The sequence below is a fragment of the Pempheris klunzingeri genome, chromosome 24, assembly GCF_042242105.1.
Source record: "Pempheris klunzingeri isolate RE-2024b chromosome 24, fPemKlu1.hap1, whole genome shotgun sequence".
Classification (NCBI taxonomy): domain Eukaryota; kingdom Metazoa; phylum Chordata; class Actinopteri; order Acropomatiformes; family Pempheridae; genus Pempheris; species Pempheris klunzingeri.
In genome coordinates this window covers 6,119,615-6,232,242 of record NC_092035.1, presented here as the reverse complement: position 1 = coordinate 6,232,242, position 112,628 = coordinate 6,119,615, and the positions used below count along the sequence as shown (strand labels likewise).

General features: G+C 42.4%; 5 protein-coding genes and 2 long non-coding RNA genes across 13 annotated transcripts; 1 reads left to right on the top strand and 6 right to left on the bottom strand.

Annotated features, from left to right (window-relative positions):
• Nucleotides 1-475: 475 nt before the first annotated feature.
• On the bottom strand, nt 476-36,782 carry LOC139223501 (plakophilin-4-like). Its single transcript, XM_070855425.1, has 21 exons — nt 36,630-36,782; nt 26,200-26,312; nt 24,842-24,876; nt 24,107-24,223; nt 21,737-21,891; nt 19,657-20,125; nt 13,158-13,328; nt 12,254-12,455; nt 11,559-11,691; nt 9,458-9,671; nt 7,818-8,001; nt 5,560-5,677; nt 4,665-4,859; nt 3,894-4,067; nt 3,641-3,791; nt 2,835-3,027; nt 2,614-2,698; nt 1,815-1,932; nt 1,563-1,694; nt 1,379-1,452; nt 476-887 (listed from the first exon to the last, which is right to left on the bottom strand). The coding sequence occupies exons 1-21, from the start codon at nt 36,780-36,782 to the stop codon at nt 630-632; spliced, it is 3,444 nt and encodes a 1,147-aa protein (XP_070711526.1). The 3' UTR covers nt 476-629.
• A 3,295-nt stretch (nt 36,783-40,077) lies between these two features.
• On the bottom strand, nt 40,078-47,572 carry c24h7orf57 (chromosome 24 C7orf57 homolog). Of its 2 annotated transcripts, XR_011586039.1 has the most exons (9): nt 47,490-47,572; nt 46,582-46,647; nt 46,159-46,332; nt 44,931-45,018; nt 44,516-44,645; nt 43,698-43,762; nt 43,174-43,274; nt 41,520-42,990; nt 40,078-41,356 (listed from the first exon to the last, which is right to left on the bottom strand). XR_011586039.1 is itself a non-coding variant. In XM_070855864.1 (8 exons), the coding sequence occupies exons 2-8, from the start codon at nt 46,637-46,639 to the stop codon at nt 42,932-42,934; spliced, it is 675 nt and encodes a 224-aa protein (XP_070711965.1). In that variant the 5' UTR covers nt 46,640-46,647; nt 47,490-47,572; the 3' UTR covers nt 40,078-42,931. The 2 variants fall into 2 exon arrangements, 1 of the variants encoding a protein (XP_070711965.1); XM_070855864.1 differs by having other exon boundaries at nt 40,078-42,990.
• Nucleotides 47,573-49,258: 1,686 nt separating this feature from the next.
• Nucleotides 49,259-55,823, bottom strand: LOC139223534 (four and a half LIM domains protein 2-like). Its single transcript, XM_070855467.1, has 6 exons — nt 55,811-55,823; nt 52,578-52,745; nt 52,119-52,293; nt 51,432-51,601; nt 50,055-50,241; nt 49,259-49,516 (listed from the first exon to the last, which is right to left on the bottom strand). Exons 2-6 carry the CDS (start codon nt 52,731-52,733, stop codon nt 49,365-49,367), a joined length of 840 nt encoding a protein of 279 aa, XP_070711568.1. The 5' UTR covers nt 52,734-52,745; nt 55,811-55,823; the 3' UTR covers nt 49,259-49,364.
• A 5,190-nt stretch (nt 55,824-61,013) lies between these two features.
• LOC139223459 (PI-PLC X domain-containing protein 1) lies at nt 61,014-83,106 on the top strand. Of its 5 annotated transcripts, none has more exons than XM_070855364.1 (11): nt 61,014-61,164; nt 61,320-61,456; nt 64,553-64,678; nt 67,845-68,000; nt 68,183-68,295; nt 68,469-68,539; nt 70,503-71,127; nt 71,383-71,504; nt 72,427-72,500; nt 72,646-72,732; nt 82,964-83,106. In XM_070855364.1, the coding sequence occupies exons 1-7, from the start codon at nt 61,062-61,064 to the stop codon at nt 70,838-70,840; spliced, it is 1,044 nt and encodes a 347-aa protein (XP_070711465.1). In that variant the 5' UTR covers nt 61,014-61,061; the 3' UTR covers nt 70,841-71,127; nt 71,383-71,504; nt 72,427-72,500; nt 72,646-72,732; nt 82,964-83,106. The 5 variants fall into 5 exon arrangements, with proteins under 5 accessions (XP_070711465.1, XP_070711468.1, XP_070711467.1 ...); XM_070855367.1 differs by having other exon boundaries at nt 70,503-71,131; XM_070855366.1 differs by lacking the exon at nt 82,964-83,106 and adding an exon at nt 73,504-73,646.
• On the bottom strand, nt 73,317-74,745 carry LOC139223465 (uncharacterized). The gene is made up of 4 exons (XR_011586005.1): nt 74,619-74,745; nt 73,945-73,995; nt 73,481-73,550; nt 73,317-73,390 (listed from the first exon to the last, which is right to left on the bottom strand). It is a non-coding gene; the product is annotated as an uncharacterized lncRNA (long non-coding RNA).
• Nucleotides 82,788-84,074, bottom strand: LOC139223462 (uncharacterized). The gene is made up of 4 exons (XR_011586002.1): nt 83,938-84,074; nt 83,407-83,457; nt 82,941-83,010; nt 82,788-82,861 (listed from the first exon to the last, which is right to left on the bottom strand). It is a non-coding gene; the product is annotated as an uncharacterized lncRNA (long non-coding RNA).
• Nucleotides 84,075-84,591: 517 nt separating this feature from the next.
• Nucleotides 84,592-112,255, bottom strand: LOC139223539 (collagen alpha-1(XVIII) chain-like). Of its 2 annotated transcripts, XM_070855473.1 has the most exons (41): nt 111,826-112,255; nt 101,464-102,005; nt 99,496-99,576; nt 99,340-99,399; nt 98,603-98,678; nt 96,701-96,837; nt 96,598-96,615; nt 95,982-96,188; nt 95,872-95,898; nt 95,709-95,771; nt 95,532-95,615; nt 95,394-95,444; nt 95,182-95,313; nt 94,964-95,017; nt 94,733-94,777; nt 94,545-94,607; nt 93,982-94,113; nt 93,426-93,491; nt 93,316-93,342; nt 93,018-93,116; nt 92,850-92,885; nt 92,601-92,687; nt 92,252-92,284; nt 92,105-92,164; nt 91,539-91,616; nt 91,395-91,430; nt 91,247-91,300; nt 91,068-91,139; nt 90,882-90,947; nt 90,359-90,389; nt 90,043-90,096; nt 89,917-89,951; nt 89,714-89,824; nt 89,482-89,629; nt 89,335-89,399; nt 89,058-89,186; nt 88,480-88,512; nt 87,986-88,396; nt 87,697-87,894; nt 86,722-86,831; nt 84,592-86,604 (listed from the first exon to the last, which is right to left on the bottom strand). In XM_070855473.1, exons 1-41 carry the CDS (start codon nt 112,055-112,057, stop codon nt 86,391-86,393), a joined length of 4,257 nt encoding a protein of 1,418 aa, XP_070711574.1. In that variant the 5' UTR covers nt 112,058-112,255; the 3' UTR covers nt 84,592-86,390. The 2 variants fall into 2 exon arrangements, with proteins under 2 accessions (XP_070711574.1, XP_070711575.1); XM_070855474.1 differs by lacking the exon at nt 94,545-94,607.
• Between the last annotated feature and the right edge of the window lie 373 nt (nt 112,256-112,628).

Sequence of the window (112,628 nt, the reverse complement as noted above, 5' to 3'; positions counted from 1 at the left end):
GATTCTTTAAGACACTTCTAATCTCGCAGGCCTACACCTAAAGAGCCGCTAAGGTCATGAGTCCAGGTACGACATGATTAAAAGATTGATCATCATAGCTTAAGTGGAAGCTTCCAAAGTCTTTTCTTGCAGAAAACAAATGCAAAGAAATGTGAGGGGCTGGTAAAGACAGTGAAACATCTCTACTTAATAATATTAATATTCATAGTTGGCCAAACAGCTCAGGACTTCATTTTGACAAGTAGAGAGTAAGAGGACGCCAGTGATACGCCCATGATGCAGATCTTCTGTGGGCAGCTGCTTTTTCCCCCTCAGTTGATCTATTTATAGTTTGGTCTGTAAAATGTCAGCAAAATTATGGATCATTTCAGCTTTAAACTTCACGATCGGATGATTGATTGCAAACATTATCTACATTATTGTGCACATAGTCCCACTTAGCCAAAAGCTGCATGGAGCAAACCAAGCCCTGCTCTTTCAGTAGAGTTTCAACACAGATGCACACACATTCACATGCATCCTCGACCTTTCACACAGCGCTCACCCACGTGCACTTCCCACACACAAACACCCACGGAAACAGACGGCCAAAACGGCGAATCTCGGCATACACGGTGTCCACTGCGCCTCTACACCCAGGAGTCGGGGGAGCCCGTGAACTTGTTCGCCCTGTTTGAAGGCCTGCGTGTGGTGGAGTAGAAGTCCACGTAGTTGGTGTTGGCTTTGAACCGGAGCGACTGGCTGGCGTAGCCGTCAGGGGAGGACGGGGTCAGGTGGACGGGGTCGTCCTCGTACTGCTCCTCTCTGTAGTCTTGGGGGGACGACAGGTACATTCTGTAGCTGTTGTAGTTCTTCCTGTCAGGTTCGTCGTAAAATGGCTCTGTGTGCTGGCAGAGGAACAACGATGTGGTTTATTATACAGTGAAGCCATGCATTGATGTTACTTGTCACTTGTAATTCCACTTCTAACTCTTATTAACTCAGCAGTTACAGAGTTTTCATGATATCTCCTGCTTGTCCAAAAACACCCCAATATTTAGTTTGCTATCATGGACGATGAAGGAAACCAGCAAATATTGACATTTAAAAAGCTGGAAGTTTGGGCATTTTTGTGAAATTATTAAATACACTTATTATATTTTCTATAATAGTCTGTATTGTAAATATCTCTATTTTATATGTTAACATTTTAAATTTATATTTGATTGTGCATAAATATATTAAACCATTAAATGCTTATTCAAAGTGTTGATTACTTTTCAGTCAATCGATTAATGAATCTCAGCCTGCTGTCTTCTCTGATGATGATATTGCCACTTCTAGCAGAAGAAGAAGACTTTATTGCCATAACTGTGGCTACATTTTAAATATTTCTTACCTGGGACCTTCTCAAATCATCTCCTGACTGGGAAGAATATGTCCCAATGAAATATGGGGTTTTCTTCTCAGACCCTGAAGAGGAAAATTCACCAACAAAGACAGAAGAAAACAGACACACAGTCATAATTTGGCGTTAATCTGGTGGTTTCCCATCATTTAAGAAACACGAGTTCACTCCCCACCTGTGAACTGCGGTTTGTGTAAACTGTTGTCTCCATAATACGTGTCAAGTTGCATAGATGACTGCGCTCTCTGATAGTTTGAACTATGTCTTCTTATCCCGAGCATCGCTGGCGAGGATGTTGCACTACCACCTGAGGAAAGAAACACATGAAAACATCAAACTTCACATGTGCACTTTCCTTCTTTATAGGATTTCCCTTCTTGTTTAATAAGGGGAAACATAATACAGCCGTCAGATTGACCTCACTCACCTGATTGGATGACGGGGGACATCTGCAGTGGGCTGGTGGGCAGGGTCGGCTGTGAAAGGTAGCGGTCTCGCTCCAGAGTGGAGACTGGAGTGACAAAGTGAGTGTAGTTCCAGCCGTCCTGCATACATAAAGTTCACATCGTGATTATAAGATCATTTACAAGTGTTTAAGCATCTCTACAATAAAAATACAACAGGTCGTTATGGGCTGGTTTGTCACTGATTGAACAAGTTATATTATAAGTATCTGAGGAATTACTCTAGTAGAAATCAGGGGGCAGTTTCACAATGAAATAATTTGATTCTGGCTCAGATTTAACTGATATTCAGACTTCACATAGATGTCTCAAACCTTCAAAGCTGTCTAGGTCTTAAGAGGGACTCAGCTCTATTCACCCCAGGAGAAAATGTTTGTCCTCTGGAAGAATTTATAAGGACATTTTACAGATAAAATCCATCTAAGAGTGTAAAAATAGCATAAAATGTCAGTGTAATGCAGCAGGGCTCAGGCACACGCATCAGTCAGGCTCAGGATCGTTTCCCCGGACAGATGAAAATGACTGACAGTGTCCTCACTGCTGTATATATCACCAACACATTACTGCAGCCTTCTTTTACATGGTGCCACTGGTCAGTCTCTACTGTTACCATGGAAACATGATGAGTCTATTGATTAACAGATAACTAAATGCTGCTCTACGGCCTGGAAATGTTTTTTTTACCTACTAAACTACATAATAAATGCAGTTTGAAGTTAATGGCTTCTTTGTTGCTTTCTGAGTCTGTCTGCTGGCGCCCACCTGTTTGTAGAGGCTCCTCAGCTCTCTGTACTGCCACAGTGTGTTCAGCACCTGAGCTGCTGCCTTCACAACCTTCATCGAGTACCTGCGACACATGAACACGGGAAACAATGTCTCACATCTTATAACAGGGTTTCTGTCACTGAAAAATGAATCCTACATTAGTATTAAAGAAAAATAAATTCTAAATTATCTCTAAAACAGTAACAGCTGTTTCGTACCCTTTCCCTCGTCCTTTGCTGATGTCCACCAGCTTCTCGATGCCTCCGCTGTCAGCTAAAGCTTTGGCGTTCTCCATGTTGCGGCTGGTGACCTCGTGCAGCGTGCAGCAGACCGATGCCACCGTGTCGTCTGACAGCACCGACGGGCTGCCGCCGGGCAGCCGGTTCACCAGGTCCCGCATGGCGTACTTTCCTACAGGAAGAGGCATCAGTTATGAGTTATGAGACCGACAGGAATATCTGAACTCTGCACAGACACTTTAATCCATTTTCATGTCAAAGTGCTTCCTCCAGATCACTGCACGCTCTTTAATAAGATTTTAATGTTCGTGCTTTATTGTGCCTGAGGGGTTTTGTTTTTTCTATGATAAAGTGGGTCTGACATATGATGTAGCCTCTCTTCTTCCTCTGTTTTAGGGTTCAGTATATGATCTTAATAAATGACCACTTATGGCTGTCAGGACTGCAACTAAGAAGGAAACCAAAAAATTATTTCATCATCATTTAAGAAACTGAAATCACAGAATTTTGTTGACCCAACTGTCTCTTAATCCAGGTGGGGATTCTGGGTGCCTGCATTGTCTGGATTTCCTCGGCTCCATAATGAGTCTGCAGACAGGAAATAACGTCCTTCAACACAAATGCTGCCCACGAGGGGGCGATGTTTTATCACTCTTTCAAAGTGAGCCTGACTGGACTGAAAGTCTTGAGTCACACTGAAGTGACAGAAAAACTTAATGCGAACAAGCTGTTGATGTTTCTGACTGAAGTGTGAAGATGATCTTTTCACAGTTGTGTGTTTGGACCTATCAGCTCCTTGTTGCGGCTGTCCAGTGCCATGTTGCGGAGGGCGGTGGCGACAGAGCAGACAACCCGGTCGTTGTCCATCCTCAGCAGCTCCACCAGGATGGGCAGACCTTTCTCCTTCCGCACCGCAGCTCGGATGTAGGCTGAGAACTGGACACACACACACACACACACACACACACACAGACAGGATTGACATTTTGCCCTGTTGCTAATATTTCTTCTCTACTTTAAAAAACAGAGGAGTCCAACCTTCCAGTTTCCAGCAGAGAGGTTTTGCAGCGAGCCGGCGGCGCCCTCCAGCGTGGCCGGGTTGGAGCTCTCGGCCAGCAGGTTAAGGTATGGCTTCACCACCGTCGGGTGCCACAGCAGCTCCGCCCCCCTCAGAGGCTGGGAGAAACCTGGGATGGGCCCAATGCCATCCCACTGCGCCAAAGACACACATCAACATGCACAATATAAATACATTCAGGTATCATCCTTTTAATCTTTGCATCCAAATCCACTTAAAACATCAATATGAAAGAGGAGCAAAAAAGTATATTCTGTATCTGTACCAAGCAACTTCTGGCACCAATAATAAGCCAATTTAAAAGTTTAAAGCTTTAAAATGCTTTTATTTGGACTTTCATCAATGAAATTAACTGTACTGCTTGCCTACCTGCTTCCATTAAAAAAACAAACATGTTATAAGATACTGAAATGTGGCTCAACTAACCCGAAAAAAAAAAAAAATCGTCTTAGATCTGGGAACAAATCTGAGGAGTCAGACGGTATAATTAAAGAGACTGAAACCATGTTCTCCATGTTTGGCTGGGAAACGGAAGCAGGCGGTGCTGTTTTCAAAGCAGTCTGAGAATCTGAGCTGGTTTAATGAGGAAACACATTTATCCAGCTTTCAAATCAGACAAAAACATTTCTGGTGGTGTAATTAGGAATTCAAATCAAGCTGTTCCTAAAGAAAACTCAATTATCGTCACTTTTCAGGAAATGCATTAAACTGCATTTACTCTGTGTTCGTACCTTGTCGTCGGGCCAGCCGCCCCTCTTCCTGCCGCGCCTCCTCTTGCCCCAGCAGAGGTAGTCCAGCTCCTTGGCCGGGGAGGAGAAGCCCAGCAGGGTGTCCAGCTCCTGGTTGCCCAGGAGACGAGAGGAGGGCATCTCTACCTCCAGCCGGTACGAGAGGTTCCTCAGGGTGCAGACGCTGTTCTCCACGATCTGAGGATGGGAGAGAGAATAATACCAGTTAGCTAGTTGGCATCAGAAACACTGTTTCTGTGGTGTCAGACTGGGACAGGACTTCTTACCAGGACGGCAACTAACTACTAATTTCACTTTTGATTAATCTGTTGATTATGTCCTCTATTCATCTAGATATATATGTTATTGTTGGATCTATAAAATGTCAGGAGATGGTAAAAAATAGTGTTTCCCAAAGAGGTAACGCCTCCAAATGTCTTAATTTGTCCACAACCCAAAAATATTCAGCTTATTGTCACAGAGGAGAAAATAAACTAGAAAACATTCATAATTGAGGAGCTGAAATCAGAGGAACTTCTTAAAAAACATCTCAAATTAATTAATCGATTATCAAAATAGTTGACAACTAATTGACCTTACAGACCATGTAATGGAGACACAAAGGTAAACCACATGGTCTGTGCCATAGAGATCTCTTTATGTCTGTATTAGTAATAATAAAATAAAGCAGAAGTAAATGTGTATCACTCTGGAAACACTGAGGGATAATCATCCGTTCACATCGTTAGGACTCACCTCCCTTTTGTTGGTCCCCACATGTTTCATTATTACATTTTAGGGTTAGGAATTTGTTTTGGCCGTGTCAGGGATAAGGTCAAGTCTTCAGGGAATACACTGGGACAAAAACAGGTTTGTATGTGTGTGTTTTTTGCAGCACCTTGCTGTCGTAGTCGGAGGTGTTGACGCAGGCTTTAAGGACGTGCAGCAGCGAGTCGACCAGACCTTCACAGCAACGCAGCTGACTCCTCGCCTCCTCCCCTGCTGAGCTCAGGTTCCTCACACACACACACACACACACACACACACACACACACACACACACACACACACAGATAAAGCCACACATTAATTCAGGCTGAGGTGCAGTGCGCGGATTCCCCCACAGGGTGGCTTAAAACCTGCCCAGATACAGTAAAGGAGGCAGCTGATCCTCCAATAGGAACCTTCAGCTGCTGCTAATGGAGAGCTGACATGAGAAGACTGCACAACAGCACATAACTCCCACAATGCATTTCTATAGCATCAATCTACAGCCTCGGTGTGAATGCAGAGAAACGCTGGAGGCTTCTGAGTTCAGATTCCCTGCAGCACAGCGACACTTAAAGCTGCGATGAATCACCATCGGTTTGCGTGCAGTCTGGATCAAAGATAGTTAATGAAGCCGTTAAAAATGACTTGGTCTGAGCAGTTAAAGTATTACCATTGTAAGTTATTACCATTTTTGTTGCAAGTTAGTTTCTCAGGAAACACACCTGTACTTGGTCCTGATTGGCTCCTGACAATAAAGAATGACTGGCACCCGGCCAATCAGACCGGTTTGTAGCATTTGGACTGGGAAGTCTCCACTCAGCAGGCTGAATTCATTCGATTTGGAGGAGATGGAGTCCAAAAACTGACCTTCAACAGAGAGAAATATTCCATCCACACTACCCGAGTCTGCCTGTGTGCTCAGTAAAGTTTAATCAGGTCTCAGGTGGGGTTACGCCTCTGCCAGCACATACAGACTGACGGACGGCAGAGATGGGAAAGATTCCTGAGCGTTAAAAACACTGTAAATGGACAACATACCTCTGGATCACAAACCTTTTCTGATGCACATTTGTGTTACTTCTGTATTCACTACATGCCATCACGTCAGATGCATCAGCGCTTTCAGGAAATCCCGTCACTTCGTCGACACGATTGCTATTTTCAAGTCCGAAACTAGTAATTACAGGAACTCTGATATGATATGGACACGCCATGAAGCGCCCACTCGATGACAGCGTGTCCAATTTGGCCCTCATGTCTCATGTGAGTTTCACCAACTCCAAGTTTCACGCTGTCATTTTGAAGCCTCATCGCCTCCTGCCTGCCTATTTAATTGCCCTTCCTGTCTCTGAGCTCATGTGGGACGACCCAAATGTTCATCAGACATGCTTAAGATTTTCTGGGGCTGTAGGATATTCCCCACCTGGGATTACTCAGAGAGGGAGCGCTTCTTCAGGAGAAAGCTGGACTTACTAATGTTAGATATGTTTGGTTCACATGTTTACCACATGCAGCTCGGGGAACATTAAGATGCTCTTTAAGATGGAAAACTGTGATCACAGAAAAAAGAAAGTGCTCCTCAGGCACTCTTAAGTAGAACAAGGAGAGAAATTATGTTAAAGCCTATATTTAGTTGGACATATTATTCAAATGCAGACCTGTTTCAATCTCACAAGGCCATTATCATCAGACTAGAAATGTTAAAACAGAGTATTTACACTAGTGAAAAGCAAACGCTCTGCACACTATTCTACTGCAGATAATAAATCTAAACCTTCATCATGGGCTTTTGACTTTGAAGACACACAGATATCACTCTGCTGTCATAGGCTAATGTGGTCAAACACATGCTTAAGGCTTTCATGCCTGCATAAAATCTCCATTACAGAGCCCTGCTTTGACGATTATGTGACTGTGATTATGAGCTGTGGTTTTACAGAATCATTAAAATGAAAAGCAGACAGAAAAAAAAAGCAGCGCACACGACCAATAAATCCAACAGTCCTCCTCGCATTTCAAACCCGGAATCGATTTAATGAAGTAACGGCACGCCTGGTGACTGAACAGGCTTAGGAGGCGAGGCACTTTGTTAAATCTATTTTCATTAAGAAATGAGAATGGATCCGTGTGGTTTTGGGGCAGTTTTAACAGTCCCGGGGACGGACTGTGTGCTGATGAATACACAGAAACATCAGCAGCAAACATTCTGATTAACATTCATAAGTATCTAGAATAATGGTTGCATCAATACTTATTTTCCAAAATGTTATTTTTCCATTTTTCATTTAAAAGGAGGATTGTTTTATCATCGCAGGACTTAAGTAAAAGAAATCGACAAAACTATGACTTTACTCCAACCCACTGAGCGTGTGCTCAGTTCCTCACCTCAGACAGCCGGTGGTGTTCCGCAGCAGCATGGAGGACTGAAACTTGACTTTGTGCTCGTCGCGGTGCGAGACGCTGCTCCAGCCCGAGTGGGGGATGACGACCGTGTTGGTCAGCGTGCTCAGAGCGTCGCGGATGATGGTCATCTTCACTGCGTCGCATGAGGAGAGGTTCCACAGGACTCCTGTGGGTGCAGAGTAAAGAAAAGTCCAAATGTAAAACAGTAAAGCAGAAGGTAATTATGCTTTTAGTGATCAGAAAATAAGAAAACAGTCTCATAGTGGCCAAAATATTTTGAGATATATATAAAATAGTTTATGGTATAATGATGATAATAATAAACCCCAAAGGTTTGACAATGAGGACAAAACATACCTCAAAAGACAAAAAACTGATAACACAAAATTTCACAGGAGCTTCAAAGGCACCCGACACTGGCAAATATTTTTAGTGTGGGTGTGATTTAATCCAGAGCCGCGCTCCACCCTGCAAGGTGCAAGATACATGTCGTCCCTTTAAATCCCAAAGTGGAAAGGAGAGGTACATCAGCAGAGAGGTGGCGTTTAAAGAAAGAAAATGGACATACTGCAGCCACATGAGTCCACCAAAGTGTGAAGTAAAGTGTTAATACACAAAATCCTGGCCTGAGCTGGAAAAATGGAAACTTTCCCAAAGCTTTACAACAAAGTGAAGACTCTCCTCTGTGTTTTTCCTAAGAAACTGAGGCGTCTAGCAGCTTCATATCTCCTGGTATTAAACAGTATGTGCGGTGTGGCTGCAGAGCTGTCGGTGGCATCCTGTTTCCAAAGCACATTATCTTAGCATCTGTCCCGAGGACTGTGCCGAGATCTGTTCTGTCAACACTGCGCGCTGAGTGTTTAAGCCGCTGCCGCTCTCACCTCCCACAGAACAGCCGATACACAGATTAATACACTGCCAGCCAGTCAGGCGGCGACACGGGCCGATGCTCAGCCAGCAAGCCGGCCAGCCGGGTGGCCAATGAACCTCGCAAGCAGGCAGACGCCCACACACATCACAGCCGGATATCAGCGTGTCTTGTTTTGCATTTGGAAACAGTGTGGATGCTGCTTTCAGCCTGAATTTACCCCTTTAGGATTAAAGAGACGGACCAGAGCTGACAACTTTTCCCAGTTTTCATGTGACCTGCTGGATTTTTTGTTTTGGGTTATTACTTTTGACGAGGAGTCACGTTTCAGTTTGACAGCATCCAGGTACAGTTTAGGATATTTGTAGTTAACACAAGAGAAAATGATCCAAAGCTGTGTGTATTTGTCCAGATGCCATCTATAAATGTTAAAGTGCTTTCAAGTTTTTTTTAATTTTTGTTTTCTTTATTTTAAAAACATTTTCTTTGTTAATCTTTTCGGCTTTTTGTGTGTTTTGTCATCAACTGTCCTCTAATAAACTGTATTTTCTGTATTTACTGGCCCTCCGAGGACAATTAAAGCTATTCTGTGCCAGTAAAGTAGCAACATTGCCCGCCAGCAAACAAGCATGTAAACAATTTAAAAATCACCTTTCCAAATGTTTGATGAGGACGGGAATCCATTCAACACACATTTGTTATTTGCAAAGAAACCCAAAGTGCATTTTGGAGAGAGTACTGAGCGTGAACAAACCAGTGACGAGCTCGCGGACTTCGTTGTCGGTTGTTTTCCTGAGGAGGCGCAGCAGGGCGGGCACACCACCACAGTTCCTCAGTGCCACCTTGTTGTTGTCGGTGGCCTTGCCGTACACCAGGTTCCTCAGGGCCCCGCAGGCACCCTTCTGAACCTCGGCCACCTTGTGATCCAGCTGGTCCACCAGGTGCTGGATCCCCCCCAGGTGACACACCTGCAGACCAGGAACCAATCACAGAGATGGATGAACTCCACACACACAGTGATGCAGAGGTGCAGGATGTGCTAGTACACTGGTATTGAGTTACTCTTTAAAGCCTCCTGTCTTCTGTCATCATCATTAGTCCAGACCTTATATATTCATCAATTTTGCATACGAGCTATTCCTGTATAAAACCTTGAAAATCAAATTATGTAAGCACTTCCTCTTAAGATGAGAAGATCGGTTTTCCCTTTCAGAGGAGCTCCTGGAGCAGTTGCATAACGGCGAGCAGGTTGACGTGCAAAGTGAAGAGCTTTTCCTTCTCACATCAGAGAAAAGAAATGTCATCATAGGAAACAAAAATGCATTGAAATGCACTGGATTTCTTTCTTTCAGATTCAAAGAGAAAAGTGTCACTGTTGCAAATCAGATTTTCACTCCAATGCTTTAAATTCACCTTCAGTCAAGTGTGTTCACAGTTAACAGCGTATTACATCTGGTTAAAATGGAAAAATGAAACTCAGTGTCTAAAGTACAACCAGAGAGTAAATGCATCACTGATTTTGAAAGCTTACAACTGAATTCAAGGTACATCCGCGTGGTTCATGTGGCGTTTGTGTGTTTTTTGCAAATCTTTGAAGTACTTTGTCATTTGAATGTGTTTATTAGTTAGATATGCATCTCCATAATGTTCCTCCCATGTTAATCAGCAATATTCTCCCTTTTTTGTTTGTTCAATTGCTTCTTGTTTATTTACAATTTTCTAATTTATGTAGGTATTTTGATTATCTGTTATCTGTTTTTATTTACGTGTGTGTTATTCTTTTTTCAGTCTTTCTCCGCAGTTTTGTTTGTATTTTTTGTAAAATGTAAAGAAAAATATGTTATTGGTCATTTTTATGGAGTATTTTTTAATATTGGCGCTATTGACTTTTAGAAATGTTGGATGTCATGAGAAGTTAAACTGTTGTAGCATATTCATAAAGTTTTTAACCACTTTTCTTTACAAAAAAGTAAAAATGTAATCTGTACAAATAACTTGAAGAAAAAACCTGCACCAACATCATGTGGCAAAGATTCTCTGAAACATTTTGGAATAAAACCTGGACTGAAAAAAAATGCAAAAAAGCGTCACTGTGGCATCCTCAAAACTTTTTTGTGTCATCTCGAAATAAACCCGTCTCAGGAGAGCAGCAGACGCACCCTGTTTCTCTCTGATTCTGTGTTCAAACCGTCACTGAAAACATTTGTTTCTGGCTACACGAGCAGGCGTCAGTCCAGGCCGCTCAAAGGCTAATTAAAAGCTCATCACCAAACAAACCAAACGGCACTGAAATGGCTCTCGCGTGGAGCTCCACCATTGTGTTGGAGTTATTTATTGCACGGGAAGCAGAGCAAAGAGAGAGCGTGCGGCGTTTCAGCGTGTCGGAGCACCGGCACATTTGGCACCAACACTACTTTAAGTTTTGTCTTAGCAGATGGCGCTTTGGCTCAGAGTTTGGCAGCAAAATTCTCAAATAAAAAAAGCGAGGTAAAACTTCAAACCCAGTAAGCTGAGAACACACTCTTAGAGGGGATGCAATGGGAGATATCCGAGGCAACATAAATGAGCAACAGTTGCAGCAACGGGCAATTAAATCAAATGTTGCTTTGAAAATAGAATATTCTCTCTTTTTTTGCAATACTGTTATCAAAAAGACATTAAAATAGCGTTTCTTTGGCTTTTCATTGTCCAACCACCAGAGCAGCATACATTTGAAAAGGTACTGCTGTCTTTTGTGGGTAGTGAAGCCTTTAAACGTGGCAGCACCTCCCTCCACCTGTGACGTGAGTCACGACCGTGACGTCCGCCTTGTTATTTTTATTCAGACAGCTGCCCAGCATGCCGTGTCACCTCACCTCCACCTTGACCCTATTGTCTCCGTAACACAGGTGCTGCAGGTAGGCGGCGGCGTTGGCCTGAACAGAGGGGAAGTGATGCTGCAGCATGTGTATAACCTCCGGCAGCTCGGGGTCACGCCAAGCAAACTCCCTGAGGGGAGAGCAGGAGGAAACTTACAGGAGAGATCATTCACTTTCTTCTTTAACTCTCTGCTTTCCAAAACTATAAAGAGGACATATTATGCTAAATGTATGTCTTTTAACATAAATATGTGCACTCTGTCTAGAGACCCTCAAACTACGAGAAATGACCATCCTCTCTCTGTTTCTGCTGCTCCATCTCTCATTAAATGTGTGTGAAAACCTTCAGTTTCAATTTGCCCCATGTGTGATGTCACATACGACAGCAAAATACGGCTGTGTGAGTGTTTGTGTAACAGTACAGCAGAGTTTTATGTTAATTTGATGTTTATTTTGCAGGTTAGCCTTTTAAATTTAGCATTAGCATGTTGCTCAGCTAACATGCCCCCCCTTCAGAGTGGGGGAGACATGTAGGTCATGTGCATGGAGATGTGTTTTTGAACATAACAGCATGAAAACATATTCTAGTAGGACCCCAAATACAAGAATGAACCTGGAAATGATCAGAATGACTTCTCTGTAGTGATAAGGTATCTAATAACATCTACATATGTCTGCATGTGTGTGAGTACCTGGGGTCCTTGTGGATGCTCTCAATGGACGGGGTGCGCGTGGCCACCCGCTCCACTAGTCCAGAGTGCCGGTGGGAGAAGACAGGCTCACCGGGGACCCTGTAAGAGTCGACGTACAGAGCCGCAGTGCTCAGTCCGTAGCTGCTTCTTTGGTACGGCAGTGTGCCGCAGTGGCTTGTGGTCCGAGGGAGGGTCCCCATACCTGATAAAGACATTTAAAATGAAGTTCAAGAGAGCAGTATCAAGATTGGAGTCAGTTGGTAGCTATCTACAAGAGTAAAATCCATACAAGGTCACATAAAAGGAGGAAGTAGTATCAGAATATCAGTGCTTTAACAGTCAGTCGACCATCTAAACGCAGCGGGCCGTCTCACAGGCCGAACCTGGTGAAATTCTGACTAAACGAAACTAAAATGGCTCCTTAGATCCTCTGCTATCAAACTCCGCAGAGCTTTCAGCTTTAAATCATTCTGCAAAGGCTTCAATTAAGAAGCTGCAGAGTACATGAAAGGTTTCAGCCTAATTAAGTTCTGACCTCAGGGAGCGATAATAACAACAGTTCCTGTGCCTGTAAACTGTGATTTCCGCCACCAATTTTGGTGAAATAATCTTCTGAGCAGCTGTGAAACTGAGCCCAGGATGCTGATGTGAAAAATGAGGTTGTTTGAGAAATTTTCTCTGATAATAATAAAGCAGCTATCAGTCATGTGAGGGAGTTACTTGAAAAGATTTTGTTTCACTACTATTAATACTGCTATTACCGTTAATAATCAAAATTCTGGTCAAAAACCTGTCGGGGTTGAGGACCTTTTAAGAGAACCATTTCAAAATGAAACTCAGTAGCTTTAAAGGGCAAGTACGCGCACAAGATCACACAGTTGCCATATGTAGAGACTTGCTGTACCTGTGTTAGTCCTGTAGAGGGAGCCCTGGGGGTCATGGGTGGGGCTGTGGTACAGTGGGCTGTGGAAAGAGCGCTCGTCGAAAACAGGCGTCATGTGGCAGTCGGGAGACAACGCCGCCCTCAGCTCGGGGTCTATCTGTCCAGCGTGACCGGCGTATGAGCTGTGAAGCCCTGCAGGCGCACAAGTGGTTTATTTACACAAACAAAATAATTATTCAGACACTAGTTATGATTGTAAAAGCATTTCAGTACACTTAAACATCTGACTGTTTTCAGGAAGGTGACTAATCTTAGGAAATGATTAAAATACCAATTTTTAAAAATGGTGGCATTTATCAGTGGTTTGCCCAAAAAGGTTTTGTTTTAGAGGGAACACACTAAAAATGAGGGGAACGTCTTTCTCAAATACCAACCAGGGGGCATTTGTATCAACGAAAACGCACAAAAACACCATTTCCTATAGCTGCAGGTGAAATGATGAGAAGTAAAATGTTATAGTAAAGTGTGTTATTATTGATAAAAGCTGCACAGGAATCTACAGCACTTCAATAAAAGGCACATTTATATGCTTAATTTAATTTAATAAGCGTTAATTAATCTTTTATTTCTATCCACAATTGTGCAGCCGTTTGTTTAATGTCATCTATTTAACATCTATCACCCTTCTGAGGTTTACTAATGATGATTCACTGCCAATGACGGCTTCTACATACATGTGACAGATAAATGGTATGGGTCCGATAAATAGCCGTTATAGCAGGCACAAGTATCAACATGCAAACAAGTGATTCAGGGACTTTTCGGGGGTCCAGTTCCTCAATTATTCCCATTTATAAACACAACGAGGTGCATGCACAGCTTTCTACATCTATGAGCATATATAAAGTTTCAGTCTGGCCCCCTTTTGGAAAAACTCTTCTGCTTTACATGTGAAATTCTTTCTGGCAGAACAATAACAGACACAGGAGGTCTGTCTGATGCCAAAAGCCTGTGAACTAGACAAAAAAATGTGCTGAAATTTATACTGCAGACATTTATCATGTTGGACGCTGGAGACAGCAACGTTTTGGGGTCAGAAGAAGCAGTGCGATAGTGGAAGTCTGCCTCAAATCCTTAATGCACTGACTGCAGAATGAAGAAGAAGCTGTGTGATACCAGTAGCAACTGTATAAAGCCTCTTTCTGCCCGTCATGGTCATGCATAAATCATACCTACATCTCATTCGGCTCACAGACCAGTCATCTGTGGGTGCGGCCATGCAAATCGAGTCTACAGCCAACACTGTATTTCATAACGCCAACTCATCCCAACTGTTGTTGTGCTTATGAATCGCATGAAGACTCCGGTCATTCAGAATCTGCTGCAGGCGCCGTCATCAGCAAGTCAAACAAGCAGAGCAGAGGGTTTTTCCATCCTCCAATCTCGGAGCAGATCAGTTCAAAGAGCGCTCCAATTATAAAGAGGCTTTAGGGCATGAGGGGGGGGCGGCCTCGGTGGATCAGTCCAACAGCTGAAGCACACACTTTGCACTTAGAGCCGGTGATGAAGCAGCTATTTGCTTGTGCAGTTGGCTTTTCTTGATTTACATAAATTTCTTAGCAAATAAGACGGAAAAACTCTGGTCTCTAATATTAGAAAACACTCCTTTGAAAGAAAGTTAAAAAGTGTGCACTTGTTGTGACACGGTCTTGTTTAATCTGGACCTCAGAGTCTTTCTTAAGGGCTCTTCAGCAGCCAAGGACACAAACTATAACTGAGACCTTCGGGTTGGAGGATGCTTGTGCCTGAATGAAAGAGAATCATGTCTTAGGTAGAGGTAGAGGTCTGAATGCAATTCATTCACTATCACAGCGAGCTCCAACCTTTTCTGATTGATTTTAAACTGGATGTTATTCAACACTGTTATTTATATCCAAAGAGGATATTATTACAGGTTCATACAACTGAACTGAACTCAGTGTGGAGGTTGGTGTGGTTTAGTTTATGTTTCAAATGTTTATTTTAGCATTTCAGCATTACGTTTGGTTTCAACCCTCATCTGTTACTTAACCTATTGGAGTAAAATTCATAATTTAGCAGCTATCTATGTCTTATCCATTACCTTTAGCTGACTAATTAGATTCCTTCTTGCTTGCTTTTAGTTTTCATGCACTTTCTGTTACTCTTACATGTAATTCTTCTTTTTCAAACCAGTAGAGACACTCCCTGGAGTACAAGTCCCCCTGTTTGGGAGTCACTTGCACTATTGCACAAATACAACTGAATCTCTCCTTCTTCTCTATTTCGGCTCAAACTTGGATCCTTGGCGCTCACAGCTCCAAACCCGAGCCAACCGCTGGTGACGGTTTTGAGCTGTGAGACCATCTCTCAGCTTACGTTTGTGTTTTGACTGCTCACCAGGTTTCACTACCTAAGCTGCGAGTGCTGCCGACCAGTAACGACCTAATCTCATATATCCATCTATTGCTTATCTCCGTCATGTAATCTGGGATTATATTGGATCTGCAGGATAACTGGGAATAAGGACTTAGGCAACGTATTAGGCCACTTAGCAGCACAGTGGGATGAAAATCACTCAGCTAGAGAATAGGAGGCATTTTATTTAGTTCACTGACTCTGCCTCCCACTCACACACACACACACACACAAATATAAACCTATCCACTAACCATCCACTTTTCACACATGCACAAAAGCCCAACACAAAAGCTTATACACACATCACCAACATCCACACAAACCCCAATACTGACGCTGAAACACACACGGACGCACGTCATATGAAAATTAAAAGCAGCCCACACTGATGGCAGCATGATAAAGCCTTCCAGGGCCGTCAGCTGATAATCACATGCTGATGCTCCACAGGGCTTTGTGATAGAAACACGCCTATATGGGTCAGTGGGAGCGGCTTAGTAAAGTGGCAGAGGGCAGGATGGAGGAATAAATCTGTCGCTGCAGCATCAGCAGCACTTCAACAGTACGACAGTAAATCCTCCACCAGCTACACAGCAGAGTGCGGGGACAAAGTTGTCAATGGCCAGTTAAGAAAACAGGAAAAGCTGCTATAGATTGTTATTTTGCAGAAGAAGGTCATGTTTTATAACATCACCCAGACCCTGGTGACAATGTGTAATACATCAGGTTTAAAAATACAGTATTTTAGTCCGTTTTTGTTTTGAAATTTGCCCCACAGAGTTCTCGAAGGCATCTGTAAACCAGACTCAACGAACAGCCTGGAAGCAGCACAGACATAATCCCACATCTAAAGTTTCTCAGCCAGCCTCGGCTGTCTTCACCACTCAGGGAAGCATCAAGTCAAAGGTTGGATTTCCATTAGCTTCTCCTCATTATCATCCTCCTTATAAAATTACACTTATACACCACAATTTTAGCTGTTTTACAACCTTGCAAGTGTTATCCGCTCAGAGACCGCACAGTTAAAGTGGTGCGGAAGTGTTTAACTGAGCTGTTTGTTCCTCAATCATAAAAAGGAAATTTAAGCGCTTAAAGAGTCAGAAAAGAACGAGTAAATGTCAAAAACAGATTATTTTCATTGCAATAAAAAGTCTGCCAAACTATATTCTGGAATTTAGTAAATTAATTAATTAATCAAAGCAAAATCCAAGTAAGTAAATCTGTATTATTTAATTTTTTGCAGTGTTCAAAGTCATTTATTTGAGTCATTTACTGTTAGTTGTTCCACACATTAGCCAAGTCCTGCTTCTTATAGGTGAATATATATCATTGTAAATTAAATATCTTGATATTTATCGAATATAATTAAAGCCATCCGAACATTAACTGTCTGAGACTGAAGGACAGACTTCCAAACGCTCCATACAGCACCTGCATTGGCTGGAAGTGAAATGAATTCACCTGGAGTCCCGGGGGGGGGGGGGGGGGGGGGGGGTTCCTCATTAGGTGGTAAAAGTAATTCAGGACAGGGGCTCTGTCTTACTTCCATACTGTATATCATTACTCTACCCAAGTTATGGGTATGGAGCACATTCAAGAAACTAAATGGAACAACAGTGATAAATTGTATCCTGAAGTTGCATCTGATTAATCATTTGGTCCATAAAATGCCAAAGAAATGATGCAAAATTCTGCTTAAACACTTCGCACGATCTCATTTTTTATCCCATAATGGCACAAGGGATAGTTTTTACCCCCCAACTATAACATAGAGAGTCATAGTTACAAGATAAGGTCTCTAATTATCTCTGATATAGGCAGTGTGCTTATGTAATTTGGGAGTACATCTCTTTTCATTTGTATTACATAACTCTCATGAATATTAACCACTTAAATAAGCCCCTATCTATCATATTAACATATGACGTACACTTTACAGTATTAGTACATAATATAGGTGTGATATACATGTTTACATCAACATTTCAGCAAAGATAAGTTACTGTTGGGATGAGACAGATGATAATCAGAGGAAAAGGCACAATAAAAGACTATCAAGACATCTACAGTAAAAGTATTGCTGCATGTGTACTGTACATGTGTACTGCAATCAACTGCTAGTTTCCTAAAAGTAGAGCATGTCAGATTGAATAGGGAGTTTTGCTTCAGCTACATGAGGAAACACACGGACTAAAATCACCCGCTGCTTCCTCTTGCTCCCCATCGACTGGCTCATAGTCAGACCGATAGATACTAACATGGTTTGTTCTGCCAGCCATCAATTTGCTAAACAGCACATGGGACTCCTAGAGGAAGCACTTTACCACAGGAAACTGTCATTGTACTCATTTATACTATAGATCTGCGCTTTTTACACTGAATAATCTTTTTCTGGCTTGTTTTCTGTCATATTGCTGCAGATCAACCTGCAAACAGGATTATAATTAAGTCTGAGTTCAAAACATCTACCTGGTAAAAGTGAAATCCTCCATATTCAAAGATTACATTCCTTATTTTTCATACTGGCGTGCATCAAATAAACTTTTATCAAACCCAGCAGCATGATCTGCCAGTGCTGTAAGATAATTTGACTAAAAAACTCCCATGAAATGAGCTCCCTAAGCCTGCATATGAGATAAAATCACCTGCCGAGCTTGCAGTTTGGCTGAAAGTTATTTTGTTCAACATGCAGCATTATTTAATAATTCTCACTGCTTCACAGAGATACAGCGAACTCTGCTTGGTAAAAGTGTTGCGAGCTACAATATTAAATCAGCGCTGCTCAGTCAACTTTCCCCGGACAAAGAAAGGTTATTAAATCAACAGAGGAAATGGTGTCGAAGCTGCAGAGCGTGCCTTTGTTTATTTATAAGGAGGAAATCTGCTCAAAACAATTCGCACACACACACATTCAAACCATCCTCTGTTGCGGCTGTGATGCCCGTAACTGTGCAGTGAAGTGTTTTGCTCAAAGCAAACCTGACGTGAGTTTTTCCGGCCCAGATTTTGACCTGGTTGGATTTGACCAGGCGGCCCTCCGGGGCACAAACTGACCTCTCTCACCGCGCCGAATCAAAAGATGGGGCACTGAGCAGAGAGCAATAAGAAAGACTGCACCTTTCACTCAATATGCACTCATCAGCCTGTGTGCAATATAATATCAGCCCACCATTACCAAGCACCAGACTGTCAAGGGCGATCCCAGAGCTTCACTTAAGACGTAGATATTTATGCACATATATTCTCTCATCAAACTTTAATGTGGCTGTAAGAGTTTTATTGTGTCTTTGAATTTAATGTCTCAAAGGACTTCCCACAAGCCTTTCAGGGAAAATAACTGAGCTGAAATACAGACGGCTGAATGATTTCAGGCTTTAAAAAGACTTCTTATTGAGTCCTATAAGGATTCTGTTTTATCCAAGCCTCATCATGGCCCACTGCAGTATTGAACACTTTTAAAAACTGACTTTGTGCCGATAAAAAAAGTCTAATATTCCCTGACTTTTCAGTAAACTGTGCAGCTGTGATTCCCAGCCTGAAGGTCGGCAACTAAGCACTCATTTAAGGGTCATTCACAGTTTCAACAACGACGGATGTCCACGATATATTGGACACATTTCAGACATAAAAAAATGAAAAACAATGCCCACGTTTGTGACTCCTCTGATCGAAGCCAGTGGTGTTAAAACACTTTTAGAACCACTGATCCAAGCATCACTTCTTACAGTGAGAAACACCTGTGAGCTTGAAAATACAGACTTTCACAGCAGCTTTAAGGTGCAGTCACACCAGCACCTCTGTGACTATTTAATCTGCATCTAATCTACTTCAAATGAAGCCTGCAATGCTGGAAAATTGAAGAATGTTTCGCCTCTTTCAGTGCGATCTATGACTGGCACCACGGGGTCCTATTTTCATCACACAAGTGGAACGACAAAAACATCTTTGTGCAGGGTTTTATCAACACTTAATTAGTGCAATGATGGCAGAAACAAATAATAAAATAAAAGAAGTGGTGTTTCAGTCATTATTCTACTGTATTTCATGTTGTAAGAAGCAGCAGTGTGGATGTCAGACTGACCTATGAGGCTGTCGGGGCGGGGCAGAGCGCTCCTCTGGTACAGGCCATAAGGATCAGCTCCATAGGCCAGGGGTTGGCTCTGCCTGGGCAGCGTGGAGCCGTAGTGCTGCGGCACCGCCGTCATCCCCGAACGCAGCGGTGACCCTGTCAAACCCCTCCCCTCCACCAGAGAGAGGGTGGAGCCCAGACGACCGCCGGCCCCTCCTGCTATCACGCCTCCTCCCCCACCCACCAGGGCCTGCGAGCCGTCGGGCGGGGAGGTCGGCGAGGGGCAGGAGGGTGGCATGGAGGTGCCGGGGAATATGGCAGCCAGAGGTTTTGGCTCAGAGAGGATGGGAGAATCGTAGGTGCTGCCTTGGGATGTTCGCAGGGAGATGCGGGAGGGAGAGACCGTACCAGCAGTCCCACAACCAGGAGACTGGCTCCTGGAGGGGAGGGAGGCCATCCTCCGTAACATGCGACCTGACACCTGAGAGGAAGACGGGAGAAAAATTAAATGAATGCAAATGTGACATTTCACATTGTGTGATAACGAGGAATCTGTTTTAATCAGGTTTTATAAAATATCCTTTTATTTCATGGGTTCATTATACATGTACACAACTGTTTATTATGTTTGCATGCCTGCTTTTATGACTACGACTATAACTCACTACTAAAAAAGGAATCTAGACTATCAAAACACAACCACAAAAACCTTTACAGAAAAGATACACCCTCACCTTTCTTATAGGTCTGAAAATATAAATATTCTTTTCTCGTTTTGCTTCTGGAAAATATATCTACAGCCCATCAGGAGTGGATTCACTGAGGATCCTCCAACACCACAAAAGATTTAATGATATGTTACACATTTTTTAATTAAGATTCATTTGATTGTTGACACCCAGACCCAAAACAATAAAAATGTCAAGTATCATATCCATGAAATTGCTGACAATTAATCAGTTCAGCATTTCTGCTTCATGAATAAATACCTAAAAAAAGAAAATTAGACTCTGCCCTGCTCCCATTTGCAAATAAACGTACCAATTACTAGTAATGTGACACTTTAGAGGCCCAAAGCTTTATCATGTCTGATGAAGGGCATCATTATCTTTTCCATTTGTCCACCTAACTGAACGTGCGTGCCTTTGAATAAATGTCTAAATAATTATACCGTAGACTGAGCTCTGCATGTAGTAAATAAATTACGTTTCAGGGAAGATTTGACTGAATATTTCATATCTATGGTGACAAATATTTACTTTTCCCTCCTTATTACCAAATGTAAAATGTCCCTCAATTACAGACTCAGCCAACTGGATGCCGATCTGTGCCGCCTTAATCCATCAAAGCCTCCAACGCCTCGAAGGAAAATTAGGATCCAAGGCATGTAAGCCCATCCAGTGAGGCTGCTTGGTTTGGAATAAATCAGGAGAAAATTCAAATAGGCTCACTATTATCTGTCATTCCTGCTTCTACTGTCATGCAAAGAGCATATAATTAACAGGCACAATGAAAGCAGCTGATAGAGTCTGGACAATTTTAAGGTAATATTCAGTGTGATTTGAAGGGTCTAGCTCATGTTCTGCCTCATTCGTGACAGTAATTAACGAGCGCCAACTAGCTGTCTTTACTCTGAGGACACGCAGCGAATTCACAGCGAATAAAGGTGACACCAGTCAAAAATAGCGGCACAAGTGAAGAATAATATGGCTTTTAATTTGAGAAAACAATCTCAGCTCGGATTGGTCCTACTCAGTGGATGTACTGGAGCTTTGGAGCATGGCACCACGTTTGCATGTCAAGAAATCCAAAGTTTTGCAGAGGGTCAAGACAACTCCAGCTGCTGATGAAGACCATGTGATACGATCAGAAACTCCAGAGGAGCTACTTTTAAATTACTTTGCGGTAAGATTATTTCTCAGCTGCTATTTCCAAAGTCAAGAATGAACTTTGAACCTCATGATTTCTCATACTTTCCAATTTTCAAACCATTATTCGTATAACTATTCTCAGACTTGTGCAAACACGTCTCTGCTCCTCCTAACAACAAACCCATCATACTAAATGGACGGCGTAACCCAGTGCAGATTACCTGCCCGGAGGCTTGACCCTCAGCTCTTGGGCTTCTCGATAACGAGGCTCGGGGCTCTGAACGCACCACGTTCTGGTTGCTGTAATAACTAACGCTGCTGTCCTGGTAGCCGCTGTCCGAGTACGAGGTCATCTGGGCCGAGTGACCTCCTGAGCCTGAGAGGAACAAGAGATAAGAGGGTGAGGAAACACTGCATCCTCATCTGCTTCTTGGAAATGTTACAGTCTGAGGTGTGATCAAACTGATGCACAGCCACCATTATATATATCTGTCACTGCGGTTTAATTATTTGCATATTATCTAACTTGGCTTTCAACTTGTTAAAAGGCATTATGCAAATACGTACGCATGGATATCTGCATTAAGCCTTTATGCTGCTCCTGAAACAATCTGCATATACTGTACAGCTTCGATAATGCTGGCCTACTTTCTGCTGTAGGATGAAGAGGAGGGAGCATGTGGGGGATATTTTTATACTATCAGACCCCTCCAACTGTATGGAATATAAATAAGACCAAAGGCAAATTTGTTTTTAAAATTTCAAACAGCTACTTGGAAGTTATGTTTACTTATGATATTGTAATTTATTGTAATAGGAGGGAGGTTGAATAGTCTTTGTAAAAAAAACTCTCAGGGTTTGGTTCAGGCGTTTTGGATGCAAAGTTTTGACAAACTGATGAAAGCATTTAAAAGTCAGTCGCTTCCTTCTCTGTAATCCGTTCAGAGATAAAACAGCAACTCTCCTGCACACATAAGAATTCACAGCTGCACTGACTGCATCAGCGCTCCGCTCTATCAGCCTCCCATGTTTCATGGTTTAACACAAGCTTTGAGGAAGCTTGATGGACCGAAATGTCAACCGCTCCAGTGAAGATGCCTAATGTCCAACAGAGGCAGGCTGTGGTTCTACTGCGGAGCTCCCAGGTGTGAATACATGGGAAACTTTCCCGACAAGATGCTTAGAAATAAAGAATAAAATTCAGCCAGCAGAGTGGAGACAAGCTTTATATTTTGGGTGATTTGAACTGATCTGTATAGATGGTTTTATACATTTCATACATATATATATATATAAATCTGAGTAACCGCTTGGAAAAACATGCACATCAGCCTCCTACAGTGGTGTTAATCACAAGTGGGATCGGTGGGATTTGTTATCAAGGTTCAGATTTCTCCCACTTGGTATCAAAAACTGAGGAAATGTGTTGACGTGGGTGGAAACCATGGCAGCAGATTGACCAGCGATGGTAAAATACCTGACGTGAACTTAAAGGACAAGACTGGTGATGTTCTATAATTTTATTATTGTCAGCAAATCCCATCAAAAGAACTATCAAGTGTGGTGTGTGTGTGTGTGTGTGTGTGTGTGTGTGTGTGTGTGTGTGTACCCAAAGTCTGATATATCTTATTCCTTCATTACTGTCAAGTGACATGCTCCTACATTATTTATTTTGACTCACACGCCGTCCTGCAGCATCAGATACTCACAAGAGCATCAAACGTGGATTCATCCGCAATTAAATTAGTCCCCAACAAATGCACCATTTCCTCCTGTTTGAGGAAAGTTTGCTCTAAACTACAGTGTGCAGCTGCTTTAGGAGGAGAGGACTGTTTTTTTAGAATGATAAACTATAGATTTGTGACCTGTTTTTAAGGATTTACATCTCCAGTAGAACCCACTGCGCTCGGGACTGAGAGCCACAGGGAACGTGATGAGACTAAAATATTATTGCTTTTGTTCTTTTTGTGGGTTTTGTTGTCCAAGTCACAAGTCTTGGGTGTTAATGACACTGAAAACATTAATGATGGGGTTCCTCTCTAACACATCATCTTTTGCCAAAGTTAAAACAGTTTTGGTTAAAGATATCTGTTTGGGTTTTTTTTAGACTCTCCTCACTGGCTCAGCAGGAAAAGGGTGTTGCTAGGCAATTTAGGTCCTGATGAGGCAGATTAGATGAGTTTCCAAGCATTAACCAACTAAACTTGTTATTTTTGTCAAACTTTGTAGTCATGAATATTAAATGTAACAGAGTTAAGATCAGAGACCAGGTTTTCAAAGATGGGTTTTTTTTTTTTTTTTTAAATCAAAATGAATGGCTCAGTTCTGTTGTTGTGACTCAAGTCAACACCTCCGTTTTGTCCCTGACCTGTATTAGATATAAAGAATAAAGCCAGAAAAGCAGCATCTATCTGGTTACAGCCTAAAATGCTGCATCTAATATTGATAAAACAGCTTCTTCAATTCAAACATCTAGAAAAGTTAGTTGTCTTCACAACAACAATTCAAAAGTATTTCGAAAACATCCAAAAATGTTGCCTTTTCCTTTCAGTACCCGCTAAGAGGCCATGTGGTGTGAACATTTAACAGACCCTCACTGTCATGCAGGGAGGCGCGGTCCGGTTCAGGCAGGTAGAGTCCCTCCTCTGCTTCCAGGTGACGACCAGGACATCCCGACGCCTCGATGACTCCGCCCTGCGACTCCCCGCCTGCCCAAGCAGGTTAAGAAAGTTCAAAAACAAACAGCAAGTCCGTGGCAGACTGGTAGTTTGGCATTTATGCGTGAATTCAGACTCCCATGGGGCTGAAGAAGTGACTACATTTCCCTACAGACGAAATATAAAATCAAAGAGCAGCAAAGTCTGTATGAAAACAATTTAGTGCCTCACTTTTGCAGACAGAATCTTTTTAATCTAGAAACCAAATGTATCGATTCCTTGACAGAAAACAATGCGCCATTTTATAACAGTACTTTGGTTTTATTGGAAAGCCGACAGTGAAGAATGGGCCAGGAAGCGCAGTGGAGGGATCTGTGACAGAATAGTAAATGGGTCCATTTCATAGCCCATATATACCGGCGGAATCATTGTTTTGTTTTGCTTCACTGGCTGGTGCTGCATTCTGGCAATTTTCAGCCCTTTGGAGGCTAAATTGACTTTCTACATCTAGAAAAATGCCGTCTTTAGTGCCAAATCATATGGATCGTATTTAAAGCTGTAGGCCCTTTTGTTTAGAGTACAAGATGGCAGCAGTTTATCCCATCTTTCTGTCACCTTCTCGCCTTCAAATCATCTTTTTATTATTAAGTCAAGAAGAAGAAATCCTACCTGCAGATCTCCATGCAAACGACTTCTCAGATGAGCTTCAGCAGAGGAGGAGAAGGGGAAGTGGAGGAGAGGAGAAAGCAGAGGGAGACGCAAATCAAATCAGAGTCACGGCCGAATACTTTACATCCAGGAAGAGGAAGTGGAAGGAATCTTTTGCCCGAGAAACATTTCCTCACACTCAATCTATGAGGAACTTAAAGAGAATGAAGCCTCTATTATTAGTGTGTGAATTTCAATTTACTTTCCAAATTGATAAAAATGAAAGTGAGTTGACCCCAGCTGGAAGATGTTATATAACCTGCCGCACAGCCGTGCCTCGTCTTATCTGGGCTAAGAAAACACCTGCAGCTGGAAACAAATCACTTCTTTGGATAACAAGATAACAACAAATCAAAGCCCTGCTTAGGTTATTAGATGCTGTGATAGCAAGTATTAAACCTGTCTGATTATTTCAGGAGCAATCGTCACTAGTTTCAGGTAGATTTGAGGGTCAAAATTGCGCAAAACATAAGAATATATTTAAATGATAATTCCCTCTATAATGTTCAGCACAACATTAAATCCAGTGGTTGGATGTGAAGGTTTGTGTTTGTAATCAGGGTGATGTATGAGGGTTGTGACAGCCCGATGTAACTGTCATCTATGTGAACATCATCCCTCATGAAGATAGGAATCACTAGACAGTGGTCTGACAGAGCGGGCTGCAACCATGCAGGCACCCATCATTATGCTTTGGGTGCGCTTTAAGACTAAAATCTAACTTTGGTTCTAAACAGGAAATTTCAAGAAAGTAAACAATTCCAATTAGTCTCACAAAGACAGCCTTAAAAAACAAAATCAGATCATTTTATCAACCTCGTTTGAAGAAATCAATTTTTTCCAGAAGATGGTATTGTGACTTTCAGTCTCAGATCAGATTTCTATGAATAGTAAAAACATTTAAATGGCAGAAAATTATCTAAAGTGAAGGTTTGGCTCACCATCGCCCCCCTTTTCATTTCCAGCTGACTTGTTTTAAAACAAGAGCCATGTGAAAGTCTCTTGAATATGCTCTTGATGGGGCGTCCCGGTTGCCAACTGGCCCCTTTTCCTCTTCACTTGCAGAAGAGTGAGGCTAAATCTGAATGTCCCACGATTTGCAAGATCAGATTTAAGCTTTATTATTTGTATTTTCAAACAAATGCTATAAAATACTACTAAAATCTGCCTGAACTCTAACATCCATAATCAAAAATAAACTTATCTCCTGAGATACTTTGAGATTTTCGAGGAAATAACTGCTAAATACTTAAATACATACGATGCATCATGTGTGATTCAGGGCAAGAAACATGTAAATGTCATGCAGTTGAACCTACCTGCTACTGTCTCCTGCTGGTGACTCAGCTCCCAGCATGCACCTCTCCAGCTGGCTCGCCACGATCTGCCGCTCCTCCTCCAGCTCCCGAGTCAGCCGCTCAAACTGAAGCTCCTACGGCAAGACATTTACGGCAGTGATTACAGCCCGACATCCACCATGACACGTCAATTTAAGCCTCCTTTTTAAGACCTATTTGATGCCAGTTAGAATTAAATGTATTAAATGTAAAAACCCATTTTGTATTTGGTCTGCATGGCTTGACTGATTTCTCACCGGCTTTGAGCTCACTGAGAGACTGTTAAACCTGTTAAAGTGGATCTGAGATTTAAAACACTAAGACCATGTCCAGGTCCTATTACAGGCCTTCAGTTCAGATAATGTTATTACACACATTTTAAGAATGTCAATACAAAGCAGGAGGATCGAGCAGAGAATGATAGAATATAGATTTCAGGGCCACAATCTACTACAGAGGGTAGAAACAGATGTGACCTGCTTCTCACATTTTGATTATTCTGGAAACACCTACTGCATACAGTTCATGTACTGCTGCACCACAGCTGTCACATGAGCAAGACACAGGTCTGACATTCACATCTTTGTGTTTCTATCAAGGACCAAGACCAAGTTTTTTTAATGGTCGGGGTTAAAACTCCAGATGTAAAAGCAAAAATGCTCAACTTGAGCTTCTAGCATTGCTACAGCTAACCGTTACTTTCATTCATCGCTCTTCCACTTACTTCCTCGATTAATGAAATGACACTCTACAATATCAGGAAAAAGTAAAACACGTCAGTCTGAGGTCTCGTTTTCGAGAAGAAAACCAGCAAATATTCACAGTTTAGAAGCTGGAACCAGAAAATGACAAATAATTCAACCATGACTGCTTTTTTTGCAGATTAATTTTGTGTCGGCTGATTAATCAATTTATCATTTCAGCTATAATCAAGTCTCACAACAGTCCGGCCCAACTAAAGTCTGAGGCCCTTATTTTTGTCTAAATTCTCAAAATTCTCTCTCGCATTTTCATTCCAACTCTCATTTTCGTGAATTTGTGCCTGTAGTTTTATAGATTTGTACAAGCAGGTAAACACATGCTACAGTTCTGTATATTACACAACAGCATCTGGAATGTGAGACATTTAATATGATCTTTTATCTGATAAAAATATGGCACATAGCCATTTGATCTGATGACAAACGGCATTAAAAAGTCAAAGCTTTCTGTATTTTTAAATGACCCACATTAACTCTGAATTCTGCTCTGAAGCTACATCCTAGATCTTGTACATGTCTGTGTTTCTGATGAGCACACAGTTTCTCATTTTGCCCAGCAGGAAGAGTACATGTAGAGGAAGACTCCCTTATAAAGATAAGCTCCAGTAAAGATAAACAGAAGCTCTCTGGAGTTTGGTGTCCATGTGTGGATGACAGTAAACGCTGCAGATCTCAATATCACACTTAAACCTTTGTAGGACGTTTTAAAGGCAGGTAAAATGAAATAGAGGAGAAATGTCCCCCTCCAGCTGTAGTCATTAAACAGGTTTATCTCTGGAATTTAAGACTATGCATAACTATATGTTTCTGGTCTCACTCTTCAGGCTACACAAGGGATGACTGAGTATGTGTCCTGTAGGTTAATGGGAATCAGACGCTGCTTGACACTCTTTATGATTTAAGTGAATCACTGGTACGTGGGCTAAATGTTGCATTAAAAAGCTTCTTTTAACTGGTATTAGTGACTTGTACATTTCCAAAATGTGGTTAGGCTCAGGTATGATATGATATCCATCTCAAAACATCCATGACGTTTGGCCATCACAGCGTATTTTTGGCAACACTCAAATCTGGCCTATTAATTACAAGTCCTGTGAGCTGGTAGGGATCCAGTGCCTTGCTCAAGGGTGTGAAAGCGGAGCAGATGTTTGCCGACTATGGCCCAATGGCTGGTAGTTTTGGAAGTCCCTCATCTGTATTCTGTTACATAATACAGAGGCTTCACAGCTGCTTCATAAATCTTCCAGGAACTACAGCTGGTGTCATCATGGAGGTCCACTAGAGAATTATCTGTCTGCAAAATGTCTAAATATAAAGCTGCCAGGCTGGAAATCACTCAGCTACCCAGGAAAATGTGTTTGTGAAGTAATTCAGGAAATCTTCTCAGTCCAAGTGAAACTTCTGACTGTTTGTTTGGAGTGACACCAGAACTGTTTAAACGGGGGAACGTTGCACCGTTATTCTGCTTCACAATCAGTGTAAAAGTTACTTTTATGTCTAAAAATCACAATGTGGGGTGGAAATTTACTCTAATGGCGAGTCCTCTACAGCAATATTGCATGACCTCTGTGTAAAGAGACTGCCTCAGTTCACTGGGTTGTCTGTACTGTAATAAAAGTAGAGTAAAAGTACAAATGCCACAATGTAGAAATACTCCATGACTTTCTTTTGTCTCTAAAAGCCACATAATACCTAAAAAATGCATATGTTGCCCTGTGTTTACGGTAATCTTTCACATCTGAAAACTACGTGTGTTTTTGTCAATTAAATATGATATTCATATATATTTTGCGACATCTCTATGTGTGTTGTCTGTCTACAAATGTATAGTTTGCATAAACAGAAGAAAGATAGGTAATATTAATCAGTCAGCTGATTCATTAATTAGCAACGAAATACATTTAAACATTAAAAAAGGTGTCAAAAATGACAGATTGAGGTCTTAAATTAATTTGGTAGCATTAGTACAATGGGAACAGTGTGATTAACATTAAATAATACTCATACTACTACTACTCCATCTATGTATCCGTCCATTTCACTTTTTTACGAGCACAGCAGGGTGAAAGTCCTCTAAATCATAATCCTTTAAAAACTACAAAAGACACTTAAATCCACACTTTTCATCTGTTTACGTCTCTTGATAAAAGCTCTTTTGTATTTGGGTCAACTCTGACCATGTGACGCAGGGAGCCTTGACAGTCTCTTTAGTCAGATGGTGTTCAGTTATTTAGTTAATGGTCTCATCATATCGGCTATTTGTTTGTGTCTCATCCACTCTGGACTGACGAAGCCTGCGTGACACCAAAGAACAAAGTCGACCTGCCTCATTTCAGAGGCAACAAGAAATACACGGCTTACTTCATCCCTAATCTGACCCTGAAAGAAGTACGTCGCACACACACACACACACACACACACAGACGGGGACGCTCTATAAATTATGACTTTAGCTCACTTTGCATGAAACTTTAATGATCCCCACGAGGAAGTTGGGTACACACAGCTAATTTTGCAGTGCTAATAAGTGTTGATTTTTCTGCAGCAATTATTCCGAGTTAATTGGAGAGATGTTTGTCCGCTTATTGGGCTGATGTGGCTCAGAGGCAGCGGCTCAAAACTATCGCAATGAAAAAAAGAAAAAAGCTTTTAGTTTGAGTTCAGACTTACAGAAGACATTGAGGGTTTTCTCCTAAATTTTAAACATTTTTATAATAATGTAACATGGATAATAATGTAGAGAAACTGGGCTGTAGATCTGGAAAAAGACAATCAGGTACACAATCCTTTGGGTTTGCATTGTGATGGATGTGGCACACCTTTAAACTATGTTGACACTTGGGAGTTAACACTGTTGAGTGGTTCAATTCATCAGTTACCGTGTTTCAAGGTGATAAAACGGAGGAGAAAAACAAAATACAATCACACAAAAAAGATGCAAATTAGTCATTTGTAAAAGTGAGATAAAAGCCTTGAGTGGTTTATAAAGAAAAAAATAAGGGCTGTGATGATCTGAATGCCAGAAGAGCTGTATTAAATGGAAAAGAAGAGGTCCGCGATGGGAAAAGGACAAGACGTCACCTAAAGAGACAGTGCCAGATGTATTATTGAGGCACTCACTACTTTAAGGGACACTACAGTGTGCCAATTCAAACAGCATGGTGCTGCATACTGTCCCAGCATCACTGCCGCCTCCCTCTGCATCCCCACATCTCCTTACATCACTTCAGAGCAGCATGGAGACGGGACACGAACACACAGCCCTCCTTGTTTCAGCCCCGCCACGTTACGGCATGCCTCCAGGGACAAACAGAGCAACGTCATGCCCTGCGTCCGTCACCTCGTGATGTCTGGAAAACTCACTTTGCGCTGCCAGGCCGGTTGCAAAGCTGTGCCAGGCGGTGTTTCGTACCAGCTGGGGGCTACTGGACGATCTGGCTAATTGTGTGCTATCATAAAGTGTTTTTCACTCTCTCTCTCTCTCTCTTATCGAGTGACACCAACCACAGACCTCTGCGTCTTATTCCTTCTTGCCGTGTCTAATCATAGCCCAGCAGTTTGGTTTATCCAGGCTGCATCTGTGATACCCGTGAAATGTTCGGCCTAGTTCTGCCGCTGCGACACATTGCTGCGCTTATATTGCTGCAATAACTCTTAAAGGGAGAATTCACCCTGAAAGACTTTGTTAAAAAGGCAGCTTAACATTTTCAAGCCCATTTTCCTGCTCATAGACCCATTTCTCTCTTTCTCATGGATATCTGTAAGTGCATACTACAGATGACGTAATGGCGCCATGCCTGGCAAAGCAGGAAACTTTTCAGACACAACATTAATTGTGTACGTCTTCGGTTTCTTTCCAGAGGCACCATTTTACACCGACGTTCAACAATCATACAAGGAGAAATCATCAGTGGAAAATAGAGATAGGCTACTTGTTAGTACACCCACAATCGCCTCAATAGACGAGAATGCCGCACATCCCGCTTTTGTTTTGCCATCTCTCTTGCTCTCTCCGCCTACGCATGTAACCCATAGATGGATTAAAACATTCTCAGTCTTCTCATACGCCCAGACGCCCACCTTTGATGGAAAGCAACAAGTTGTGCCTGTTCTCTGAGTGCTGTCAAAAGGCATTGTGGGAAACAGTGGAAGTCACTAAGTAGAGGAGACAGGTGGAGGCAAACAGGGATGACTGGGAGAGTAAATAACCCCTGGAAATGCAACGAACATCACAGATTGATGAGATCTGAAACAGTGTGCAAGGGTAGATTTCCTCTTTGATTTCCACAGTGTGGATCATGAGAAATCAGCTTCTTTTTACACCACAGTGACTTTGCTGCACACCGCTAACGTAACACACAACCTCGGGCATCTGTGATCTCAAGTCAACAAGGCAGGCCACAACAGGCCATCATAAGCGCTCTTTTTCTAAAAATGACAGCGAGCATGCATTCAAAATCCAGGCCGATGTCAAAGAGCAACTGTTTTGTGCTTCAGATACCATCGGGGCAGAGCAGCGTCAGGCAGTGACATAACTGGATTGACATTGCTGGTTTAACCCTCAGATTCAGATTCTAACCACTCAGCTCATACGAGGGACTCTCATGCAGAAAAAGTGGCCACACGGCTCCGTCAATCATCCATATCGAGTTCAGCTGTTTGGTAAATTTGCTCTGACAACGCACGTGGTGTTTCTGGCCGTAATCGTCGAAATCAATCCAAGCATGGAGATCGCTGACGTGGCCCAGTTGTTGTTGTTTTATTGAGCTCTTTTCCCCTCACTCTATCCTGGGAGGGCTTCTGCTGAGCATGCATGTTCTTTTTCAGCAGCACCTTGTGTCACATTCATACAGTGGAACCCTGCGCTTACACCTGGGAGCTGCCCTGCAAAACAACAGTCTGCTACTGTCGGGCAACAGGGATCCAAACAAGCCCTCTGGTGAATATCTGATAACATTTTGGCAGGCCACATCCTCTGTATTTTAGAATTAATGAAAGATGAACTTGCTTTTTTCTCCCTAACAAGATCAAAAACTGGCCTATAAGAGAATTACTATGATGTTACTGTTGTTTATTGATCCGCTCGCCCACGCCAAACCCATTGTTGGGGCCACCATTACAAGCTCATGCTGTGCAGCCAAGCATTATTCACGCCCCCCTCCCTGAGCTTTATTACAAATTGTACTCAAGCAGCCAATGATAGTAAATATGTCTGAAATAAATGGCTGAAGAATAAGACATCTAGAATATTTACAAGTAGCCATGGGTTTGAATATTCTCTCATGCTTCGCCATCAGGTGAAGAGTTGAATAAGAAGTCAAATGTCTGAACAGCAGATTCTCATTTTACTGCTTATTCTGAGTGGCAGTGGAATATTTTTGCACTTAAAAGCGTTACTGCCTATCAGGTATGCTGATGTTCAGTTGGAGGTAAATTTCATTGTCAACCGAAGCCAGCACAAACTCTTGTAACACTGTACTTTGGCATGGTAAAAAAATCATATTGTGACAGCTCTGTAAACGGTTTAGATCTGATATCAGGGGCACATTTCAGTCTTGATTTCACAGAACGATGCACATAGCAGCTACAGACGTGTCAGTCTCTCATTTCGAAGCATCTTTGCCGCAAGCTGTCGCCTCAACATCTAATCAATCTCTCAATGTTTGCTGCAGAAGTGACAAAATTAAACTGCACTGACACTGCATGGGTTTTAGGTTTCCCAGTCGCCACACATCCTGCTCTGGTATTTTCCGCGCTCACGTCTATCACTCTCCTACTTTTAATGGGCTAAATGAGAGCAAAGTGGAAAAGCATCAGGCCCTGAACACAATAGAAGGCAATAACTGTTGTGCTCCATTTAGCACGTCTAATTTGACATTTCTGTGGAGGAACTGCAGGCGGTAGATTTGACGCTTCAGCAGCGCTGCCGCCTGCATTTCAACAGAGAGAAAGGTAAAGCAACTTGATTATATTTCTGGTTGTAGCCTGTTCAACAGTCTGACACGAGCGACATGGTAACATGTTAGCGTCCAAGTTTAGGATTGCTTTCATCTTGTACGTTCTTAAGTGTTTTTTCTACTAAATCATCCATTTCTTGTTAACATGCATCCTATTATTATAGAAATCAAGAATTTCTCTGGAGACATTATGGCTGCTTGGCTCACCTAATCCAGCAAGCCTCCATAACTGAAGGACGCAGCAGGTCACTTGTTATTTTCTACAAAAACAATCCATATGAGGATTTTAGAAACAGGTCAGTTAAGTCTTTTCTTATCTGCCACTGCTACGATTAAGGTTTCTTTAAATGGCAACATGCAAAATCCAAATTGGAGGACCTACAATTTGTTAATAAAGGAGAACGTGTCACAACATATCATTAAAAATGAAGAATTGCTGAGCCTCCATACATAAGGGAACATGCACAATCACATCATCATTTGCATCTTTTCTGCAAAAATCACCAGACCAGCTAAAAATCACAATCACAATCACAATATCTGTCAAAATAATCTCAATAGGATTTTTTTGTTGCATCATTCAGTCCTTTGTCAAAGTCTCACACTCCAGTTGCCCAAATTCAGTAATGCTTTCACTTTAACTATGCAAATCTATCCTTTAGATACTGAACCACCCATGTGTGTTTATAATATGGGGTAAAAATCATCACCGCCATCCAACCCTTGCACAAGTGTAAGATCCTCACAAGATCAGACACCCATTCACACATTGACTGGTGTGAGTCTAACGGCTCTCATGACAGCCAGGTGGATTAACGACCCACGTGTGACCTTAAAGAGTCTCAGCACACAGGTTAAACGCCCGGGACTCCCCACCGCTCAATTAGAGCTGAGGAAGCCTTTTGGATGAGACACAGGAACGTCCACTTGCCCTTGACTCAACCCCTCTGGACTCGGATCTATTACTCAAACCGGCCTCACTGGATCATGTTTAAACGTCTCACAGGTAACTTAAGTCAACTGTTCACAACGATGCAGCACAGGGTAACGTGCTGCAGCGCAATGACAACGCAGCTTATTGCCTTTGACTCTGAGGTCAAGAAGTTCCCTGTCAGGGAAACGTACGGAGAAGTTATTATAAGGAAGCGGCAGAGCAAAGGTGTCGTCATCCTCCTGGTGAAGACGGGTTTTCTGGGGCATTTTTGGCCATTAAAAGAAAGTGTGAATAAAAATGTATTTTTTCAGCTGCTTTCTCTGGAAAAATGTACAAATCAAACAGATTTTTTGTGTTAATACCACAATCAAACATCTTCTGTAGTCTTTTTGTTACTGCAAACTAAATACAGCGAGTTCTAATCAGTAACGATTGTTCAAACATATTAATCTGATTCATCATCCACTACTATTATTCTTCTGCCTCTTTATGGATGCCAGCTAAGGATTAAAACACAAACACTTTTGTTGCAACAACAAATACACCTAACACATGCATCTGCTTCACTGCAATACCTGGCATGTGCAGGAGGAATGATGCAGCAGTCTGGGATTCTTATGAGTGAAATGAACGAGTTTCCAGCAGCAAGCAGAGCGTCTGAAGCGTTAAGTATGATCGAAGGGTGACAAAGCAGCTCCTGCTGTGTTCCACGAGAAAAAACCAAAGCCACATGAAGCAGCCAAACGGCCTTTAACATTACTTCACATCACGAGCAATCTGAGGCCCACATTTTTGTCTGTTAGCTCCAAGGAAAATTGCAGATTAAAAGTAAAAGCAGATTCTCTTTTCTTGGACATCATAAGCCTTTAAATAGCAGTGTGCCTAATTCAGAGTCACAAACCCAGGGACTAAGTTGAGAACATGGCCACTGTCCAGGCATAATTAAGAGCAGGGGAACAGAGAGACTCCCATGTTGACGGGATAGAAAGAAGCATAAAAATAACAGCGGGGAAAGGAGACAGGCGGAGAGACGGAGGCTGTGTTCACACTGCAGCTGCAAGTGCCTGTCTGTTGTGATTTCCCTCATTAATATGCAACACAGATGTGACTTTTTTCAGAGTGTCAAAGGAAAAAAAAGTTAGAGACTAAAATCGGTTGCCGGCGTCTCTGATGTCGGTCGATATCAACATCCAGTGCTCATTGACACACTCATTACAGTTTACATCATTTAACCAGAGACAACTGTCAAAACTTTTGTCACACTGGCACTGAGCAGAGATAGCAAGGACAAGACAAGACAAAAAAATGAAAGACTGTAGACTATTTCAGGAAGCTTCAGTTCAGCCAGGAACAAAACATGAAACTATAACTGAAATGTGTGAAAAACAAGCAAAAGACAGGAACAAAAACACTTTCACAACATCGCTGTCAGTTTGTATCAAGGGCTGCTCTCACAAGATGAACATCACCTGGTGACCTCACATGATTTGTAATATCTGAAGAAGCCGTCTTTGTTCTTAATCTTGTGCAAATCTGCAATGGCCATAATCTTTCATCTAATAAATCTACTCCTGTGTGAATGAGCCTGTCGAAAATATAGGTTCCTCAGTGTTTTTATCGCCCATCCTTTTCGGTTCACAGAATTGTGGGAGTCCAAGGAAATTATTAATAAGAGTTTTAATAGAATTTTGGGGACAAATTCAGAGGCTGAGCATGGAGACCCATTTCATTTCAGCCTCATCTGGAGATAATCCTGAGGATTTGCTCAGTAAATTTGGGTGACTCACAGACTTCGTTTATCCGGTGAGGGGCAGAGGGGCGGGGCCAAAGGATGGCACCCGCGGCGCTCCCCCTACCAACGCCAGAAGGTGACAGGAAGTTGTGGCTTGTAGATGTCATGTATGGGGGTTACTGAACGGTCTTACCAAGTACAGGGCCACAGGACCAGAGCGTCTGTATGAAGTGACTGTCAACATTTGTCGTTGGAGAGAAAATCAAATGACCACAAAGAACTAAAAATTCCAACATAAAGACGCAAATTGACAAAAAAAGATATGAAAAGCAACAAAAAAAGACAACAAAAGAATAGTTGGCTTGTTGGTATCGTATACACAGGCCTGCCAAGTGCAGGCCCAGGGCCCATGGACCACAGCCTCTGCATGAAGGGACTGTTGAGTCAATCAAATGTAGTCATTTGATTGACTCAACAGACACAAAGAGACACAAAACTACCACAGAGAGACAAAAATATGACCACAAAGACAAAGAACGGCCACATTAGCACAGAAAATGACCACAAAGAGAAGCAAAATGACCACATGTAGACACAAAGAGCTTTTACATGTCATTGTCCAGGGGCCCACTGCCTGATAATGTGTCCTTGGCTGTAGACTGTTTGGAGATGCAAATAGCAGCTACTTTCATAATAGACATTTCATAATAGAATATTTGAAGTTGTTAATTTGGCATTCATTTATTATAAATATTCATGGTGGTAATTAAATGTTAAATGTGTTTGTGTGCAAAGAGTTCCCCTGACAACGTTAGTGCAGTGCTAACAGGTCACATGGGTCACATCGTGGGGGAGATAAGAGCATTCATCCAAAGACACGAGCTCCAGACGAAAAGGTCTGTGTGCGATAACAGCAACAAAACTAGTGGCTCAGAAGTGAATGAAAAGTTGATTAAATGACCAAAGAGGTGAGAAAATGAAGCACAAACATCAACAAGGGTGTGACTGCAGCATCTTCTGCCTCCTACCTGCTCTTTGACTGAAGCCAGGAGGTTGGTGGTGGTGGTGGTGGTCGTGCTGCTGCTGCTGCTGCTGCTGCAGGCGTTCAACGGGAGGCCGTGACCGCTCGGCCCCTCTCTGACCGCCATGGTCCCTTCCCCCTCTGCGTCCCCCTCCTCCATCTCCTCCCACTATAGTCCAGAGCCGGCTGGCTGCTGAGGCGCCCTCTCTGACCCTGCAGAAGGACTACAAGCCGGTCAGGATGTGGACACAGGGGGGACATGGTAAACAGAAAAATCACTGTCATATCCCTGGGGGCCTCCAAGTGTGAGTTTACAGGGACCTTATTATATTTTACCTACTAACTGTCCTATTCTGTCTTTAAAGCTGTCTAACATCCCTGCAGGGAGCCATAGTGAATTTATAGTGACCTCAAGATATCACTTTAATACCCCTACGACACCCCAATCGGGTCGTAAATTAGGATTGTGGCTTTTCATGCACCTATAGTATCAGTTTCTGTCGGGATTCATGACGAGGCTCAACAATCAGATCAGGATGCTTTGCCTTATATGTATATTTTTAATCTCCTTTTGTATTAGGAGGCTGTCCAGTGGGGATTTAACCCTTCACTGGTGCATGCTATTGCATATTTCTCCATAAACAAACAGTTTTACCTTAAAGGTTAAGCATTGCATTCGCAGGTGTGCATGCATGCTGCACAGCAGGCATTTAACAGCATGTCACGTTCATTATTTTCTCCCCCATAATAGAGCTGGAGCTATCCGTGAAGAGCCTTCATCATATGCTGCACGGCAGCCTGTCTGTCAAACGTGCACATCAATCACTCAACCACCATCTGGCAGCCAAGGACGAGGTCACACCGACTCACCGGACCGGAGACCAGGGGGGGAGCGCGGCTGCACACAACCCGAGGCTCCCTCTCTGTGTGCCCGCCTGCTTCACACAAGCTGCCCGCCCGCCCGCCCGCCTGGCAAGCGGCTGCGGCTGCGGCTGTCAGAGCGACTCACCGGCCAGATGTTGCTGTTAGAAGCAGGCCACAGCTGGCTCGATCCGTCCTGTTACGCATCCATCCTCCTCCTGCAGGCGGCCGTGACAGCCACTACATTCCCCACGCGCCGACGCGACAAATAAACAAAACAAACAGCAAACAGTCTCGTGCGCGTCCACACACTCCTCGTGCAGGATTGTGTGCTTTTTTTTTTTTTTCCTGCCTTTTACCCGGCGTGGGGTTTCAATGCACCCATCTACCCCTTGGCGTCCTCGCGGCACCCAGCCACCCACCCACCAACCCGCCCAGCCACTATTACCGATCAGCGGCGTGACGTCACCATGCGGCTATGGATTATTTTCCGATAGGGGGATCGATCAGAGGATGATGCACGCGTTGCTGTTGCGGCTGCAGGAGATGTGATGCAGCGCGGCAGCTCCGTGCAAAGAGATGGAGAGGAAGGATGCAGCCTGCAGCGGCCAGTGTGTGTGTGTGTGTGTGTGTGTGTGTGTGTGTGTGTGTGTGTTTTCTCCTCCCTCGCTGTAGGCCTGACTGGTCCTTAAGGGATCCTAAAGGATCATTTAATAGGAAAAGTTCATAAAGTATATCAGTATAAATTATAGAGGCCGATTATTACATTATTATTTTTTCAAGTAAAAAAAAAGATTCAAAACTTATTTCAAAAAATTTGAAATAATAACATTGACATATGTTAAGTGAAAAATAAATTATTTCTAAAAAAGTTTTTTTTAAACTTAATATTTTACATCTTATCAGTTTTGATTGATCTTGTCTGTTTTTAACTAAAAAGACTTCTCACCTTACAACCTTGACGAAAAGTGGACATTTTAGAGGTTTGTGGCTCTCACTGGACCGCAACGCTACAAACATACCATGATTAAACAGTACACGAAGTAGGTCAAATTAGCATTAAACAGTTAAGTGCAACACCCACATTAATCCAGCAGTAATAATAACCCAAAAATATAATTTACAGGGAGCATCTGTGTAGCAAATACTTTCTACTTACTTTTGAATGCAGGACTTCTATTTGTAGTGGAGTATTTTCACAGTACTTTTACCCGAGTAAAGGATTTGAATACTTCCTCCACTGAAAAACAGTTGTATGGACCTTTGGATGTCCATGGATTAAAGGAGGTTTACCCAAATTAAAACAATGTCTGGATTATTCAGGTTGATGCGGTGGACTCTTATCAAAGGGACTATTTCTTTGGTTGAGAGCAGTTCAAATGAAAACTGTTCACCACTGTGATCTGTGGATTATCCCATGTAAATCAGCCAGTTTTTGTTATTTCTGACCAACTGTGAGTTCCATAAACTAAATTTGGACAGAGACCTCTAAATCTGGGCAAAAAACACACCCCACACCATTTTGCAATTTGAGCAATCTGGCACAACAGGAAATACTACAACTGCTGTGATCGACATACACTGAACAAAATATAAACACAACACTTTTGTTTTTGCTCCCATTTTTCACGACCACGACCATTTCTCTCAAATATTGTTCACAAATGTGTCTAAATCTGTGTTAGTAAGCACTTCTCCTTTGCAGAGATAATCCATCCCACCTCACAGGTGTGGCATATCAAGGTGCTGATTAGACAGCGTGAATATTGCACAGGTGGGCCTTAGGCTGGCCACAACAAAAGGCCACTCTGAAATGTGCAGTTTTGCTTTATTGGGGGGGTCAGAAAACCAGTCAGTATCTGGTGTGACCACCATTTGCCTCACGCAGTGCAACACATCTCCTTTGCACAGAGCTGATCAGGCTGTTGATTGTGGCCTGTTGGTCCACTCCTCTTCAATGGCTGTGCCAAGTTGCTGGATATTGGCAGAAACTGGAACACGCTGTCGTATACGCCGATCCAGAGCATCCCAAACATGCTCAATGGGTGACGTGTCCGGTGAGTATGCTGGCCATGCAAGAACTGGGATGTTTTATTGTGGCCAGCCTCAGGCCCACCTGAGCAGTAATCATCCTGTCTAATCAGCATCTTGATATGCCTCACCTGTGAGGGGGGATGGATTATCTCTGCAAAGGAGAAGTGCCCACTAACACAGAGTTAGACACATTTGTGAACAATATTTGAGAGAAATGGGGTTATTTTGTATATAGAAAATGTTTTAGATCTTTGAGTTCAGCTCATGAAAAATGGGAGCAAAAACAAGTGTTTTATATTTTTGTTCAGTGTATATAGTCAACACATATTTCAGATTAGTTTTAAATGTCTTGGAAGCCCTTCGCATGTTTGTTTTCAACATTAGATTGTTGAAGCCTCCAAATGTAGAGCGGAAAAGGAGAGGAAGTGTTTAAACAATGGATTTTTAAACATTTTAAACCTATTCAGAACATGATATGCAAGTAATTGCAAACTACAAACTATAATTTCCTTCCCAGGATTGTTATGTTTGGTTCAAAAAGAATAGAAACAGTACACACGTACATGCACATGCCCATTTAATTAAATGATAATTGAGTGTGTGTGCAGTCATCAAGATAAGCGGCGTTTTACATTGAGTTGTGTCAGGTGGACTCCTCACTACAAACACTTGTTTAAAAGCTGCCTTCTTCAGTCTCCTCTGGCACATTTGCAAAGAACTAATACCATTTGCAGACAGATAAGCAAAAAGGGAGAGGACGTACAACTAACAAGACTTCAGGGAGGACGTTGCAAAGTTAAGCCACTAAAGGTTCCCACTATTGGTTTGTAAACTGATATGCCACCAACTCACTGGGAGAGGAGGAAGAAACTTGACGAAGCACTGTTTTCAACCATAATACTGTACCTGAATATGAAACAGCTCATAAAAATAAACCCGTTCTTCAAAGCAAACAATATCAAAAGATGATACATTCGCCATTCCTTGTACTGCGAAACAAAATCCGGTGTCACTAAACACATTAAAGCGTCTCGTTTTGGAACAACACTTGACACTTTCTAATACCACACACACATAAATAATGCATCATCGCTTAAGCAGGAAAAACGTGACAACCCTAAACCGGACAGTTCTGTAGAACACGACCCGTCTCTTGTAAGAGTTTTTAAAAAGGAAATTCTTTTCAAATGGGAGTCTGGTGCTGCGGCATCATTTTGAGACGCAGGTGATGAATGTGCTGGATTTACTGCGACAAACTCCGCTCTTTAATCTTGCTGTTATTCCCAAATAAATCACCCCGATCCTTTTCATCTTAAGAGCATTTTCTTCGCCCGACAAATGTCCCTGCAGGATTAGGATTTTACTGTCATCGTCAGGTTCACAGTCATGGCTAAACAATTATAACCGTTAAATGACTCGAGGCTGGACTGTCCATCAAATGTCACGGAAATCCATTACTTTTTTTTGAGATGTGCCGACAGTTGAACTAATTCTGCAAACACACACACACGCAGAGGAGGAGGAGATGGGAGATTTAACTGACCAGTTGTTTCCTTCTTACTACAGATGTTCCACTTGAAAGACTCATGCACCTAATCTAAGGATTTGATAAATTTAATTTAAGACTTTTTAAGACCTCACTAATACATTATCTGGAATGTAAACCTGTTTCACAATCATACTGGATCAAGTGTGAAAGGATGATGGGGGAAACCAGTAGAGACCGTATGGCACATTTTCAGCTAGAATAATAATACTTTATGATATGATAAATTATATTGAAAGCGACCCAGCCCCTTAATATTAGTCCATAGAAGGCAAACAAATAAAAATCATTTTCTCAATTCAATTTAAGACTTAAATGGCCATTGGGGGCTTTTCTTCTTTTAGGAAACTGAATTCAAGGTTTTTAAGGACCTGCACATGTCCTGTGTGGAGCTTTTCAAGTGGCAACAACAAAGATGAATTGACCGCACGATATATCAATTGGTCACGATACTACGACATGCACCTTTGTTATCTTCATTAAAATTCTGCTTGGGATTTATTTTGGTCGTCAGTTTTTTATCTCTAAATGCAGCAAATGCTTTTTCAGTGTTTCCAAGACTGAAGTTGCAACGTTTTCATCCGTCAAATGTTGCAGCAGTAACCATTTCTCTCATCTGTAGAGAACAAACTCCTGTCAGATGGGTCAACACGTCATGAGATGGAGGGTTTGGTGTGATCAGGCTGTGCACTAACACTAACTTCTCCTACTTGTGTCTACTAAGTCAAACACTGCATGAGCAGGGAAAAACTGCTTGGTTGGCATGTTCAGAACTCACTTTTTAAAACTCGTCTGCCTTAATCTTCACAGGGAATTACACCGGACTTGACTTTCAGCTTGTTGGTCTGCTGAAGGTGGCCATTTTCCCTGAACTCTGCAGCTTAATCTGTTGTTGCACGAATTTGGGGTTATTAGGCTGAAAGAGAACATAAACAGTGAGGGGCTTAATTGAGTTCTTCTGACATATTTGGACAGGCATCAAACACTTGGCATTGTTACTGCTTTACTGATGAGCTTCCTAATTAATAACCAGTGATGAGAAAACTGAATTTGAAGCACCGGTTTCTTTTAATATGAGGGATTATTCTGGTTATTGAACTAAAAGCCTTCATAAAAATGCAGCATTCACATTAAAATGCTGCATGTTTCTCGATTTTAGTGACTCAAACAACAGAATTGTTTGGGGGATAAGTAGAGAAGAGCAACCCTTTGCAGAGCAACAACCTCAAAATCATTTTGGCCCCTTTTAACCAGACAAACCACGGCTGTGGCCGTCGGTACGCACTTTGGCATGCGGTCATAGCTGCAGGGTTGCTGTCTGAACGGATGATCGTATGCACCCCCGCAGCCGAAAACACACAAACCTCTAACATCCCTTCAGAGAGCAGGAGCTCTTGATCAAAACAAATAATATTTCACGTCACTGAAATCACGTTTCATTAGCACAAACACTTTTAAGACTCACTAACTCGATCTTCATACAACCAGGGAGGGAAACTAACACCAGCCGCCAGCCAAATTTGGGTGAACTTAATGTCTCCAGCACCCAAATGTTAGTTTCCTTCCCTGTGCACAACTCGTCTTTCAAATCGAGAAATAACGAAATAAAAAAATACAGCGAGCACCGACACGTCTACTCCGAAACAAAAAATAAAAAAATTCAGTGTGAATTCTTTTTACAAATTAAAGCAAATAAATAAGGAGGACAGTACCTTTGCATAAACATGAGTACAAAACCTAACAGTCAGTGGATGTACAATAAATGCGAGTGAATCTGAGAGGGGTGGAGTGGCGCGTTCGTGGATTTGTGAAACCATGAACCAGTGTGAGGACGACCCACTTTCCCTTGAGAGGAGAAGCTGCGCGCACTACTCCAGGTCGTCCACGTCCTCCGTCCCGATGGTGCTCGTCTGTTCCGAGGTCACACCTGAAAAAACAAAGCAAACATCAACACCTAAAGCAAAACACCCCAAAATGTCCACTGAAACTAGCTTAATATTAAAACTCCTACTGGCTAAAACATCCTACAAAACAAGTCATATTTAACATTAAGACACCAGAAATCATTTCTTATTTATCTATTTCCCCACATCTTAACTGCATATCGTACTTGAGGCATCGTCGTCATTGGGAGACTTCTTCTTGTCCTCCATGTAGCCATGACTCAGCAGCTTGGACATGCTGACTGGGGGAGCCTTCTTATCATAAGACCTGAAGGGGCGACATGAGACAGCAGCATCATCTCGACTCTCTTCATGCCGACACGCAGCCTTCATCGAACTGACACCTACTTATGGTGCAACATTTGCCTGATCAACTAATGGTTCATGTCAAATTTCAAGCCAAAATGCCAAATACTTTATAGTTCCAGCTTCTCTAACGTTAAGTTTTCTTGTCTTACATTATTGTTAAATGTCTCCTGTGCGTTGGATTGTTTGTCAGGCAAAACAAGAAATCTGCTTCTGTGAAAAAAATCCATCATAATTTCCTTGTTTTCTAATATTTGACACACCAGACTATTAATGGAGAAACTAAGTGAGACTATAAATATAGGAATCTTGGCACCAAAAGTAAAATTAGGATAGGTACATTTACTATGCTAGTTAGAAGACGCATTAGATGGGATTTACTCACGTTCTCTTGTATTTGTTGCTTACTGACAGACCCTCAATCTGTCCGGCAATGCCGTCAGGAGACATCTGTGGGATGGAAACATGCCACATCACTGGACAAGTTAAAACAAAACAGTGGAAACCTCCGACTCTTTATGGACTGAATGGTTCATTTCATTGACAAATATACAAGCAAATAACAGGGCAAAGGATGAAATGATGGAGGAAAACTTCACATGAAATTAGTCATGCAATGGAAAATGAAGAAAACTGACCAAAATGAACAAAACTGCTTGAACCCAACAGCATTAAATATGAATATTATCACAAGTAGTTTATCATTTTTCATTTAATATGCAAATTCCCCCTTAAATGTGAGGAAAAATAAACATGTAACATCTTTAAAACAGCAAAAAAAAAAAGAGCCTTTTCACATATTTATTTGCATGAAAACACTCTTAAACTGATAGCTTTGCAATTATGGTATGGAACGTCCACTTTTGCTATAAAACCGCTTTTTAGCCAAGATCCCTCCACAAGATACCAGATATCTTGATAAGACAGCCAAGAAATATGGAGTTTTGATGCATTACTTTGTTGAAAACACAATAAGACGACCTGATAAAACAGAAATGTATTCAAAGCATCATTCTCTACTTACCTGAAGCTTTAACCAACATTTTCTCAAAGCTATTGCAACCAAAGCCAAATGAATTTTAACCAAACTGCGAATGCGACGATGGAGCAAAATCAGGTGATAAAAAGGAAATGTGATGGTAAAAATGTAAATAAAAACTAACAGGATGGAAGACATCGATGTTGGGGGTTCAGTCCGTTCACCTTATTTTTATCAGGGGAAAATCTATCAGTCTCTGTTTCCCAGGACGAACTGTTATCAGTGCCAAACGGAGCAGCCAGAAGCTGCCTGCCCGCCTTCGTCTGGCTGTTGGGAGACGTTGCTTTGCTTCCGCTGAAAGCACAAAACCACGGTGACATACCACGTGACATTACTACCAGGTACGTTACACATTCTGGGTAACTTTGGATGTGGCCCGTATGGTTTTATACCGCTTCTTCAGGCTCTTAGGAGGATCAACAAGCATTCATAAACGTGTTGACAATCAGATCCCTCAGTATATTAGAAAATAGGCTCCAGATTAAAACGTGCGCTGAGGTTTTGTCATCGCACATAAAGCGGATAAAAACACACAAAAATGTTAGCTTTCTTATTTACGTGTCTAACCGGCGTTCTTACCCGTTTGCTTCGTCACTGACAAACCAGTTGGCTGCAGTGTAGGTCTTCTTGGGCTGGTCATCAGCGTCAACATCATGACTCAACAGCCCTGCAGGGGGAAAACGAAAAGTCATTGCCAGTAATTACAGTAATTGTAATACGTTAATTTTAATAAATCTATTAAGTTGATTTTGATTTTCTTTTAAAAAAGGAGAACTGAGCAGTTTAGGAAATTTATGTCATGGCACTGAACTCAAAATCAGCATAAAATAAAGCTACCCTCACTACTCCTAGAGCATGCTGGGAAGCATGCACAATAAAGGCTGCTTAAGATGATGAGCTTAATTTAGCACTAAGCATAATGGGACATTTAACTTCTATTCAGCATATGTGAGCAGGCTTTTTTTTTAATGCTGTGCAATAGTCTCCACTGTTGCCTCCACAGTAACAAGAAATGTGCACAACCATTTCAGAATATATACAAAATGCAAGCAAGGTAGGTGTTCCAAAAAAACACCGTTTCCAGTTTCAGGAATTAGCTTGCCCATCTACTTTCTCCCAAAACCAGCGGTACAAATTGACAATCTTTGGGAGATAATTTGCTGGTTAGAGGACAGCATGTGTGCTGAACTTAACAAAAGATCAAAAGCCTTAGTAAAATATATCACATAACGTTAAGCAAACAGTATACTGCTAATTAAAAGCAATACCCTCTTAAATTAGAACATTTCTAATGGAATTTGGTGTAAACAGGAGATAAGAGCGGCCCCTGTCTGCACTGCAAAATGCATAAAACACATTTTTGGAACAGGATCCCCTCTATCATGTTGGGCACCTGTAGGCCGCTTGTTCAAGATTTGCATTTCAAAGAGTTGAGCCAATAGTTTTAACTTCAAACAAATCAGCTGGGGTGTGTTTTATTCTCAAAATGTGATGACCAAACAGTATTATTTAACTGTACAGTGAAGATAAACTCTTCACTCAGAGCAGGAAACGACACATTTTAGTTGTAGCAAAGCAAGAAACCATTAGAAATAATACAGATGGCGGAAATGTTAAACATTTTAAGACACTTCAATCAACAGGACAATATATCAAGTAATGACTGTGGTTGTATGGAAATATCTGATACTATAACCCAGTGAGAGCAATGCCTTCACACAAGAAATCCTTTCATGGATGTGTCGTTAGCCATAGGTCTCGGTACGAATGGGAATCCAACAATTACTACATTAAAAGAAACCTTTACCTTTGTGCCCTCCCCCCTTTGCAAGCTTGACGTAGTCTGAGTCTGACTCAAATATTCCAACTCGCCGTCCGCTGATCCTCTCGGCTGGAGCGTTTTCATCTGCACTCTGGGACAGACCGGGGATCTGGGAGGTCGGTCCTGTCACGCCGGTGTTCACAACCCCGGGCTTTATGCCTGCAATTACCCAAGACTTACATCTGCGGCTGCTAGTGACCAAAGTTGGAAACTCACTGATCTAAAGACATTCTTTCTTGTTTTCACTTGCAGCTACACAGCTGAAAATGTCTCCATTAAATTTTAAAAAGGTTATTATTTCAGCTAAAGGTATTTGAATGTATTATAGGTGATGGGGGGGCAGAAAATTCCTTGAAGTTGGTTCCGAATTGCATGCAAATAGATCTTGAAATTTAACTTAAGTCTTACCACCGGGTTTGGTCCTTCGATGGTTGGGCACTGCAGCACTCATTTCAGCTGAAGACATTATACAATCTGTCGAGCAAAAGGGAGCAATTCAAGTATTAAATACACAATACTGCTAATTCTTTAAACCCTGAACACATCCAAAACTCAAAGCACCACTTGTTGCGCATAAAAGCTCCACTTTCTGATATGTCATGCACTTTTTTCTCTCCCATCTTTCAGCATAATGGACAGAGATGGCAAGTAGCCTAAAGCCATTAAAAGAGACGTTTGGAAAAACAATGAATTGCTTTGTAAATAATATGCGTGCCGAATTTCCCAAAAGACTAAAAACATTCTGAGAAAACAGGAGATCGTGTTAAATAAGCTGTGTTTTGTTATCTAACAGCAAAATTATACATTTTTTAAACGGGATTCGTCCATGTGCTTGAGACGCAGCGGCCTGTTAGCCCTCTCTCACATAATTGTACCAATTAGGATGTTAAAATAATGACTTAATCAACACGAAGGTAGTGCGTGTGTCCAGAACAAAGTATATTCAATTGCATATATCACCGATAGCACAAGGCATGATAATTAAGAAAGATATCTGCAGACATTCGATAAAAATTGAGACCACTTTTCAGAGGATGCATAACGTTACATGCCAACTGACGCAAAATTGCTGTATGCACAATGTATTATCTACTTATAAAGCACACAATATTAAGAGACATTATACCACATAATTGTGTGTAGCGGCACAGGTGCTCTTAATCATGATAGCTAACAAAGCCTTGCTAATCCAGTTAGCCGCCTAGCTAGCTGCCGCATTAGCTTTCCAGCGCTAACCTTTCCTTGCGCTGCAACAACGCCAATTTTTAAAAAGCAGCTAACAATACTACTCGCAGGAAACTAGACACAAATCTTACATTATATTCTGTGTTGGAATTATTGAGATTCTTGTTGAAATTAAACACCGATAGCTTCTTCTTCTTCTTCTTCGGCAGACAAGCCTGGCAAGACGGCGCTCACTTCCGGTGGCACCTGCTGCCAACTTCCGGTACGCGTAACACAGATCGTATATACATGACACAGCGTGACGTAATGGAGAGCGGATATTGACAATGGAAGCTGAGCGGAGTGGGAGCTCTTTCTGATATTAATGCTACAACTATAGTAAGAGAGGATCTTTGGCTTTTCCAGTTTCTCAAATATGAAGATTTGCTGCTTTACCTTTACATAATGTTTTTTATTCTAGTGTATTTTTATTTCATTTTGTGGTTTGGACTGACAAGCATTGTGAAGGTTTCACTTGGGGTTCTGGTTGATTGTATTTTGTCATCATTATCATTGTTTTAATGTGGGAAATAATCAGCAGATTGACAGAATGAAAATCATTGTTTGTTGCAGTCTTATACAAAATAGTTCAAAATGAGCTTCACTTCAACACACATTCACTTTTAGTACATTTTCCTGATTATACTTACGTACTTTTACGTAATATGTTAAACGCAGGCCATTCACTTGTACCAGAGTATTTTCACAGTGAGGTATTAGTACTTTTACTTAAATAAAAGATATGAATACTTCTTCCACCTCTAGCAAAAATTGTAATGCTGCTTCTAGCCACAGTATCGCTAATGAAATCAGTTGTTAATCTTTATTTTTTCACACTGAATCTTTATTTGTGCATCATTCTTAGCAGTGAAAATGTGTGTACTTGCTACCACTTGCAAATAAGGCACATCTCAAAGAGGTCATGCGTTGTAACCAATAAATATAACAAGAGTTGATTAACAATTTATTGATGCTTTACAGATCAATCATGATATGGCCAGATGGCGAAAACACACTTTGACTGGTTGGACTTATTTCTAGAAAAGGGCTGCAGACAATTCTGACCAAAATCCATTTATTAACATCTTGATAACTGAAAACATAATCAAAATCATTTATTTAAGAAGTTAACACTTCAAACTTGATGTCTTATTAGTAAGTTAGACACCTGTGAGTATTTATTAATTGATTACTAACATTTACTAGCTGAATTATTACCAAATAGAAAGGATACACACCAGCTAATGTTTTTGTTTCACAGCCTAACTGCCAAGAACTGATTTAGTATGTATTAGTTAATGATTTATTAACCATTAATAAAGACATTAGCTACAATTTAAATGTTTCTGTCATACAGTATGATGACTTAAATGCATATTTATACATTTGGGATATACAGTATCACTGAACTGAACTGACTTAGCTCCTTGACAAGCTGCATCATTTAATCTCCAATAAACATTAGTCAAATCCAAAAACTCTTTATTAGGCTTAAGAGATGTAGATTAAACAGAATATGTGTTATTAGAGTAAACAGCATTAGTAGTATTATATTATATTAACTCTATTAATTGCATCTTAGTGACGTCCATTAAAACAACGCTCTCAATATGCTGTGAAATATCTATCAAAAGGTATTTTGGTGCCACACACAGTTTCATTTCAAATGAGAAAAAAGTGACTACTTTTAGGATTCTTCACATGAAAACATGAGAAAAGCTTTTCTTTCCAGACGTGAATGATTCTGAGAAAGTTTCTGCAAAACAGATAAAACAGCATAGTGGAATGAAGGCTTCAACTTGTTTATATTAAGCACAGTATCATCAGCATATGTGGACAACGCCTTAGCTGTGAGAACAGGTTAATGTGTAAGAAGCTGATAAATCAAGCAGCTAATTCAACAAAGGTCAGGTTAGGAGAATACTGATGGTCCTCTTTGGTTGAACTCTTTCCCGGCTTCAGGTCACTCAGAATTCTTTGCCACAGTCGGGGCACAGGATGTCATCTTTGCACGTCAGGAAACCTCGGCCGACCAGAGACACACAGCACCTTTTGCAGTTGAAGCAGTCGTTGTGCCACTGGCGCTCCTCAAACGAGATGTATTTGCTCCCCCCGAGACCTGAGACAAAGAGGAGCAACTTACAAAAGGAGCAAAATAAGCTTGTCCCCAACAGTCCCATGATCTCTCCAATGTAATCATCCTGTAATTGATGGTGCACTGATGGTGCTCTGGGAAAGCTTTAGTTCTTGTTAAGTGTGTCATTTACACTAGGGTTTGTTTTTACCTTGTTTTATTCAGCATTTTAGGACAAATTAAGAATTTTGACAAATCAAATAATTGCAATAATTTGTTTGTTATGACCAAAGGAAATATTTCCCTTGTATAGGACCTAAAACTCGCTCATTTAAAGACTTATGATCGTCTAAAAGATTCCATCAAAAGTGAGATTGGCTGTGTATTTTTGTACATTTTGGTTTCTATGTTGTTGTATTTCACTTAACACAGACTAACCCATAAGAGCAATCAATGATGCTGGTAAATCATCTTGCAGAAGGGCGTGGCCAAACCACATAAAGTCCCACCTGCAATTCACAGAATCTGTTTTAGCAATCTCTCAAAGCCAGTACACCTAATACGAGTGCAGGTCAAGCTTTACCGCTGATGGGGGTGGTGCAGTAAGCACATTTCTTGGCAAACAGGTTGCAGAAGCAGTTGAGGCAATAGACAAAGTCGTCCCTGGAAGTGAACCGCTGGCCGGCCAGCTGCTGCTTGCACCCGATGCAAACGAAGCACTCCTTATGCCAGGGCTGGTCACGGTAGTTCACTCCACCGGTGGTGATGGGCTGGAAGAGACGGTGTCACATGTCATGGATATTGTGTGAATATTGACCTTTGATCACTGTCAGAGTGTCAGCGCTTCATCATTTAAGTTCACTTTAAAAAAATCCAATATTTAGTAGCAAAGATGTTTATGAGCCTTTTATCCAGTTTGTGTTCACTTGCTTGCTTTTTTCAGAGCTTTCAAGCACATTTCACCATCTTCATCAGCAGATGGAGTTTGCTAAGTTAGTTACCAGTTGATGGTATATGGAGTGCAGATACATTTCTATTCAAGAAAAATCTTTGGCGCCAGCAAACTCCATCCACTGAAGAAAACCATGAGATGTTGTTGAAAGCTGTGGATAAAGCTAGTAAGTGGATCTTGAGTCTTTTTTGACCATCTTATACAAATAAATCATCACAGCACTGAAAACATAGAAAATGTCATTTGTTTGTTTTAATTTCTTTGCGTTTGTGTTAAAAACGCCACACATAGAATCTGTAAAGAAGCAGAGCTCCCATGCATGTATGCACAGCTTCATACTGCTTCATTTCTCTGTGATTTCTGCTGTTTGTTGCTGACTTAGTCACAGGCGAGTCAGTCTCACCTTCCATTTTTCAGCACAAAAAGACGCCTCTGATGCCTGCCTGCTCAACCATCTGTTTCCTGCCCATAGCCGTTAAAAATCATGCATTCACTGAGTCTTTTCATAGCCACACAAATATTCCTGATTTGGACCTCCAGGCTCAAACCTTCAGTGCCAGTAAGCCAATGAATGTTTTTCAGTGTTGAAAATCCCAAACAAATGACAGCAAGCTGGGCTTCATTACAGAGAATTGCCTTGTAAATTATCCCCAAAATATCTAGAATATTTTGATTTGATGTAATTGTGCAGTCATAAAAAAACACTGCACACATGCAGTGTTTGACTCAATATGTGCAACAGATTACTGCCTTTAACTTTAAAGCAACCCAGGGGACATCTACAGGAAAAATCATGCTTCAAACTTTATGTAAATACCTCTTAAACAGACTATTGATCTTTTTATTATGTGGGGATGTTCATTATGACTTCTATACAATCCCCACAAACCTTAATCTACACAAAAGATCAACTGCATTTGCAGAGAAGTATTGATTTCTAATCTACTAACCTCTACCTCTAATGAGGGTTGAGACAAGTGAATGAGAAGTCACAGTGTGTCGCTTTACCTTCTTGCAGGTGATGCACTGCAGGGCAAACTGCTTCTCATAGCAGGACAGGCAGTAGTTGCTGGTGTCCTTCTGCACAAAGCTCTTGGTGCCGATGGGCTGCTGGCAACGGTTGCATGTGAAACAGTTCTCATGCCAACTGTTGCCCTTATGCTCCATCTTTTTAGAGCCTAGTGGGTGGAGGAGGCAAAGGGAGGCAGAGAGAGAAAAGGAGTGAGTGAGGGAAAGAAGTTCTCAGGCTAACAAATGTCATTTTTTAAAAATTAGCCTCCATGTCAGCACGTCATGGCACCCAATGACATGTGCGTTAAGTCATGAGTTTTCGTGACTATGTCAACAATTACATGTACAGCAGGTCCCACTATACCTCTGGCATTTAGGTCAACACAAACCAATTACAGCTAATGGCAATTTCCTGATGTTACGTGAGCTCTGTAAACGATTCATGTGACGACCAGGAACGAGGAAAAACACTTCATGGCGCCTCATGGCATTTGTAAAGTAGACGATATATGTGACATATATTTCATTTATGAAAATAATGAAATAGGAGAAAATAATAAAAAGATAATAAATAAACATAGAAGCGTTCCACTATTCCAGATATACTGCCCCAAAGACTTACTCTTAGCTCTAATAATCTAGCATTGCCTCTAAATGTCTCCGAGTGTGACCAGACCTCCTCACCTGGCATGATGGTCTTCAGGCATGCATAGCACTTGGCAGAGTACTCGTTGCTGTAGCACTCTATGCATATCAGTAAGTCATCCTTGGTGGCAAAAGGCCGATCCACCAGAGACCGGCTGCACTTGGCGCAGAGGAAGCATTCGCTGTGCCAGTGGCGGTCCTTGTATGACAGATCCTGTGAAGTCAATGTCAGGGCAGAATGCTTGGTTAGAAACCAGAGGAAGACTCTTGCTGCATATTCTGGTCAAACTGAAACATTTCAACAACAGCTAAATTAAAATATCAGTAAAGATTTCCAGCAAAACGTCCCCTTTGAAGGTCAAGAAGTGAGACCAAAACAGGGGCAGTGCAAACTGAAAAGTACCACCAGCTGAACCCTCTGCTGTACTGTAGCAGCAAAGGGAAGATATGGGTGTGGGACGTGACTTTCATCGATTGAATGTAGGTTAAAGTTTGTACCTTGCTGGTGCAGCCGATGAGCACACTGCACACTTCACAGTTGTAAGAGAAAAGTGCCTCGTAGCACTTAATGCAGTACGGGGTGTCGTCCTTCAGGATGTACTTTTGCCCATACAAGGACTCCTTACATTCTTTACAGTCGTAGGGCTCAGTCATTGTGACCAGAATCTCCTCTCTGAGCCTGCGAGATAGAATACAAACACATTTAAAAACTACAAGGATGATTTAATTGTGACTGAAATATGAATGGCATGCGCGGAGATCTGTCCCCATATAAACCTGGAATGGATTTCTGTAACTGGAGAGGTGAGTTAGTAGCATCTTAGGATCACAAGGTCTAATGAATCATATCATGCCTTCAAGACCATATACCAAGTACAGAATGCAGCCCTTCAAAGCTCCCTGGAAACTTAATTGGGTACTACATACTACAAATTATGGCCCAAATGGACAAACACTGTAGAGTAAATACCTTCTACTTCATAAATGGGCATAATGTGACTTTTAAATCAGATTTCCTTGCTCCAAAAGAGTCTAATTCAAAGTTTAAAGAGGTCTAAATTTGCTCGGCTTGCTCTAAATTCCCCCAAGACAATTAGCAGCACTATTCATCTGCAGAATGTGCTGAAACGTCAAGTAAGGCCAAAAACAGGGAGGGTTATATGGAAGAGGGGAAAGTCAGTGTGTAGAAGAGTAAAGATAAAGTGAAGGGAAATATAACATGAAGGAGCTGCAGACAAAGAAGAGACAACATACAAAAACACAAAGAGGATTTCGACTGCTGTTGGTTAGAGATTTAAATACCAGTTCAAGTTGTAGCAGATTATTAAAGAATTGCTGCATAAAACCTCATGCAACCTCGAAAATAATTCAACTGGAATGTCTTCAAAGGGGAAAATCGTGCTCTTCTCCACCGGTGGTGATGGGCTGGAAGAGACGGTGTCACATGTCATGGATATTGTGTGAATATTGACCTTTGATCACTGTCAGAGTGTCAGCGCTTCATCATTTAAGTTTACTTTAAAAAATTCCAATATTTAGTAGCAAAGATGTTTATGAGCCTTTTATCCAGTTTGTGTTCACTTGCTTGCTTTTTTCAGAGCTTTCAAGCACATTTCACCATCTTCATCAGCAGATGGAGTTTGCTAAGTTAGTTACTAGTTGATGGTATATGGAGTGCAGATACATTTCTATTCAAGAAAAATCTTTGGCGCCAGCAAACTCCATCCACTGATGAAAACCATGAGATGTTGTTGAAAGCTGTGGATAAAGCTAGTAAGTGGATCTTGAGTCTTTTTTGACCATCTTATACAAATAAATAATCACAGCACTGAAAACATAGAAAATGTCATTTGTTTGTTTTAATTTCTTTGCGTTTGTGTTAAAAACGCCACACATAGAATCTGTAAAGAAGCAGAGCTCCCATGCATGTATGCACAGCTTCATACTGCTTCATTTCTCTGTGATTTCTGCTGTTTGTTGCTGACTTAGTCACAGGCGAGTCAGTCTCACCTTCCATTTTTCAGCACAAAAAGACGCCTCTGATGCCTGCCTGCTCGACCATCTGTTTCCTGCCCATAGCCGTTAAAAATCATGCATTTCACTGAGTCTTTTCATAGCCACACAAATATTACTGATTTGGACCTCCAGGCTCAAACCTTCAGTGCCAGTAAGCCAATGAATGTTTTTCAGTGTTGAAAATCCCAAACAAATGACAGCAAGCTGGGCTTCATTACAGAGAATTGAAAATAATAATCAAACTCGAAAATAATTCAACTGGAATGTCTTCAAAGGGGAAAATCGTGCTCTTCTGGGTCATTTCAGTGAGCATTCATTACATTTAAAGAGTCTAAATTTTTCTATAATTATTTGTGTCTCCCTAGTGCCAGTCAAAAACATTTGGAGAGTAATTGAATAAGATGAACCACAAAACAAAAACACAAAGGCTGCTATTCAATGGACATTTGATTGAATGGACATTAGGTTAGATGCAGAGCAGTCAGAGCTTTCACATTTGTAAATTATGAGACATTGTTAAGTCATTTGATGTTCTGTAGCTGATAGCCACTGATTTCATTCACAAGCAGATAGTTTGCGAATGACTTTCATCTTATTTCATCAATTTGGAGCATTAAAGTTTGGACAAAACTCTAAACCTTATTTACCCTTTATACTCCCCTATAAACACTCTGCACCCCTTTCTTAACCCTATGTACACTCTATACTCTTATAAGCCCTTTCTGAACCGTCTACATTCTCTTTATTCTCCTATAAACCCTCTGTGCGGTGCTCTAAACCCTCTATATATTACTCCCTACTATTTCTGTGACCCTCTCATAAACTCTCTGTAGCCCAACCTAAGTCCTCTTTACTTTCTATACTCCTATAAAAGCTTTACATGTCCCCCTATACTCCCCTTTAAACCCCCCCGTACTCTATACTAAAAGCTTTCTCTGTCCCTCCATAACCCTTCTATACACATCTGTGAGGCTTTAAACCCCCTGTATAAACCATCTATACGACTACCCTCTCCTACAATCTTTGTCCCCCTTTAAAAGCTGTCCTTTAAACCCAGTGTACCATTTCTAAAACCATCTAGACCCCCTACACACCTCTGTGACACCCCAGTAATCTTTTAGACACCTGTTAATACCCCTAAACTCCTCTATACACCTCTATAAACCCCTCATACCCCACATACCCCTGTGTAAACCCCATAAATCTTGTATACTATCTAACCCCTGTAGCCTTTAATACCTCTACATTTTGCCATCTTCACACCTCTATTCATCTCACCCTGCTGCTCCTATCGTCTCTCTATTCAGTGAACCTTATACATCTAGCTTTACTTCACTGTAATTGTCTGTCAGTCTGGTATCAGCACGATATTAAGCCCACATAGCTAACTAAAATACTGCTCAAACAAAAAAGACCTGACCACAATTCACTTTCTCCTTTTGCAAAAACTTGCTTAAGCAACTTAAGTCATCCTCCAAGCTTCCCCAGAGACCTGGATCATACTAATCATGAGGAATTTAGCAATACAATGACTATGATATGAGGCTAAAACATCTCCCACATCACAGATGTACAAGGTTTGAAGCATGAATGAAGCCACCAAACATCTGTGACACTGCTGTGAATGACTGAATGAGAGACAACCAGACACACAGAGAGCAGAAGTACAGAACATTGAGTCAAAGACAGGAGAGTAAAGGAGGTAGAAGTCTTACCTGTCAGTGCAGCCTGGGGACCAGAGGTGTCTACTGAGCGTTGTAGTAAATCTGCCTTTTAAAATTAGAGCAAATGTGACCCAGACTGGGACAGGAAGGTGGAGACAGTGGTGTGACCACAGTGGGCAGGTCAGATTATATTTAGACCGCTATAAATTCAAGACAAAAATCCAAACAATCCCACTATGATATGTGGAACTCCTAAACTTTTGGACTCGACTTGTCAAGTTTGTAGTGAAAAACACACACACACACACACACACACAATCAAAGAAAACGGTAATGAGATGGTTCTTGTGGAGCTCCTATTATTTCACTCATGTTATTTTGAGAAGTCAACATGACTTTAATTACACTGTTATAAAAAATGTGGATTTCTCAACACAGATCTGAATTGTACTAATCCTGCAATAAAAACTTGTCATATTATTCTGAGGTTTTTACATCAGCACACTCAGATCTGTGCAAGAGTCTTTTAAATGTGCAAGCTTTCGCTCAGTGAGCTTCTTCGAGGCATGAACAGGTAACAAGTGGCTGCAGCAGTATAAAGGGCTGCGAGAACATCACTTGATTAGCCTTAATGCACAACACCAGTGTCGGTCGGTGGAGCTAATGCTATGATGTGTGTGGTTTCAGTGCATGCATTGTATTCAAGCTGTTGGGGCTGATTTCATGTGATCGTAGAGTAATTTCGTTAAAGTGGCAGGAAAACAAAACTTATTACGTCAAGATCAGAAAAAAACATTCTCGTGATCACACAACACAGTCACTTGTGTCCTCTCAGGCCTCCATATGTCTCCATACTTCCTCCCTAGATTACAGTGCATTACATTTAGTGTGTGTCTGAGTTCTGAGTGTATAACTGATGGCATGTACATCATGTCAGTTTCAACTGATATTCACAGTTAGATAAACTATTTGGTGTCTTTGATAGGGGGAGTGCTGAATAGCTTTTGATGCTCATGAAAAATAAGAAATTATGGCATGTTTTCTCTCCAGGTTTCCATGGAAACGCTTTGACTAGATGGGGAAATATTTTGCACAAACAGCCACAAAAGACTGGAAACTGTAAAACTGAAGAAACATCAAGTCAAAAGTCAAAAGAGGCATTGGAACAAATGTACAATCTCAACTGATCCATGTGCTTGTTGTTCTGGAGCTTTCAACCGCAAAACACCGTCTTCATCAACAGAGTGAGTCTGCTCCGTTAACATTAAACTGATCATTCGGAGCACTTTTAGGGTTTCTTGTCTATGTTTGCTTAAAAGTTAAGCTTCATTCTTGACCTTGGAAACTCTACTCAAGGTCCACTTGTTCCCTGGCTTTCAAGCATTTCAAATGGTTCTCATCAGCAGATGGACGAGAAGCCCTTGAAGCGCTCACACAGATGAGAAGTTTAAACATCTTCAACTTCATGGTATGGTTGAAAGCCACGGAAGAACTGAGTAAGTGGGCTTTGAGTGGAGAGTCTTTTGACTGAATGACTGCTTTTAGGTCAAGAATGAACCATCAGGCTCAGATCTATGAAAAATAAAGAAACACAGTCTGCTTGGCACATGGTGTTAACCATGCTGATCAAATTTGTGCTGGAGATGGAATTATCAGTTTTATTTGAAGCCGACTTTATCTCAAAATACAAGAATACCAATTTAATGCCAATTCTCTGGGCAAAATTAAATGTTACATGTGACAAATGTATTCTGTGTGACATTGGGTTAGTGCCACTAAACCAACCAATTTTCTCCACTAACTTAGTAGAGCCAAACATGAGGACGAAAGAGCTATTAAATAACTTTGACTTGTCTTTGTTAAGTCACCAAGTGCTGTCAGACCGCCATGAGCATATCTGATACAACATGTGATCCATGTACACAGCTGCAGTGTCAGTCTAATTATCCAGAGCTACAATAAAGAAACAGGAATCTGACTTTGCAACGTCCACAGCAACAACAATGGTGCATCAAGGTGGGAAAATGTGATTAATAATAACAGTATAAAGCCCACATCATCCGCTAATATTGAAAGTTGTTATTTTGGTTTTAAAAAATGATCACAGATGGCTGTCATGAGTAAAAATAGCAGCATTACAATGTAAAAAATGATAAATATACAAGTAAAAGTACCCAAAGTGATAATAATGTGGAAAATGGCATTAATGTTGTTCTTTAGGTTGATGCTCTTCGGCCTGTTTGTTGTAGATAATCGTTGATGTACACGATTATTTTAGCATGTTTTTATTGTTTTGTACGTTCTGTAATCAGGGTTATTGCAAAAGAGAGCTTTCTCTCAATGGTCTTCCCTGTTTAAATAAAGTTATACACCTACTTCTACTTCTACTGATGATAATAATAATAAAAATATGTATTTTATTACATTAGTTTTATGTAAGAACTTAATCTGGAAGGTAAAGGATAAATGAGGGATAATGTACAATCATTATTGCAAAATGAAGCCCGACAGGTGAATCGCTGTATTTGGCCTGTTTATTACACGTCTTCATACTAAAGAAATCAACATTTTTACATAAAATATTGATTTCAAATGAAGTTATTGATTTTAAGTCCACAGCAATGCTCTGTCACTCTGAAGAATGCCGTAATGGACCAATCAGAATCAAATATTCTCCAAATATTTCTTCTTTTCAGTTACACACTATGTATAATACACCTGTTTAGTCCTGTGGTGGTGACATTAATGGATTAGATTTTTTACACCTGAATTGGACCAAAACGGTCTCCATTTTAGTGTGTGTGGTGAAAACTCAGCTGGGGGTAGTGTAAAGTTGCCTATAAGCCACTATTAACCCTTCGTTTTAACCAAATAAAGTAGGCAGAAGCCCCTGAGCCCCAGACTGCAAAGGGCCTTAAGAGTACTGGGGTTAAAATCACTCCTGATCTGATTAATTTAATTCGATGATCCTTCATAGGGAGGTCATTTGACCCAGTTCATGGACAGCAATGCAGTATTCATCGTGAATTACAGTGCTCTGAATGCTTTGCTTGTACATTTTCTTGCAACTTTTGTTGGTTTCATCTGTGGAGGTCACCATCTTGTTAAATAAAAAGAGGCTCTTCATGCTAACAGGATCATCTGGACAGTTAAATAGGTTATGAAATAAGAAATAAGCGCTCTATCATGAGAGGGATTTCTGAAGTGTGGTCTGGATTTCAGAGGAGGGCTGGAGTTCACCCACATTTGTGACAAGAGCTGTGTCTTGTTATGGTTCAGAGAAATGGCTTGCCATGGAAGAGCTAAACAGCTGCCACTTGTTTGTCCTTAGTTTAATTTTTCATCTGAAAAGTTCCAGTCAAATAATCTCTTCATGTGTGACTCCAATGAGTGTCACTGCGAATGGCTGAAGGCTGTAGATAACACTAAAAACTAGGATTTTTTTTTGTAGAATTAGATTTTATGCTGCATGATGTTGCCTAAATTTAACACTTGTGGGGGACAAAAACCATGTGATCTTCTGTTGTTGTCAGTGTTTTGTACGTGTTCTTACGCACCAACACACAGTGTATAAATATATTAGAATAATCTGATAGAAAAACAGCAGTAATGGGAGGATATCATGCAGTGGTACACTAGAAAAGATGAATCTGAGCGGATGTAAGTGTAGCATAGTCAAATCTTGGATGTTAGCTATAAAAGGTTTTTATTTTCCCTGGATAGTTTGGAAGTTAATCTGCATTGCAAAGTGCAAAAAGCATTGTGCACTTGTTTTATTTACTCTGTTCAAATAAAATCCTGACGTAGGAGGAGCAGCTGGGTCCAGAATATTTCCTCATTGTTTTTCCCTTACTTAAAATTTATTTTTACTAATCAGGCCGAGTTATTAAAATAAAACGGGTTAAAGGAAGTCTCAATATGTGTAAGTATTTCTGATGTTTCCAGTGGCTGCATGCAAGAAATACACTCATTTGTTTTCTTTATGAGAGTTAGAGGAGAAGAACGATATCACTCATGTCTGTACGGTAAATATAAGGCTACCACCAGCAGCTGGTTAGCTTAGCTTAGCATAAAGACTGGAAACAGAGGGAAAGAGCTAGCCTGGCTCTAGATCACACTTTATATCTCACAATATGTGATGTTCCCAAAACTAAATACATGTGATGTAATACAATTATTGTAAAAAGACATTCAACAGGACAACTAAATGTAGGCAGTGGAAGGAGGCCAGGGAGATAAAAAAAAAAGAGAACATTCAAACTACATTAAGAGTCTACAGCCGTGCCAGCTCCTCTTAAGTCTTATGTAAAACCATTAGAAATCATCAGGCCACTGAGACACCGAACACAACACAAAGCTCTAATTCAACACCATATCACTCATATGTGGGTCAGTGCAGCCTCAAGTCTCCTACAAACTGAATGAACTTGTAAACAACTCTTCATTAAGCTGTTTGCATTTTCTGGAACTCATTTACAAGGAAAAAGTTTCATCTAAGGAATTCAGTGAACTAAACACACAGCACTTCGAAAGGCAAACGCCAGGATATAAACAAGATTAGATAAGGAGATAAATGATTTATCGGGGAATGCAGCGTCTCTGTGCCTGTAGTTTGTATGACTACTTGTTAATTTTGCAATTATATTCCTTGATTTTCATAGAAGTCTGATTGAAACAGACATAAATAAGTTATCCAAATAAAATGGTAGCATATTAAGGCTGTAACTGCATAAAATGAAGCTTAAATCTCTGATTTACTTTACAGACTGGTGGTGTAAGTGGAGGAGGGATCCTGCTTTGGTTATAACTGTAACTATTTGTATTTGTTCCCTAATGTGTGGTGCTAAATGTTAATTATTCACCTTTGAAACACCTGAATCAAGGTTTAACGTGCTGTTTATGTTTGAATGCATGACTTTTACTTGCAATAGAGTATTTTTATCGGGTGGCATCAGTATAAAGTGATGGATACTACAGTATAAAATCCTAACTACTGTAAAAGTAACACTCCTACTACAACCTAGCCCTAAAATAGATAGTACTTTTTTATTTTAATACAGTGGCTTGTTATAACTCTGTGATAATCTATTTTATTTCGAAAAACTCCCATCGTTTTATTCATCCGGTTTTATTTTTGAAGAGCTTACCGGAAGTGCTATCTTGCTACGGTTACTAACAAACGTTTTACACCCGGAAGAGTTTGTAAACAAACGGCGATTGAGTCCAAAACAAGGAAAAGGAGCATGTTAAACTTCCGCACTGAAAACAGTAAACCTGTAGCGAAATATTTCACGTGAAGAACATGGAGGACGACGGGCAGCGACAGCTCGGAGGAAACCCGGACTGGATGTCCCGTCTGCCGGAGGAGCTGCTGGACGTCCCGCTGTGGAACCTGGCCATACCCGGTAACACAGACACACCGGGCAGAAGCAAGGATGAAGCGGGTTATTCAGGGGAAACAGTCAAATATAGAGTTATACATACATTTAATTGATTTATATTTCATTTCCGCATACTTTTGGGTGAATAATTTATGCCTGACTGTCATCTGTCACTGCAGGGAGCCATGACAGCATGTCCTTCTGTCTGGATGTCTCCTCTCCGGTCCTGAGATCAGAGCCCTGCGTCCTCAAAGTGTTTGACAGGCTGTTTCCCTGCTGGACTAGACCCTGTGTCTACCGCTGGGCCACCACACAGGTAGAGGGACACACACACACACCCACACACACACCCACACACACACCCACACACACACACACACACATACACTACTCACAAAAAGTTAGGGATATTCGATTTTCAGGTGAAATATATGGAAAATGTAAAAAGTGAATGCTACAGTGATATTATATCATGAAGATAAGATATTTATTTATTGATCCCTCAGTGGGGAAACTTTGCTGTTACAGCAGCTCAAAGGGACAAACAAAAAGAATAAAAGCACACAGTTAAGAATTAGAAAAATTAAATAGCAGAATATAATAGAATTAGAAAAATTAAATAGCAGAATATAATATAATATATACAGTGGTAAAAACCTATGTACACAAAAAAAAAGTAATTACAGAGACAAACAACAACAGGGTGAAGTGAAGTGGGGTGAGAATTATTGTACAGTTTATGTTATAGTAAAGTGCACAGGTGGTGGTGGTGGTTGGTGCAGCAGACTATAATGCAGCATTGTACAGTCTGACTGCAGTCGGGATGAAGGACCTGCGGAAGCGCTCCTTCTTACACCTGGGGTGTATCAGTCTGTGACTGAAGGAGCTGCTTAAGGCCCCCACAGTCTGATGCAGAGGGTGGGAGGTGTTGTCCAAGATGGAGGACAGTTTGGACAAGGTCCTCCTCTCTCCCACCACCTCTATGGGGTCCAGGGGGCAGCCACACACCGAGCCGGCTCTCTTAATTAGTCTGTTGAGCCTGTTTTTGTCCCGCTCAGAGCACCCCCCTCCCCAACACACCACTGCATATGAGACCACAGATGCCACCACAGTCTCGAAGAAGGTCCTCAGGAGTGGTCTGCTCACTCCAAAGGATCCTAGCCTCCTCAGCAGGTATAGTCGACTCTGACCCCTCTTGTAGAGAGAGTCAGTGTTGTCTGTCCAGTCCAGTTTATTATTAAGGTGAACACCCAGGTACTTGTATGTCCTCACTCTCTCGATGCCAAGTCCCTGGATGCTCACTGGTGCAGTGATGGAGGGTTTCTTGTGGAAGTCGACCACCATCTCTTTCGTCTTGCTGGCGTTGACTAGGAGGTTGTTTCGTCCACACCAGTCGACAAAGTCCGTGATGACCGTCCTGTATTCACAGTCGTTCCCCTCTGACACACACCCCACGGTGGCAGTGTTATCAGAGAACTTCTGGAGGTGACAACTGTCTGTAGCGTACCTGAAGTCTGATGTGTACAGGGTGAAGAGGAAAGGTGACAGTACCGTTCCCTGGGGGGCCCCTGTGCTGCAAACCACCACATCAGACACACTGTCCTGCAGTCTCACATACTGGGGTCTGTCCGTGAGGTAGTCAGTGACCCATGCAGCCAGCTGGTCACTGACTCCCGCTCTCTCCATCTTCACCCTGAGCAGTGGAGGTAGGATTGTGTTGAAGGCACTGGAGAAATCAAAGAAAGTGATCCTCACAGTGCTTCCACTGCCCTCCAGGTGAGACAGGGATCTCTGCAGCAGGTAGATGACAGCGTCATCCACCCCAATTCCAGGCTGATATGCAAACTGCAGGGGATCCATGTGTGGGCTCACCAGGGGGCGGAGATGGGTTAGGACGATCCTCTCAAGTGCCTTCATCAGGTGAGAGGTTAAGGCCACGGGTCTGAAGTGGTTGGGCTCCTTGGGGCGCGAGGTCTTAGGAACTGGAACCACACAAGAAGTCTTCCACATGGCAGGAACTTTTTCCATTATCAAATCTGTTGAAAAACAGATTTAGCTTGTTGGCCCAGTCTCTGTCTCCAGGTTCAGGGTCTCTCCTACTGCTTATCTCCTGCCCTGACATGGATTTGAGACCTCTCCAGACCTCCCTCGTGTTGCTCCGCTGAAGATGATCTTCCATTTTCCTCCTGTAGTTGGCATTTAAGTAGAAGCATGCAATGGTAATTTCTTCATCTTAAACAATTTATTTGAAGAAAATCTAACAGTGGTGGGTATACCACAACAAAAAATGTTCAGTGTCTCAATAAATTGGGATGTGGCCAAAGGACGTCCACTCCTCTCCTTTGTGTGACTCTTCCAGTCTCTGTATCACTGTTCCAACCTCCTGATGACACTCTGTGACCCTCTAAGCTCAGTGAACACCTCCGTCTGAGGACTTCCTGTTTGAAGCCTCCAGTGTTGAGGTGCTGCTGATCAACTGTTAGGTGTCGTCTTGGTCTCATGATGTCAGAATGTGAACAGCATGATGAGGAGGACTGTTTAAATACCAATTCTAACTGAAGCAGGAAATGTATTGGTGGATTCATGGATCAAACCTGTTGTGAATGTTGCTGTTAAGCTTCTTGTTAGAGAACAGCAACTGGTGCAGAAAGCATTGAGACACTGAACAGTTGGACATGTGCATTCAAAGGTTTAGAGAAGGTCACATTAAGTTCACCTGGAAAGTTTAAAATGCATTTTAGGTTCATCCTGAAATTTCACCTGAAAGCTGAATATCCCTAACTTTTTGTGAGTAGTGTATCTATGGGCCCCCTGAGGCCTGACCTTCAGATGATGTGAAGTGGCCTCTGGTGGTGCGTTCAGGTGGTGTCCCTCAACTTGTAAAGTCATAAATATCCACATTTATACCACTGTGTTACACAGAAGCACCTTTACAGACTCTAGAAGCAGCAAAAGTAACAATGCAACAACGTTAAAAGTATTCAATATCTATAAAAGTACAGCAAAATGTACTAGTGTCAGAGAGTATTCAATATTGTAGCAGGAGGAAGTTTATAAGAAAACACTGAAGTGTGAAGCAGACACACTGAACCGCCTGGTTAAATGCTAAACTGCATTTTATTGCATGATAAAGTTGAATTTAATATAATATAAAGTAGCCCTGAATTAAAGTGCATAAGAAAAGTACAATTACCTCAAAGCTGCACTCAGAACAGTTTACATGCAGTCAGGTCTCAGTCCTGCTGCTCCTTTTAGATTCAGGTTTTTTAGTATTTGCTGATTTATTTAACAATCAATTGATTATCAGTGAATCGTCTAGTCCATTCAGCTCAATTTCTGTCTCAGAACAGAACAGGACTTACTGCCACATGCATTTAATTACTCTCTCTCCTCTCTTCCCGTGTTTGTAAAGCAATCCGTCCTCAGTGATCAGTGTGATCTCGGCATTCGTTTCCTGGACCTGCGGATCGCCATGAAGCCACGAGGAGGCAGCAAATTGTTCTTCGCCCACGGAATCTACACTGTGATGACTGTGAAGGTACACACACACACACACACACACACACACACACGTACATACAACAGACCTGTCTCAGGGGTGAACAGGGGTTATTGAACCAACCTCGAAGCAAGACGAGCCTTTAGATCACATATGTCAAACACATCCGGCCCGCGAGATAATTTCATGTGACTATTAAGAATGACCCGTCGGTAAACAGCACTCCCACCTCTAATACTACAAATCCCACAATGCACTGAACAGCTGCCGCGCTAGTCAGGACCCGTGCAGCAGCCCCTCCTCCAGCAGGTATAATGACACACCGATCAGCTGATCAATGCATCGATCAGCGCTGTTATAGCGACACTTATGGCGCGTTTCCACTAGAACCTACTCAGCTGTACTCGGAGTAGGTACTAGAGGAAACGCGCCATTAAGCTACCCCCCCCAAAATAAATGGCTAAACGAAAAGTGGACTTTGAAAACAGAGACTTTCAAAGCAGGTGGGGGGCAGAGTTTTACCTGTGTGTCGATATCGGAGGTGAACCTGTGTGTCTTGTTTGTGGAGCTGATGTGGCCATAATTAAAGAATATAAATATAAGAAGACACTATGAGACAAAACATGAGGATAGTACAAAAAATAAAAAAATATTTAAAATTCTATTTATTTTCTTGAGGAAAAGTTGGCTGTTTAAGTCTGGCTGTTTAAACTCATATTTCTGGATAAAATATATATATATTATTATTATATTATATTATATACTATGATAAAAGAGTCACTATTAGAGTCTTCACTAAATGTTGAGCCCGTTTGGCCCACGACTTAGACCGTGTTTTAAATTTTGGCCCTTTCTTTGATTGAGTTTGACACCCCTGCTTTAGATAGATAGATAGACAGATAGATAGAAATGCTTTATTGATCCCAGAGGGGAAATTGTGGTGCTACAGCAGCAAAAGAGCAAAAGCGAGTAAAAGTGACCACCACCATGAATACAACAATAAATAAGCAGATAAATTGATAAAAAGATTAAAACCAAAGTGCGAGTTAAATAAAATAAAAACTATAGTGCACGTTAAAGAACAGAAATACATATTTGTTAAATAGCAGAGGGTGCTGGGAGCTCTCTGCCAGCCAGAGTTGACTTGTTAAAAAGTGTTATGGCAGTTGGCAGAAAAGATTTCCTGTATCTGTCCTTGTGACAGCGGAGCTGAACCAGCCTGTCTGAGAAGCTGCTCCGCTGTCTACCCAGCAGTGGGTGAAGTGGGTGGTCAGGATCGTCCAGAATGGACAAGAGTTTGTTCATGGTCCTCCTTTCCACCACCACTTCAAAAGTGTCCGGTTTGCAGCCAATCACAGAGCCGGCCTTCTTAACCCTGGAGAACCCACGGGGTCAAATTTGGCCGCTGTTAATTGCTGCTACCCAAAATGAACAAACATAAAAAAAATTGTCAAATTTAACTTCAAAAACCCAGAGTGCCACTTCTGACCCCTGCATAGAGACACTTAGTGGATGAATATTGAACTGACATGAGCCAGAGTGGTAGTGACAAGATGACTGACCACATGCTGTTTCGTTGAGCTGTAAACCTACCCAAACAAAATCGTCTTCTCAGCAAACCAGTGGTTGGTAAAATAGTGTATTTTTTGTTAATCTATTTAGTATTAGCTTGCAGAATGCCTAGAAGTACGTTTTATATTCTTTTTGGATAAATTAGCAACTCTGCGCAAGTTCAAAAAACGATGGGCCAAAAATGACCCTCTGGGTGTATGGGTTAAAAAATGTCGGGTCAAAAATGACCCTTTGGTTCTTTGAGTGACTTTGTAGATGGAGAATGGTGACAGTCCTGTATTTGGCTAAAGCCTTGAAATAAATTCATTTGTATAATATATTTTACTAAGTTACCTCGGTAGTACAAGGCCAGAGACTAATACTTATAATAACTATAATGATATAATAACTTATTACTTATTTTATATATAAATATATATAATAAGTAAATTGCCGTCGATGTGCTGTGTGCAAGGACCTCAAAACTGAAATGCACTGTGAAAAATGTGCAGTTCCTCTCTGCATCAACAAAAAAAGAAATTGTTTCAAAGACTACCACAATGTCTAGTGTGAGTTCCTCTCTCTAGCAGAACAGATTTTTTGATAAGAAAAGACCCATGGTGTTAGTTTTTTGGCTTTGTGTTCTTGTTTCCATTGGCCAAAGTGTGTTTGTACATTTGAAATCCAGTTCTAACATGCAACAAATAAAGCAAAAAAAACATTGTTAAATGTAGCTGTGTGGTTAACTGATTATTTTCCTAAGTTTAAAATAGTTTGCATTGACAGTGTTTGTTATTGTGATTCTTTGAAATGATACGCCTAAAGCCCAATGGGTCAAATTTGGCCCTAATCCTAAATTAGGGAATAAAGGGTTAAAATTGAAAAAGTGGATATGTTGGTGTTCAGTGAACTTATAGCAGTCATTTAATGCATAGTTCATAATTTTCCAAAGAAGAAAAGGGTTCTTGGGTTCTCCAGGGTTAATCAGTCTGTTGATGTGGTCGGCTCTGATGCTGCTCCCCCAGCAGACCACTGCCCTTTACAGGGCGCTGGCTACAACAGACTGCTAGAAGATCTCCAGCATCATGCTGCACGGGTTGAAGGATCTGAGCTTCCTCGGGAAGTAGAGGCGGCTCATCCCCTTCTTGTAAACGGGGTCAGTGTTGGACATCCAGTTCAGTCCATTGTCAATGTGGATGCCCAGGTACTTGTACTCCTCCACAGTGGCAATGTCCTCTCCCAGGATGTTCAGGGGCTGTGCTGCTGTCCTCTTCTTGCTGAAGTCGATCACCATCTCTCTGGTCTTGGCCACATTGACATGCAGGTGATTCCGACCAGACCACTCCACAAAATCACCCACCAGAGCCCTGTACTCCTCCTCCCGTCCACCTCTTATACACCCTACAACTGCAGAGTCACCAGAAAACTTCTGTAAGTGACATGACTCTGAGTTGTATTTAAAAGTGTACAAGGTGAACAGAACAGGAGACAGCACAGTTCCCTGTGGAGCTCCTGTACCACTGACCACCACATCAGACAGAGCGCTGCCCAGTCAGACAAACTGCGGCCTGTCTGTCAGGTAGTCCGTGATCCAGGAGATGGTGAGAGCGTCCACACTCATCATCATTTAAAGTGTGTGTGTGTGTGTGTGCAGGAGGCTCTGGACGAACTGGCTACCTGGCTGGATGCTCATCCAAAAGAAATCGTGATCATTTCCTGCTCACACTTCGAATCGCTGAATGATGAAGATCACGTCCACCTGGTGGAGTTCATCATCACACTGTTTGGAAAGAAACTCTGCTCCTCACAGGTAACTGAGCTGCTGGAGAGAGGAATCGTTCCATCAATTAGCCAAACAACAGAATAAATCCACTATAAATTAATTGATTTGTGAAATCATTTGAAATTCAGATGGGCATTTTTCAATATTTCTGAGATAAAAAACAGTGACTGTTGAGGATATGAAATATTTGTACATGTGTTTATATGCAGGACACGCCCACTCTGCGGTCCTGTTGGTCCGGTGGTCAGCAGGTTGTTGTTTCCTATGGCAACCAGCAGATGGTACTGCAGCATCCTGAGCTGTGGCCTGGAATACCTTACTGGTAAATACACACACCTGGGATGGTTTAAACTTGTTGGAATAACACTAAACTAAAGATATTTAAAGGTATTTCAGAATCTCTAAATCCATGTGACCTTCATCAGCAACATCTTTGCTGTAGACTTCTCCTCTCGACAATTTCAGCTGTAAATCAAATAGAAACTCTGTGTCCAGGTACGCCGACAGCCCAAACCCTAAGAAGGTGATCGCCTACCTGGAGGAGCAGAGGCACAGAGGAAGACCAGGTAGGCTGTGGTGGAAGAGGAACTCGAATCATTTACCAAAGTAAAAGTAGCAACATTACACTATAAAAACACCTCATCACAAGTAAAAGTGCTGCAAGCAAAAGTATAGAGATTCAAAGCGTTTATTGTCATGTGTACAGTGCAGAAACGGGTTTCCCTGTACAATGAAAATCTTACTTTGCCATCCGCACCGAATGCCAAAGAGTGAAAAAGAAGAGGATAGAATAGAATATAAAACATATAAATATAAACTACTATTGCTAGATATAAATATATTTACAAAATGTGCAACTTAAAATAAAGTACAGTCATTGGAGGTAGTTGTGACTCCTATCGGCTGTTAAGGAGCCTGATGGCGGAGGGAAAGAAGGAGTTCCTGAGTCTGGACGTCCTGCACTTCAGACTCCTGTACCTCCGGCCTGAGGGGAGGAGAGTGAACAGTTTGTGTTGGGGGTGGGTGGGGTCCTTGATGATGGAGGCAGCCCTCCGGTGGACTCTGTGTCTGTAGATGCTCTGCAGAGAGGGCAGGGGAGTCCTGGTGATCTTGGACGCAGTCTTCACCACTCTCTGCAGGCGTTTGCGGTCCATGATGGTGGTGCTGCCGTACCACACGGTGATGCAGCCGGTTAAGATGGACTCAACAACGCAGCTGTAGAAGTTGGTGATTTTTGACGACATGCCAAACCTCCTCAGCCTCCTCAGGAAGTCCAGCCGCTGCTGGGCCTTCTTCACCAGCTGTGTGGTGTTCAGTGTCCAGGTGAGGTCCTCGTTGATGTGGACCCCCAGGTATTTGAAGCTGCTCACCCTCTCCACTTCCTGACCTCGGACGAGCAGTGGCTGATGAGGGCTCCTCTCCTTCCTCATGTCCACTATCATCTCCTTAGTCTTGTCCGTGTTGAGGGTGAGGTTGTTGTCCTCACGCCATGTCACCAGAGTGTCCACCTCCCTCCTGTAGGCTGCTTCGTCCCCACCGGTGATGCGTCCTATCACAGCGGTGTCATCTGCAAACTTCAGCATGGTGTTGTCCTTGTGGGAGGCAACACAGTCGTGGGTGAACAGGGTGTAGAGGATGGGGCTGAGGACACACCCCTGAGGTGTGCCGATGTTGGTGATGATGCTGGCTGAAGTCCTGTTTCCTATCCTGACAGACTGAGGCCTGCCAGTCAGAAAGTCCAGGAGCCAGTCACAGAGGGGGGGGTGCAGTCCGAGTGAGAACAGTTTGTGGGTGAGCTTGTGGGGGATGACCGTGTTGAACGCCGAGCTGTAGTCGATAAAGAGCATCCTGATGTAGGAGTCTTTATTCTCCAGGTGTGAGAGGGAGGTGTGCAGGACTGCAGCAATGGCGTCTGAAGTGGACCTGTTGGGCCGGTAGGCGTACTGTAGGGGGTCCAGTGTGTCCGGTATGCAGCTCCGAATGTGGGTCAGCACCACTCTCTCAAAGCACTTCATAATGATTGGAGTGAGTGCTACTGGCCTGTAGTCATTCAGGCAGGTGGGCGGGCTCCTTTTGGGGAGGTGGATGATGGTGGTGGTCTTGAAGCAGCGGAGCGAGCAAACACGTCTGCCACGGTGGGCGCCATCTTGCATCTAGATGCATTGTATAGAAGTATTAGCAACAAAATATGCTTAGAATATCAAAAGTACTGATATATTAATATTTAAGTGGTGCTTTAATGATACGGTTGGTTATGGAGGAGCTAATTCTAACTACTGTACTAAATATATTGTTGGGTAGTTCATCTATAACAATGCATCACATTTGTATGTATTGTATTTAACCTGAAAAGTAACAAGTTTCTATAGCTGGTAAACACGTGTCCGACTGAAAATTAGGAATAGAGGTACAAAGACTGGAGTACCTCAGAGCTGTACAACAGTAGAACTCCAGGTCGAATGTGACTCACCGGTTTCCAGACTTCTTATGTAACAGTTGCTGTTGTTTTTCTGACCATTTGTTTTCCAGCCGGTTTTTACGTCAGCGGTCTGAACCTGACAGAGGACACCCCTTACGTCCTCCTCCACCCCCTGCAGAGCCTGAGGAGGATGACGATGAGGGCTCTCTCGCTGCTGCTCCGCTGGGCGAGCGAGCAGAGGCCGGGGTGGCGCGAGGCCGACGGGGTCAACATCCTCTGCTGCGACTTTGTGGGCGCCAGTCAGTTCTGCTCGCTTGTGATTGGCCTAAACTACGACCTGCTGGGTGAAGCGAGCGCTCTCGCTGGAGCATCGTGCTCAGAGGTCACCGGCTGTTGCCATAGCAACTGGACTGCAGATCCCACCTCGAAGAAATCCAAATACTCATAGTGTCACACATTTTCAATATCCCTGTTGAATTTTAATTTTGTACACTTTTTGTTTTGTTTACCTGCGTGTTATGGAAGATGTTACTAACTTGAAATATATTCTTTTATATATTATATAAATAAATACATGTACTCATATATTTAGACTCTTTTTAAACCTCAGGTCATTTCTTCTCAAAGTGTCAGATTTCTCCACAGAGCCGTGGTTCAGGGCAGACGGGCTCTGGCTCATGTGCTTGCTGCAGAAATGGCCAGATGTGGCTCCCTGGACAGAAAAGAGCACAACAGGCAGGTACACACACTTCACACTGTTTTTATTTATCCCACATGAACAGTGCTAACACATATCACTGAATGACTCATTAAGAGTAAAGATATATAAAGAATAAAGAAAAAACAGCAAAAAAGAGAAAACAAGAAAACTTCTACCTGCTCTGTGGGATGCTCAGGCTATAGATCTGGCATCTCCTCCCTCCAACTCAACAAGCCCCAGAAATGTTGAGTGTGTTTGGTGTCACTAAAGTACCTCTTCACAACCTGCAGGTATTTAGAAACACTTCCATTTGTGGACTCATGGAGGAGGAGGAGGAGGCTGAAACGCTGCTCACCCACATCTGGACCAACGCTTTTAGAAAGTCTGGTGCTAGAACACCACTAATCCTATGGTGATAATTAATTTCTTATGGGTCCACGTGACAGCATGGAACAGTGTTCAGGAACAGATATTTTAGTTTGACAGCGAACAAACATTCACTTTACATCAGCGGCGGTTCTGCGCGTGCGCGATTCATGAGCAGCGTGCACGCGGAGTGGAGTGGCTCTCCTCGGTCCTCTCTGCGGCTGCGCGAGGCTGCTGCGTGAACGTTGGGAGGGGGAGGGGCTAACGGTCACACCTGCTGCTAGTTAAGGAAATTAGGAAAGTCGCCTGATTGGCAGCACAGGAAATGATGTCAGCACACTTCCGCAGCAGCAGATGACTTAAGAGCCTGAGCGGATCGTTGGCACGTTTTTTGCTGCTCGTGTTTCTGCAGCTCGTTTTTCTGCTTCAAAAACATGTTTGGAGGAGGAGAAGAAAACTACCAGAGGAAAACATCACGAAGACGCTGAGTTGGGTTTGGTTAATGCGGTTAGTCTGAGGCTGAATGACCGAATACAAACACAAAGAGAACAAACACATGGTGGTAACAAGCTAGCTAATTAGCCACTTAGCTAACGCTAGCTAACCATGCTAACAGCCGCTACATTCGGACCTGAGAACGTATTTTCATACCTCCTCGTGTGTAAACGTGTGTTGGTATGACAACGTTCCTTGAATCCTTGAAAGCTAATTGTATTGAAATGTCAGTAATCACCATTAATGTCAAAATATTTTATTTGTCGTCTCAAATAGTTACTGAAGTTTAACAGCAAGTTTCAAAATGTATTTCAACAAAGTAAATGTAAAGAGAATGAGAGAAAAGTAATCAGTGCAAATATCCACTTTTTTATTTCCTACATCAGATGTGTGCAGCCTTGTTCAACATGAAGGTGATACAGCTGTAACTTCTGATCACTTATTGATTGATTCTTTTTCCTTTCATGCTTTAGATGGGCTGGTGTTCACTGCTGAGGAGCCGAGGAAGAGTCTTCCTGCCAGTATGTGTTGGGAAAGAAGCACAATGGTTAGTAACTTTAATTAAAAAACTTAAATCATTGATTTCTACTATTTGATAAATTATTGTTGGAGCTAGCTTGTGATTCTATGACCTGATTAACATCTTTCACTTTTAAAGTGTCTGGAGGTTCATTTGTGTTTGTTTTTTCCAGATTGTCTTCCCAAATGAAGATAAAAACCCCCTGAAGATCTTCTAAATGCAAGATGGTCTATCTCCACCAGTGTTTCCCAAAGTTGGAGTAAGATTTTATGCAGCCATTTTGCTCATTATGAAAAATTAAAGTGTTTCAAACTCAAACAATGTTTCTTTTGGCTTTGTATTTTCTACTTGCTTTTAAAGTGGTCTTATGTTTACACATACAATTTCACATTACACTCAATCCAGCACCAGTAAAACACAGGATTCTGCTCCAAAATAAAATGGGGCCAGCTGTGGCTCAGCCTTCCATCAGGAGTTCGAGGTTCCAGCTCCATGGGTCAGTGTGTGAATGAGGTCATGGAAAGGTGCTATACAAATGCTGACCATAGGTGGATCCACAGCTTTGCCTTTTCAGTGTAGTTAAACCAAGGCAAAAAAAAAAAAAAAAAAAAATCACAAAATAGAAAACAGGAAACAAGATTTAAAGTTTTTTTTTTTTTTTTTTATTTAAAATACAAGACACAGTGAAGGTGCTGCTTGGCTCACTGGACATCCAGCAGGAAAATGGAGGCAGATCCTGTCAGAGGAAGACTGAAGAGGAGCTGCTGGTCTACTTTTACCTCAAAGTAGTTTCTGACAACTAGTAACTTGCAGCAGCAAAAAAGTAAACACAACAACTTGCACTTAATTTTACATGTCTTTATTTAGAAATCAGTGCTGTTTGGATCCACGGTTGATTCAGGTTCTCCTGGGGCATCCTGGGAAAACACAAAAAAAAAACAAGTTTTTTCTTTTGCTGATACATGAAGATGCTGCAGAGGAGTCATGTTGAATGCATTAATACTTACTACAGTCTGCTACTTTTCCACAGGACCTTCTGTTTGGATCCACAGCTGATTCAGGTTCTCCTGCTGCATCCTGGAAGACACAAACAGCATTACTTTGATCAAAGAGTGACCAGACAGAAGGTTAAACTTGTTCTCTTCATTTTAAATAAAGTTTAACGTGACAACATCCTGTGTTCAGATTTACTGATTCCTCATCTCTTCCCACCAGACACCTGGAAACTTTTAGATTCTCCCTTTACAAACTAGCACCAATAGAGAGAATTATCTACTGCAAGAATTTACAAATCTTCAATGTTTGTGCTCCAATTCCAACATTTAGTGCCATTAACATTAACTGTTAGTGTGTTTTCTACCTGGAAACAAGTAGTTCAGGAAGAAATCAGTTTGATGTGGGAGAAAATAAATGCTCACATTTCCTGTCTAAACACATTTGTGATGTTCTAGGTAAAGTTGAGCGTTTTTACCACAAGCTGTTCCTGTCACAGGTTCTTCAGCCCAGACTCAGGACACGCCACCTGCAACGGAAGAGATTTTCACAATAAAACTACAGCTCTTTACCAAAGTAAAAAGGAAATAAATGACATTATAGATGAAGTTCACCTGCAAACACAGGCAAAATGTGATGAAGCTGCACCTGATCTCAGCCACAATAAACCACCAATTTGATGCTTAGCTTTTGGTCTCTAAATGAATTTAATCCGTTCCGAACAGGCCACATGCTAATGCTACATGCTAACACTAGCCAGCATGTTAGCCACTGATTAGCCACAAGGTGAAACTGATCAGTGATTATTGACCCTGCAGTCCAGTCATTAGCAGCAAACTCACTGCAGATGCTCACCAATTAAACAGGACTATAATGAACGTGACACTGAGCCTGAGCTGTAACTCTCCTGCTGCTGCAGCTGCTGAGTTACAGAAAACAGCTGAGAGGCCTGATGAGGAACTTCTAGATGTTCTAGTGCAAACACAGAACATTAGAACCATCAGTGTTTATTACAACAGTAATCTGGTACTTTGGTTCTCAAACAGGTTCATCGGCCACAATGAAACCACCAATATAGAAAAATGTATCAGCTGTGCACCTCAGCATGGTTAGCTAATTAGCTAGCTACTGAACACCCATTTGTTTGCATACCAAAACCAACTCCGTGATGTTTTCTTCCTCTGGACCTCCGAAGGACTGCATGAAGCACAAAACGAGCCCAAGCAAAGCGTCCCGGTGTTTGCAGCTGAAGGAGAAGAGCCGACTGGCGCCGGGTGAGTCAAACCTTCAGACTTTTATAGTGATGGACACACCATGCGGCAAATCACGTGGGAGGACACATTAGGATCATACCATTATGTAGTAGGGGAGACGCTCTGAAGACAGGAAGTGAGGTGGTACAGTCCAGGTACAGAGGACATAGTGATGGCTGATCGAGGCTTTGTTGAAGTTCGACACTTAATTGAAAAATGGTTAATTACTCGAGGCTTCAATGACACCGCGCTCCAGTAGGACATCTAGTGGTCAATAAGATGAAGTGCACTGGAGACGTGTCATTTCTTGGTTCATGGACTGTTTGGGCTTTGATTCTCCATCCTCATTCCTGTTCACTACACTACATGGCTGTATGGTTTCAAGCTGACACAATGAAATAGAAAATAAGCATGAACTCATGTTGTTGTCTTGTTTGACACGTCTGGTTGCAGGAATGAATGAATGAATGTCTTGTCATTGCAACGGGTTTAATGAAATTGAAAAGTAGTGGGCTGTAGCTGTATACCTGACATCAAGTCTGAATAGCCCATAGCTGAAAAGATGTTGAATAGTGGGCGTTCAGTAGGCTAGCTGGCAAATGTGATCTCATTTCAAATGTTTAATTAGTTTCAGTAAAGTGGGGGTGCTTGTGTAACTGTTTCTGAGTTTTCATGAAGAGAGAGTCCTCGTCTGCTGGCCCCCTTTGTGCCAGTAAACTCCAACACCACAAATCTGCTCCCCCCTGCAGAAGAACTGCAGCACCCAGCTGTGCAGGGACAAGTGGCTCCGACCGCCGGGGTCAAAGTCACTCTGTTTCACCGGCAAATACAGCAAGAGGTGAAGAGAGTCGGAGGAGTTTCCCCTGAGCTGCTGACCACGCAAGATGGAGATGGTGACACGTATGTACAGGTAGGTGCATCTCAAAACATTCAATTCAAAAAGTGAAACTCATATACTATACAAGACCAAAGTCAACGCAGCCGTCTACCAGCACATTTTAGAGCATTTCATGCTTCCATCGGCTGACCAGGTTGACGGAGATGCCGAGTTCCTCTTGCAGCAGGACTTGGCACCTGCCCACACTGCCAAAACTACCAAAACCTGGTTTATTGAGCACGGCATTACTGTGATCGATTGGCCAGCAAACTCCCCCGACCTGAACCCCATAGAGAATCTATGGGGTGAGAGAATAGAGACCCCAGACCCAACAATGCAGACGAGCCGAAGGCCGCTCTCAAAGCAACCTGGGCTTTTTTTCAGTCGGTTTTATGTAATATTCTAATACTGACTTTGGGGTTTTCATGAGCTGTAAGCCACAATCATCACAATTACAACAAATAATAATAATATTTCATTTTGTGTGGAATGAATCTATATAGTATATGAGTTTCACTTTTTGAATTGAATTACAGAAATGAATGAACTTTTTCACGATATTCTAATTTTTTTAGATGCACCTGTATTAGAACAGAATAGATTAGAATAGAATGTCTTTATCGTCGTTTATAGAGGTACAATGAAATTGAAAGTGCAATCCACTTTAAGTGCCATAAAAAAGTATAAAGTATATAAAAGAAGTACCCTGAATGACAATAATATCTAAAAAAGCACAAAGTGCAGAGTATAAAACAAATAAAAAACATCTTCATATAAATAACATCCAGCAGCATCACACTTCTATTTAATGTCCGGCAGTGTTTAGTACAATTATGGCTCTTGGGTAGAAGCTGTTTTTAATCTGTTCGTACTTCAGTGTCCGAAAACGTCTACCAGAGGGCAAAAGTTGGAACAGTGAAAAGCCGGGGTGGGTCGCATCCCAGCCGATCTTCCGCGCCTTCCTCGGACAGCGGGAGCTGTAGACTTCCTCCAGGGAAGGTAGAGGGCAGCCGGTGATCTTCTGGGCCATGGAGATGACCCGTTGGAGCGCCTTCCTGTTTGCTGCCGGCAGCTGGAAAACCACACGCAGATGCAGTACGACGGGATGCTTTCTATGGAGCATCGGTAAAAAGACACCAGCAGTTTGTGGGAGAGATGGTTGTTCCTGAGAATCCTCAGAAAATAGAGTCTCCGCTGTACCTTTTTAATGACGGCTCTGGTGTTGGCGCTCCAGGTCAAGTCATCCTCAATGTGCACGCCCAAGAACCGGTGGTTGGAGACCCTCGGCACACAATCCCCACCAATCAACAGGGGCTGAATGTCTGTTTTCCTCCTCCTGAAATCAAAGACGAGCAGTGAACAAAGTCGCCAGTTTAAACCAGTCATTCCTGGCAGGGTATTAAAGACTGAACACTAGTTAGCAAGCAAAGAGGTTGAAATGGGCAACTAAAAGTGGCTGACGTAGTCCAACACTGAAACAGCTCACAGTCATGGATAAACAGTCTGAAGTCATTTGCATGTGGATGTAATCTAACTGTGTCCTTTCTTCTCAAACTGCCAGATTTGTCCACAGAGCCGTGGCTCAGGGCAGACGGGCTCTGGCTCGTGCGCTCGCTGCCCTCTGGGGCCGCTCTCCTTTGCAAGTGTGTGCTGAGAAAGGCCACTACCTCAGTCTGCAGGTGAGGGTCCACTGTGAGAGCTTCATCACAAGTCTGGAGGCGACACCGGAGTTAGTTTGAGCCTAGAGCTTAGAGAAAAGGAGGGTCAGTGGTCACTCCCAGTGCTGCTTGCCCCTGACTGTCCCATCATAGACTTGGTGTATGACAATGACCAATTTTTGTCCGTTTTTATAATTCAGGAGCACAAAGTGTTGTGGTAACAGCACCTGTGGCACAAGGAGCTCCATTATACCTCCTATAATAAATCTGTAGGGAGTAAAATCCAAAGTGGAAACTAAAGAGATAATATAAAGAGAGAACAGATGAAAAGACAAAACAGTGAAAAAGAGAACACGAGTGGAGGAACAGTGATAAATAGTGCAAGGCCAACTACAGGAGGAAAATGGAAGATCATCTTCAGCGGAGCAACACGAGGGAGGTCTGGAGAGGTCTCAAATCCATGTCAGGGCAGGAGATAAGCAGTAGGAGAGACCCTGAACCTGGAGACAGAGACTGGGCCAACAAGCTAAATCTGTTTTTCAACAGATTTGATAATGGGCCCACCCCCTCCCCCTCCCCCTCCCCAGCCTGAGCACAGACCAGCCTACCCCCAGCTCCTCACCACCACCATCTCCGGGGCCCTCACCCTCCCCCTCACTTCCACAACCACCTCTGGTCCTCTCACCTCCACCCCCCACCCCCCACCACCCCATCTCCGCCCCCTGGTGAGCCCACACATGGATCCCCTGCAGTTTGCATATCAGCCTGGAATTGGGGTGGATGACGCTGTCATCTACCTGCTGCAGAGATCCCTGTCTCACCTGGAGGGCAGTGGAAGCACTGTGAGGATCACTTTCTTTGATTTCTCCAGTGCCTTCAACACAATCCTACCTCCACTGCTCAGGGTGAAGATGGAGAGAGCGGGAGTCAGTGACCAGCTGGCTGCATGGGTCACTGACTACCTCACGGACAGACCCCAGTATGTGAGACTGCAGGACAGTGTGTCTGATGTGGTGGTTTGCAGCACAGGGGCCCCCCAGGGAACGGTACTGTCACCTTTCCTCTTCACCCTGTACACATCAGACTTCAGGTACGCTACAGACAGTTGTCACCTCCAGAAGTTCTCTGATGACACTGCCATCGTGGGGTGTGTGTCAGAGGGGAACGACTGTGAATACAGGACGGTCATCACGGACTTTGTCGGCTGGTGTGGACGAAACAACCTCCTAGTCAACGCCAGCAAGACGAAAGAGATGGTGGTCGACTTCCACAAGAAACCCTCCATCACTGCACCAGTGAGCATCCAGGGACTTGGCATCGAGAGAGTGAGGACATACAAGTACCTGGGTGTTCACCTTAACAATAAACTGGACTGGACAGACAACACTGACTCTCTCTACAAGAGGGGTCAGAGTCGACTATACCTGCTGAGGAGGCTAGGATCCTTTGGAGTGAGCAGACCACTCCTGAGGACCTTCTTCGAGACTGTGGTGGCATCTGTGGTCTCATATGCAGTGGTGTGTTGGGGAGGGGGGTGCTCTGAGCGGGACAAAAACAGGCTCAACAGACTAATTAAGAGAGCCGGCTCGGTGTGTGGCTGCCCCCTGGACCCCATAGAGGTGGTGGGAGAGAGGAGGACCTTGTCCAAACTGTCCTCCATCTTGGACAACACCTCCCACCCTCTGCATCAGACTGTGGGGGCCTTAAGCAGCTCCTTCAGTCACAGACTGATACACCCCAGGTGTAAGAAGGAGCGCTTCCGCAGGTCCTTCATCCCGACTGCAGTCAGACTGTACAATGCTGCATTATAGTCTGCTGCACCAACCACCACCACCACCTGTGCACTTTACTATAACATAAACTGTACAATAATTCTCACCCCACTTCACTTCACCCTGTTGTTGTTTGTCTCTGTAATTACATTTCTTTGTGTACATAGGTTTTTACCACTGTATATATTATATTATATTCTGCTATTTAATTTTTCTAATTCTATTATATTCTGCTATTTAATTTTTCTAATTCTATTATATTCTGCTATTTAATTTTTCTAATTCTTAACTGTGTGCTTTTATTTTTCTATCTGTCCCTTTGAGCTGCTGTAACAGCAAAGTTTCCCCACTGAGGGATCAATAAATAAATATCTATCTATCTATCTATCTATAGTTCCTCCTACAGGACACAAGGGGGCGCTGTGTCTTCAAAAATGCAAAACACGTGAAGCCAAACTTGTACCTGCTCCGTAGGATGAACTCGGCTGAGGGTCCGCGGTAGAGCGGGTCGTCCCCCCCCCCTCATGTAAAAGCGCTTTGAGTAGTTGAAGTAACTAGAAAGGCGCGAGACAAATACAGACCATTTACCATTTAACTCCCTGAAATAAATGTGTTCCATTTTGCTGTGGATGATTAACACCCGTAGTTTCTACATCGACTGAGCTGCTGCTAAACTTTCCTGCTGCGACGGTGCTCGTGTTGAGGAAATGACGTCAGGAGCAGGTGACGTTGAACCTGAGCGGATCGTTGGAGTGTTTTTCTGCTCGAAAAAGATGTTTGGGGGACGAAAGGAAAGGTGGAGAAGGACTCGAGGAAAACACCACGAAGACGCGGAGCTGGCTTTGGTTAATGAGGTCAGTCTGAGGCTGAGTGGCCGCACGGACAGACACATACACAACACACAGCTAGCTATTTAGCTAACGCTAGCTAACCATGCTAACAGCTGCCACATTTTACTGCTTTCTGAGGCGGATAAACAAATCAGCCAGCGGCCAAGTTCACCAGAATGATGACTAAATGTAGCTTATTATGAGAAGGAACGTGTTTTATTTTCACACCGTTACTATCAGAGGAAATCAGCACCGCCTATTGATTAGCTTCGCTACAGTGACAGACAATCAACACCAGGAAAGAAAAGCCAGCAACAGACACTAAACACTAAACTCACTATGATTTCAAGTTTGTAACTCGGTGGATGATGTTCATTTAAATAACCAAGCTGCTTGCGGTTAAATAGCAGCAGTGTTTCTAGTTTTGGCTACAACTGTCCAGTCTGGCTGTTATAAGATAAGATATTCCTTTATTTATCCCACAATGGGGAAATTTCAAGTCAGCAGCAGTTCTGATTCACACATACAAGATACAGTTCACACATACAAAGAAAGGGAATAAAAAATATAAAATATATATATGTTTACATGTACAGTATATACAAACAATAATGTATGGTGAAAGAATGAGGTGAGATAGAAAGGCTATTGCACATGGGGAAAATATAAAATATATAAATATATATGAAATATTGCACTTGTTACTATTTTCTTGGTCTTTGGTTTACTGGGAGCAGATTTGGTTGTAAAGTCTGATGGCAGCAGGGAGGAAGGACCTGCGATGCCTTTCTTTGGAGCATCGTGGGTGACGAAGCCTGTCACTGATGGAGCTTTCCAGGGCTCTTACAGTCTCATGTAGGGGGTGGGAGACATTGTCCATGATTGATGACAGCTTCGCTACCATCCTCCTGTCACCCACCACCTCCACAGGATCGAGGCTGCAGCCCAGGACAGAGCTGGCTTTGTCCACCAGTTTGTTCAGTCTCTTCTTCTCTGCTGCCGTGATGCTGCTGCTCCAGCAGACCACACCGTAGAAGATGGCTGATGCCACCACAGAGTCATAGAAAGTCCTCAGGAGGCCCTCCGCCACTCCGAAAGACCTCAGTCTACGCAGCAGGTGGAGTCTGCTTTGGCCTTTCTTGAAGAGTGCCTGAGTATTAACAGTCCAGTCCAGCTTCTTGTTGAGGTGAACACCCAGGTACTTGTAAGAGTCCACAATCTCTATGTCCGTTCCCTGGATGTTCACCGGAGAGGGAGGGTCTTTGTGCCGACGAAAGTCCACTACCAGCTCTTTGGTTTTTCCGGCATTAATCCGGAGGCAGTTCTGCTGGCACCAGTCCACAAAGTTTTTGTTCAGCTCTCTGTACTCCCCCTCGTCTCTGTTGTTGATGAGACCGACGATGGCTGAGTCGTCAGAGAATTATTATTATTTCTGTAATTGTAGGCAGATTTCTGATGATGATCACCTTTAGGATCAGAAATAGATCACTCAGTGCTTCCTTAAGCACATTGCATTCAAATGTCAGTGATCACCATTAATGTCCAAATATTTAGTTACTGAAGTTTAACAGCAAGTTTCAAAATGTATCTCAGCAATGTAAATGTAAAGAGAATGAAATGAGAGAAAAGTCATCAGTGCAAATATCCACTTTTTTATTTCCTACATCAAATGTGTGCAGCCTTGTTCAACATGAAGGTGATACAGCTGTAACTTCTGATCACTTATTGATTGATTCTTTTCCCTTTCATGCTTCAGGTGGGCTGGTGTTCACTGCTGAGGAGCTGAGGAAGAGTCTTCAGGTTCGTCCAAATCCTCCTCACTTTTTATTCATCGGCATCCTGCAGTTCTCCACTTTCCAGCGCTGCTGCTGACTGTAAACACCACTTGTATGAAGTGTAATTGTTGTACCATTTTCTCCCTCTTGCAGATGTGCGGACTGAAGCGACAGCACGTTTGAAGAAGAGGAGCGTTCTGCAGCCACTGAGGGAACATGTGCTCTGTGCTGAAGCTCTCAGGTAGGTTTATAATCTAGAAATTAGAAATATAAATTCTTGTTGGAGCTAGTTTGTGATTCCATGATGCGATTAGCATCTTTCACTTTTAAAATGTTGTGCTTTTTTTGAGATGGTTTTCCCAAACGAAGATGACAAAATCGCCCCGTGATCTTCTAGTGCGACAGGTGTCTGTGGCGCAGTGGGTTAAGTCGCAGTCAGAAGAGGCACTGAAGATCAGAGGTGCTGGGTTCAATCCCGGTGTGTGGCAAGAGTGCAAAAGAAGGTGTTTTGCGAGGGCTGATTTATTTCCCCAAGGTGAAGTCAGGTATGCAGCTCATTTTATTGAAAAAGCACATTAAAAAAAAAAAAGCAGCCATTTTGCTCATTATGCACTTTTTACATTTATAAGAAAAAAAATACTTTCAGGCTCCAACCAGGTATTTTTCTACCTGCTTCCAAATTGGCATTTTATTTACCCTTAAACTCACCATTGCTGGGTTCAAAAATTAGCACTTTCAAATTACATTCAATCCAGGACCAGTAAAAGATTCAGGATTGATTCAGGATTCTGCTCCAAAATAAAATGGGGCCAGCTGTGGGTCATTCCTCAGGCAGGAGGTCATAGAAAGGTGCTATACAAATGCTGACCATAGGTGGATCCACAGCTTTGCCTTTTCAGTGTAGTTAAACCAAGGCAAAAATCACTCACAATAGAAAAGACATAGGAAACAAGATTTAGACAAAACCTTTTATTTAAAATACAAGACACAGTGAAGGTGCTGCTTGGCTCACTGGACATCCAGCAGGAACATGGAGGCAGATCCTGTCAGAGGAAGACTGAAGAGGAGCTGCTGGTCTACTTTTACCTCAAACCAGTTTCTGACAATTAGCTAGTAACTCTTGCAGCAGCAAAAAAGTAAACACAACAACTTGCACTTGATTTTACATGTCTTTATTTAGAAATCAGTGCTGTTTGGATCCACGGTTGATTCAGGTTCTCCTGGTGCATCCTGGGAACACACAAAAAAGTTCTTTTGTTGATACATGAAGATGCTGCAGAGGAGTCATGTTGAATGCATTAATACTTACTACAGTCTGCTACTTTTCCACAGGACCTTCTGTTTGGATCCACGGCTGATTCAGGTTCTCCTGCTGCATCCTGGAAGACACAAACAGCATTACTTTGATCAAAGAGTGACCAGACAGAAGGTTAAACTTGTTCTCTTCATTTTAAATAAAGTTTAACGTGACAACATCCTGTGTTCAGATTTACTGATTCCTCATCTCTTCCCACCAGACACCTGGAAACTTTTAGATTCTACCTTTACAAACTAGCACCAATAGAGAGAATTATCTACTGCAAGAATTTACAAATCTTCAATGTTTGTGCTCCAATTCCAACATTTAGTGCCATTAACATTAACTGTTAGTGTGTTTTCTACCTGGAAACAAGTAGTTCAGGAAGAAATCAGTTTGATGTGGGAGAAAATAAAAGCTCACATTTCCTGTCTAAACACATTTATGTGACGTTCTAGGTAAAGTTGAGCGTTTTTACCACAAGCTGTTCCTGTCACAGGTTCTTCAGCCCAGACTGAGGACACGCCACCTGCAACGGAAGAGGTTTTCACAATAAAACTACAGCTCTTTATTCAAATAAAAAGGAACTAAATGACATTATAGATGAAGTTCACCTGCAAACATCAGGCTAAATGTGACAATAAAGTTTGTGATTTCTCACTTCAAAGCTGCTGGTTAAACTTTCTGTGGTTCACCACCTGATCTCAGCCACAATAAACCACTGATTTATTAATACTTCCCTGAGCTTTTGGTCTTTAAGCTAATGTGAAGTTTCATTAGAGCAAAACTCCACTTTAACTTTAAACTTTACCAGGCCACAAGCTACTGCTACCACACACTTACTAATTAAACAGGACTTTAAATTAACGTTACACTGACTTTTTAAGCATATATCCGCCTCAAGCTGCAGTAAAATGTAGCAGTAACATGCTAGCTAGCATTAGCTAATTAGCTAACAACTGACCACTGATTTGTTTGTGATTGTTCGGCCATTCAGCCTCAGACTGACCTCATTAACCAAAGCCAACTCCGCGTCTCCATGCTGTTTTCCTCCTCTGGTCCTCCAAAGACTTTATGAAGCAAAGTGTCTGATTCTTTGTAGCTGAAAGAGAAGAGCCGACCGGCATTGAGACAGCGGCATCTTCAGACTTTTATTGTGATTGGCTCACCATGCGGCCAATCACATGCGAGAACGGAGTAGGATCATACCATTATGTGAAAGTAGGAAGGGAGACGCTCTGAAGACAGGAAGTGAGGTGGTACAGTCCAGGTACAGAGCCACAGAGAGACGGATTTAAATACATAACACCTGACTTTGAGTTCAAGAAATGAGTGAAAACTGTAAAAAAAAAAAAAAAAAGCAGCGTCTGGCCTTTATTGATTTATTTGATTTGTTTGCTGTGGTTCTGTGTTCAGTTGTTCATTCAAAGGTTTTATTAAAATATTAAACAATAGTAACTGTGTATTTTTTGGTAACGAAATTGTTCTCATTGTTCCAGGAATCATTCCAGCTGTGTCATAAACACTGATTTATTGTAAGTTATTGCTTTGTGAGATTCTGTGTAAATTGCATCGAATCACCTTTTGTGATGCAAAGCTTCAACATCCTCTTTTCCTGAGCGTGAACGCTGAATGATTGTGAAAAACAGCCTGAGATCATAACTCACACTTTCCACACAGGTTTATTTTCAACGAGATGCAGCATCTCATAGTGTTGCTCACACAGGGAGGAAAACAGACACCATCATACAAATCTTACTCCTCCCTTCTTATGGCACTGTGAGTACATGGAAATACTCTATTCCAGACAGTTTGACACCAGCGTTTGGATCCTCTCCGCTGTCAGCTGTCTGCAGTGCATTCACTGTTCTTGAATAAAAGGCAAAAACAAATAAGAAGCAACAGAGGCCAACATTTATGGCTGAATCCTATTCAGATATCTGTACATAAATTTAATATGTCTGCTTACTGTGCGCTCAAACTTTATTTACTGAACTGTTTTCAATAAGCTTTACACATCCTTGTGTAGGGTTTGCACATTTGCTGGATATATTTGGAAATGTTATTATCACACATTACAGTTAAACTAGAAAATGCATGGCTTATAAAAATAAATATCCCTTTGTTATTGCTAAAAATACGTTTTGAAAATATCTTCCCATGTCAGACAGTTGCCAAAAACATAAAAAGGCTGTTACTCAAGTGCTATTGGTTACAGGTAACATCAGTGTGAAGGAAAAGAAGTTTAAAAAAAAACCAAAAAACATACATTTCACATACAATAAGTCATATTTTCTTGCTCCTGGACGCTGAAATGTGTTTGACTGCACCATTTTAAGAGATAAACAGCTTTAAAATCAACTCAATTGTTCCATTTTCCACTCCGGCACCAACAAATTCTACATAAAGAACAGAAATGTGGTGTTTAAGTCATTATTAACACTGTTTTTCAGGCACTTGAGTTGTAAATATGGAATGTTTCTAGTGGCTTAATGGCTGGTTTTGGTTAAACACAGGCAGGAAAACATGGAAACATAAAACAATCTACCTGTTTCTTCCTAAGAATTCCTCACTTGTTCTCGTTCCACAGTTCAGACATCATGTAGACGAATGACCACAGTGGTATATCCCTCTCTGAGATAAATTCAGTGTAATCTGGACGTATGTTGTTGTGTGACATAATCTTGCCAAAGATTTTTGCTCCCAACACAACACGATAGAGTTTTTCTGAAAGCCACCTCAGTTTGTGCCTCTTGTGTATTGACATTATATTAGAGTCACAGTCTGAGCAGGTTGTTTAACAAAATCTCCAAACATCCTCAAAGACTCTTCTTCTGGGTAAAACACATCATCTGATACACTGCGGCCCGATGTTACATATGTCCCCTCCCTCTTTACATACGTCATATGAACATATGTCATTCCCAGCTATCATCTTTAATCAAAAAGCACCTTTATTGTGCATTAAACGGAATATTTTTCTTATTTTGAAGCCACAATAAGTGAGGTTTTTCAAAAGCTACTCTGTAAAACTGCTGATCAGTCCGTGTGTTCTGTTACCTCCATCGTGCCGGATTAGAGGCAGAAATCTCAGAGACAAATAAAAACTGGGCTCTCCTAGCTAGAACCAAGCATGCTACTTCCACTATTCATGTCAACATTACAGACTACCAGCTGACAACAGCTAAGGAATTAACCATTTATGTTCACAGACAACAACAGCTGCTCTTCCACAGTCAGCTTTTAAGGCCTCGTGTTCCTGTTTGTCACCTGAGCTTAACTTAGGTTCAACATGTGGAATAATCCTTTGTAGCACCATATAGGGAGGGCTAACAAACATAAACTAATTATTCATAAGAAAAAACGTATTTACAAAGCACCACATACGGTGCATAGACAGAAAAGTGTGTGTGGACAAAAGCATGACTTTGTCCCGTGGTGTGTGTGTGTATGTGTGTGTGTCTATCTCTTGGCGTGGCCGACGTAGCTGTTCTCGACGCACAGCACGACATAGGCGCTGGAGCAGCTGCTGGAGCTCTGCTGGAGCAGGCTGCCGCTCTGCAGCGATGACGCCATGCCGGTCAGCGCCTGGTCGCCCACACGCCACGTCTCGCAGAAGCCGTCGACTTGCTGCTGCCCGCCGCTGGTGGACCCGTGCCACGTCATCTTCTCTGGCCTGGGACAGAACAGGAGGGGTCGCATTACTGCTTGAATTTCACAATATTAAAAGAAAAGTTTCCCATTAGTCTACACGATTGTGTCATGTATTTGTAGGCCATAGTTTCTGGCTCACCATGTGCTGTCGTTGAGAACGTCTTTCCCATCAAAGGAGTAGATCGGCACGTTGTCCTTCATTCTGCCGCCATTGAAGATGGCGTCCCAGCTGTCAAACAGAACCTCATCCTGACGAAGATGAAACAGCACCATTGGTACGAGAACCTGGTGAAGGCTGGTTGTGCAACTAACTGACAAATACCATCGAAAGGAACAAATCCTATCACCTAAATGTTGGATTAAATCGATTACTTGCCAATATACAGTGTGATTTGGACTCAACAATTATATTTTCACAGCTTTTGTCATCAGAGTTGTCACAGTTTCCCTCAGTGTGTTTAATAGAAGACAAACCATTTTTCAAATCTCTAATTGCACAAATGAATAATTCTCCAAACAATTCATGAGCTTTGGTCTCATGTTTTTCTTATTTATGTTAAGAAAATAAATGGGAAGTAAAACAAAAGCATGCTGCCCCATTTTGTTGTTTCCTTTTGCATTATATTTGTTTGTTTTTGTGTTGACTGGTTGGTATTTTATTTGCATTAACTTAATTTCTTGTTTCTTCTGTTATCTTCAGTGATTTATGTAAGAGAATCCCTTTATGTCGGAAAATTTAATTACAATAAGGACTTAAATAAATATATCTGCCAGGCTATCTGATCCCTGTGTCTCCAGTCTTCTTGCTAACCTCCTAGACGTAGCTTCATATTTACTATTCTGACACGAGAGTGGCATCACTCCTCTCATCTGACTCTTTTTAAGATTCAGCATTCAAGATGTGTACTGCTACTCTGGTTGTACAAGTACACTCGTATGAAATTCTTTGACTGGGAGCTGTGTAAGATGTGGTATTTACAAATAAAAGATATTTAAGAGTTAGGGAAGGCAATAAAAGGTGCGTATAATCTTGTCTCGGCAGGAAAGCAAATGAGTGTATTTCCCAAAATGTGAAACTGCTCCTTTAAGTGGTAGAAAACCTTCTGCCGGCTACCTTCAGGTTGACTATTGGCAGGCGGTCCCTGTCAGCCTTGCGGACGATGCTGTGGAGGTCTTGGAGTTTGGCAGACAGGAAGGCCCGGAAAGTTCCCTTCATCCCGATGGCCTGAGCCTGAGTGAAGCACATGAAGTCTGCGCCGCGGATGCCCCGCATGAAGCCGGTCTGAGGGCTGTTCAGGGCGATCAGGTGGAGCTGCGGAAACAAGCCCAGGAGTAATATTCAATTTGACGATGAAAACCAAGCACAGATGTTAGTGTGGTGCTTTAAAAGTGGCCTCTCTCACCCCTGGACCTGAAGTATGATGGTGGACTGGAGCCTTGGGCACAGGAGGAGGTGGTCTTCGCTGAGGAGTGACCGCGTAGCGAGTATCCGGGTGTGTGAGGCGCTCCTGAGCCGTGTGGACAGAATGTCCACTGTCTGGTTGGTTTACCCGGTCTGAGTAACTTGGAAACCTGGGATCTGTCGGGGCTGGGTACCGCGGGTCCGGCTGATATCGGGGATCAGGGTGGGGTGAGTATCGGGGGTCCGAGTATCGGGGGTCCGTGTGCGTTGGGTGGTGCGGGTCTGGTTGTGAGGGATGCTGGGAGCCTGGGTGGACCGGACTCTCAGCTGGCCTTTGGGTGTCGGTGTGGGAGTGGTGGTCTGGGGAGTAGGGGACGACCGGTGGGGGCTCCACAGCTGCAACCTCATTACCCTGAAAACAATGTGTGCGATATGTATTAAAACAGGGCGCGTCATGTGATCTGATGGAGGGAAAAAAGGGAAAATTACACTCACATCCACACTGGGCAAAGCAATGTAGCTCCCAAGCTGGAAAATAAAGGAGACATGTGCGTAAATATTCATGTCTATATTTGTAGTATTTTTATGTGTCTTCTTCTAATATATACAAAGCCTTATTAGGACCATTGTAGGAGAGGGGGGGGGGTTATATTCAGAGAACATAAAGACATAAAACATAAAGTCATACCTTTAGGATAAAAAAAAAACATATTCACTGACATTAAACTGGTAAATTTACGAGAAAAAATTTACAAATTTGCAAGACAAATACTAAAATATTCTCCCAGATTAGATAAAGTCACACATTTACAAGAGTATTTCCTTAATGCTAAATCAGATTTGTAAAGAATAATTTGATGAGGTCTTCCACTGCAGGTATAACACATGGTGGTTTCTTGACAAAAAAAATAACACTAGTTACTTGAGTTTTTTTCTCGTAAATTTACCTCTTTTTTGATTTTGGAAATCCAAAGTTTTGTTTTCGCACCATAATTTATTGTATTTATTTTAGCTACAATGGCCCTAATTCAGCATCATAGATTTATCATGACAAGAAAAGGAAAATATTTTACGTGGACTTGACGAACTCCATCTCGGACCCGTAGGTACAGATCAGTCTGCTCTATAACGTACACCAGGGAGCCCTCAGGCTGTCTTCTGGCGGTGGCTGTCATGGTGTCATAAGACCTCAACACCGTCACCTACAAACACAAAAACACATTTTTACAATAATTGTGTATCTTAAATGTGTATTTTTAGCTGTACTGGTGTAGAGTCCAGTTCAGCCAAATAAACACACAGCCTCAACAGAGTCAAAGAAATATCTGATGTGTAATCAAGTTTTCTGACCCCTGAGGAGTGTCCTGGTAGTCCAGGTGCTCCAGGGGGTCCCGGTGGTCCAGGAATATTGATAGCTGTCGTGCAAAGGAAAAGGGTCACATGACTGAACACAGCCTTCATCTTGAATGTTTGTGTATGTGTGTGATTATAACTCACTCTGTGTGCCCCTGTAAGCTCCAGGTAAGGATGGTCCTGGAGGTCCAGGCGGCCCTGGTGGTCCAGGCTGCCCATCGTAGCCTCTTCCTGGAGGACCAGGTGGTCCCTGAGGGCCCGAGGGGCCGATGATGGAGTCACCTTTAGGGCCCTGATGGGCCAAGGACAGAAAAGTATTTAGATCTTGATCTCTGAGCACACACTGACTTTTATGTTTCTGACATCGGGTGCTTACAGGAGGTCCAGGCACTCCGATCCCTCCATAGCGGGGGTCATAATATCCTCCACCAGGTTCTCCTTTCTCTCCTTTGAATCCTGGGTTACCTGTTTCACCTTTCAAGTGACCCTGGAAACATAAACATAAAGAAACATCCGAGAAATATTAACAAAACTCCGACTGATTCTTACAGTTTAACCATAAAACTGAGGCTTTCTTACCCTTAAAGTGTAAATGTCAATGTTGGACCCGAAACCTGGATCAGACACAAAATGCCTTGTTTTGAATTTGAAAACATTTACTGTTAAGTTTTTCTGCACATATGTGAGCATTCAAAATAGCTCTACCTGGAATTTCCAGCGTCCCTGGTGGTCCGCGGTCACCTTTGTCTCCTTTAAGAGCTGTGAACAGGAAAAACAGCAACAACAAGTTAAACACCAGCAGTCTGGAAATATATGCATTTAAATAACAAGATTTATACCACAAATCTAAATCTGTTGCTGGAGCCAGCGGCAGGTTAGCTTAGCTTTTGGCTGTAGCTTCATATTTTAACGTACAGGCATCCTGGTAAGAAGGCTCATAAGTGTTTTTCTCAAAATTATTCCTTTAAACTTTTCTCTCTCTCTCTCATTGCTCCTGACATACAGTATGAAGCTAATATACCTGGGTAATGCCTGGAGTGATCCCCATATCCCTGAAATAAAAACAAAGTGTTAATCAATATTTTAATATACACAGTCAATTTCATTTCACACGAAATAAAAATGTAATTATTTGGGATTGCAATTCCTACCTTCTTATATTATGTCAAAGTGGGGACAAAATGAGTTTTACAATAGCAAATACTTCATTGAAGTGAAGCAAAAAATCAAAAAACAACAAAAAAATAGTTAAGAAACGCATGGAACCTTATTTATCTTCTCTTCTTAAGGAATAAACACAGGAAAGAAAACTATTTTAGATCAGACTTTAAGGATCTCTGCCTCTCCAGGCTTCTGAATTTTCCCCAACATAAGAAAAAAAACACAATTACCACAACATTTTTCTAAAAGCTTTCAAGCCCATATTCTTTGGGCAGTTTCTAATAGCTTTTATGTGTGGACAGCAATCTATTTTTAATCTAATGGACAGGATCGGATAATCGGATCGGATAATCAGTACGGTGATGATTCATGTCTCGACTCACTCCGAGCCTGTCGACGTGAGTAGGAGATCCTGGAGGTCCAGGGGGGCCCGGTGGACCTGGAGGACCCTGGGACACACAACAAATACAGATTACTGTGTGCTGATGGTGTGATCATAAAAGCTGCACAAGTTCAGAGGCAAATGCAACCTTGTATGGAAGAAATAAGACAAAATGTGTGATACTCACAGGGTAACCATGTCCTGAGCCACTGCCTGAATCTCCCCTCTCTCCCTTGGCTCCATTCAGCCCCGGTCGACCCTTCGATAAAACGCACACAGCACTCAGAATCATATCTAAGTCATCTGACTTAAAATATCACTCATTTTAACTCCCCATGAGCATAAACTCTCTTAGTTTTGACTCACCGGTCTACCTGGAAGCCCAATCTCTCCCTTTGGGCCTGTTGGACCATATGGACCCTGAAAAAATCATCATAGAGGTTTATTATCCTGATGTGATGCTATTAGCTTTGTTATATCAGCAAAATGTGGTTAATAAAAATGTGGTACGCACTGGAGGTCCCACAGGGCCAGGGGGTCCGCTATCGCCCTGTTAATGAACACACACTGTAAACACTGACATTTTAGGCAATCACTCACTTGTTCTGAGTTATTTAATGCATCCTAATATCTTGTTATCTCATGTTAAGGTTCTTACCTGCTGCCCTGCCAGGCCACCAAGGTACATTGGTCTGCCATCGGGCCCCATGATGATACCAGGCTCTCCTTTCTGTCCCTGAACAAAGCAAGTTTAAAACTTTACAGCCACAACTGCAAAAAATGCTATCAACTGACAAGCTAAGATTAAAAGATTAGACTACAAACTACCATCAATGATTTGACTGTCATGTTACAAACAACAAAAGTAATCAGGAAGTGAACAGGAAGTCATCAAAAAACAGGAAGTCAAGTCATCACAAACAGGAAGTAAAGAGGAAATGAAAAGGAAGTCATCAAAAGACAGGAAGTCAAGTTATCACAAACAGGAAGTCACCAGGAAATGAACAGGAGTTAATCAGGAAGTCATCAAAAGACAGGAACAAACAAATGACAGTATTGCGATGCATTTATTTCTTAAGACAAGATATAAACATTGTTTTCCTACAAGAAACATTCGGTGATAGAGAAAAAAAATAATCATACTTTTCTAAGGAAATACATTCAACGTGCATCTCTCAGTGCGTAAAATGCTGCATTAATTAATTAAAATGTGGATTATTTTACCTTCGGTGCATATCCTGGAGGACCTGATTCTCCTCTCTCTCCTTTTGGTCCCACTGGCCCCTAAATGAAAACACATAACACGCTGACTCCCATCCATTTCCTCACACAGGTCGGACTGAAGTGTGCGACAATGACAGTGATACATACTGGGAATCCTGCTCGGCCCGGAAGACCTCCTCCCTGAAGAAGAGAGGAAGACAACATGAAGAGGAAGAACAAATACTGTGGAAACGTGTTAGAATAACTAGAGTTTGGTGAGTTTATGGTGAGGTCAGTTAGGGGACCACTCACCTGCCACGCTTCGTTCCAATATACGTCATTATGCTACAGCAAGACAAAGTTAGGTTGTTTAGTGTGGAGGTGAACAAACCAATCAGCAAGCAGTGACTGTTAGTGAGTATGAGTGATTTAGTGATTTACTGGCAGGCTCTCACGTGACGGTTAAATCAACTTTACAGGTTTTATTCTTGTGGAAAAGACTTGAACTCTGACTCACATCTCTCGTTGTCTGGTAGGTGATCTGTCCGGGAGGTCCGGGAGGCCCTGGTGGTCCAGGTGGCCCGCCGTCTCGCCCTGGCAGACCCTGCCACACAAATGGACAGAAAACCATACGCATATTGTCACAGTATATGTTGCAGTACAGGCATTCATGGTGCCCGGAGGATGAATTGTAATATGTTTGGTTAATGTCTTTCAGTGTTTTTGAAACGCAAACATATTTTTATACATTTTGAACTGAACTCACCCCTTCTCCCTTCTGTCCTCTGTCTCCCTTTTGTCCCTAAAAAAAAAAGCAACACAGCATTTATTAGAGCCATGAAAACATGCGTAACATGTAAAACTTGAACATGTTTACTTGGGCCTGAACATAAACAGGTGACCAACATATCCCAGAATTCATCTGGTGTCCTACCGTCTGTCCGGGGAACCCATCGAGACCTGATATCCCAGGAGGTCCTCTAGGTCCCTCTGATCCTTTGTCTCCATGGCTACCTGGAAATCCTGGCTTACCCTTAAAATCAAAATAAATACATTTATAATATTCATTTTATTTTTAGCTTGATTCACCGTACATGATTTATACTAAGTACAGACCTCTATTGATAATAATAACAGCTGTATTTATGCGTAAGCATTTCCAAGAAAGCTACTAATTGCTGTTAAAACAAAAGAATACACATAAAGAGATGGAACAACACAATCAGACTTACAGGTAGACCTGCAATACCAGGTGGACCCTGGAAGACAGAATACAGGAAAACATGAGGCAGGGCGTCCACAGTAAGACAGTCAGGGAGCTCACGTATGAGGGATTGGGTACCTGTGGTCCAGGTGGGCCTCTGAGTCCAGGCAAGCCGTTGTTGACCTCATATTCACCCTGGTTACCCTGTGAGGACAGCGGGGAAGAGGGTCTGACACGGTTTGTTTTGTTTGTATTGTTCAGCCGTCCATTCAACAAACTTTGGTGGTTTTAATCGTCTCATGGGATTTTAGAGAATTTATAGAACATCATTGGACTTCTGCTTTAATTATGTGGGATTCAGATTATTTAGTTTCATTGCCAGTAGTGTAATCAATATAACTATCTCAATCACAGAAGGTGACCAAAAGCTGCATTTGAAAGAGTCTTGTGTCTTAATCTGGTGAATCCAAAGAGCATGATGTTCAGCATTTGTATGTTTTTGCTATTCAAACCAGTTATGAGAAACACTGGTCAGCTTTTAAGATTTTATATTTTGGTGTCACTACAAAGAGCTTTTGTCTTTTTGTTGTTGTGGAAGATGACCAAAAGTTTTGCCTGTCTAAAACTAATCTAAATGACTAAAGGACACCTCTGTGCACGCCCCTGTAGGCCTAAATGTTCAACCTCTACTCACATAACCACCACGGTACGATGGTCCTGGTGGGCCAGGTGGTCCTGGGGGTCCAACTGGTCCCATGGGACCTGGAAGCCCTGCCAGCCCGGTCTGCCCTGGTGTACCTGAACGTCCTATGTCACCCTGAGCACCCTGTGGCGTGAAGGAAAAAGAAAATCAGGGTGCTTTGTGTCTCTTTGCCGAAGGACGGTTAGACACTCCTGTTAACGCAGCAGATCGGACGAGCGAGGAAAAGTAGGAGGTGCCACAAAGGATGACATGCAGGAGACATATGCAGAGCTCAAAAGCCAGACGTTAAGCAGAATTAGGAGACATCGTAAGATGACGTACTTGGAAAAGTAAAACTAAGCAGCTGAATGTTTAATTGAACCAGGGATGGAAAGTATTTCTCCTCATAACACTGGAGGGGTTAAGCCTGAAGGATGGGGATTGAAACGGGAATCACTCTCAGATAGTTTGGTTGTAAAACCATAAGCGTTAAATGGGGAAATGGATAAAACTTGGGAAAAGGGAAGGCAATCACCAAAGCAGAGCCCCCCCAGTACCTGCGACCCATTACACACCGTAGAGGACGGAGCAAAGTAAGAGAAGAGGCCGGTGAAAAAGTTGGAGTCTTGCGAGTCTTGCTAGAGGAAGGTGACAAACATGGAGGACAGAATCGATCTGGATGCACCCGCCACAAATTTGTCATCTTAATTTCGGCTCAAGTGCAAAACTTAATTCAAAACATTCACATTTTTAAAGAACTCACCTTTTCTCCAGCTGCTCCTGGAAGACCAAGCTCACCGGTGTCACCCTGGAGGAGAGAAGGACATCACACACTTGGTTTTTAGTCACAGAGCTGCTATCACGGCTGGAGACTCTCAGAAAAGTTTTTATCTTTCAGGTCAACTCAAAGTATCATCATAAATCATAAATCTTCATTTCAAAAACATCCAAACTAAGTGAAACCACCTTTTATTTGTAATCTGTGCATTCTCACCTTCGGTCCTACGAATCCTGGTGAGCCCGGTCGACCAGGAGGACCAGGAGGGCCCTGAAACAGCATACAGGATATGCAGGATATCAGTGTTTGATAGTTTATCAAAGTCCTGCAAACAAGCAGCAAAACCTCCCCTCTGAGAAACCAGAGACATTCATTCTTTTTGCATGTTCTTATAATCATCTGTTCAGTGAAAAAGACCAAGTAGAGATACTCACCGGTAGACCAGGAGCTCCATCTTGTCCAGGTGGTCCAGGAGGCCCAAAAGCTACTGGGCCATTGGCTCCCAGTGCCACTGAAGTCCCCGGAGGGCCGGGAGGGCCTGGAGGGCCCGGAGGACCACGGAGACCCTGGATAACAAATCACAAAGTGATTGGGCTGCCGAGAAGCTCTTAAATTAAGTTGGAAATCCTGATGATTATCAACATACCCGGATTTTGTCCATGTCTGGGAACCCTGAGCCCTCCATGTCAACAAACGTCTATCAAAACAGAATAAAATACAATGAAAAATTTGTCTTGAAACAATTAAACACTGAAAGAAAACGGTGTGTGACGTGTGGACGCACTGGGCGGTCACCGGTGCCAGATCCAGGAGGGCCTGGTGGACCAGGGGGGCCTCTGGGTCCTGGTTGACCCTCTCCATGTTCACCCTGGAAATGTTGAAAAGGTCACATATTATCATGCTGAATAATTTTAACATTATTTGATAATGATAATAAGATGATTTCATTCTGTACTAAAACCTTTTGGCCTTTGGCACCAGCAGCTCCTGGACTTCCTGGAGAACCTTGTGGCCCAGCGGGACCCTGGGAACAAAAAAATAAATATCACACTGGTAACATCTATCTGAAAAGTCTGTTTTTATAGAAACATCTCAATTTGTGCAATAAAAACAAAGATGCTTACAGATTTTCCATCCTCTCCCGGATCACCCTAAAAGATAACAAACAATTAGTGACTGATGTTCATCTCAAAAAACCTGAAACATTTATAAAAGTCAGGATTTCTGCGCTCACGGGTTCTCCGTCAGATCCTGAAGGTCCTGCGGCCCCATCTGACCCCGGGGGTCCCGGTGGTCCAGGGGGTCCTGCCACCTGCTGCACAACAGAGCCGTCCCCCAGTCGAACCACCTCAGCTGCAGGTCCGGGAGGACCAGGGCGCCCCGGAGGCCCCTGAGCCCCACTTTCTCCTTTATTGCCGGGGTATCCGAACCCTGAACTACCCTGGTGAGGAAGCAGGAAAATGACATATTCAGCTAAATATGCAAATGTTAGCTAATGAAAGTGTGCACGTAAAAGCAATGATGATGCAGTAAAATGCTCCGTCAGCATCTCCTGTTAAAATATATAAAACAAAGGTGCACTTCATCCTTCAGCTCATCAGAAACATTAAAATTAAAATAGCTGGACAGGAGGTGATGAAAAACTAGAAAGTAACTAAAGCTGTCCAACAAATGTAGTGCAGTAAAAAGATCAGTACTTACCTCTGAGATGTAGGTGCAGTATTAAGCACCATAAAACAGAAATACTTGAGTAAAGCACAAGTACCTCAATTTGTACTCTAACAAATGTACTTTGTAACAGTTTGGCTCTTTATTACATCCAACAACAACAACCAACAAAGTTAACATACCTTTGCACCCTTTTCTCCCTAAAATAAAGAAAAAGAAAAAGCAGTATAAGTAGCTGATTACACAACACACAGCCACACACAGATACACAGAGTGATGTCCGACCTTCTGTCCTCTACCCTGAGAGGAGACATCAGAGCCAGAGCTGGAGCCAGACTCTCCCTTCGGCCCCGCGGGGCCCAAATCGCCCTTTGAGCCTTTCTCCCCTCTGTCGCCTTTGTCACCTTTAGCACCGCCGGGACCTGAGGGACAAGTCAGGAACACTGATATCAGAGCAGCTTATTTAATGAGCTTAATGAGATAAGCTTCAACACATCACAGAGGATCAGCCCCAAAACACACGGTGAGAGCAAAGGCACTTTTATACACGAGTGGACATTTTGGATGAAAACCTGACTTTAGACACATGTAAGATCCTTACAAGTAAAATAAAAGAAGGAAGGGAAAATAATAGACTTTTATGATATTTTATGATATTCACCAGCAGCCAAACCCCAAGCAGGCCTGCAGCAAACGAAAGTGATGACATGAAAGAGAAGATGGATTGTTCTCATCAGTTTTGAGGTTTATCACCACCTGGTGGAGCTGCTGCATAATCCATAATTCTCCCTCATGACTGGATCCTCTCCATCCATCCTAAACAGCCCCCACGCTGAATGCTGGCAGTTTTAAACTTCTTCCAAATGCACATTTTCCACCTCAGAATAACCAGGAATGCTCCAACCTGAACATTCATGGCGGATCAGTGATATCTAGGAGGTCTTTGGTGAAAAAGGCATCAACGTTTTGTTCCATTATGTCATGTTTGTTGTAGGTCTACGCTTCTTTGAAAAAAACTCTGCTAGCAACAGCCTCATAATCAATAAATACACAGGTAAAAACAGATAAAGTAAAACAAACATTCACTCAAAGTAACTTTGAATCAAATCAACATGTCACTAATCATTCTGACTGTGTGGGTCAAGGGTCAACACCTACAATGTGTTAACTAGAGGGAGAGGCTACAAGCAGGATCTGTGCTGTAATTCGTAATATTTCCTTTTTATAAATAGAAAATAAAACATTATTCCAGGCTTGACAGCTACTTATAAACTGCTGGAGCAGCTCTGTTGGATCCAGGTGTTTAAATGCCATGTTTGCTGTGATAATTTGATTTAAAACACAGGAAAATGCAACATTTAAGCGCAGCATGGGCTGTAATGAGATGGCAGATTAGCACACAGGCGCTAAAAACAAAGCAGGACCCATTTTAAGGCCTCTATAACGACCCACGTTGAATAATTTGGTTCAACTACAGATTTTAAAGGACCAACAAGTCATCAGCCAACCTCCACCAGCATGCTCACAGCAGCAGAGACACACAGCTCATTCTACACACTGATAGGATGGCCACATGTTGATTAGGACCTAATCCTAATCTTAATCTGCCCTTCAGCAAGGCCGGGCCCGATGCTTTTGTTCCCAGCGACCCACCTCTTGGGCCCGGTGATCCCGGCTGGCTGCGCTCCACTGGTAGCAACTGATACCTGACATCTAAACACAAACACAACTTTACCGTCAGCACGAGGCCTGCAGGTGTTTCCTCGTTAATTTTTCTGGGAGAGGTGATAGGAGAAGAAGCTTGTTCTTCTTACAGATGATTTCTTGGGTGTTTAAGGAGATTTTAAAGCCAAACATGGATCCCCCTCTGAATGAGCCACTTTCTCAAAACAAAAACGCCTTCATTTGTCCACCTGGGGGAGCTGAAGACTTTCAGATCACACTAACATGCTGAAACCGTGCAGGAAAACTCCCCACAAAAAACTCTCAGGTCCAGGCAAGCGCCTGTATGTACACATTTCTGGATAAAAGCACAGTGATTCTCCAAGACATGTCTTTGGCAGAGGCTGCCGTATCATTAAAAGCTTCCATTACACTTTTTTTCTGCACTGTGTTTGCTGTGTGGGGCATGTTGGCAGCCACACACTGAAGATTTGCAGTCGTCAGTGATTCCACTGAGCGTTTTACCTGTTTCTTTGAGTCTGGATCCTTGTGAGGTTATTAGAGGGGGTTCAGGTACTGGCCTGAAGGAAGCAGGCGTGGTCTGGAAACAGAATAAAAGGGAATGAAATCAAAACAGCCACCATCCCGCCCACTGCAAGTGTAAACTCACTTTTTCTTTTGCATTACATCAGATGTTTTCACTGTTTATTTCTACATTGACTGGATATTCAACATATTTGTTCACCAGTTTTACTCCTGTCAGGTGGCAGAGAATTAAATTTCATGTATCCGAACATCAAATTTCGCAACTAACTGAAAAGCTGCATTATTCGGACAGCGTTTAAACTTGTGCCACAAGGCGAACGCAACAGTTAATCTGAGTGCTGGCAGCCCTGCTCTGGGTTTAGCTAATCCAGGCTAACATGCTGTTATCAGGCTGAAATCATCCTGTTAATTCTCATCCAGATAATTTGGGTCTTTACACAGTTTGGTGTGTTGATCCTGGATGAAGTGTACGCTCTTATTTTGAAATACAAGCAAATTTAGTAGAGAGAGTTGAAACAATGATCAACATTCATGTGATGGCTGAGTGCTGATCATGTGATTGCAGTTACACAGGTAGGTGTGTTGGGAAGCCTCCCAGCATGCACTGGGTGTTAGGTATGTTCCTGCAGGATTGAAAAATGTTTAGACAAATATCTTATAATGTTTGTAATCTGTGACAGAAGCTATAGAAACGTGATCATGTGAAACACACCGACCTTCACGGTGTGTCCAGTTTGTCTCCTGTCGCCTTCGCCGCTGCCAAAGTCACCAGAGGCCTGCGAGACAGACAGACAGACAGACAGACAGACAGAGAACAGTTACACAAAAGCTTCCAGACACTTGGACTGAAATATCAAAACCCAAATCCTCACAGCATCGGAGTCGTCCTCGTCGTCACACAGACGCTCAGCCGCCCGAGGGTTCCCCACCACTCTCAGGTCTGCAATCTCGCCCTGAAAAGACATGAACACACACACACACACACACACATTGTTCATGCATCTTCTTTCACTGTGAGGGCCAAACTCATTGTTTGCAATCAGTCATGATATTAGCTTCCTCTGAAATCTCCTAACAGATGGAAAATGTGGGAGAAATGCAGAGACATATTGTCTCAGCTGTCTTTGCTACTCTGTCTTCAAATTACCTTCTTAAATCCTCTTCCAGGGGCCGTGTTCTGGCTCCTTAACCTGATACAGACAGTTTGGAGTGTAGTTGGACTTTATGGTGCTTGACAAGTGAGAATATTCTGCCTTAGAGACCTTGACTTAGAGTTTGTGCCCTTGAAAAGTTTTTTTTTTTTTGGATGATTTGGGCAGAAAACCCCCTGAGATATAACTCTGCAGAAGTGTGTAGACAAATTTGGAGTATTAACTTTTATCTTGAATCATTTCCATTTCTTCTCCACTTCGAAGGCCATGCGACCGTCCCATGTGGTCACCTGGGTCAGAGGTCAAAGGTCAGAGAGGTCATGTAATAGATTTACAAGGATGAGGGGGGTTAAGTCTGCCCGTCCTGCTGCCACTGACCCAAACACAAACCTGCCGTGAGGTGCCACAGGGAGATATTATAGAGGAATCTGACCCGACTGAGAGGTCAGACTTCCATATGCAAATTCAACTCACACACCTGCTCTTTTAGCACACAGCAAATAATTCTGACTTCTCCAGCTCCCGTGGGTGACATTTGGAGGAGGATTCATTGCTGTTTTTTCATTCATTTTTGTCAGAAATATGATGTGCAAACATCTCTTCAGCACTTGAGCATTTCCTCTGCTGGTACCCTGGAGTTTATGACTAAAAAAATGGACTTCTCTTCCAAATGCTAGTTGTTAAGTTCTTTTCGGTGTCTCTAAAACACATTTTATGCAGTCAACGGCAATACCTCATTAGTATAGTTATGTGCTATAGTGTATTTGTTATTTTTCATCATGTTTATTGGTGAATATGTTCCAGATCTGAATGTGGATCCTCCAGAGTCTGTGTCTTTAAAAGAAAATGATGCTACATTAATGTTTTTGCCGTGTCCCTGGTGTGTCTAATCTATCAGAAAAGACAATTCTCTTTCTTTTTCTCCTGCTCCATCGTTCAGTAAATGTGTGTGAAAACACACCACTTAGATTTGGCTCCTTTTATTATGTCATACGGGGGATCTGTTGTGATCATGTGACCTCCTCTAGCCCTTCAGCAGGCCGACTGTCTGCACTAACAGATGATGTTGGTGAGAGTAAAGCACGTAGATTGTTGTGTTCTTGTAAAACGGAGTGTGAAAACAGCTGCAGCAGCCATGTCTGTTAGACAGTAAAATAGTGTGTTTTCTGAATATTAAACCATGTAAACCTGTTCTAGGTGGGCCTCCAAATACCAAGTATGAACTTGAAAATGAGCAGAACAGGGAATCTTCAAACAAAAGTCCATGTATTATGACTAATCAACCACCAGGTAATAAACTTGATGACAGCATCAAGATGTTTTTCACGAGGATCCGTCCCCATTTTGTTTCACACAAGCTTTGTTACACACTCCTACTGCCTGTATATTCTACTGATTATACCAATACACACACAAAAGCCATGAAGGCTGCAAGCTATCAGACATAAATGAAAATAATGCACAATTTAAAATATCTAAAAACTTGGCTTCATAAATTGGCAGGTGGGCTGTGGTGAAAAATACCTCTTCTTACATCTGAACAAACAGCACGCTCCAAAATGTGCCGTCATCAAGTTAAAAACCAGATGACCTTTCTTGAGAAGCTGATATTTTGTGAATGTATGACTCCTCTTGTTCCTGCTGTGGTCAGACCCTTGTTTGTACCTTTATTAGATATTCAGACATTACCTCGAACTTGTCAGCGTCGGCTCCTCCAGCCTGACCCACAAATATCCCGGCCCCCGAGTCGAGATCCATGGGATCCGGCGAACGCTCAAACTTCACCACCTGTGGCTCAGAGTCGCAGCCGTGGTAGAAAGTCACCTGCTCCTCGTAGACAGACAGCGAGAAGCGAGACCAGGTGTCCACCAGGCTCGGCACGTCAAAGCTGGCTGCCTCATACGAAGCCTCAGAGTCGGGCTCGGTGTAGAAGAACTGCACCCTCTGACGGCCGGACTGCACCGCTCCGAGCTTGACGCCGATGTACATGAGCTTCTGGGACCCGTCGGTGATGGAGAAGAGGACGGAGGCGGCAGCAGTGGTGGGCTTGACGTGGAAGACGAGGGAGAAGTGGCGGTAGAAAGGGTTGGGGACGTGGGACAGAGCCGGCTGGCCTGATGCTACTGCAGAGGTGAAGACGTAGGCGGCCTCACCCCTCGGCCCGACGACCCTGGTGATCTCATCCGGCGGAGGTTCTCCAATCAGCTGCAGCAAAGAGATGCCGCTCTCCTCTGCAGGAAAGAGAGACGGGAAGTTTAGATTTACAGCCAGAAAGCTGAAACACGTTTATTAAGAAATTCATCAGACAAGCACTGCCTTCAAGTGCAGCTGTAAACACATGAATTAAGAGCTAATGAATGTACGAGTACGAGCTGGGAAAGGCACGTTTTGTTGTCCACTAGAGTTCTTACAGTCACCAAGAAAAACTACTTTCAATATAGGAAATATTATGTGTTATATCTATTATTTTGCCCCTTAACAAAACAGCACCAAATGTGTGCAAAAAGTTGAATGTATGAGTCAGAAATATGAGCTGATGAGGTGCACTTGAAGGCAGCATGAGTTCCAAAGACAAAGTCAGTCAGAAATGATCAGCAAATTACAAGTTCTTTGGAAAGGAATTATTAGACACTGTTGATTTTTTAGTGGCTCAGAGTGAAACACTTTAATGACAAACTATCCAGAATGCTTTACCACTCTTTGAGTAGATACTTTAGATCCCCAAGGGCTTTTATTTGTCTCTTATTGTGGTTAAACTAAGCTGTTCTTCTGATTTAAGAATCTTTTTACAGGCTTTACAGGTCAGGATGTGTTAAAACTTGTGTTAAAATGCAAACGTGTTCCACTGCAGGAGGTGAAACAAGTTACGAAACTGCTCTAAAAATGAGTCATCGACTCAAGCGATCCATGCCAAGTGCCTCTGCAACAACAAACACAAAACCTCAGTGACCCTCCAGGTCAAACTGCAAACCACAGATCTGACAGCAGCAGTCAGTGGCCGCTGTACTGGGAGCTTTAATGAGGTAAAGTGATTTAAACAGAGTGTCTGTCAGACCATTGAACAGCGTTTGAACCCCCTCCTGCCACAAGAGTAAAATACAAATACTGAGTAAATGCACTTAGTTAATTCCCTTAACCTCCATTGTCCAAAGGTGGAGAAAGATATCTCAAAAACAAAACAGTTTAATTTGTCTATCGATTAATTATTTTACCTATTAATTGCTAGAAAATAGTAAAAAAGAAGCTCAAGGGTCACTTTGGTATCCTGAGCAACACAGTAAGAGGCTACAACCAGCAAATGTTTGGTATTTTTGCTTGAATGACTAAAACCAGTAGTGACTGTTACACCGCTGCTAATTCATCTGAATGGGTAGATAACACTGGAGGTAAGAGTGAAGTGTTTTTGGGTAAATTCACCCTTTAAATCCACCTACTTCTGACTGACTGACTGTGTGGATGGATGGTTTAACTAGTGACTAATGCTACAGTGTCTGTGAAACTGGGGGTCAAACCACTGGAAAAACTGCTGATACGTCAGTTCCCATAGATTTAAATAACCCAAAGGGGAAAAACAGCAGCAGCCTTGAGACCAACGATTACGTTCTTATAAATCGGGGAGAAGGGTTTTGGCCTGGCGGACACTTCCACTGAGTGATCTCCTGAGGACGGCCTGTCAGCCCAGATTCATGACCACACAGTACAATGTGTGCATTAAAGGGTCAGAGAGGTCAGCGGTCCCAGGGTTTCCCAAGGCTTCTAAATGATGTGAAAGTATCATGCAGTCATATATAATAGTATAATACAGCTTGTTAAGTCAAACAGAGTAGAAGAAACAACTTGAGCTTAATTGAGACCTGCAAAATGTCACGTGTGGAGCAGAAAATAAGAGTAATTGTTGCTAAACTTGGCTGAAAAGGAGAATGTTATCAAGAGCAGCTTAACTTTGACTCTGGTTAATATAATACAAAGAAAAGATTTCTTTATCCATTAATCTCGATAATCTTGATTTTTTGGATTCAAAGATTATTTTTTTGGTCTATAAATGCCAGTCAAAAACATCCACAGCCCAAGGTGATGTCTTCAGTTATATGGCCATGAACGTCTTCTCTCACTTTTTAGTTTACTACAGTCCAGCTTCTCACCAAGGGAGCAGCTAGTCAGAGTAGTCAGCCTCTAAATCTTGATGAAAACTTAACAGTTAGACTATCTTATCGGGTGCAACCATCAAAACGAATGACTGAATGACATTTTTCACCCTTAACCTGCTTTAAAGTATCAAACTATTGTCTCAGCAGGACGTAACGTCATCATTTTGGCTTGTAACTGTCTCTGCGAACTCTTAATTAGGAGTGTTTGCAACCAGCTCATAATTATCTGCACATCTGCCCCCGACAACCCAGTGCTGGCAGGAAGTGAGCGTAAACACGTGTTCTCACAAATGCAGAAAAACGCCGGTGGAAGTCATGTCGTCTCAACCTGCACAGCAGCCCCAGCTAAGCCTGGAAACTGTGGGGTTTCAGCCAATCGGGGCTCGAGCAGGACGCGGCAGGTGGTCAGCTTCCCACTGAGAGCACCTGCTATTGATCAATCTGACAGCGACACGGCTGCTGCAGCTGTTGCGCAAGTCAGGTTTGTCAAATTATGTATGCAGAATTAATTTTTTTTGAAATGATAAACGACAATAGGGAAACTCTCTCCTCTGCAGCAGCATGTGAATTTGTTGCCCGAGCATGATTTTCTCCAGCAGGTCCTGTTTCACTTCATACGTACTCTCTCACATCTGGAAGCTGTCCAGTGCAGCCACAGCTCTCCCACTGAAACCACGACTCCTATAAACAAGAGCAACATCTGCCAACACACCGATAATATGGTTACAAGGCGATCACATAACAATTAGACACACTTTTCTCGTTTTCTTATCAGAGTTGAAAACTCTCAGTCTCATTTTCACCTATTTTTGTGATTCATTGATTAACAGGTCAAAATGTGATTGCAATTGTAAATGCACATCCTGGCACATTTCACTATGTGCATAATCTATAATCTAGAAAAAGTCAGAAAACAGTGAAAAATGGAAATCACAAATTCCTCGCACCCAATGCGACATCTTTAAATAGCGACATCAACAAAACCCACCGATCAGCACTTTTAAAGTGCACTAATTAACACATTTGTTAAGTAGTACTGCTCCTCCCCGATCTATTGGGGAGGTTAAAAATGGTAAAAATTAGAGGTAAAGCTTCTTTTTGTTTCTGGTTCCTCTGCCGTTAATTATCTCATGACCCCTCTTGTCCGGGTCGGGACCGCTGGTTTATCTCCCATGCTCGCTTTGCATTTTGGCCCACAAGAAAAACAATTCAGCTCAGGGCCTGAGACTGAGATTTCTACTGCGATACAGAAATTAGAAAAATGTGCACAAATGTTATGCAACTGCCTCGTAACCACAGTGTTTCTGGTATGAAAGAGCAGCTGGCAGACGCTGAATGGCTGTTCAGTGGGAGAGCTGTGGAACTTTTCCTTAAGCTTATATCCTTATATACTGTTAATCTGAAAATGCAGTCACATTACAGTCAAATGGACACTTCTACTACCAACACAGAACACGAAAATCTCCCTTAAAGTCAGAGATCAGCTGTTTCTTAAAGATGGCTGTCCTCCAGAGGGCCGATGGAAGCTGGCCTGACACCCAAACGTGAGAACTGTGCCTCCGAAACAATCGCGTTAACCCGGATGTCAGCTTCTGCCTCCTCCCTTTCTTCACGCTTCAGGAGCCATTGTGTGGAAGAGCAACATACAGCTTTTTTTTCACAGCCCTGAAGGCATCTGCAAATAAAAAATGACCCCATGTATTCTGTTACAGAGGATTACTGAAGTGCCCTTTCTGCATTTTCCAACATTTAACCCCAGAGAAACTTTGTGCCCGTTTTGATAGAACAACTTTGCCAGTGCAGAAAGGCACACACACACACACACACACACACACAAACAGATGCACAGATGGACAGGCTGAGGCAGAGGAAGGAAATGCGTGTCAGATGTCCATGGGAAAGTGGACCGTGAGGGACTCTAATAGGATGAAGCGCAGAGACAGAATCAGTCCCAAAAGTCTGCACGGAGACGACATGCCAGTTAAAACAGGCTGAAATGTCATCGTGGGACTGATGGACTCCTCCAGAAGTAAAACACTTTCCCTGGAGGCCTGGAAATGTAACAAGAAGAGGCATAAAAAAAGAATTTAAAAAAAAAGACTCTCTTAGAGTCTCTTTCAAAAACGGGAACAAAAGTAGTGATGAGTCAGACTGTAGGGTGACATACAAACAGCCTGTGAATAGATGCGTCAGTCCAATACTCCAAATCCATCTACATCCTGAGGAGAAACGTAACGACGGCCTGGATTATGCTCATACGAGACGTTTCCATCCATTGAGTGAAGCACTAGATCAAGTCCAGAGTCCTGCATGTGGTTTAATCACCAGAAGCACTTTAGTTGAGCTTGGGGAACGATTGTGGTTTCAGTTACATGTTGGTAATTATTATGCTGTATCAAACCACACCACGATCATTCATATATAACCAAGTGCTGCCAGTGATAGATAGATAAAATCACTTTATTAATATGTTAATTACCAACATTTACTTATTATGGTGATAAAAACAGCCCAGGCAGCATCTTATTTCTTACAAAAACATATTTGTTGTTGCCAATTAGTTGCAAATAAAAGTGATTGAGTGTAAATACTTGTGTGGCCACACTGTGCAACAGTGGCCACGCCAGTAAAACACACAAGCAAATCAGCCTGCAACCATCAGAACGGCAAAATGTGTAAGAGTGTGCAAAGAAACAAAAATAAAATAATGCTGAATGTGGTTCAAATACTGAACAGTTAAGGCCTCGGTTCATCCTCTACTGCCATTTTATCTCCAAATGGGCCGTTCCACATGTGTACAAGCAAGTATTCGTTTTAAAACACTTAAAGATGTTGCATCAAAGGGGTTTTCTGCTGATATGTGACGTGGACAACGTGGACTAAAGTGCATTTAATCTTGCAAAACAATGTCAGGAACATGTAGGTTTCACTGGAATCGTTTATTAACAAGAGGAAATACTAAGTATGGGTATTGTTGGAGTAGGATGTGTCATACAAGCTTTCAATTATGATTACAACCTAAAATGTGTGCATGTATAAAGTCAAAACCAGCTCATTCCTGTAACCTATAATTACACAAAAACAGGCAAAAGGTTGAGGAGCATTACACCATTATCAAAGAACGCCTCAAACAGAGCCAACTTTACCACCATCTGAAAGCTGCAGCCCTTATTTGGAAACACAAGCACTGCAACAACAAGCTAATCTAATTGTCTAATGATACGCTATGAGGGAATCAGAGGTATTTATGTTGTACAGTTTAGCTTCTCTGCTTCTTTAGGAAATGAGAAACACTCAATTTGCACACCAACAAGTGGCCCCCACTGCCAATTAAACCAGTAGGTTGAACCATTAACACCCCCAGTTGTAACTCTACCCTCTTGGGACCCAACCAGTCGGACTTCACACAGTGGCATCAGTTGACGCTTCAAACGGAGGCGACACAGCTGTGACGTCCACGGCCTTCCTCTGCTCCGCGGTCAGACCTTAATCCATGTTTGAATAAGCCGGGAGCCAATCTAAGTTGACTGATGGGGGATCAGCGAGCGATTCTTTGAGTTCAGATGACATCAGCTGTTTTGTTTTGGTCCTTTCTCGCTTTTCTTGGAGCATTAAGATATGGAATAGTCTTGTGTCTTGGCTGCAGTCCAATTTAAATGTTACTGTGTGAAGATTTGCACAGCATAGAGGAATGTGAGTTGTAGCAGGTATCTGCTATCAGCAGCTGGTGGAATGTGTGCAAACTTTACTTTTATTTCCTTTGTAATATTTTATTTTTTATATCCTTTTAGGACCATCCAAAAAAAATGCTACTGAATCTACAGCTGGTCACAAGAGAGCCACATTTAAAAAGAATTGGCAAAATCAAAAGCGGCAGAAGTCAAGGAGTCGTGACTTTTTGTCCCTAAAAAGAGTCAAGCTCCAAAAATACTGGATTCTGCACTTTCCACAAAGTGTCTCCTTACAAAGCAACAGTTCACTGCACCCGACCAAGAAATAGTCCTGCACTTAACCACAAAATATTGATTTCACACTTTGTTCTTTGTGCAGATTAAATACATGAGATATAAAATGCTAATTATTGAGCTTGATGCTGAGCTAAATTTACTACCAGCGCCATATTTACCATATAGACATACAGGGAGTGGCATCAATCCTCTCATAATGCTCTCAGCAACAACAAGTGCACTTCTCAAGATGTCAATCTCTTTCTCTATAAAGGAGACACTCTTGAGTTGCATTACTGAAAGTGTAGTATCCAGTATTTTTGGAGCTCGACTAATTCTAGCGACAAAAAAAGTCAGGACTCCTCGACCTCTGCTGCTTTAGATTTAGACTCTTCTTAAATATGTAATCTGCTGATCTAACTCTTGTTACCAAAGCAAAAAACTAGTGGACTGACTTTTAAATGTAAAATTAGTTAACTGCTCCTTTAAGCTTTAAGCTTTGTTCTCTATTAATGCTGCTGTTGCTTTGGCTTCAGGAGCCACAACCAGCTCACCATTAACTGGAAAAAAGCTAATTTCCTGCAAACAGGAAGGACTCTGATTAATGATGCATTATTGTAAATTGGCCCAATATGCAGCTTAAAATGATTCAAGTGTTTCTGAAGACTACAGTGCACTGACTGTGAACCACTTTTCCTGAAAGAGTGGGTAATTCCACGCTTGCATAAAAGTCTCTCATACACTTTGTCCCACTCAATGTCTCTGCTCATCTTCTAATGGTCGGTCAAACACTTAATTGCCACCCATCAAGTGTTACTGGTTTGAGAGGGTGGGCGACCGGCTGTGCCCTCTGACCTCTGGCAGAGACTTCGAGCCGCCCCGTCTCATCCCAGTCACAAGGCTCTCTTGTTACTCACCGCGACACCATTGCCCTTTCTCCCAAACCGAGCACACAATCGCCGCGCTCTTTCTTCGGATCGGGCCATTTTCCCACCCACAGCCACTATCATAAATGCCATCCACAGCCCATCCTCCCTGCCACAGATGGCCCAATTGTTTCCCTCTACGCAACTCTGGAAGCTAAAATAGTATTTGCCTCGAAATCCCCACAAAATTCCACACCAGCTGATCAGAAATCGTGAAATATGATGATGAGTGGATAACCCAGAGCAGAAATGCGTGACCGGCATGCAAGAGTAGGACGAGGAGGCAGCAATAGAGTGATTATTGCTTCACCAGGCGAAAGCTGCATGAAGGAAACCACCAATTCTCTTGTCCAACCAAGAGAATAGAGCATAAACAAAATTAATGACAATTTATTCACACAGAACTAATACATCTACCCCGAATTCCTTAAAACCAAGTGTGAGAAATTAGAATAACAAACATGTTTTTGTAGTTTACATCTGCTGAGCAATAATTAGCTTTAACACCCCATTTCTCTGTCTTTTTTTTTTCTTTTTTCTGTGGGTTAATGAATGAGGGAGCCAATGCAGGTGTTTCACACCCAATAAAAACAGTCTTACAACAAGAACATTGAGGTTTCATATCCTGCTCTGCAAGTGCAGCAGCATAATGTGAAAAAAGGGGAGGCCACTGTTGCTACAACTTGATAACAATAACTTTAAGAACTAAACATCAATTGCGGTAGATAAAACTAAAACATAATCTCATTCAACACACTTATCTGTGTTTTACAGCTCAAATTTCTTTCAGTGTGGTTTATGTTTGCGTTTAAAGGTTATCCAAACAAGACCTCTACTTGTGGCATATGGAAGATTACAAAACTATCTGCCACTTAAACCCGGGACATTTACATTAAATACTCCTGTGGGAAAACATATGATAAAGATGGTTGTATGTAGTATAGTTCATACTTTTAACCCCTGAAAGACGAGCCTGCACTGCACCAGTCCCCCTCTGACGTAGACTCAATACTGCACAATTTATGACGCAACTAAAAGGCTCAACATGGGTCTCTGGAACATTTCCTGTCTTTAAAGGGTTTATGTTCGAGGAAAAGCTCCTGAAATGTCTATATCATATGAATTCCCTATGCTTTTGTTAATGTAAAGAGACTTAGAACTGACTGGTTGCACACAATCATATAATTAGTGGGATATTTTCATATACATTTGTATTTTTTTCTCATTTTTTATGACCTGACAAAAGTTGTAACCAAGAAAAGGCTGCAACTACTTTCAAAGAACCTGCAACCTTGCTGTTGCTGACCATTGCTGATTTATCACACAAAAACGGTGCTTTTGCAGGTGCGGTTCTGCACTGTGCAGCTGACGAGACAATCACAAAGAAAGGTGCCATGCAACCTGGGACAGTGATGTGAACTCAGGTGTTGCGTCATGCTTTTGTGCTCAGCAATATCCTGTGGACATGAACAAAGGACAAAAAGTGACACCAAAACAGTAGCAACAACAACTGCGAAGACCATACCACTGGTTTTGCATGTTTTAACCCATTAATTGCAGATTTGTTTGTGCTTTAAATTACTGGCAACCATTTTCCACCTTCCAGGCATCAAGTGGTTTAATGCATCCACTGATGTCAGAATATTCTGGAAATTCAACCTGCAGAGACTTGAAACATGCCTGAGTTAGCATTCATCACAGTAAGCATCATGTCTACTTATGTTTTTTTATTGAACACCAATGACAGCAGACTTACTCAGAGACTTTTGTCTCAGCCTCAAGTGATGTCACGTGAGCCGGCGTTGATTGGTACCGAAGAATACAAGTTTGGGAAAAAAAGCGAGCTTACAGGCTTCTGTCGCCCACTTCTCTTCACTGCATTAGCTGCTACTAGCATCTTGAGAAGGAAGGATATTGTGTGGAATAAAAAATATGTCTGGTTCGGCTTTTTTAAAGATGTCCTTCACAAGTTGGACAATGTTATGGGAGTGCAATGCCAAATCAGGGGAGTCCCTGCAGGTAAAATAAATGTGCCAATCGTTGCATAGTAGGAGTAAAAAATACCAATTCAAACATTTAAAATTGTTTGAGAAATGCTCAGCTGTAATGTGTACTTGCATTAAAATGGTAAAAACATGCAAAAACATGGCTTAAGTGAATCATGAGATCCAAAAGAGCAACAGTGTTCTAGGACACGAACCAAACAGCGCACAAACACACACAGAGTAACGCTTGAACACTGACAAGAGGTGACGTGACATCGGATTCAAAATGTATCTGCAGGTAGGATACATTCTAACCCGCTGGGGTTACCTTTCTGGTTACTAACTGACACGCACACAGGACGCCCGGGCTCCTGCGCGCTTTCAGGCAGGAGGTGACACTCCACTGGGAGACGCCCGTTTTCCAGAGACGCCCAGCAGCTGTCCTGCAGCACGTGGCAGAAGCTGCGACAGGGCAGGTGCAGGGGTTTGGCAGGTGAGGGGCACCCGGGCACCAGCAGGAGGCAGAGGAACCACTCTGCACTTTGGTGACACCCCTTCCTGGTGAGCCACGCCCACTCCTGTAGGACCGCTCCTACTTCGTCCACAGATGTGTGGTTGAAAAAGTTGGGCAACGTGAAAGATTTTGGCCGTTTGCCAGAGCAAATGGACCAATCAGAGGGCACGGGGAGACAAGGTGGGTCAGAACCATTGATGCGACTATCGGGGGGGGTTAGCGTGGAATCCAAAACACCCTCAACAGTCCCATTTATTCTAGAAACATCGCCTATAATCCCAGTTACAATACTAGGCAGGACTTGATCACCTTTCAAGACAGATTCTACATCTGACTCAAGATCAGCCCTGAACCCTGATCCTGACCCAGACCCACCCCCTTCCCCATTCCCAGAGCCCTCCTCCACCCTCTCCCCTCTGAACCTGTCTGTATTACCCGTCATGTTAGGGTTAGCGCTCTTCACCCTCTCTGTCAGGCCTCCGTTAGTAGTCCTGGCGGTCGGGGTCACGTCCCACGCCTCGACAAACTTACGGATTCCCGTGGCCACGTTGATGATTTCTTCTCCAACCCCAGATAAGTTGTCATCCTCCTCCTTTTCCACCTTCTTTGTTGCATTGGCTGTCGTGGCGGCACCTGTCGTTCCTGCTGTCGTTGTCTCCACTGGGGCCTCAGTGGTGGGCTCTGGGTCCGAGCTCCAGAACCAGGCCTCCAAGCTCCCAGCACAGAGAACCAGGACAAGCAACCACGCCTGGATCCTGAACATGCTGCTGGCTCCTCCAAGTGTCTCAGCCTGCAGCAGCAGCACTCACAGTGCTCTCACAGTTTCCCCAAGCACCACCTGTTAGCCAGCCGGCCAACAGTTAAATCCAAGCTGTTCAAGGGCCACTGAGCATCCACTGAATGAAACAGAGACATAAAAACTCTGCTGACACTAAGAGACCCTCCCACTAGATCTGCCAGTGTACGGCTGCTGCAAACTCATGAAAAAGCACTTACATGGACACGGGGAGACCCAAGAGTGGAGGCAGGCTCGCTACAGTGATGATGGAAGTCATTGGTTACTCAGAGTTGCCCCAACACACAGTAAAACTCCTCCCCTGTGTGAGTCGATGAGTGGGTCCCCTAAGACCTTTTTTGCAGCATGTCGAAAGAGCATGCATGTCACCACAATGACACACCCGTCCTGCACAGAAATAACTCAAGCAAAATATGGAGTTTTTAAACATAAATAGGACATAATGAACAGGTTTTATTCACATAGTGCTCAGCATCTAAATTCAAACTTGTCCTGACGTATTGAAATGGACAAAACTCTCAAGGTCAGAAGAGCAAAC

Bases quoted from the DNA above. Each gene is read 5' to 3' on its own strand.
- LOC139223501 (XM_070855425.1), bottom strand. From the start codon at position 36,782: ATGGAGGAGGGGGACGCAGAGGGGGAAGGGACCATGGCGGTCAGAGAG. The intron at 26,313-36,629 runs GTAGGAGGCAGA...GTCTTGCCGTAG, and splicing joins TGGCTTCAGTCAAAGAGCAG to GAGCTTCAGTTTGAGCGGCT. The intron at 1,933-2,613 runs GTGGGCGCCAGC...TTATGTATGCAG, and splicing joins TGAGGAGCCTCTACAAACAG to GACGGCTGGAACTACACTCA.
- LOC139223459 (XM_070855365.1), top strand. From the start codon at position 61,062: ATGGAGGACGACGGGCAGCGACAGCTCGGAGGAAACCCGGACTGGATG. The intron at 64,679-67,844 runs GTACACACACAC...GTGTGTGTGCAG, and splicing joins ACACTGTGATGACTGTGAAG to GAGGCTCTGGACGAACTGGC. The intron at 68,540-70,502 runs GTAGGCTGTGGT...TTTGTTTTCCAG, and splicing joins GAGGCACAGAGGAAGACCAG to CCGGTTTTTACGTCAGCGGT.
- LOC139223539 (XM_070855473.1), bottom strand. From the start codon at position 112,057: ATGTTCAGGATCCAGGCGTGGTTGCTTGTCCTGGTTCTCTGTGCTGGG. The intron at 92,165-92,251 runs GTATGTATCACT...GTTTTCATTTAG, and splicing joins CGGGCCGAGCAGGATTCCCA to GGGCCAGTGGGACCAAAAGG. The intron at 91,431-91,538 runs GTAAGAACCTTA...GTTCATTAACAG, and splicing joins GTGGCCTGGCAGGGCAGCAG to GGCGATAGCGGACCCCCTGG.
- c24h7orf57 (XM_070855864.1), bottom strand. From the start codon at position 46,639: ATGTCTTCAGCTGAAATGAGTGCTGCAGTGCCCAACCATCGAAGGACC. The intron at 46,333-46,581 runs GTAAGACTTAAG...GGGTAATTGCAG, and splicing joins TCGAAGGACCAAACCCGGTG to GCATAAAGCCCGGGGTTGTG. The intron at 43,763-44,515 runs GTGAACGGACTG...TCCATCCCACAG, and splicing joins TTTCCCCTGATAAAAATAAG to ATGTCTCCTGACGGCATTGC.
- LOC139223534 (XM_070855467.1), bottom strand. From the start codon at position 52,733: ATGACTGAGCCCTACGACTGTAAAGAATGTAAGGAGTCCTTGTATGGG. The intron at 51,602-52,118 runs GTGAGGAGGTCT...TCCACCCACTAG, and splicing joins CCTGAAGACCATCATGCCAG to GCTCTAAAAAGATGGAGCAT. The intron at 50,242-51,431 runs GTAAAGCGACAC...CGTCTCTTCCAG, and splicing joins AGTGCATCACCTGCAAGAAG to CCCATCACCACCGGTGGAGT.